The sequence below is a fragment of the Panthera pardus genome, unplaced genomic scaffold (genome assembly GCF_024362965.1).
Source record: "Panthera pardus isolate Hobbes unplaced genomic scaffold, ASM2436296v1 HiC_scaffold_1, whole genome shotgun sequence".
Lineage (NCBI taxonomy): Eukaryota > Metazoa > Chordata > Mammalia > Carnivora > Felidae > Panthera > Panthera pardus.
This window is the reverse complement of record NW_026526654.1, coordinates 33289540-33433718: the sequence shown is the minus strand read 5'-3', so window position 1 is coordinate 33433718 and position 144179 is coordinate 33289540. Positions and strand designations below refer to the sequence as shown.

The following is a 144179-nucleotide window of genomic DNA, read 5'->3' as shown; positions in this document are numbered from 1 at the left end:
ACATATGACAATAAATTATAGATAAATGGGTGTATTTAAAACTTAAAACCCACAGTAATTAATGCAGGAAGTGACTACTTTTTAAATGGTATCAGGAAATGCCCAAATAAATTATAAATATCTAAATATGCTTTCAATAATATAATCAGTCTTACATGAAAAGTACCATTTGTTTACTGCACTATAAATGGAAAAAGAAATATAATCACATTACATTGATGTTTCAAACTATCACAATGAATTGTTTACAGCATTTTAATATTAAGTTATATCGTTTAGAAATGAAACAATTTTATGAAGAAAACAATATCATTATTTGAAAAAAATGTTTTCATATGAATTGCTTGCATGAAGATTACTACATACTGGACATTGGTAGTTTATAAAAATGGACCAGGTCTGAATGTCAGGCAGAAAATATAATTCAAGGGAACTGCCTCCCCTGTAGTTCTAACTTTTCATTGGCTCATTTCCAGCACTGAGGAGTAAATCAAAGCAAAAAGCTGATATATTGGGATTTCCCTTTCCTGTCAAACAGAGGAGTCCCTTTGCTCCCCCTGTGATTTTTGGCTTGGGTATTTGTCATTTTGGTAAAATTCTCCTTTGTTCTGATGTTGCTGTACAGAAATTTGACATTTTGTTTTTATTCCCACGGATGAATTGTCACCCGAAATTCCTATACCTACCCAGGTTCCCAGAACATGGTCACAGTACCCAGACTCTGAGTTCAAACTGGTGTTCTCCATATAACGATCTTGGCTTTCTCTCCAGATAATAAAAGGTCTAGATGTCTGTAAAGAGAGGAGCAACAGCAGCTGTAGGACAGGATGGGATCATCTCAGGTTACCAAGTCCTCCTGTGATTCTCTTCACCACTAGTTCCAAAGTATAAATGTTTCCAGTTCCTATGCATTTTGAAAGTTTCTTTATTGAAATCCTGTTCTCATCTTTTTCCACTCATAGCTTGCGTGTTTGAATTTTTTTTCATCCAAAGTGTTTGAATATTATTTATTTACTTTGCATATGAGAAAATTTGTGGCTCTTTCTTCCTTCCTTGCTTTTGCCATCTTTGAGGTTTTTTGGTCTTTTAAAAAAGCCTTTACTTTAGTTTTGTGGAGTTTTAGGAAGGAGCACATTGTTACATATTTTTAGTCTGCTTCCTTAACCCAGAAATCACCAAATCCTATTTCTCTTCCCTCTGGCTTATTTTTAAATTATACTTCCTACATAAATAACCCAGTAACTCATGATTTTCTTTACTTGATCATTATATTCTTTGTTCATCTGCAGATATTATGTCGTACCTGATTATATATTATATTTATTTTTCTACATGTCTTCCTAGTTGTTGCTATTATTACCTCCACCAACTGGAAATTTCATGAATGCAGGGTATATACAAACTTCTTTATTTTTTAAACTTAAAACACGTGTAGCAGTGTTTTCATAAATAAATGACACTCATGGATATTTATTATTATTTATATGAATATTAACAATAAAAGGAGCTAAGTTTTATACTGTCAGGTTATAAATATTAAAAATCATGGGGCGCCTGGGTGGCTTGTCGGTTAAGCGTCCGACTTCAGCTCAGGTCATGATCTCACGGTCTGTGAGTTCGAGCCCCGCGTAGGGCTCTGGGCTGACAGCTCAGAGCCTGGAGCCTGTTTCAGATTCTGTGTCTCCCTCTCTCTCTGCCCCTCCCCTGTTCATGCTCTGTCTCTCTCTGTCTCAAAAATAAATAAAAACGTTAAAAAAATTAAAAAAATATTTAAAAAAATCAATTAAGGAAATTTAGCAAGTAAGTATATTATAATGCTTAGATTATTCATTTTCATTAATGTAATTTAGAACACTATATTAAGGTTCTTGATATTTTACAAAGATAATCTTTTCCCATGATATTACAGAGCAAAATACTATTCCCAATTTCTTAAAGTGTCCTCTAATAAATTGGCTGATTTAGTTTTGCTATCTCATTGCAACCTTCTATAATATGTGACAAATTCAAAATAGAGAAAAATAATTATAGATCATTAACAAATTTGCTCAACAACAGTTAAATTTGCTTTGGTAGGGCCACCTGGATGGCTCAGTTGGTAAAGCTTTCAACTCTTGGTTTTGACTCAGGTCATGATCCCAGGGTTTTAGGATCAAGCCCTGCATTGGGTTCCTTGTTGAGTATGAATCCTGCTTGGGATTCTCTCTCTCCCCTCTGTCTGTCCCTCCCCCACTCATGCTCTCTCTCCCAACAACAACAACAAAAAATTAAAAAAGGATTTTTCTAAGTATGATGTTATTTAAAAATTTTAAAAAGAAATTAAAATTAATGTGTTGAGATTTTAATATGTACAAAGCTCACACATATTATATTCAAGAATCTTTTAGAGGTAAAAGCACCTGTATATTAGGATATATGTCCAATCATATGCATATTCATTGCAAAATATTTTTAACTGAAAATTAAAAACACATAATATCTATCAACAATAGTGTCAATGTGGTGATGATTTAAAATGTATGGTACACTATTTAGCATCTCTAATAATATATAACTAATAGTTTTCAGAATTTATCTATTATCTATCTGCCTATATAAAGTGATGATTTAGAGTTATGATTTTAAAAAGGAAGGTATATCATTAGTATTCATATTTGTATAGTCCAATTGTTTGTTGAGAAAAACTAATTTTACCATGGAAATTTGGAAAACAAAGTTAAAATATTTTATTTTCTCAAAAAAAACCAAAGATCTTTTTTTTAATGTTTATTTATTTTTGAGAGACAGAGACAGAGTGTGAGCAGGGGAGGGGAAGATAGAGAAGGAGAGACAGAATCCAAAGCAGACTCCAAGCTCTGAGCTGTCAGCACAGAGCCTGACCCTGGGGATGGGGGGAGGGAGGGAGGGCTCAGTGCCGGGCTAGAACTCACAAACCACAAGACTGACCTGAGCCAAAGTCGAATGCTCAACTGACTGAGCCACCCAGGCACCCAGAAAGATGTTAGAAGTAGCTTAATGATGGTTTTCAGTGGGAAACCATGTTACCAGATGGTGAAATTACACTTTTGAAAAGGATTAAATAAATTGGATCTCATTTCTCTAGAATACTTTTACTTTGTATTCATTAAAATATAAATCATTATTTACTCTCTTTCATATATAGAACTGAAACAAACATCTTTGGTCAGGAGAAAGATACTTCTGTGCTACCATTCTTCATGAAATCAGATCACATTTGATGAAGATCTGTGTTCCATAGGTATCACTAAACCATATTCTCATGTGAAGACACTGAACATTGGGTTTGCTAGGATACTTAATGTATCAAGAAAACCCTTTATCTACACTGTTTTATGAGACACAGACTCCATCACTCTCACATAATGACAGAAAATCACTGAAACAAAAATGCTTACTATCCTGCAATAGCAATAAAAAGCACATTTACCTTGAACCAATTCATCCTTTATCTTGTAACCTTAAGGATGTAAAGGGGAGATAAATTGAGACTACAAGACTTTTCAGCCTAAGTTATTGGTTCAGTATTATCCACTGGTATAATTTCAAATCAGCAAGAAGACAAAAAGGGGATTTTAACTCTATTATTCATCATTTCAGCATTGTTTTTTTAGAATTTCCATTGTAAGACCAAATAAAAAAAAATATGTGGTATGCTATATGCCACATTCATTGGCATTTATTTTAATCTGAACACAAAGCATAAATTAATTATTTTCTTCAATCTAAAGAGGAAATGCAGGTGTTAATTCAAAACAAATCAAAACATGAAGATAATAGTTGCATAAGAATTAATGTAATTTTTATAGTAAGTTTACTGTTTTCTGACCACATTGTTGAATTTTAACTCAGAACATCATCACAGTATTTCCATAGACTAATAATGGATTGAAATTGGCTTACATCACAGTGGCCAAATTCTTTTGACTCAGTTCTAGCTGTAATATGGAAACCAAAGCTCCTTTACATGTAATATTTTGAAGTGTTATCAGTCAGTTGACATATAAATGTATATGTTTTTACTCCAGGTAAAATTGTAAAAATTACTTACCGAGATAACTATTAACTGTATGATTAAAATGTTAAGAACTTTCAAATAGCTAAATAAATAAGAAAATGAATAGACAGTTACTATGAATAGTTAGTGTAGTTAGCTAAACACCACTAAGAAGAAAGTACCCTCTTATAATTTATGTTTCCCTGAAGGAAGAGAAAGATGCCAGGATTGGCTGCAGATACTTTGTATGGGTCATGACTGTACGAACCAGGACTGAGGATGAAGGGAGAAGGAAGTAGGTAAAGGAAAATGGAATTCAAAAGTTGTTACTGGAATTGCTGCTACATTAATGGCAGCTCACTAGTACCAGGTCTTTTACCACTCCAAATCATGCAATGAAAGGTGAACAGCTGAAGCATTAATCCATAACTCTGTTGGGTGTTTTCTCCCATTCATTAATGTTAAATACCTTTTAGTTCCGATAAGCATTTGTAGCTGGACATATTCCTGTGATTTCAATGAAGTCCCTGAGACAGAAATTAGAACTTCATTCCTTTAAGCTAAGAGATATGTATATCATTTACAGAATAGTGCTTTTTTAAATTGTTTGCATGATGTATCTTTTACCATCCTTTTACTTTCAAACTATTACATTTAAAATGAATTTCTTAGAGCTTCTGGATGGCTCAGTCAGTTGAGTGCCCAACTCTTGGTTTTGACTCAGGTCATGGTCTCGTGGTTTCGTGGGTTCAAGCCCCACATCAGGCTCTGTGCTGACAGTTTGGAGCCTGCTTGGGACATTCTCTCTCTCTCTCTCTCTCTCTGCCCCACCCCACTCACACTGTCTCTGTCTTTGACTCTCTCATATAAAACTTTAATTTTTTTTTAAAAAAATAAAATGAATTTCTTATAAGTTGTATATAGTTGGATCACGTTTTTCAATCTACCAATCTGTCTTTCAATAGTTGTTTAAAACCATATACATTTATTGATAGATACAATTATTGACAGGTTATATCTAAATCTGCAATTTTATTTTGTTTTATTTTGTATTCTCTTTGATTTTTTAGTTCTTTGCTTTCTTTATTCTAAATTAAAGAGGGTTGCTTGAACATTTTTTAAACTTTCATTTTAATATACCTATAGGGATTATGTATGTATTGTTTTATAACTTTCATTAGTTACTTCTATGTATTCTATTATACATACATAACTTATCACAGTCTACTGGTATTCACGTTTTATCAGTTTGAGAAAAGTATAGAAACCTTATCTCATTTATGTCCCTTTAATTTCCCACATTTATGGTATGATTGTCTTAAAAAATTTCCTCTCCATATATTTAAACCCATATCAGACAATGTTATAATTTTGCCTTCAACTATCAAACATAATTGGGAAAACCCAATAGGAGAAAGAAAATGTGTTGCATTTAGTGACATTTTTACTTTTTATATTGTTCTTTCTTCTATCCTGATGCTCTAAGCTTCTTCTTTTATTATTTCCTTTAGTTTCATAGAAATTTGGGGCCGTTATATTTGAATAGGTCTATTGTTGACTAATTCTCTTAGTTTTCCTCATCTAATAATGCATTGAGTTTCTTTTCATTCTGGAAGAATATTTTTATTCTTGAAAGGTATAAAGTGTATAAAGTTCTTGGTTAAGGGCCACCTTCTCCTCCCCCCCCCCCCCCACCGGGTTTTGTTTGTCTGTTTGTTTGTTTTTATTTGTTTCGTTTTCCAACAGTGAAAACATTTTGTGGCACTTTTGGCCTCTTTTGTGTCTGATAAGAAATCCACTGTTATGTAAATTGTTTTCCCCACAGAGTTAAAATTTGATTTCTCTATGCTTTCAAGATGTTTTATCTTTAGTTTTCAGAAGCTTGATTATGATGTGTATGGGTGTCAATTTCTTTAGGTTTATCCTACATAGAGTTTCCTCAACTATTTATATCTGTAGATTTATAGCTTTTGTCAAAATTAGGTAGGTGATTCAGTCATTATTTTTTCCAATACTTTTTCAGCACCATCCTTTTCCCTCTCTCTTCAGAATTCCAATTAACACTGATACTAGATCTTTGCTTATAGTCCAATAGGTCCCAGGGCTCTGCTCATATTTTTTCAATATATTTTCTTATGTTGTTCACATTTTATTATTTCTATTTTTCTACTTCAAGTGCATGGATTCTTTCCTCTGCCCTCACTATCCTGTTGGTAAGTCTGCTTATTGAGATTTTAATTTTACTTATTAAATTTTTAATTCTAAAATTCACATTTGTTTTTCAAAAGGGTATACTGAAAATATAACATTAGAAATCCATATGGTGTTTGAAATGTTCTTTCTCTTGATTGTATCAATGCCTCAATGCCATATTCTGGTTGTAAAATTGTAATATATAGTTTTAAGATGTAATTACAGGGTGGAACTGAGTAAAGAGTTCGGGCCAAGCCACGTAATTCTTGTTTGTGGTCTAATGGATTTGCAGATAGATGCACAGTCATTTGAAGGCTTGAAGAAGGACTGGAAGATTCACTCACATAGCTGGCAAACTGGTATTGATTTTGTCTAGTGTCTAGTTTCTCTCTATTTGCACCTCTCAGGATATTTGTGTGTTTGTTTGTTTGTTTTAACTGAATGGTGGTTGACATTCTCCAGGACAAGTAATCCAAGAGACCAAGATGGAAATGCTAATGTCTTTTATGATGTAGTCTAAGAGGTCATTCTTCATTACTGCTTCATTAACTGATTCATTATACAGGGACAGCCCTGTATTTTGCAGAAGACTATGTAAGTGCATGAATATATCATTAGCCCAGGACCATTCAGGCCTGTGTAGAAATCGGCTAATGAAAATATGGTAATTTCACTAAAAATACCATATAATTCTATATCTATAATAAAATATGTTTTAAAGCTTAATTGCAATGAGTCTTTACCTTCAAAATTTAGATTTCAAAAAAACAAAAACTAGTATAAATCAGAGGATGCAGTTTGTGAAATCATATTTCTGGTAACAAAAATAATTAATACATATATAATAACATGTGACTGACACAACAGAGTTGTGCAGGTTTCTTAATTTATACTAGGAAATTCACTAACAATAATGAATATGCATAAATTCCACATTCCAAAAACATATTATTGAATGTCTAATATGTTCTACACTCTGAATTACATCACTTTCAGGAAAAAAAAGGACAAAGTTTTATTTCTTTGTTAAAATGATTGGTTATGAACAAGCATACAAAATTATAACATGCAAAATAGAATCCCACCTCCATATCATTGTTGACCCCATCTAGATTTTATGTTGCTGATTACAGAATAGATATTATTTCCATGAAATTATCATATATCCATATACAAATAAAATAGAAAAATAACATATGCAATGCTAAATACCCAAGAAAATTTATTACATGAGGATTATTCTTTTAAAATGATGACTTTTAGACAGATATCATATAGTTTCACTCTTATGTGGATCCTGAGAAACTTAACAGAAACCCATGGGGGAGGGGAAGGAAAAAAAAAAAAAGAAGTTAGAGTGGAAGAGAGCCAAAAGCATAAGAGACTCTTAAAAACAGAACAAACTGAGGGTTGATGGGGGGTGGGAGGGAGGGGAGGGTGGGTGATGGGTATTGAGGAGGGCACCTTTTGGGATGAGCACTGGGTGTTGTATGGAAACCAATTTGACAATAAAAATACACTGGAAAAAAATAAAAATAAAAATTCATCCACACACACAAAAGAATGACTTTTATATCATGGCTTTAAACATAACAGAGATTATGTTTTCCATAACATCTGGTCCCAGATATCTCAAAAATCCACTAGGATATGGTTATGAAAATATCATTCAGATTTTTATTCTGTGTTCTCTTGTTTATCAAAAATGTTTATTTAAAAATATGTGTGGCCAAATATTATAAGAGTACCTAGTTTGGAAATTTAAAAAATAATCACAATATAATGTTGTTGATGAAATCCACATTATTATTCAGTACTGAATTACAGAGAAATTTATATTCAAAGTTTCAGGTGACAATAGCACACTTAAATAGTAATGGCTGTGGCAAAGACTCATAATTATGTAACTGGTGTATAAAGACTATTTTATTAAGTTCTTCCTTTAGCAATAATCTATGCAGAGCCTCCTCTAGGGAGGACCAGCTTCTATTCTGAAAGTTTAAGTTTAATTGTTAATTAACATATACAATCCTCTGTAATAATGCTAATTAGTTTCTCAGTGGCTGTACAACTATCCTCAGAATTGTCACCTTGCCAGTCGACAAGAAAGACTATGATATTTTTAATGTTCTATGAGTGCATTACTGCAGAAGACATAGTGAAGACAAAGACTGTTGAATGGCAATTGGTAATTTGGAACCAGACGATCTTTTCACTTCTGCTCCATTAAAATCCTCAATACTGTTTAATTAAAATTAAATTTAATAAAAATTTTGGAAATGCCTCTGTAAAAAAGCATTCAGTAGTCTATTATAATTTTGTATTATATTACACTTTATTATTTAACTGCTTACTTTTCACATTTGTTTTATTTTTGTAAATTTTTATTTTAATCACCCAGTGAGCATCACAAGTACACTTCTTAATCCCCATCACTTATCACCCATTCCCCTATTCACCTGGTAGCCATTATTTTTTTCTCTATAGTTAAGAGTCTGTTTCTTGGTTCATCTCTCTATTTTTCTTTTGCTCATTTGTTTAGTTTCTTATATTTCACATTTGAGTGAAATCATATGATATTTGTCTCTGACTTATTTTGTTTAGCTTTATACTCTCCAGATCAATCCATGTCAATTGCAAATGGCAAGATATCATTCTTTTTTATGGTTGAATAATATTCATATATATGTATGTATACACACATTATATATATATATATAATATATATATGTATACAAACATTATATATATATATAATACATATATGTATACAAACATTATATATATATATATATATATATATATATATATATATATATATATAATCTTCTTAATCCATTCATCTATTGATGGACACTTGGGTTGTTTCCATAATTTGGCTATTATAGATAATGCTGTAATAAACATGGGATGTATGGATCTCTTTGAATTAGTTATTTTGTATTTTGGGGGTAAATACTCAGTAGTGCAATTCCTGGATCGTAGGGTGATATTATTTTTAACTTGTTTTGATAAATCTTCATACTGTTTTCCACAGTGGCTAAGTCAGTTTGCATTGTGTGCAGGAGTGTTACTTTTTCTCCACATCCTCACCAACACTCTTTTCTCGTGTTTTTGTTTTTAGCCATTCCGACAGGGGTGAAATGATATCCCATTGGAATTTTGATTTGCATTTCCCTAATGATGAGTGATGCTGAGCATCTTTTCATGTGTCTGTTGGCCATCTGTATGTCTTCTTTAGAGAAATGTCTATTAAGGTCTTCTGCTTATTTTTAATTGGATTATTTGTTTTTTGGATGTTGAGTTTTATAAGTTAGGTATTTTGGATACTAACTCTTTATCAAATATGCCATTTGCAAATATCTTCTCCCATTCTGTAGGTTGCTTTTTAGTTTTGTTGATTGTTTCTTTCACTGTGCAGAAGCTTTTATTTTGATAGTACAGATAGCTTATTTTTGCTTAGTTTCCCTTGTCTCAGGGGACTTATCTAGAAAAAAAAAATTGCTCTAGCTGATACCAGAGAAATTACTGCCTGTGCTCACTCTTAGGACTTTTATGGTTATAGGGCTCATATTTAGGTCTTTTATTCTTTGAGCTGTATGTGTATGGTTTAAGAAGGTGATCCAGTTTCATTCTTTTGTGTGTTGCTGTCCAGTTTTCCTAACCATTTGTTGAAGAAACTGTCTTTTTCACATTGGATATTCTTTCTGCTTTGTCAAAGATTAATTGACCGTACAACTGTAGGCTTATTTCTGGATTTTCTATTATTTTCTATTGACCTATATTCCTATTTTTGTGCCAGTCATACTGTTTTGATCACTACAGCTTTGTGATATAAATTGAAATCCAGAATTGTGATGCCTCCAGTTTTGCCTTTTTCTTTTTCAAGATTGCTTTGGCTATTCAGAGTACTCTGTGGTTCTATACAATTTTAGGATTGTTTATTGTAGTTCTGGCATTCTGTGAAAAATGCCAGTGGCATTTTGATAGGGATTCCATTAAATGTGTAGATTTCTTTGGGTAGTATAAACATTTTAACAGTATTTGTTCCTCCAATCTATGAGCATGGAATGTCTTTCCATTTCTTTTGTCACCTTCAAATTCTTTTATCAGTGTTTTATAGTTTTCAGAGTACAGGTCTTTCAGCTCTTGTTTAGGTTTATTCCAAGGTACCTTATTATTTTGAGTGCAGTTGTAAATGGGACTGTTTTCTTAATTTTTCTTTCTGCTGCTTCACTATTGGTATATAGAAATGCAACAGATTTCTTTACATTGATTTTGTATCCCTTAACTTTACTAAATTGTTCATAAGTTCTAGCAGCTTTTCTTCTCTTTTCTTTTTCTTTTTTTGGCAGTCTTTCAAGTTTTCTATATATATAGTATTATGTTATCTATGAATAATGAAAATTTTACTTCTTTCTTACCAGTGTGGATGGCTTCTATTTCTTTTTCTTGTCTGATTTCTTAGGGTAGAACTTCCAGTACTATTTTTAATAAAAGTGGTGAAAGTGGACTTCCTTGTCTTATTCCTGACCTTAGGGAAAGGGCTCTCAGTTTTTCACCATTGAGGATGAAGTTAGCACTGGGTTTTTCACATATGGCCTTTATCATGTGGAAGTATGTTCCCTCTAAAATGACTTTGTTGTAGGTTTTGATTATGATAGATGTTACACTTTGTCAAATGTTTGTCCTGCATCTATTGAAATGGTCATATGGTTCTTATCTTTTCTCTTACTGATGTGATATATCACGCTGATTGATTTGAGAATATTGTACCACCCTAGCAACCCAGGAATAAATCACACTTGATCGTGGTGAATGATTTTTTAAATGTATTGTTGGATTTGTTTTTGTTTTTGTTTTTGGTATTTTGTTGATAGTTTTTGCATTTATGTTCATCAGAGATATTGGTGTGTAGTTCTCCCTGTCTTTATCTCGTTTTGGTCAGGGTAATGCTGGCTTCATAGAATGAATTTGGAAGTTTTTCTTCCTTTTCTATTATTTGGAATAGTTTGAAAATAATAGGTCTTCACTCTTTTTTTTAATATTTGATAGAATTCATCTGTGAAACCATCTGATCCTGGATTTTTGTTGGTTGGGAGTTGTGTGATTACTGGTTAAATTTCCTTGCTGGTTATCAGTATGTTCAAATATTCTATTTCTTCCTGTTTAATTTTTGGTAGTTTTTATGTTTCTGGGAATTTATCCCTTTCTTCCAGGGATAGGGAATGTCCAATGTGCTAGCATATGGTTTTTCATAATATTCTCTTATAATTTTTTATATTTCTGTAGTGTTGGTTATTTCTCCTCTCTCATTTGTGATTCTATTTCTTTGAGTCCTTTCTCTTCTTGATAAGACTGTCTAGATGTTTATCAGTTTTATTGATTTTTTTTAAACAAGCAATTCCTTGTGTGATTTATCTGTTCTTTTGTATATTAGTTTCTGTATCATTTACTTCTGTTCTAATTCTTATTATTTCTATCCTCCTGCTGGTTTTAGGGGTTTTGTTGTTGTTGTTGTTCTTTTTCTAGCTCCTTTAGGTATACTGTTAGATTTTTTACTTGAGAATTTTCTTGCTTCTTGCAGTTGGCCTCTATTGCTATAAACTTCCACTTACAACTGTTTTAGCTGCATCCCCAAACCATTGTTTTCATTTTCACTTATTTCCAAGTACTTTTTTATTTCTTCTTTTATTTTGTACTTGACCTATCCATTGTTCAGTAGCATGCTATTTAACCTCCAAGCATTTGTGATCTTTCCAGAATTTTTCTTTTGGTTGACTTCTAGTTTCATAATGTTGTGTTCAGAAAAGATGCATAGTAGGGGCGCCTGGGTGGCTCAGTCGGCTAAGCATCTGACTTCGGCTCAGGTCACGATCTCACCACTCATGAGTTGGAGCTCTGCATCAGGTTCTGTGCTGACAGCTTGGAGCCTGGAACCTGCTTCGGATTCTGTATCTCCCTCTCTCTCTGCCCTTCCCCTACTTGCATTCTCTCTCTCTCTCTCTCTCTCAAATAAACGTTAAAAAAATTAACGAAATAAAATAAAATAAAATATGCATAGTATGACTTCAATCTTTTTTAATTTGTTGAGGTTTGTTTTGTGGCCTAATATGTGATCTATTCTGAATAATGTTCCCTATGCACTTGAAAAGAACATGTATTCTGATACTTTAGGATGGAATTTTCTAAATATACATGTGAAATCCATTTGGTCAAGTGCATTATTCAAAGCCATTGTTTTTTTGTTGGTTTTCTGTTTATATGATCTGCCCATTGATGTAGTACGGTGATATAATCCCCTACTATTATTTGTATTATTATCAATTAGTTCCTTAATGTTCCGTATTAATTGTTTTACGTGTTTTGGTATTCTCAGGTTGGGTGCATAAATATTTACAATTGTTGTATCTTATTTTTCGATTGCCCTTTTGTTATTGTTCACCACGTGAACAAAGGCCTTGCAAAACTCCTGGGCCAAGAGACACAGTGTCAGCAAGTGTCAGCAAGGGTTTGGGCAGGTCTTCTGGGAGATGGAGCCCACCAAGTTGGGACTGAGTCAAACATTACTGGGAAGGGCAAATCCACCAGAGCATAGGGGGTGAGGTGTGGTGGGACTTGATGTAAGCAATTTAGGTGGCAAGTGCCCATGCCATGCTGGCTTTAACAGGTGGTTCTGCATTTATGCTGAAGTTAGACGGGGAAAATGGTGCCTGCCAGTTCCTTTCTTCCTGGAGGGGTCTCTCTGTGATTGACGCCTCTCTGGGACATGCTCTTAGATGAGCAGCTAACCTCCCCATCACCAGATTGCTGTTTCAATGCTATGTCTTCAGTATGTTTGCCCTGCCTTTTCTCCAAGAGCAGCCTCAATACCTTCTGAGCTTTTTCACAGCCAAGCACTCTGATCTTTAAGACTCCAGACTTGGGGCACCTGGGTGTCTCAGTTGGTTAAGCATCTCTTGATTTTGGCTCAGTTCATGATCTCTGGGTTTCTGAGACTAAGCCCTGCATCAGGCTCCATACTGACAGTTCAGAGCCTGCTGGGGATTCTATCTCCCTCTCTCTATGGCCCTACTCTGTTTGCACGTGTACTCTCTCTCTCAAAATAAACAAATATACTTAAAAAAAAAAAAAAACTATAAAACTCCAGACCTTAAGCCCTGCTGGTTTCAAGAATTTGAAATCAGACTGCTCCCAAGCCAATTGCTATGGGGATTCCTCTTCACTGTGTGGGCACCTCTGCATGTTAGTCTGTCTCTTGTCCTTCTCTGTGACTGTAGCTCCCTCCCCACAGCTGCCGTGATAGGTTCTATCCCAAACCATATCTCTGCATTTCTTACCTTCTTCAATCTGGTCTCTTCCCTACTTTTGGTTGTGGAGTTTGTTCTGCCAGTCTTCAGGTGAATTTCTGGGATATTTAGGATGATTTCAAAGCTATCTAGTTGTATTCATATGACAAGATGAGCCTATGGTCCTCCTACTCTGCTGCCACCTTCCCTCCAAACTCCTTACTTTTCACATTTTAAACATGGCTTGCATTTATTTTTCAAGAAATTTACCTTAGAAGAAAAGTCTAAGCCTAATACTTTTATATACTTTTATATAATGTGAATATAAAAATGCTTATTGTTTATTAGAAACAATATATTTAAAAATTATGATAAATTATTTTATAATTATACATTAAGTCACAAGAAAGTTAAGGGCAAGTTACATAGACATCTAAACTGATGTAACTTTCAGAATTTATGTTTTTAATAATTTTATGCTTAGCCTAGAACTATAATTCAAACACAATATAATATTGATTAGGATGATAATGAATAATTGAATTAAATGATGATAAAGAACCGAATAAATGTCCAGATGCTAGATACTGCACTATTAAACTGAAATCTAATTCGCTTGGACTTTGTTGGGACACAAATAATGGGCTAGATATGTAGTAATCCTGTACATTCTAGGCCAAAGAGGTGAGCCTGAAGTTAAATGACAATGTGGTTCAATTAAAAAATTGCCCCGCTTTCAATTCTACCATCCATATGTCCTGGAATCAATTAGGAATAGAGAGAGACACTCCAGCTATGATAATTTAATTTATAGTTCAGCTACCACTGGACACCTAATGTTTGCTAAGTATGGACACTATCTGTTTCTTTTCATATAAGCATACGAACATCTATTTAAGTGGTAAATTGAGGATAGTCCAAAAAATTTAGAAGTATTAAAGCTGGGATATAATATAGTCAGATTGTTTTAATTTACAATAGACAAAATTGGAAACTCCATTTGTGTCAAAATTTCATGAGATATGGCCCATTGTTGATAGATATACAGCTGGAAATCTCCTAAATTATGTTCTCCTATATTTCATAAATCCAAATCCTTTCCTAAAAATGATCTTCATTAGGGTACCATTTAAATTTATTAAAATTCACCAACTTCTTTAGGGTTGACAAATATATACTTCATACTATATGACAAATATAATACTTCTATAACCTTAGAACGTTCTCTAATGTACCCTGACAGTTAATTTGCCATCTACTAACCAGGGGCATCCATTGATCTGCTTATTGTAATAATATTTTTACATTACGTATATTCTACAGTATAAATTCTTTTTGTTTAACTTCTCTCGCTTGTCATAATTAGAGATTTATCCACACTGATATTATTGTATGTATGGATTTATATTTTTGTTATTTTTGGAAAGCATTTAGCCACTATTTATTTTAATTTTTTGCCTCCTCAGTTTACAATACGAGAGCCTGTATGATATTGTCACATAAGTCACTGAAGCTCTTGTGTTTTCAAACTTACTTCTGTGCTCTCTTTTCAAGTTTACTCTTATTTTCATTTGGCGTGTTCTAATATGTTATTCATTTCAACTATTGTGTTTTTTGCAAATATTTTATTTTTCTTCTCCAGAATTTCAATTTGCTTAAATTTTTTTTTAAAAATTAAAAAACTTATTTAAAAAATAAGTTTTTTAATGCTTATTTATGAGAGAGAGATAGAGAGAGAGACAGAGCACGAGCAAGGAAGAGCCAGAGAGACAGGGAGACACAGAATCTGAAGCAGGCTCTAGGTTCTGAGCTGTCAGCACAGAGCCCGACGCAGGGCTCAAACCCATGAACGACGAGATCATGACCTGAGCGGGAAGTCGGACACTCAACTGACTGAGCCACCTAGGAGTCCCCCAATTTGATTTTTAATAAATTTTCTTTATCAAAGCCAGTTTTTCTAACTTATATTAAACATATAAGGAATATTTATAATATCTGCTTTAATATCCTTGTCTTTTATTTATATCATTGCTTCATTTTTAGGTTTCTAATGATTTTTCTTTTTTATTTTTTTCTTGATCATGGGTCATATCCTGTTGCTTTGTGTACCTGATAGTTCTATATTGGATGCCAGGAATTGTCAATTTTATATTGTTCAGATGCTAAATTTTGTTTCATTCCTTCAAACAACATCAGACGTACAATACAAAGTCATTTGAATGCTTTTTTGCATGCTTGGCTTTTAGGTTTTATTACAGTGAAGTCTTAGAATTCTTAGCTTAAAGTTTTAGCTTAAAGGTATTTTAGTCCCACTACTAAGCTTAGACACATTTGAGGGTATATACCTAACGCCCTTTGTATTACAAACTCTCTCTGTTTGAACTGTGAAAGCACAGCCTCTTAAAAGACCTGTGAAAATCTAGGAATTATTTGGCTTACTACTTTCCTTTGGTTTTATCCCTGGTCTCAGGTAGTTTCCCCTTACACGTGCCCAGATGCATGCATCCACCTTGGCATTTCTGATGCTAATCTTTTTCCTCTTTCATTTATTGTCACTGTCCCTGCGTGTTGCGTGGAATCTACAGCTAGATGCTAAGCTTGAGCAGAGAGATCACATTTGTTTTCTTTTTTTAATAGATTATTGCCATGTACTGTGTGTTGTCTAATATGTGACAACATTGATTCATATTTTTCCCTGCTTAAGAAAAAAAATTAAGGCAAGAGTTTAAATCTTATCTCATTTATTCCATTATGGCTGGAAGTAGAAATCAAGTTAATATTAGGAATCTATTTATTTTCTAATTTCATAGTTCAACAATTCAAAAACAATATGTATAATTGTTATGCATCTAGTATCTTATCAATTTATGAAATGTGATATTTTGGGTTACAGCATTCTTAGTGAACTTAATCTGATTTCTAAAAATCAGCATGTTCTTTAAAAAAGGATTTAAATGAGGCTGTTTTAAACTTTTCTCAGATCTTGCTGGATAGTAAACATTATCTTTACTAATTTTTAATTTGATAAATTCACATGATTTTCTCTTTTAAAAGATAGAATTGCAGTTGCTTACTATTGTTTGTATCACTATTATTTTCAGCAAATATCTAAAAATTAATTGGATAGTGTGCCAATTTTATTTATATTTCCATTCATTATCTAGTAGGAATATTTTCTGCAGGGAACTGTATTAAATTCATATTTAATATGAGTATTTAATTCATATGTATGAATATTCAATTCATATGCATTAGTCATATGTTCTATTTAATCTTGTTATCTGATTTGTACTTAATATATTTCATAGTATTACTTGTTTTACCATATATAGGTCAATAATTATTTTTCTAATGTTTATTTATGTTTGAGAGAGAGACACAGAGAAAGTATGAGCAAGGGAGGGGCAGAGACAAAGGGGAACAGAGGATTGGAAATGGGCTCTATGCTGACAGCAGCAGGTCAGATGCAGAGCTCGAACTCAAGAACCTGTGAGATCATGACCTGAGCCAACCTTTTACCAACTGAGCCACCCAGGTGCCCCATAGATGCTCTATGAGAGCAAACACAGAATCAACACAATCAAGAGCAAGGTGCTCTTGAGAGCAAACACAGAACCAACACAAACAATGCATAATTCCCTATTCTCAATGTTGTATGCTGCTATAATACCTTTTCCTAAAAGAGGTAATTTCTTTTTTAAAAAATTTATTTTTCTATGAACATATACTTTTTAAAATTTTAATTAAAAAGTTTTTTTAAATTTACATCCAAGTTAGTTAGCATATAGTGCAACAATGATTTCAGGGGTAGATTCCTTAATGCCCCTTACCCATTTAGCCAATCCCCCCTCCCACAACCCCTCCAGTAACCCTCTGTTTGTTCTCCATATTTAAGAGTCTCTTATGTTTTGTCCCCTTCACTGTTTTTATATTATTTTTGCTTCCCTTCCCTTGTGTTCATCTGTTCTGTGTCTTAAAGTCCTCATATGAGTGAAGTCATATGATATTTGTCTTTCTCTGACTGATTTCACTTAACATAATATCCTCTAGTTCCATCCACGTAGTTGCAAATGGCAAGATTCCATTCTGATTGTTGAGTAACACTCCACTATATATATATATCACATCTTCTTTATCATTCATCCAATTTTAGACTACAGATGCAGAGGCTTATTCATCTTACTATTAAGGTCACAATATATCACATTCACAGATTCAGGTAAAACCCTTTATGATTTTAATTTTTTTTTCCATTTCATTGTTTCCCTTTTTCTTTTAAATGTTTACTTTTTTATTTTTGAGAGAGGGACAGAGCACAAGCAGGGGAAGGGTGGAGAGAGAGACACAGACTCTGAAGCAAGTACCAGGTCCTGAGCTGTCAGAGCAGACCCCAATGCAGGGCTCAGACCCACGAACCATGAAATCATGACCTGGGCCAAAGTTGGACGTTCAACCAACTGAGCCATCCAGGCACTTCATTCTGATTTCCTTTTATTTTCACTCTACCCCTCCAGGGCTTCCATAGACACTTACTCTGACATCTCTGACAAAGTTCCTTAAGTATGCATTTGTCTATGCTAAATACATTAATGGTATTTTTGTTTCATAATTTTACTTTTGCATATTTGGTATTGTGTATTACATTTAAAGATATTTCTATGTTTCTCTATGGACATATATGATATTTTACTGGATGCTGATTATTCCTTAGTGATGGTCACTATGTTACCACTTTGCTAACATAAATAACATGGGACACTGCATACGTATACCTTTTTGGACCAGGATTGGCTCATCAGGTTAAAGGGCACATCATAATTAGCTTAATTAAATATTTCAAAATTGTTTTCCAGATTGACTGTTCCAATTTACTAACTTTCTAAGAGTTTGCTGTCTTCCTAAAAATTCTATATTTGTTAAGTGTTCATATCCAAAGCAACATTTTGATAATGTTTACAACTGTCTATATTTTGTTTGATGGAATTATATATACCGATTTAATTTGCCTTCTGTATTACAGTGATTTGGACCATCTCTAAGTTGCTGCAGTTATTTCAGAGTTCATCTTCTGTGGTGTGAATATACTATTGGATTTCCTGAACTATCCAATTAGAATTCTATTCAATTTATTCACTCAGTTTTCATTTCTATGGTCAATATTTTTATTTAGTAATTCTTCAATCCTATTGTTATTACTTCGTTTCCAATTTTATAGCATCATTCTGGGTTTTAAAATATGATTATGCATTTCTGTTCAATTGGTTTCCTCCATTTTTGTTTCATTGGTATATGTTGTTTTATTTATTTTACCACTTTCATTTTATGTCCTCCCTAATTGTCTTCTAAGTTTTACCATGTGAACTCATCTTGATTTGCTTAATATCCTCCTTCCTGTAGCTATAGGTAGAGATAAAAATCTTAGTAAGACCCTAAAATGTGTTCTTCACATTAGTGGAGGAGGGGTGTAAATTTAAGATTTTAATATGAGTCCCACCATTCCAAGTGAACCCTTCCTTGGATTACTTCCAAATCACTGCATCAAAGACCTTGTTCTTAATTTTAAGTGCTGCTATCCTTTTAATAATTCCCCATATCCTGGGTAGGGTAACTGAATTTAGAGACCTACAGTATAGCCATCCTCAAACTCTTGTTTTTTCAGCCTAGTAATAGTCCAGCATCCCCTTAATATTACCTTACTTATTCACTTTATGGGGTTGCTGCCTTCATGATATGAATGGATCTGGCAAGATTCTAGGATTATGAGATCTGGGCCAGTGGTGCATAATAATGAAATCATTTTTTATTTATATATTGTGCTATCTCTTAGAGGGTTTAGGGTAGCATGAACATCCCCAGTGACTTGAAAGTGTGAGTACAATCTGGGACAGATGTTCAGCTCTAACCTCATAATGACTCTGTCATACCTTTAGCTTTGGGCTATCAGAGTCACAACATTAGACAGAAGGGAAACAATCCAGACTTTTCTTCCCCCGAATATTCCTAACAATCTGATCTCCTAGTCCTCTGCAGTTGTAAGGTTCCATTTCTTCCAACAACTGTTATTCTGTTTCCCATTATTTGGATCTGAATTTCATCAGAGTTCAAATAGTTGTTTTGTTTTGTTTTGTTTTTTCTCATTTCTAGGTTTTTAGTCAGCAATTGGAACGACTAGCTAGTTCCTATTTGCTATTTCTCTTATTGCACTAAACATTTCCATTCTAAATTAACCAATAAATAACTTAAAACTTTGGCCTTTACCAGCCAATGCTAAGAATTAAATAATAGTCTTAAAAATATAAATCAGGTATACTTGATGGGCCACTACATTGGTCATTAATTTTATTTTCTTCCACTCAAACTCAGGAACTGATGGGCCTTGGAGTTATTATATACTGTCAGGTCATGTTTAAATTTTCTCAGAGATAAATTTCTCACATAGTTCTTGTCTTTTGATTAAATGCGTAGGGCTAAACTTTTATCCTTTTCCTTAAGTTCTCTTTTATTTCCCTTGAAAATTGTATTTTACTCAGCACAATATTTTTATCTCAAGTCAACTAGAATGATTTTTTATGGAATATGTTTACATTCTCTCTCTTTAAAAAAATGCCTCAGGGGCGCCTGGGTGGCTCAGTTGGTTAAGCGTCCAACTTCAGCTCAGGTCACTATCTCACGGTTTGTGAGTTCAAGCCCCGCGTCGGGCTCTGGGCTGATGGCTCAGAGCCTGGAGCCTGCTTCCGATTCTGTGTCTCCCTCTCTCTCTGCCCCTCCCCTGTTCGTGCTCTGTCTCTCTCTGTCCCCAAAATAAATAAACGTTAAAAAATTTTTTTTAAATAAAAAAAAAAATAAAATAAAATAAAAAATTAAAAAATGCCTCATATCTGTTATACAATTTACATGGTTAAGAAATCATTTTTTTATTTTTTAAATTTCTTTTATTTTTACCTTTTTTATTTATTTTAGAGAGAGAGAGAGAAAGAGCATGTGTAGGAGGGGGTAGAGGGAGAGGGAGAGAATCTTATTTTTTTTAAGTTTTATTTATTTTTGAGAGAGAGTGGGCACATGAGCAGGAGAGGAGCAGAGAGAGAGGGAGAGAGAGAATCCCAGGCTGGTTCCAATCTGTCAGAGCAGAGCCTGATGTAGGGCTCAAAGTCACAAACTGTGAGATCATGACCTGACTAAGATCAAGAGTTGGATGCCTAACTGACAGAGCCACCCAGGAACCCCAAGAGAGGGAATCTTAAGCAGGTTCCATGGCCAGAATGGAGCTTGTCATGGGGCTCAATCCCACAACCCTGGGGTCATGACCCGAGATGAAATCAAGAGTTTGACGCTCAACCCACTGAGCCACCCCGGCGCCCTGGTTAAAAAGTCTTTTTAATTTCCTTCAATATCTTTGTCTTATTTTTACTCTAAGTTTGCATTCCCTTCTGGCTTGAGAGAATTTTTTATTTAAAAAAAAAAATTATATTCCATTCAGTAGATTCCATTCAATTGATTCAGTAGGTTAAAGTTACACTTGAGCAACTGACCTATTTCATGGATTTCAAGGAGCAAGGACAATGGAGCATAAGTTATATGTTTGATTCATGGTCCTAAAGGAATATGAGCATCTAGAGTAATCAGTTGGATATAATTTGGCTGGAACAAGGAATAGTTATGATTATACTTCAGTCAGTAAAACAACTAAAATAATGTTACAATAAGTATCATGTGATTTAACATTAGCATGTAAAAAATAAAACTTCTGGCTGATAGAAGGTCCATCAGTGCATTGTAATTCCCAAAAATATATGCAATTTTTACTCTTCACTCAATGTGGAGAATAAGGAAGATTATGGTACAGCTTTAGTTTGTTTCTTTCTGTGAAGAGTTGTCTGCCAAGGATAATGTGTCAAAGGTAGTGAAGATCAAAATATATGTCTAAAAGCAGAAAATTCAAAGAAATGAGATTTAGCACAGGAAAGGAAAAAGTCATGTAAATATAATGCCTGTTTTCAAATATATGAAACATTATTTGGTAACAATAACTTATATTTCCTCAGTAAAAACAGTCTAAAATATATTTAAAAAATATGAGAAAATTAGACAGGATCCCAGAAAAGAAGCAACCAAATCAGGAATTCAATCATATAAATGGGATAACAAGGGATGACATGTTTAGAAATCAGGCACAGAAACTTCAATATGGAATGGATAACGGGTCTGTTGCCCAAATGCTACTTCTGACTAGGGAAAACAACAACAACAACAACAACAACAACACAGGTATAAATCTAGAGGTCAGTCATGTGGCATTGTTTTCAGCAAGTCAAAATTTGAAAGGTTTAGATCAATTTGTGTCATCACAAAGGAAAAAATAATCTATGACATGTTGGTCACGATTATATGAAAAGAGACATAAGATCAATGTAAAAGAATGCTTTTTTTTTCCTCTCCATTGGAACAGTCAGAAAATTATATGGATGTCTTTGGAGTCTGTGAATTCTTCCTGCCTAACTGAAGGAGGAGAAAAGGAGAACTAGAGTTTCAGTAATACTTTGCTTTGTGTCTACACTGCCTTAAGAACTAGAGGGGAGAGAGCCTGCAGTAGGAACTTCCGTGAATCCACTTCTTTGAAAAAGAGGTAAGGAAAATGACAGGAATTTGAAAACGTGTTGATTTTAAGTAAAATTTAGTAAAAATACATTGTATTTGGTAAATGTATTAGTATTTAGTAAGTGTATTTTTTTTTAAAGTTTTTAATGTTTATTTATTTTTGAGACAGAGAGAGACAGAGCATGAATGGGGGAGGGTCAGAGAGATAGGGAGACACAGAATCTGAAGCAGCTCCAGGCTCCGAGCTGTCAGCACAGAGTCCGACACGGGGCTCGAACTCACAGACCATGAGATCATGACCTGAGCCCAAGTTGGAAGCTCAACCGACTGAGCCACCCAGGCGCCCCGGTGTTTAGTAAATTTATTAGTACATATACTAAACACAACGTATTTAGTAAAAAATACATTGATTTAGTAAAAATACATTGCAGAATTTCAGTATCTTTGTAGCTGTAGTAATCTGATGACTCTACCACACTCAAGGTTACTTTTCCAAATTAGTTTGGGCTCCTGTGTGACACTTTTATTCCAATTGACTAACCTGCAATCATCCTTCCTGATGTCAAGAGCTGTAGGCAGCCTATTAAACCTGGCCTCACAAATCCTTAAATTAATTCACTGAAGCAATTTTCATTGCAGTCCACTTTAACTTCATATCTCATTGCCATACCAATACATTATCATAATCAGAAATATACAATCTTTGAACACTTAAACTGCAATATGCTAAGTAGTTTAATATTAATCCATTCTCATCTAAGCCCCTTAACTTATTTCCCTTTCTATGCTTCTTCAATGCTTTTAGTGGACTACACCATATATAAAAATATGTATAATGTAAATTAACAATTTAAAGAGTAATAATATGAAAACTCAAGCACACAAGAACAAGTGTGTATGTATGTGAGTAATCAGTATTTTATGCATACATGTATAGCATTTTGTATTTAAAAAGTGTATTTTGTACACTTAATATAGAGTAATATGTAAATAGAAATAAAATATATAATGTGTATATATATATGTATGTGTGTTTGTGTATGTATGTTTATATATATGTATATGTACATGTACATACACACATATGTGTATCTCCAACATTCTGGAAAAAACTTATACTTTACTTAATCACATAACTTTCTCCACTGATAATTGCTAATTTACACAGTACTTTCTATATTCCAAGCTCTATTCTAGACCTAAAAGGACAGAAAAAATAATCAGTAGAAAAACTGAAGAAATACTTTGCCTTTGTTGATCTTACATTCAAATGTGTACCTTTCAGAGCATGGGAAGCATACAACAGTTACACAAGAACACTGTTTCCTAAATGTCAATAAATACTATGCAGAAAATAAAGCTAACAGTGCCATAAAGATGGCTGACTGGGAAGGACTTGTAATTTTAAATGTATTATTCAGAGACATTTCACTGAATGTGAAATGTACACTTCCACTTTTCATTCATTAGTCAGAGAGAAAAACTTGCCCACTCAGTTAACAAAAAGACTACGAAGAAAAGTATTTGTAATATAAAATGCTAAACACTAAATTAAATACAATAGAATAGATTATTTGCCTACAGGATATAAAAATTGAAATTGAAAGAGAGACAACACAAAATCATTTGCTGTAAATTGGTATTTGACCCAACCAAACATTCCCATGTGCTCTGTTTATACTTATCCTATTTAATTATCTGGTTTTTAGTTTCGCTTAATGGGATGTTACAAATGATTTTTAGGGACAGAACCTAGTATCATTTCTGAAATGTAGCAAAGAATAGAAAGAAGTTACTAAATCGATAGACAAACCGATGAACAAATTTATATTAGTGATATATGAAACTAGGGTTTTGAGGAATCTTCCTCACATTTCATTTTGAAATCGTGAAATAATGAAAAGTTGTTCCTTTTGAATTCTGTGTATATGTGAAAGAGAAAACATCAAAACTATTTTTTTTATTTTCTCTAGACTTCAATTCTGGAAAAAAAAAAAACAAGTCTACCCCTTACATATGTGTCATGTAAATTCTTAAGTGGATTATTAAAGTAGGTTAATAATTTCTATTTAGAATTCAAACTTTCTTTAGCTACAGTCAAACACCTTTGAGTCTTCAGGAGTTTTAGATGAAGATATCTGCCACAATTCACCACCAAAAAAAAAAAAAAAAAAAAGGTAAAGAAAAAGAGGATAACTGACTGGCTTTGACTTGTGAGTGGAAATTGCTCTGACCACTCAGTGACACAGAATGCAATTGCTGAAATATTAACAATAAGAAAGGCAGCTGGGAAAATTACTAGAGTGGACAGTCACAAAATGCTTTTCCAGTCCATTAGACCACAGCATATTCAGCTAGATTTTAACAGATGTTCTGAGATTCCTGTAAAATATTAAAATGTTCTTTAATTCAATCATAGCATTCCAACTGAGGAAACAGCCAGATTTATTGCACCTTTTTAAGCTAATACCAAAGATCCATTGAAGAAGTAGTGAAAGCACAAGGAAGCTCAGGGCAGCTCAGCCCCTTTGGCTCCAGGCCAGAGCCTACTAGCTTGCCACTTGGAGTTATTGCGATGCAAATGCCTGGAAGCCAGGCACTCACTGAATCTGAATTAATACTGAAGGAGAGAGGGGAAGCAACAACAACAACAACAGCAAACAAAAACATAAGCAGAATCACTGTGTGGAAAAAAAAAATCTTCACATGTGCAATGGCATTTTGAGCCTATAGTAAGAATCTAAATTGATTCATCTGGCAGAACTAAAGAAAAACAGGGCATATCAAATCTACCTGGAGGGATTCTTGAGGTGATGCTGACTTGAAAAATGTCTGAAAGAATAAAAGGAGTATTTATTTCTCCTTTACTTCAAACAGCTCATATAACAGACTTTTTAAAACATTAAGAGTGCTAAAAAGTCTATTGGTGGGATATATCTCAAAATACAAGAACTATGCAAATGAAAATGGAAACATATCAATGATTTCAAAGGAAACTTGATTACTGTATTCCAAGTAAATCAAAATATAATTGTATTGACCTGGTTTAACTTTATATCCCAGGAGAAAATATTTAATTATTTGTGTTTTTAAAATTTGTAAGAATATGTGTTCTAAACTTTATGGATGTGATAAAATGAAACTCCTGCAAATTTATAAGTCTTATTCCTCACTTTTTGACTAAATACTCAAAATAATAGCACAAAATTAAAATATTTGAAAAGCTTTATTAAAAACATTCTCAGTGAAAGAGAATATCTATTGTCAAAAAACGATGCTGAATAAATTCTAGACATTATTTTTTATGTATAGATCTTCATACTTTCCTTTGCGCCATTTGTATATAAACAATGTGTTAGACATTAGTGCTGTTCACCAAAATTTCTGGATCATCACTTCATCGAAACATATGATAGTGTTTCTCTGTCCTTTTAAAGTTAGGAATCGACCTGTGACTTGTTTTGGCCAATGGTATAGTAGTTTAGATGGGAGACAATTCTGGACAGAAGCATCAATAGCCTTAGCAAAGCACTATTTTTTTTTTTTAACATTTATTTATTTTTGAGACAGAGAGAGACAGAGCATGAACGGGGGAGGGGCAGAGAGAGAGGGAGACACAGAATCGGAAGCAGGCTACAGGCTCTGAGCCATCAGTCCAGAGCCTGACGCGGGGCTCGAACTCACGGACCGCGAGATCATGACCTGAGCCGAAGTCGGACGCTTAACCAACTGAGGCCACCCAGGCGCCCCAGCAAAGAACTATTTATCTTGTCCCTTTCTCCTGCCTTGGTGATCTTTGAAGCATCATCAAGATGAAAATGGGAGTTGGTTTATGTCCCCTCATAAGGCTAATATTGAATAAAGCAACTCGTTTTGGAAAAATGGGTGTGAATATGTAATAACTTGTTTTACTAAGTCACTGAAATGTGGAAGCAGTTTGCTAACTCAGTGAAAGTAACCCCATCCTGATATGGAACAGAAATAGGTGGTAACAGAAGGAGATGCTGGTGTTATAGATAAGTACAATGTGGGACATATTCTAAAAGTCCTACAGTGAGCAAAATGGGAGAAATTGTTATTGCAGCATGAAAAAATAGTGATTCAAGCAATACAGTGACAAAGAAACATATAGCTATTATCTTGGGTGCTATCTATAATCAAAAAGTAAACATAAATTCAAATAAGTTTTAAGGAAAGTTATACTGATCAGTCTGTATTAATGAAGAGGTTAAGAATTTTTGAGATTTGAAGCTGCCTAGGGCCCCCCATAATCTAGTGGCAGGAAACAGGATCAATATGGCTTTTTCCTTATCAAGATACTAAGGCCAAAACTATAAGTGAAGGATATCACAGTAAGTGGAAACAGTGATTCTGGAGAATAATAGACATGTGAGCTTCTTTCAGAAAGCAGAACTAAGTTTTTATCAAGCATCCCTCTTCTCTCATGAAGACACAAAGCATCATTCAGAGATTCTGGACTCTGAGTTCAGTCTCAAAACTGAATAGGAAATTTGTCTTACTTGGGAAATTTGTGGGTAAATTGTTTACAGGGAAAGCAGATTAATGAGTGTTCACCAGCCTAGATCTTGGACTGACTACTATGAACAGAGGCTCTTGCTAATATATACACAGCAGTAGTGTGAATAATATGCCCTTAGTTATGTTACATTACTGTAATTTTGGAGTTTCTTTATTTAATCCTAGTAAATTTACAAATCTAGCCTTTAGTATGTGATACAGAACAAATATTTTTTAGTTTTCTATTTAAGAAATAAAATAATAATAAAGAATTGTGCTCTATACAAATGGTTATTGTATAAATGGGCTAATGACCAAAGCTAAAGCATAAAATATAATATTGGGCACTTTAAATTGACCCTTTAGTTCTACTCATTAATTCTTGTAACAAATTGCATTATACAGTTTTCTCTCTTTCACTATAGATCGGGACAAAACGAGTGCACAATATAGTTAATAATAGAATACATCATAAAAAAATGCAAAGTGCTATTGAGAGTATGAGGGGCTCTGGTTCTAACACCATAACAAAGTAGCTAATCTGAAATTCCTCTTTCAAGAACCTAAAATCTGGGGGTTAAGTAACCAAGCAGTCTTTAAATATCCAGGTTAGTTTGCAAGAAAATAAGTACAAGCTTCAAATGCATAATTTTATGATGTGGCACTTAGAAGAGTTTGCCCATCTTATTAACAAAAAAAGCTTGTATTGAATACCTATGTGTGCCAGGGGTGGGGATGCAAGGCAAGACATAAAGCCTTGGGACAATCTATTATAGGGAATTGTGTAACAAGGGTGGGAATTATAAGAAATAATAACAAAATATATATCCCTCAATTAAGGAGTCGTCTAGGGAAAGGAAACTTGCCTGTCTGCCTTGATTCCATGGGAGAAAACAAGAAATCATGACTAAGCAGGCATGCCTATTCAGAACCTTGTAATGGAGCAATTAACATACAAAGTAGTGATATCCTAGTGATACACTAGATGTTGCAAGTGATGAATTTGACAGCAGAAGCTGTCACAAATGCACTTAAGTAAAATGTTAAGCATCTCATGATACAAGAATCCATCTGTCAGCCTGACAAATACATACATACATAGGTGTTGGGTATTAAGGAGGGCACTTGTGATGAGAACCAGATGTTATATGTTAGGGATGAATCACTAAATTCTATACTTAAAACTAATATCACACTGTATGTTAACTAACTTAAATTAAATAAAAACTTGGAAAAAAACTTTACATACATATGTAAAAATAAACAAAATAAAGGAAACAAAGTACACAGGTTTAGACATCCAAGAAATAAAGTATGTATTTCTAAAATATTTAAATTAATTTAAAAACTAGAATATAAACAAAAAAGTGCCTCAGTAAATAAATAAGTAAATAAATAAATAAATAAAAATAAATAAATAATATGGATTTGAAAAAGACCAAATCAAAATTAAATGTGCAATAGTGCACTAAATAGCAAATCAGGTATAATTCAATAGAGAATTGGTCAAATGCAGAAACCTCACAGAAACATTATGAAATAGTATAAGAAAATATTATGAGAAATGTAGTATGTAATAGAAGTTCCATCAAAAGAATGAGTAAAACCATCTTTAAACTGAGCTAAACATATTCTAGATACAATGAAAGCATGTATTTTCAGATTCAGGAAGCACAGTTAAGTATGAGCATCTTAAAAATAAACTAGCACCTAGACATCCTCATAATTAAATTACAGAAACACAAATGGAATAAAAGACCAAATGGTATGCAAGTAAAAAAAAAATAATAATACATATTATCTCCAAAGAATGACAGCTTGGCTGACAACTTTCTTGAACAAGCAAAATAAGCAGCTAAAATACAATAAAAAAATCTCTTAAAATTCCTGGAAGATAATCAATGCTATCTCACATTTCTATATAAATATCAACTCTAATTAAGAGGAAATTAATACCAAAATAGAAGGTTTAGCACTGACAGAATCTTATTTTAAGAACTAGCAAGAAGTGTGCAGGCAGAGAAAGAAAAGACAGCATACAGAACTACTAAGTAATAAATGCTCCCTTTACAAGTAACAGTTGAGGGGTGTATGAATAAAAGATCAGATTAGTCAGGTGGAAAGACAATGAGGAATAGAGAAGGCATGAAAAAAATCATATTTCAGATATACGAAAGGTTTATCCTGAGGTTGAGAAATGGGATCATAGGGCAGACCTAGAGGATATATGTAGATTCAGGATCAAGAGCAACATAGCAGCCATATTACAATGTCTTACATGTTGTTCAGGAAGGTGTACTATTATTAACCAGGTGATGGACAGGTAGGAAAAGCTCTTAAATAGAATTCTGACATCCAGGTTGTTAACAAAATATAATATTACAGCAGGTACTGTAGCAATTTTATGGATAGATTGTAAGGGGAAGCAAATACCCATGCAAAGGAAACTTTCAAAAAAAAAAAAAAAATCCTGATCAAGAATAATGGAAGTGGGGGCGCCTGGGTGGCGCAGTCGGTTAAGCGTCCGACTTCAGCCAGGTCACGATCTCACGGTCCGTGAGTTCGAGCCCCGCGTCAGGCTCTGGGCTGATGGCTCAGAGCCTGGAGCCTGTTTCCGATTCTGTGTCTCCCTCTCTCTCTGTCCCTCCCCCGTTCATGCTCTGTCTCTCTCTGTCCCAAAAAATAAATAAAACGTTGAAAAAAAAAGAAAAAAGAAAAAAAAAAAAAGAATAATGGAAGTGGGCATGAAAACTTTATAAAGTTGAAAAAGTAAAGTTCTGTGAATCAATTTGTAAAGAAAAAAAAGGAGGAAAATATAATGTCATTCATTTGGCTTGAGTGTCTGAGAGGATATTAATCAAATTTATTGTGGTAGGAATTAACCAAAAGGAAAAACAATGTGGGATGGTTGAATAGGAATGGGGAAAATGCTTTACTGTTTTAAGGGGTGAGCATATAAAAAGAAATGATATGATCCCTGTGTTTTGCGGTAAAAATGACAAGCACCAAATGTATATATCATAGAGCATAAAAGGCTAATTGTTTTATGCAAAAAGCGCAATGACAGCAAGAGTCTGAATAACAGTAATTTGACAAAGTAAAGCCTCATTAGGTTTGTATTCTTATTAAAACCACTGAGAGCTCAAAGTTTCCTTTTCTGCTATACATACATACAATCTTGGCAAAATCTAAACATAGTAATGATATTTTTTTATGTTTTTATTTTTAACATTTTAATGATGGCATGATATAAGATAGAATATTTCATAGAAAGAAAACAATCAAATAATTAAAAATTATTTTCTTCGCTACAGATGTCCTGTGACAAATACAGCTTTAAAATTTTTTATTTAGCATCATTTCAAATAATTCACTCACACAGAAACCACCAAGGAAAATGATTTAGGGTTTTGGAGGCTGTGTATACACCTTGGTTACCACTTCTTTGCAAAGTTTAGCAGTACTAATTCCATGTTCTAGGCAGTGACAACAGAAATGAAACTCTTTGAGTCTCTTATCTTCCTAAAATGTAATCTCTATCTTACATGCACTGAGGGATGCTCAAGTGTAACGGAGGTCTCTCGGGACCTGTTGGGACTTAATTTGGCTGAGCTCACTTTTACTGAGGTATACTGACTGCTAAGCAACAAACAAACAAACAAAATGGTGGGCCATGTCCAAAATAAAAAAAAAAAAAACTAGGAGAAAAACATCTCTTTGTAGGGAAATTGACACATATATAAGCTAGTAAGTATCAGCTCTAAAAGGAGATGCTAGTGTGATTTCCCTCCTCCCACTGTTAATGTTGCCTAATACATACTTAGGTTTCCTACTTAAGAATGGAGCATGGTCAAATGGGAGCTACCTTACCCAGACCTTCCCTAATGCCTGATTGACAGAGGGATCCCAAAGGGCAGTCCCTTGCCTCAAGGTGGGAAAAATGTTACAATTTGTGTTCCAGAATTTGTATGTTTCTATAGCTAAAAACACATTCTTGTTCAACTTTCTTCTTGTATCCTTTCTTGCTTTTTCAATTCCCCTTCTCCTGAAAGCATTCCCCAAATAATATTTGAACTAGAACCCCTGCCTCAGGATCTACTTCTAGAAAATAACTGACTTAACAAAGTTTTTTTTCCCCCCTCTAAAGTGAGCAGTCTTATTTAACATTATCACATTTAAATAAAATCCTTCTAGTCAAATAGGACAGTTCCTGGGTTAAAGCTCTTCGGGTTTTCTCATTCACTTCCTTACATAAGCAATTATATTTCTCCAGACTGCTGTCATTTCCTTTAGGACTGAATAGACATTGGTGCACATGCTTCAGAGCTATGGCAATGTCTGAATATCTCTGAGAGAGCAAATATTTCAGGGAAGTAACATCTATGCACCAACTCAAGTAACCCCAAATTTATATATACAATTATTCATCTGAAGCTAAGGAAGTCTTTCGGTATATCCCGTGCAGTGAAAGATTGAGTGTTAACTATCGCATTTTTTTGTGTGTTTAGAAGAAACATCTCTTGAGTTAATTTTATGACTGTAATAAAATCCATTATGTTTTAGAAACCTAAGTATTAGTCAATAATGTAAAAATAGCATTTGACAATATCCAACACCTATCCATAATAAAAAACTGTCAGTAAACTCTTTTCTCAACTTGATTAAAAATATTTCTAAAAACCTTCAGCTAATACCAAATGTAATTGTGAAAACTTGAAGCTTTCCCACTAAAATCAGGAAGAAGGCAAAAATGTTCCCTCTTACCCCTGCTTTTCAACATCATATTAGAAGTCCTAGCTAATATAGTAAGAAAGATTTGGGAAGGAAGAAATACAACAGTATTTCTAGATAACATAATGCTCAGTGTGTAAAATCCAAAAGAATCTACAAAAAATCTCCTGGAACTAATTGATTATAACAAGGTTGCAGGATACAAGGCTAATCCAAAAAGTTAATTGCTTTCCTATATATCAGCAGTAAGCTGGTGGAATTTGAAATGAAAAACACAATACCATTTACATTAATAGCCTAAAAAACCAAAGCACTTAGGTATAAATCTAACAACATTTGGGCATAATTTATATGAGAAAAAAGATATAACTTTAATAAAAGAGATCAAAGAAGAACTATATAAATGAAGAGGTATTGCACATTCATGTATAGAAAGATTTAATGCTGTCAATATGTCAGTCCTTTCAGCTTGATGTATTAATTCAATGCAATTCCAGTAAAAATCTCAGCAAGTTATTTTGAGGATATAAAAAAAAATGATTCTAAAGTTTACATGGAGAGGCAAAAAACCAGAGTATCCAAAACAATACTAAAGAACAAAGTTGGAGGGCTGACAATGCCCAACTTCAGGTTATACTGTAAATACACAGTAATCAAGACCAAGTGGTACTGGCAAGAGAATAGACAAAAAGATCAATAGAACATAATAGAGAGCCCAGAAATAGGTCCACATCAATAGGGTCAACTGATCTTTGACAAAGCAACATACAGTGGATCAAAGATCATCTTTTCAACAAAAGTCACTGAAACAACTCGACATCTACATGCAAAGAAAAAAAAAAAGAAAGGAAAGGAAAGGAAGAAAGAAAGAAACAAACAAACAAACTAGACACAGACTTAACATCCTTCATAAAATCAACTCCAAATCAATCAACAGACCTAAATGAAAAATATCAAACTATAAAAGTCCTAGAAGATAACAAAGGAGAAAACCTGGATGACATTGGGTATATAACATTAAAGACATAATCCATGAAAGAAACAATTGATAAGCTGGAATTTATTAAAATTAAAACCTCTAGTCTACAAAAGAAAATATCAAGAGATTTGGGAGACAAGCTAAAGACTAGAAGAAAATATTTGTAAGAGACAAATCTTATAAAGGACTGTTATTCAAAATATACAGTGAATCCATAAAACACCACAAAAAGAAAACAACCTGATTAAAAATGGACCAAAGACCTTAACAGACACTTACCAAAGAAGACATAGAGATGGTAAATAAGTATATGAAAAGATATTCCACATCATATACTACCAAGAAATATAAATTAAAATAACTATGAAATAACCTATTAGAATGGCCAAAATCCAAAATAATGACAATATCAAATGCTGGCAAGGATGTAGAACAACAGGAACTCTCATTCATTAGTAACAGGAAAACAAAATGGTATAGCCACTTTGGAAAACTGTTTGGAGGTTTCCTACCAAACTAAACATACTCTTACCATAAGATCCATCTATTGATCTCTTGATATTTACCCAAAGAATTAAAAACTTATGCTCACACAAGAATATCAAGATGTCGTCCTTCAGTAGGTGAGTAGATAAGCTGTGGTATATCCAGACAATGGAATATTATCCAGAATTAAAAAGAAATGAGCTATCAAGCCTTGAAGTGATATGTAGAAAACTTAAATGCACATTAGTGATTGGGAGAAGCTTATGTAGAAAGGCTACATACTGTATGATTCCAACTATGTAACACATAGAGACAATAAAAAGATCAGTGATTGCTAGGGACTGGGTGGGGTTTAAGAGGTAAATAGCTGTGGTGCAGAAAAATTTTACAGCAATGAAATTACTCTGTATGATATTGTAATAAAGAATGTTGAAAAAAATATATAGCTCCATATCTATATCCATAGCCTGTACCAAACCCAGAGGTAGTCTGAAGTGATAACGATGTATCAATGTAGATTCGTTAATTGTAACAAATGTACTACACTGGTGGGGGGATGTTGATAATGGAGAAGACTATGCGTGTAAGGGCAGGGGATATGTGGGAAAACTCTATAACTTCCTTTTAATTTTATAATGAACCTAAAACTACTTTAAAAATAAAGTTTATTAAAATAAATAGGAAGAGAATATATATAAACAGGAGGCTAATCTTCTTGGTTTATTATAAAATTTAGATTTGTGGAAGGCATAAAAAATATATTAAACTATTTAAAATGATCAGTGTAGTAATATGGCAGCAAAGAGAAAGTGGTTATCACAGAAAACCAATATGTGTTAAATGCAGATAATATATTGAATGAACTGTAGAGTGAAACTTGTTATTAAATTAGCATAGTGGAGATCACTGGGCTTCTTTCTACTGTATGATAAACTCCTCAAGGATCTGGCCTGGATTCAATACATTTCAATAGAAGAAAAAGAAAGACTACATGAGTAGAGCATTCTTTTTGATGATGTACTACAACATAGAAGCACAGAAAAGGATACAGTGGTAACTGGAGGAAGATGTTGAGTTAAAAGTGACATTTGTTCATTTGTTTTGTGTGATATATAATACAGTGTTTCCTAATGTTGATATGAATTGCTGTTCAGGAGGAAAGGGAAACTTGAAAATGGGACTTTTTTGTATAGATGCACCAGTGGGATTCAATGCACATGTGGACAGCCTAACCTTGGATGGAAACATTTATGATTCATCCACTGTAATAGGGAAAAAGATAGAAAAAAGAAGTTTAATGCATTTGGCACTGGGTAGATGTGGGAAAGTTCTTGATTGCTTGAATTAGCTCACTGGTAAAAGAAACAAAATTGTCAACTGATTTATGACTGGGAAGTAGATTTGGAGAATTAGTTTCACAGAAAAGTAGAAAAATGAATTCATAGGACAAGTATAGGAGTGCCCATTTGAGAGTTACATCGGTTAAAAAAAGGTGTGTGTGTGTGTGTGTGTGTGTGTGTGTGTGCGCCCCCAGTTGTATCTACATGCTGCTTTACAGAGGAGAATGTTTAATTCAAGTGTAGTTGTAGTCCACATACCCCAGTTTGAAGAGTTTAATCACGAGAGATAGAGCAAACTGGAGGATATATGCAAGGGTATAATTAAACACGTGGACAATTGGTTCTAGGACCTCTCTGCAGAGAAGTGAGGATGTGAGAGGTTGATGAAAAGTGAAAAAGTCAGTAGTTTGTAGGTCATGGAAAAGTCTATAAAGATTTTAGAGTCAAGGTATTTGAATGATTAAACTATAAAAAGAGAAGGTGACAGGGAGATAACTGAAATCGAAATTCAGCAGGTGGTTCTATTGTTGTTAATTAAAAATCTAGGTATGACAATTAGAATGTCTGAGGTAAGATAGAAGAAAAGTTCGTTAGAAGACAGGAAGTCAAGGGTTGTCTGTTTGGCTCAGTCAGTTGAGCATCTGACTTTGGCTCAGGTCATGATCTCATAGCTTATGAGTTTGAGCCCTGCATCAGGCTCTGTGCTGACAGATCAGCCTGGAGTCTGCTTTGGATTCTGTGCCCCCCTATTATTTATCTATTAATATATTTACCTATTTAACATTGAATGATCATAAATGATAAAATATACAATTGGTGAAATACAATGAAATGCACTAAAATCCTCACTGAATGAAGAGAAATATGAAGGAAGTAGATGACTACAGATAGGGATAGATCACGTTATGTTACGTGAAGGCATAGAGATCAATGTGTTGGTCATTTTAAGTGCCCAGATATTAAGGAATTTGGGGACGTTGAGGTGTTTGTGGGAACTCAGATAACCTAGAATGTAGGGCATAATGAGTCTAACTCTCTTGCTAAATTAGAGACTTAGTCATGTTGATCATGTTCATATGGGTAACACTGCCCTTTATAGTTTCCTTTATGGCAGTGGCTCTTAGGCAGAACATTTAAGTGGAAGTAAAGGAAAGTATAAGTCTCAGCAGGAACATAAGGAGTTCTCTGGGTCTTAGTTCAACCATGCTATCTTACTATATGAAGGAAGGCAAGAAATGAAGAGGCTTAGAGTAAATGCTAGAACTTGAATGAAAGCAATGACAACTCATGCCACCCCATCAATTATTTAACAGAACAAAGCGTAATGACAAGTCTTTCTTAAGCTAGTATTATATATGACATGGTGTTATGTCATGGCTGCATGTTATTTTTATTAATATTTTTGAATGTAAAAATAACCTTGAATACTCACTGATGCATTATTTCAGAGATATCCCAATGGTATAGACATGTCGTCCTTTGGGGGAACCAAACAACTAAAAATGCAAAACAAAAATTTCAAAATTATTGAACATTCATAAGTGAAGGATTGAACTTATCAAATATCTTTCATTGCCTAGGAAAGTATTTTTTTGCACTAACTTTTTACTCTTCTCAATCACCTGGACAATTTTTAAAACAAGTATGTATTCCTTTTACTTCTTTTTTTTTCAGAAACTCAAAATTTTATGATTATTACTTTAGTATAAATAAATCAAAGAAGTTTGTGTTTATCTAGTAAGAATTCAGATTTTTTTTAAAAAAAGTGGTTGAAAAGTTTCAATATTTAGGAAAAGAGAAATGTGTGGAAGGATATCAAATGGAAAAGCAATAGAAGTTGGACCAAATTTAAAATTTATCTGAAAGCCATTCAAATGAAATGTTTTACAAATAATTGATTTGGAAATACTACAGCAAACTGTTCTTGGTAGAATAAAAACAGTTACTAGCTCGGCCAAGCTAGGAATGTGACAGGTTAATTTATTTTCAAATAGTATAGCTTTTCTGTTCCCAGTTCCTCTTGTAAACAAGAGTAGGGATGCGTGAAAATTTTATAGAGCATGAAATAGAAGATAAAGGATATTTTTTAGGATATGAGTCTAAATAAAATTTCAATTTAAGTGAAATAGTATTAAAATAATTATTTATTAAATTAGCATCATAGCTTTTGCTACATAAATAACTTATAAAAGAGACGGATTTAATATGACTGGTGAAAGTGCAACAAGGGTCAAGTAAGTATGAAACAATATTATAAGAAAAATGAATAGAACCATGTGTTCCTGTTTAAAATATTTTTGATTCTATACCTTTTCATAAACATTGCAGTATTGGGGTATAGGAACCAAGCTACTCAATGTATCTTAATTCAATTTAGGGGGTTCACTTCAGTTATTTTTTTAAATGTTTATTTATTTATTTTGAGAGAGAGAGAGAGAGAGCACATAAGCCCTGGAGGAGCAGAGAGAGAGATGGTGAAAGAGAATCCAAGCAGGCTCCACACTGTCATCATAGAGCCTGACACAGGGCTTGAACACATGAACCATGAGATCAGGGCCTGAGCTGAAATCAAGAGTCGCACCCATAACTGACTGAGCCACCTAAGCACCCTATCAGCTATTCTGAATATAGGAAAGTTGATTGGCCAAGAAAATAAGTTTGTTACCAAACAGTTATTTTTACTCTTTTTTAAATATTACATCATAAAAAGTATGTAAAATACCTTATAGTACATACATAAAGTACATAAAAATACTTTACTGTTACTAGAATAAAAAAAAAAAAATCCAGAAACTGAAAAATAAAACCTTTGGTTACTGTGTAGATTAGTTTCATAAAATATAGGGGTAATTTAGTTTCAAAAAAACATTTGAGAGGCTGGCCTTATAGTTTTAAAACTCCATGTACTGGGGAGTTTAGGGGCTTTAGAAACAACACACATGTGCATACACGCACATACTTCTTGGGTAGAATTTTATACTGTACAGCATGTATCACTAATGCATTTATTATTACATGGGCTTTATTAGTACAAACATACCAAATTATAACTTGGGAGACTTGGGTCCTATTTCCTACTCTTGCTAGTTCAGTTATAACCTTGAACTGACCATTACCCTTTGAATATTCTTTTCTATAGCAGAGATAATAACGATGCCCTCATCACATGCATATTGTGATAACTTGAGCTTGGGAATTGTCTACAGTATAAAAATACAAGACAATATTTTAGTAATTATGAAAGGCAATAGAAGTTCCAAAAGAAGGCCTTTGCCTTCTCCTGAATCGCCAGCATTCCTCTGGAAGTCTTTATTAAATGCCAAGACTTTAGGCATTTAAGTTTTATGTAAGCTTTGTGGTAACCACAAAGCAATAACCTATCATCCATACGCACAAGGTCTGTATGGAGTTGTTTTGGATTCCCGTCCTAACTTAAAGAGAAACATTTACAATATCTGGAGTCCTTAATATCCTGCAAATGGAGGAGGATGTCCTCAAATTCCTTGCAGCAGACACCCACTTACGTAGCACCAACCTTGACTCCGAAAGAGAACAATAATCTACAAAAGTAAACGTAAAGGCGTCTATATTTTAAGTCTGAAGAGAACCTGAGAGCAGCTCACGGTGGCAACTGGTGCCATCGCTGTCGCTGAAAACTGGGCTGATGTTAGTGTCACATTCTCAAGAAATACTTGCCAGCGAGGTGAGCTGGAGTTTGCTGCTACCACTCGAGCCAGTCGTATCATTTAGCCGCTTCACTTCTGGAAACTTCAGTAACCAGTTCCAGGGAGCCTCCTGTGCTGCGACTTCTGATGGTTACATATCTAAGGGCTGACCGCTATCCTCTGAGAGAGGCTTCTTACGTTAATCTGCCTATCACTGTTCTAGGTAACAGGGACTCTCCTCTGCATTATTTGAACAGAGCTCTCCCGCGCAACAAGGAAGCTCCCCAGGCGGGTCTGTTGTGATGGATGCCACCTCGGAAGTTGTGCACAAGCGCAACACCGTCTCCCGTGAGCACCCACGGGAGGTCACGCCTTCTCTTTCGTTCGCCAGAAATTCTGAGAGGATTGCAAAAGGAAAAGCAGGACCCAGGTGATGGGGCTGTGACAAAGGAGGAATTTCAGGGTAAGTGGACTGCTTCAGCTCCCGAGTTTACTGCAACTAAATCTGTTACACAGAGTTTTTAAAACAGATATTGTCTGTTTGTTTTTGTTTATTTTTAAAGTTGGCTTCACGCCCAGCTCCCGGCTTAAACTCACGACCCTGAGATCAAGACCTGAGCTGAGGTAAAGAGTCAGAGGCTTAAATGACTAAGCCTCCTTTCGCCCCCACAGACTTTAAAGACTTTTTTTCTGGGGGTTGGAGGGGGTAATTTTTTTATTTTGAGAGAGAGAGAGAGGTGGGGAGGGCCAGAGAGAGAGAGAGAGGGAGAGAGAGAAACCTAAGCAGACTCTGTACTGGTAGGTAGCACGGAGCTCAACATGGGGCTCCAGCTCCGGAACCGTGAGATCATGACCTGACCCAAGCCAAGAGTCAGACGCCTAAGGGACTGAGTCACCCAGGTGCCACCCCTCACCCGCAGCCAGACTTTTAAACAGAAAGGAGAAAAAAGGTTGCTAGAAAATACTTTCTAAAAAAACCCCCACAAACAAAACCTGTTTCCTTGATAGGTATAGTGCTGTGCAACTCGTCAAATGCCAGCCATGTTGGCTTTCACAGCGTGGCATTTTGGGGTCTCATCCCTCAAGTAAGTCTTACAAATTGGGGCACTAGCTGTGTGGTTCAAACATTTTGCTTCCCAGGAAGAAGCTGGGAGTTGGGACCTCCCTACCGGTTTTATGACACTGTGTCCAGGTGGAGTTTGTGGTAAACCTTTCCTACCTGTTGCCAAGTGGGTATGTTCGCACTTGCCTGATGTGAAGGGCTCATTCATCTAGTTCCTGGATTTCAGATTGCTCCCTGTGTAGCTGTACATTCAGTTTATTCTTGGAGTAGAGGGGAAGTTCAAGAGTCTTTGATGTCACCCTCTTGGTCCCTCCCTCTTACTCTTTTTTTAAAAATAGATAATTCATCAATCCTGGATTTTATGTCCAAGATTTTATTTTATTCTTAAAAATATTTTTAAGTGATCTCTAAACCCAACATGGGGCTCAAATTTACAACCCCGAGATAAGAGTTGCATGCTGTATCAACTGAGCCAGCTAGGCGCCCCTCCAAGATTTGAGATGTTGGCTTATTTGTGAAAATATTTTGCTGGCCAAGGGCACCTGGGTGGCTCAGTCAATTGAGCTTAGACTTTGGCTCAGCTCATGATCTCCCTGTTCATGAGTTAAAGCCCCTGACAGCTCAGAGCCTGGAGCCTGCTTTGCATTCTGTGTCTCCCTCTTTCTGTCTGCCCTTCCCCTGCTTGTGTTCTGTCTCTCTCAAAAATACGTAAAAACATTAAAAAAAATATTATGCTGGCCAATAAACAGACATCTGGCAAACCTGTCATTCTTGGATCCCCTTAGATCTCTTAGAATAAAATCTGCTTGGAAAAGTAATACTAAGTCTAAAGGTTGCAGGAATAATAAACATTTTGTTCAGGGTGTGATCTTCTGTCCTAGGACTACAGTTACTTTTTGGTGTTATATTTTGTCCTTGATAATTAAGGTTCCCTAAAAGCTCATAACTTCCTTGCTTAGCAAGCTCTTATCTACAAATCAAATTATTTTAGACCATTCTCCTTTTTCATAATTTCCAAGGATAAAAGATCAAAGATGTGAGCTAAGTAAGCATTTGATGCATAAAAGTAGTTAACTTCTTAGATATAAAGTAGAAACATATTACTTATAAACTAATCAGTCAAGTAGCAAGTCACCTGAAAAGTGATGCTTGAACTCAAATACCTCACTGACCCCCAAGAAATTCAAGTTTTTCATACTTCTTACGGTTTTTAAAAATAATGTCAATCATACTTTATATTAGAAATTGCTGTTTAAAGCTTCCACATGGGTGCAAGGTGATGAAGAAATAAGGAAGACTGCGAATTTGAAATTTTCTCCAAAAAACCTTACATATACTTAAGTGCACTTAAGAGAAAATCCAAGCATCCATCAAATTCTTTATTATCCTGAAAAGGGAAATATAGAACTAGAACTCCTTGAGGAATTAAGTAACCTTCCAAGACTTGGCAAGAGTACCAAAATGTTAAAAAAAAAAAAAAAATAGAACTGGGATGGTCTACTGGAAATCAAAACAAAATATACACATACTGACTTTAAAGTTAAGAAAACCTGTGGTAAATATCTACTTTGAAATTAAATAGCTGTATACTTATCTTCATTTTTTTGAAACTTTATTTTTTATTAGTGAATTGAGTAAAATAGCAAACAAATCAAATAATTATTCTATTAATTTATATTACATTATTGAAACAATCATCATCCTTTAGGATAACTCATTTGTAAAACTTTATTGTTGAAGAAATCTTGACTGAGATAAATATGCTATTTCAGGTCATTGTATTGACTTTTAAAGCCTGAAGGAAAGCATATTGTAAGAATTTGTGTGTGTGTGTGTGTGTGTGTGTGTGCGCGCGCATGTATGAAGTTGCTTACTAATATTTCACTTAACTGCAAGTTTTGGAACTTAACATCATTCAGTTAGTATATAAATAGATTGGATTGTTTCATTACATGTATTATTCATGTTCAAAACAATTACATGTGTATTGATACCAAGCTAAGTATCATCTTCATTTTACAGAGGAGAAAACAGTGGCTCAGAGATTCAAGTTTAATATCCTGCTTTTCATAAAGTCAAAATAGCACCAAAACAGAACTCAAAGAACACTGGACTGAACTCCAAAAAAAACCATACAACTCTTCCCAGACCATTACCTATTCACACAGCAGACTTGATAAGAAGAAAAAAATGACACACTATCAAATTTCCATTTATGTAAGTATGAGATTTAACTACTTCAGACGTAAAGAAATTTGAGTAAGAAAATATAGTTCTTTTTTCTTATAAAGCATTTAAAAAAACTTCATTGTTCACAGTGCTTGAATTTAAATTTGATGTGGACTCTTGACTTTTGTTCACTGAAGCATTTCCTATTAGCATTCTAATTACATCAAACACACATACTGGAACTGTTATTCTGTGCTTATTATTTCTATATAGACTTCATTGAAAATTAAGCTCTAACTTACGTTATCTCAGTGGAGTTCCAGAACATGACATTTAGTACTTGAGAAATCAAAGTTGCATTATTTTTTTTTATGTTGTAACCATAGCAGTTATATGTTTGCTTCTTGTTTTTCAAGCCTGAAATTAACTACTTGAAATGTGCATTTTAACTATATGATAAGCATTGAGTTCCAAAAAAGAGTTTGCTTCAGTGAAGAATAATTAAGCTATGGGCATTGCTTTCAATCTTTAATAAAATGCAGATTACCCATTAAAAAGCAAAGCCTTCATTTCATAAATTGAATAGAAAATGATTAACTGGTTAAAGTAGGTCACTTTGAAAAGTCAAATATAAGTATCTCTCTAGAGGGCTTGTAGTGTTTTTATTTAATTTTGAATAGAAAATATTTTCACTTATTTTAAACATTGAGTGTTTTGTTTTCTTCCCTTAAAACTAGAATTGACTGGTATGAATATTTCAACATAAAGTCTTTATTTAAAAATAAATTCTGAATTTTTTATTAATTTTAGATAAACACATCTTCAGTATCCATTGAGATTAAAATTCTTACAGAAGATATTTATTCTTCTACTTTGCTAGCAACTCAACCTTATGATAAATAGTATGGTCTAATAGTCACTCTTGAAATAAGATAAAAGTCTAGTGAAATATGTTAAATGTTAAAAGGAAAAGAAACAAAGGCCAACCTAAAAGTCTGTATCTAGTGAAATTATCATTTAAATAATGAGTAAATATTAAGACAAATAAAAATTGAGGACATTATTTCCCAGTAGACCTGTCTTAAAAGAAATTTTAAAAGAAGTTCTTTATAGAAAAGGAAAATGATACAGTTCAGAAATATGGGTCTATGTAAAGAAAACAGTAGTGTTATAAAGGGAATATTATAGGTAAAATAAAATATTTTATTTTCTCCTTTTTAATTTATCAGCTAAAATTTTATTTAAAATAATGTATTAGGTGGCTATAGTGTGTAGATAAAGTAAATGACAGATATGTTAGACAGGTGGGAAAATTTGGGAATATTCTGTTATAAGGTGTGTGCACTACACATCAAGTGGTACAGTGCAATATGAAGGAAGATTTACATTAATTGTAAATTATATTTCCAACTCTCAAGCAAACACTAACAACAGAAAAGGAAGTATAATTAACATGCTGAGAGAATAGAAAATGAAGTCATGAAAAACTATACTTCCAGCTGTTCAGAATTTGTTGTCTATTGTTTGTTTTATTTTGTATTATTGCCAGCTCTTTTTTGCGGTGTTCAACAAATGAGGACAGTTTTATTCATTATTTTATATCTTTGTGCATTTTTAAAAAATTTTATTTGACTAGCTAGACCCTTCTAGTACTATGTTGAATAGAGGTTGTTAAGAAGAGGTATCATGGTCTTTTTCCCAATGTGGGGAGGAGAGACACTCACTTATTATTAACTATGACGTTAGCTGTAGGTGTTTTGTAACTGTCTATTACTAGTTTGAGAAAATTCAGTTCTGTTGGTAGTTTCCTAAACGCTTATAACAGGAATGGATGTTGCATTTTGTCAAATGCTTTTCCTGCATTTATTGATATTATCATGTGTAAATTTTAGATTTGTTTGCTTGTTTTGTCTTTCCTATCCTAGTATATGTAGAAGTAGGTAATGTTATTTATGTTCATTGATTTATGGTTTTTAAACTACCAAATTTTCCTTAGATAAACCCTACTTGGTCATGGTGTATAAAGGTTTCTATGTTTACAGATTCAGTTTGTTAATATTAAAAAAAAATTGTGTGTATATTCATGTAAGATATTTTTCTGTGGTTTTCTTTTTTTTTCCTTCCTTCCTTCCTTCCTTCCTTCCTTCCTTCCTTCCTTCCTTCCTTCCTTCCTTCCTCTCTCTCTTTCTTTCTTTCTTTCTTTCTTTCTTTCTTTCTTTCTTTCTTTCTTTCTTATGTCTTCATCCTATATCCATGTTGGGGTAATATAAAGAGTTGGAAAGTTAGGGTAGGATTAGGATATCTTTACCTTAGGTGTTTGATAAAGTTAACTCAGTTTCATTTATGGGAAGATTTTTTAATTAGTTCACCTTTACTACATGATCTATTTACAAATTTGATTGATTCTTAATTCAATTTTGGTGATTTTTGTCTTTCTAGGAATTTGTTGATTTCATCTCATTTGTCTTATTCTGTAGCATACAGCTATTCATAATATTTCTTTATAATTATTTTAACATCTGAGGATCTATAGAGGTGCTCTCTTTAATTTCTATAAATTGAATTGTAATGACCATCTACACTGAATATATGTTTCCCTTACACTGCTATTAGAAAAATTCATAATGAGTGCATGATATGAAAAGGAGATGCTTTTAATACCATACAGAGAAGTTCTTTATCTTCATGTAATTCAAGGGAGATTTCTATTTTTAAAATTTTATCTCACTGTTTATATTTCTGAAGGTATACTAATAACCTATTTACTCATTCAGTTACACTTAACCTTTCATTCTGCTTTAAAATAAATTAGGTAAATGATACAGAAAAAATTAGAAAAAACAACTCTGATATTTAAGAGTATCTCACTACAGGGTACCTGGAGGCTCAGTCATTAAGCATCTGACTTCAGCTCAGGTCATGATCTCACAGTTCTTGAGTTCAAGTCCCACATCAGGTGTGCTTGAGCCCTGCTTCAGGTGAACATGCTTATCACTTCAGATGAGCCCCAGTTCTCTCTTCCTTTCCCTTTCTTTCTCTCTCCCTCTGCCAATCCTGGGATTCTGTCTCTCTTTCTCTGCCCTCACTCAATTGCACACACTCTCTCTCAAAAAAAAAAAAATTTCTTACTACATAAAGGATTCTTAGAATTTTAGCAGCCATCTTAATTTTAATGGCAATTCACACTTCAACCCTAACATTGTCCTACTATCCCGTATGTTATATGTAATGTATAGCATATGACATATTCTCATATGTGGCATAAGATAATGTTTCTTGGGGTGCCAGGGTGGCTCAGTAGGTTAAGTGTCCAACTCTTGGTTTCGGCTCAGGGCATGTTATTACAGTTCTTGAGTTCAAGCCCCACATCGGGCTCTGTGCTGATAGGATGGAGCCTGCTTGGGATTCTCTCTCTCTGACCCTCCATGCCTTCTCTCTCATAAATAAATAAAAATAAATAAATAAATAAATAAATAAATAAATAAATAAATAAATAAATAAAATAAATGAATAAAACTAAAAAAAAAAAAAGATATTGTTTCTCAAACTGCAGATTTTTAAGAACCATGGGGTCTGCACAAATTCTGACTCAGCTCCTATCAGTAATTTCAGGTGATTCTGATGTAGTGGTCTTAAATACTCTTAGTGAACACTGTTCTAAGAGGACCGTATAACACTGATATCTGTGCAGATCAGTATAGTTTCTTTTTATTATTGTTCCAAGTAAAAACTATGTGTTAACCCATACTTTGTACAGTCAAGCAAATGTTTGATAAATACCATTTGGCATAACATCAAAATCTGGTTGAATTTAATTTTTATCTTCCTATTTGTTATGCAGTTTATTGTTTTATAATTCTTGAAAAAATACTGAATTTTATAGAAAAATAAAGAAGTTTCCAATGTAATCTGATCTTTAAAAGTCTGTAGTGGTATAGCACAATTTTCAAGATAAAAAGGCATACCTGGCTTGTTGTATGCATTTTTCTTCATGTGTAAACTTTATTGACTGACATACCCCCCCCCCACAGACCTCAAAGCAGACTTTGTTTCATTCCATCTTTGAACTGTGTTATTACACAAATACGTGTTTCAAACTTAAATTGTCATTTGTGTAAGTTAATATTCAAAATGCTGTTTTTGTTTGGCGTATTTGCAGCTTGATTGTTGATCAAGAAATAGAAAATAAATTTCTAATAACATTTTCACTAAAAATTAATTTCAGAAGTAATGATTAAGACTGTAATGTGATTTCTATAAAAATTATGACTCAACATTTCAAAATTGTGAAATACATGTCAAAACAAAATATTGTTTTAAAAAACAAAACTGCCAAACCACTTGATATCACTGATAGATATGATAGAATCATGTCTCCAAATAAATGTATGTCCTAATTCCTAGGATTTATGAATGTTACTTTACATAGTAGAAGAGACTTTGCAGATTTGATTAATTTAAGGGGATTATGTGGGTGTGTCCTGTGACATCATTAGGATTCATAGAAGTGGAAGAAGACACAGGCAAGTGAGAGAGACAGGGAACTGTGACCACAAAAGAATGGTCAGAGAGATGCAATGGTGTTGATTTTGAAGATAGAGAGGCTGCAAGTGAGGGATCAAGCTGCCTATGGAAGCTGGCAAAAAAAAAAAGAAAAAGAAAAGAAAAAAAGGATTTTATTTTAAAGCCTCCAGGGATAAAGGCAGTCCTGCAAACAGCCTGCTTTTACTGATTTTAAGCCAGAGAGACTTACATCAGATTTCTAGCCTATACAACTACAAGATAATTAATGTGTGTGTATTAAGCAACTACGTTTATGGTAATTTATTACACCAGCAGTGGAGGACTAAATAACATGAGGAAATATTGTAAACATGAACCACTAGTGAGTGACCTATAGACCAAACTTTGCAGAACACTGGAAAGGTCTTAAATTTTGACAGCAATCAGAACCATTAGAGACGGTCATTTTAGCAAGGTCTAATGAAATAGAAGTAGGACAATCATTAAAATTAAAAAATACTTGAGTTCATCCACTCAAGTCGACAAAAACATCATGCTTTTATTTACCGTCATCATTACTGCAGTGTAAGCAAAAGTAAGCCTTACTTACAAGCTGGGTTAATGTATCTATTAAACCTGATTTTAAGTGATTTTTCTTAGTGATGCATTCTAATCAGAATATTAAAAGCTTATATGACTTCAGATATAAATATGTGTCAACCAAGAAGTCCACAGCTGATTGTGGGGTTATTATTTTTAAAGCATTATAAAACTTGTGAAATGTTTTTACTGTACAGAAAATCTTATTGCTAGATATTATTTTTTGATGACTAATGTATGCAAGTACTCTTCAGATATTACTTAATTTAATCCTTGCAAAAGTCCTGTGATATAAATTATATTATTCCCATTTTAAATAGAATCTGAGATAAAATGCTTTACTTAAGTTTCAAAATTCACCTTTGCTAAGCTTCAGAGTTGTAATAAAATCTAGATGAAGCCTACACCTCTGTCCTAAATTAATATACTATATGCAAACCCCAACCCCATTTTCCATGTTGAATCACTTTATTATTTTCTTCCTCCTGCACACTCCTTTTTGACTGTACAGGTGTGGTTAAATATTGTCTTTTGTTTTAATGAATTTAAATATTTAATAACTTTATGTATTGATTTTTAACATCAAATTTTCATTTCCTGAATGGGTATGCTTCTACAAAATAAAACTAGAGTTGGGCCATAGTGAGGATAAGAAGACATAAAACAAGTTTAATTACAACTAAAGAAATTTTAACAGATATTGACGCACACCTTTGTACATCGTGGATATTCTTTTAATAGAAAAATTCTCCAAATGTCATGGGAGTGTTCTTACTTAATGTGGTATAAACATCACTGAAGTACGTTTAAAACAGATAATTTCCCATATCTTCCATTGGGTGGCAGCATAGGGTCACTATTTGAATCTCCATTTGCACTTTTAAGTAGCCAACCTAAATGGTAAAAACACAAGAACATAGAATATTTTAGAAACATTTTCTGGGGGGTGTAAAATATCTTTCTTCATGAGGAGTATTATAACAAAAGCTCATTGTTATTTATGACTGTAAATTATATTTAAGTTTAGGAAAGATAAAATTCAAAATTTGTGGTTAGTTACCCTTCAAATTATAACTTTTCCCAGAATCATCTTCAGCATATAATAATTTTCTTTGAGAGAATATTATTACTGTTTAATAAATTATTACTATTTAATAAATTTTTTAATGTTTATTTATTTATTTTTGAGAGAGACCGAGTGCAAGCGGGGGAGGGGCAGAGAGAGGGAGACACAAATCCTGATATGGGGCTCAAACTCATGAACTGTGAGCTCAGAACCTTACAAGGGGCTCATGTTCGGTGAGGTCATGACCTGAGCTGAAGTCAGACGCTTAACCGACTGAGCCACCCAGATGTCCCTACTGTTTAATAAAAAATAAAATATGCTCTAGAAATCTGTCTTAATTAATTAGTGAGACATAGATTATTTATTGAATATAATTCTAAAAACTATATGAACATTTAAAGAATTTAAAGAATGAAACATGGCATTAGAACTCTCTCTAGAATGTCTATTTCTGTGCAGCATAAGGGCAAAGAAAATATTCCTATCATCCAAACTGGCTGTTCTCTGTTTTCTAACTTAATGTCATCACTGTCCAACTGAGTTTATCAATCCAGTAAAGTCAATTTTTCAAGCTGGCCATCTCATTTTACCTTATTCCATGCATCAACTCTTATTCTGTCTTACCAATTTACCACTTAAATATTTATGGGATCTGTCCAATCCTCTCAGTTCCCATCATTTCCCTGGTCTGAGCCACCATTCACCTAGATAACCCCACAAGCCTTATAAAATACCTACCAGACTCAAGATCCACGGTTACTAGGTATCAGCGTGAGAAAAATCTCTTAGACACAAATTGCAATATACCATAACTTTTTAATATTCATTTAAAGGTTTCTCCTTCCTCCGATATGTATAATACAACAAATGAAGAGAAACCCGTTAGGTGGTTGAGATTAAGTACTAAATAAAAGAGAAATTATCTTTCAAATATGGAGTTTGAATATTTCAGAGAAAATAAATAGAAAATAAATAACATTAAAATCATGACTTGAGGGGTGTCTGGGTGGCTCAGTCAGTTAAGCATCCTACTTCCACTCAGGTCATGACCTCACCACTCATGAGCCCCGTGTAAGGCTCTGTGCTGACAGCTCAGAGCCTGGAGCCTGCTTCCGATTCTGTGTCTCCTTCTCTCTCTGTTCCTCCCCTGTTTGTGCGCACTCTCTCTCTCTCTCTCTCTGTTTCAAAAATAAATAAACATTAAAAAAATTAAAAAATAAAATCGTGATTTGAAAAAATTGTGTTTTGATAGTGTTAGAAAAATACAGGATATTATGGGAACATAAAATATAAGGATATGACCACAGAAATTTTCCCTCAGAAATGACATTTGTTTTTAGGTAGATGATAAGATCAAGGTGGAAGAGAAGAAAGAATGAGAAAGTAGAGTGTTTGGAGACCATGGAACTGTCTGGGGGTTCTCTGTTATCCCATACACACTGAGGAGATTCTAGACTGTATTTGAACAGAGATAGGAGAATAAAAGATAAACATGGAGGTAAGTGAATAGTGATTTTTAAGGCCTGATTCAATCTCCTTAATCATTACTGGTTGAACCAATTTTCTGTTTCTTCATGATTCAGTCTTAGTAGGTTGTATGTTTCCAGGAATTTGTCTATTTCATCAGGGTTACCAATTTGTTGGCATATAGTTGTTCATGGTAGTCTCCTATGAGCCTTTGTATTTCTGTGACATCAGTTGTAAGATCTCCTCTTGCATTTATGCTTTTTATTTGAGTTCTTTCTAGCATCATATAAAAATATGAAAATTCCTGATATTTTCTATTTTAATCTCCTTTCCATATACAGCGAGGTCCATGATCTAGACTTCACTGGTCAAGAACACCTACCATAGACTTGAGTTAGTGTCTAATAATATGAGGAATCAAGGACTGCAATAGGACATCAATAGTTATATCTAGGTCCTGTAACTGCAGTTATTAGAGTTGTAGCTGTTTGTAATGACAGCATCAGCGCTCATTGTGGATTCAGTGATGCAATCTGTATTGTCTGTTTCAGTAGAAATGAGAAGGAAAATAATTTAAACACAAGAGAACACCAAAGTGTAGCATGCAGTGGCAATACCTAACCCATACCTCTTGGACCTTTTATATGCTCCAGGTGATTTCCACCAGGTAGTATCTATATCCCTGACACTGAAGGTCCTTTTATCTTGGGTTTTGGAAAGGCTAGCTTTCTACACAGTGCTGGCAGCAGGCTGGACATGCCAAGTGATTATAGCACCCTGGAGCAGCACTCAACCAATGATGCTTATCCCATGAGTAGAATAAATAAGATGGAAATGTGCATTTGCACTCTCTCCCAGAATTTTCCCAGAAGATTAAGCCTGAATAGCATTTTATGGTAGCTGGTTTAATACCACACTCATTATTGATAATTATTCCTTGTCTTATCAATCTCCTACTTCTTGAATAATTTAATTTTACAACTAAAGGATTTCACTTGAAAGACTCTGAGCCTTGTTCTTAGTTAATGCAAATGGAGACACTTGTGATGTTATATCAAAGGGTATACCTTAAGGAAAAACGTGGCCATTTTATACAGGTAGGACCAACAAAGACTCAGATCCCCTAAAAATGAAGATATGGGTTACTTTACAGGGCAGGAACTCTTAACACTTAAGTTGCTTGCTGAAATTACCAGACACATGATATGATTAATGAAGTAGAGGATTTGTCAAAACCAACTGTGATTTGTTGACACGTTAAAAAATGGGTACTCTAGCATCTACCCATGTTCCCTTACTTGCTCTGGCATATGCATATGTGTACAATGTAAATAATTTCCTTTCATTATATATTTCTTTTTTTCTGTTATTGATAAAGGGTGTGTGTAATTGGCAATATCAAAATGAGAATTTTGACAGAATAAAATTTTAATGCATATGATTGATTGTGGTCTTAAATTTGTATGCCATAGTTCATGATAATTTGGTTTAAGCTTTTTGATGGGAATGTTTAAATGTATTTGATTGTATAAAATATAATTATATTATGTTGGGAAAATGGATAATTTGGGGGGGGTTACTTTAGAAATGAAGATAAGGGAAGAGATAATTATACTGATATTGGACAACCGAAGGTGTTGTTGTTGAAGGTTTTTGTAATTACTTTTTGTTCCTCAGTAAATTAATGGCATATATATGTTTGAAGAATCTTTTATGCTACAAAGAAGTCCCTGCTTTAAACAGCAGAATTTGATATTTTCAGATTCTTGCTTTCCAAATCTGTCTTGTAGGTAGCATGTGCACTTACTTGGAAACCAGACCGATCAATCCCATGCACCTATTCTGGACACTGAGGCAAAACCAAATAAAATAAAGAGCAGTGTCACGTGGGATTTATGGTGAGGCTCATGGAATCAGTAGAATCCATATCCAGTTTACGGGATTAGCAGTGACAACAGGTTCATATGGGGGCATCTTGGGTCAAGAGAATGATGAGGTCAGCATAGTCTACAGTGTCTGTGCCTGGTAGCAGTGGCAGTGAGATTTTCACTAACCAGTCCTTTACTTGACTGAGATTACTCTTCTGGACTATAAGGTATTCAAGCCAACTTCTCTTGTCTTCCTGGAGGTCCTGTGAGCTGTCCAATAAACCCTTAGGTAACACCGTTACTCACTTATATTTAGCAGGCAGAATTATGTTTCATTTAACAAGTAATTTAGGACAATTTTTCATTATCATGAGCTTAATCTGCTACTTCACTCAAAGGATAGTTATATTTTACAGGAAATCCATTGAAGATGTGGTCAAATATAATAACATATCCTGATTTCTAATGAAACTCTAACATTTGCTTACGTGACAGAATTCAGAAATATTTTCACCACAGTTCAATTCCCAGTTTCTTCAAACCACATTACGCAGACAGTAGTCTTCCATGGCTACATATAAATGTTTTTATAGGTACTGAAAAAATGTATATATTATAACTGGTGTATATATATATATATATATATATATAATAACATAACAATAATATAGGTAATATATAGATATTAACAGATACAGATAACCAATTTTTTCTAATGGTACAGTTTATCAAAAGTATTTGCATTTATTAGTTTTTCAGATGAAAATATAAATTAACAATCCTCCATGTTTATATTCTATTATTTTATATATTACACAAGCCTAAAATAGCTGAAATAATAATAATCTAGGTTTTCAAAAGTAATTCAACAACTGGAATTTTCAATTGCTACGCTATGTGAAAAACTACAGTTCTAGATGTTGCCATTTTTTTTCTTTTAGAATGAGTTGACAAGGCCAACTTATCATCTGTCAAATAGCAATAGAAATTTACGAGGAAGTGAGTAAGGTTTTCATTTTAATAATAATTTATTGTTTTAGGACAACTCTGTTTTTGCCTGACTGTTCACCCCACCAGTACCCTGTCAGAATTATCTATCTGAAGCCAAAACAAGGGGGTTGGGGGGAGATGTGAACCTAACATATAATATACATAACATACAGTTTTTATTAGATAATTTTGAAACAGTTCAAATTATATCTCTCTTAGTAAGCATGGTTTACCCATATTGAAAATTGATATTGTAGCCATCAGTCTTCCTTCTTCTATCTTTACCCCAAATATTGATATTGATGAAATTAATCTCTACTGAATCTTAAAGAGAGCTTCCACAACTTTCTCTGATTTGAAAGTATGTGAAAATGGGCTCAGTATAACCTAGGTGAGAACAGACATTTTTACACAATCCGCATATCCTGGAGTACTTTAGATTCAGGCCGTTCTAGACAAAAATCTATTGGTATTTTGTATCTTTATCTATACCCTTCATAATGGGAAGAATAAAAATGTTTCTATTATAACTTTTTAAGTCAGTTCCCATAGATCTATCCCATTTACTGATACTTTACAAAAATTATTTTGGTTTTGACTGGAGTACTTATCTTTCCTCAGCAGAGAAGGATCTCTGTACTACTATTCATATTTATGTTTTGCTATGTTTCATGAGTATCTTTTTTCAAAAACCATAACTTAGAGAAGCAGTTTGTTTATTAGAAATTCATCTTTAGGGGCACCTGGGTGGCTCAGTCAGTTAAGCATCCAACTCTTGATTTTGGCTCAGGTCATGATCTCATGGTTCATGAGATCGAGCCCCGTGAAGGGCTCTTGGCTGACATTGTGGAGCCTGCTTGGGATTCTCTGTCTCCCTCTCTCCCTGCCCCTCCATCGCTCACATTCTCTCTCTCTTTCTCTTTAATAAATAAATAAATTTGAAAAAAATGCATCTTTAAAAATCATATCCACGTCTTAACAATGTATCACATGAAATTTTCAAGCTATTGAAAATGAAACATTTAAATATATAATCAAGTATACTAATTGATGACAGATCCATGGGGTTATGCTTTTAAAAATCATAAATATAAAATAAGCAAATATAAACATGTTAAATAAGATGCTTATTTTCAAAGCACATTATGCTATTCTGTTCTTTCATCAAACCACCTAATGTTTATATGGTATGTTCCTCATTTCATGCCATGCATGGTAATTGAAAAGAGGTTAAGTAACTTGTCCTAAGTCACAGGAGTAATAAAAGGAGTGAGAGCCTAATTACTGAATTTTTTTATTCATATTTGCATTTCTTGGCCATTTTGTCAGTGAGTCCAACATAGTGCATTAAACCTGAGTTTAGATATCAAGCTTCATGTTATTAAAAGTTTAGTGAATCTATTAGAGCCCTAAATAATAAAAACTATTGGGGTTATGTACATGTATATACACATATTATTCATTTCTAAGTAAAATTCCAAACAAAATTAAAAATAATACAGTGGTAAATCTCAAAACCAAAGAAGAAAAAATAGAGAAAAGGTAAGAAAAAGGAAAGAAAAATTCTTACTCAGGGAAAAATTGCCACAGATATACTTAATTAATCAACAAATAGCCAATCATTGGATTAAAAGTCAGTAGAAAACAGTTATTTGTATTTCACTCGTGGATATGTATTTTATAACCATTAGCTTCTGAAATCATTTATAGCATTCTGTGTTTTAAATCTGGTAGGCAAAAAGTGACACGAAACAAAGTACTCTTGCTGCCTCCTAACCAAAGGATTTGCCACCTTTTATGGATGCTGCTGTATAATTAAAGGCTCCTAATATTTTGGTTACTAATATGTACTCACACCAAATGCTGGTGAGGATGTGGAACTGCGGGAACTCTCGTTCATTGCTGGTGGAATGTAAAATGGCATAGACACTTTGCAAGACAGTGGCAGTTTCTTACAAAGCTAAATATATTCTTCATGTTCAATCCAGAAGTTGTGCCCCATAGCAATTACTAAAATGAGTTGAAACATATGTATGCTAAAATGTGCACACAAATATTTATGTCAATTTTATTCATAATTACCAAAATTTGTAACCAATCAAGATGTCCTTCAGGAAGTGAGTGGATAAACAAACTACAGCACACCTATACAAAGGAATGTTCTTCAGTGATAAAAAGAAATGAGCTCCAAAAGCACAGAAACACCTGTAGGAACCTTAAATGCATATCTCTTAGTATAAAAAGCCAGTATGAAAATGCTGTATGTTGTATAATTCTATCTATATGGCATTCTGGAATAGGCAACACTTTGGAGACAGTAAAAACATTGGTGGTTGGGAGGTTCTGTGAGGAAGGTATGATGAATAGATGGGGCAAAGAGGAATTTTAGGACAATGAAACTTTTTCGTATAATACTGTAATGGTGAATATATGTCATTAGTCATTTGCTAAAACACATAGAATGTACAAAACAAAGAGTAAACCAAAGGTAACCTATGGATTTTATTTAATGATAATCAAGTCAGTCATAAAAAAAATGAAATCTTGTTATTTGTGACAAGGATGGACTTTGAGGGCATAATGCTAAAGTGAAGCGAGTCAGGGAAAGGTAAATACTATATGATCTCACTTATACGTGGAATCTGTAAACAAAACAAACAGCAAACAAAAATAGAAGTTCATGGATGCAGAGAACAGAGTTGCTAGTTGCCAGCAGTGGGGACTGGATGGCAGGGTAGGAAAAATGGATGAAGGGGAGCAAAAGGTTCAAATTTCCAATTATAAAATAAATAATTCATGGGGATGGAACGTACAGCATGGTAACTATAGTTAATGATGCTAAGAGAGTTGATTTTAAAAGTTCTTAATCACAATAATTTGTTTTGTTACTATTTACGGTGATGGATGTTAACCATACTTATTGTGGTGATTATTTTACAGTGTGTACAGATATCAAATCATTATGCTGTACACCTGAACCTAATATAATATTGTATGTCAATTATACTTCGATTTTTAAAAAATGCTAAAATTTAAAAAAATAATGTATCAAAATTGGTTTATTAATCAAAACAAATGTACTACATGAAGGAAAGTTATGATAACAGGGGAAATTCCGAATGGGGAGGAGCATGTATATGGGAACTCATGGTACTCCTCATTGATTTTTTTCTGTAAATTTGTAAGTGACCTAAAACATAACCTCTGTGAAGTAAAAAAATAACATAATATAGTACTCTGTTGAATATAGTACCAAATACATATAATTGAAATTGTAGGCTGGATGCAGTGTCAGTTTCTGGCTGTCTCTAATCTCTGCATAAAGCTAAAAGGCAAGGTTTAATTAAATATTTAAGTTAGTGTGAAATTTTATCAAATTGGTACTTAAACATATTTTAAGACCTCAAATGACACTAACAGGTATTAGGAAGGGAAAAAAGCATTTGTCTGTCCCAAATCTAGTTGTTCCTGAGACTAATACACCAGAAACAGCAACTCTCCAGTCACTTAGTATTTAACTCTATAATTGTAAATACAATTTTATTTTGCTATTTAAAAAAAATAATGTTTATTTATTTTTGAGAGAGAGAGACAGAGTGTGGGGGGGAAGGGACAGAGAAAGAGAGAGAGAGAGAGAGAGAGAGAGAGAGAGAGAGAGTCTGAACCAGGCTCCAGGCTCTGAGCTGTCAGCACAGAGCCCAACGCAGGGCTCAAACTCAATAACTGCGAGATCATGACCTCAACCAAAGTCAGATGCTTAACTGACTGAGCTACTCGGGCACCCCAATCTTGCTATTTTTTTTAATTTAAAAAGTAAGCACTACTTATTTTCATATCATAGAAAATAATGGTTTATCTTTTTAACACTTTTTAGCATTTCAAACAAATAGACACATATGTGCACCTGCACAGATATACACAATGCTCTTTCCCAATCATTTCATGAAATTGTTATTTATTTTCACATTTACAAATACATAATAGTTGGCAGAATTAATTCTTTATAGTTACATCTCCTTTTTTTCTTTAAGTTAATTTTAATTTCCAAACTTATGTATTTCTCCACTTGCTTAATTTATTAGGTAACAGATCGTTTTCTTCTAAAATTTCTAAAATAATGTCAATACATATAAATATGTTTAAATATAAAATCATCTAGATGTTTTATTTCTTGGAGTTATCTTTCATAGATAAGGTAACTTAGGTTTAGCAAATAAAAATAAAAGATACTCAGTTGAACTTGTATGTCAAATGAGTAGCTATTTTTCAGTATAAATATGTCCAATGAATTATTTGGGACATTTTATACTAAAAAAGTAGTTTATCTGAAATTGAAATCTCACTGGAATCCTCTGTTATTTATCAACTGTACCCCCTGGGTGTTTTTGTTTACCTGCTTTGATATGAACTTTTTGTTACTGGTACTGCTCACTTAAGTGGTATCTTTCAATTTTGTTTTACTGTCTTCTTGGTGATTATCTTTATGTGTCTTTTGTCATGAACTCTTTAACTTCTGCATTCAATATTTTCATTTTTCATGATTTCATTGAAAACATCCTCTGGTAGTTCCATGGCATGGCAAATGGGAGTCATTTCTGAGAGTGCATATTTAATCTGTATTTGATTAATAGTTTGGCCATATACAGAGTTCTAACTGTATATGTTCTCACACACACACACACACACACACACACACACACACACACACACACACACATCCCCTATAGAATTTTAATGTTTTCAATATAGCTTCCAGTTCTGCTGTTGAAAATTTCTTTACCATTCTGATATTTGATCATTTATTGAACTTTTCCCGAGTTTTTTTTCTTTTAAATGCTTTAGAAATGTCTCTTAATACCTAATAAATTTTGTATCAATGTTTCTTGATGAGAGTATGCTTTATTCATTGTGTCTGGCCCTCAGTCTGAAAACTAGAGGGAAATAAAATCCACGTTAGTGAATGACCACAATCAAGAGAGAAATTGTATAGTATAAAATCTGATTACATGAAATTAAAAATTGGGATAATTATGGAGAAATAATGGAATTTATTTTAAAATATAGAATGAGGGGCCAAAAAGTGTGTGCAGAATAATTATGGGCCTATTTGTATAAGGGCTGGGAGAAAAAAAAAGAAAGAAACTCTGCCACATAATAAAAATTTAGAGGTATCATTCACAGTCTTTGGGGGAGACTTGGGAATGTTCAGAAATGAGGTTAATGATTTAGGAATTTTTTTGATAATGAATGTTGAATTCTAGATTGCATATTGGAAGAATTTTCATAGTTAGGGAGCATAATACATGAGGAAATAAAATCTATGCAGAGAAGGAGACAATGATGAGGAATAATTGCAAATGGGAGATGTGTTGAGACCTGGAATTCTGGGACCTGTAGGGGTGATTTACATAAACAGGGATAATGAATATAATGATATCAGGCATGATGTCCTTAAGAATTTTAATAGTGACAACACTATTATTTTCTGTATTTTCTTTTGTCTTATATTTCGTTTATGTCAATAAAAATGTACTATTATAATGGAGAAAAAAAGCAACTTTTACTAAACTATTGTCTGTAATACATAAAAATATATACCTGTTTATTTTTATTTTTAAATTTTTTTTTACATTTTTCTTACATATTTTCCCTCAAGATAAAAATTGTACCAGGCACTGTACCCCTGGGTGCCCTTTAGGGAGGCATTGGAATTTTAAAAAGTTAGTAAAATAATCTCAGCCTATTTTCAATGGTCTTAGAATTGTTTAAGGGAGAACTTTAAATAAAACGCAAAACTTGTCAGTAATGAATAATGTGTCTTATTTTATATCGCAGACTGCATGAATTTACTAGAGTCAAAAGTAAAAAAATAAAGCTCAAGGGTATGTTAATATAGAAAGGCTATGTCTCCAAATACGTATTGAAGAAATTTTTCTGCATGCCTTTCCTAGAAATAGACTCATAATTCAAAATACTAGTGGTATGGATATCCCAGGTTCCTTCTTTTGTGTTGCAATAAGAGATCACACAAATGAACTTTCTAGGAAAGTATATCTGGATCTACATTCCTAGGTGTGGTGATAGGCTAATGGAAAGGCTATTTTAATATGAGAAACACAACTTTCTCCTTCTTTAGGTCACCTATAAAAACAGAACAAAATATACATTCATAATCCCCAACTGTCTAAATTACCATACAGATAAAAGGATTTTAGTGGCTGGTTTTTGGCACCCTCTCTCATGATGAAAGTGGTAGACAATAGATACCAAAGTCATACTTTCTCTTGACTGTGACAAGACTTCTTTAGTGCCCAATTTTAAAGCTTATGTTTGTCTGCCAAAGGTTAGTGAAAAGTAGAATCAGATATGTAGTTATAAGCCAAATAAAAAGATTGAATATCTCAGCTTGTGAATGGAGACTGTCTAGATATATGGTTTTATTCACATCAATTTTTAGTACAAGGAGGTTGTTTATTTCTACTTCATTGTCCCCAAAATAAAATCCCTGACATCACCAGAGGGGACATATTCTGGCAGTACCAGTACATTTCTCTATATTGCATAAATATCTCCCGAGATCTGTTTGTCATGTAAATCATTCCTTGTTCTGCATCATTGCTACCCTTCTTTATTACTTCCTGAGGTCTTGTACCTGACTTCATGTTTCTAACCATGAAAAATAGAGGCACATGATCCTCTCTTAAGTTCCTGAAACATTACAACTATTAGTGTTCCACAGACCAGCGCAAGGACACTCATTCTGCTCTTTCCTCTCTTCGAGGGTCAATCACCATATTGCAGAAAGCAACTAGCCTAACTTCTATTGTGCATGTACTTATAACCACATACCCCTTGTGCAGTCCAGCTTCCATCACACCTAAGGAGATCCTCCTATGCAGCACCCCTGTGCAGTATAAACTGAATGTATTTTAACTTACTGTTTTAGATTTTGCCAAGAACAATAATTAGAAACTTCCCCTATTTATCTATGTTTAAACTATGCACAAAAATGTACCATACCAAAGAGAATGCCCTAAGCAGAAATTGTGATTTCTACCTTAAAATAACAGTTTGATTGCTTCAGAATTTAGTATCCAGAGCTTTTATAGGAATACACTATTCATAAATATTTTGCAAAGAAATGAGGACAGGCTGTGTTACAAAACTCTGTCCGGATGATATTTTAAATGGTGGCCAGTATATAATTTTCTCTTATTCACAGGGATTTAAACATAAATAATGCAATTTATTTATGTGGTCACTGGCCCTTTCTGAGCAGAATCTCCTAATATGAACTTCTTTTGAGCTTCTTTCCATGTTTCTTTGAGCTGTGATTGGGGAAACAGACTTTCTATTCTATTTTGCCTGTCTTATGTCCTGTAACAGAATTGTTTGTTTTCTTTTTTCTTTTTACCTCATTTTTACCTTCTATTTTTATTTTAGCCTTCCTAAATGCAGGGAGAATTTTAATTCAAAGATGGGAAGAATTTTTTTTCCTACTAAGTTACTGGCTGTGGATCAGCAAAAGCGTCAATTTAGTATATTTAGTAATTCCTAACCTGGAGCATAACTTAGTGTTGAGCTGCTTATCTTTGCACTGTCAGAATTAAACATTCATAAATTTTATTAGAGAAAATTCCTGAAATGTGCCATGAGAGAAAATGGGCAGGAGGCTGGTATAGCTGGAAGATCCACTATGCTGCCATGCAAATTTGATTCCAGATGATGGAGAGAGACTAGGAATGTGTGTGAAAGACTCCTAGAATGTTTTTCAGTCTTAGAAATGTTGGGCACAGTGACTGGAGAGTTCTGGAGCCAAATTGGGCAATCCAATGAGTCCTATCTTCCAGGAATAGGCCAGCTTTAGGATCCTTGCCATTCTCAGTCATTAGCTGGGAGCAGATAGTGAAAACCTTGGCTTCGATGCAAACACAGTTGATGAATTTCAGTGCACAGAAGCTAGGGCTCTTGGTCAATTGTGCTCCCATTCTCATGCCCACAAGAGTATACCTCTTGTGCTAAACAGATCAGCTTCTCCACATAGGATCAGGGTAGCTCTTTGGTGGTTTTCTGTAGCCTGTTTTTTTTTAAAGGAAAAATTTAGAAAAGGGTTACTGCTATGAATTTTAGCACCCATTGATGCAATTGATCTTGAAATTACAACTGATATCCTCCCCAAACACCATCATCCATTCTAAACCCCTCCCACTCTCAGTTATCTCTTCAGAGTCATGCTGGCTTACTTAGTAGTATGACCCAAAACTTCATTCCAGATGGGCCTGATCCCTTGATAATCTAAACTTCCTTCTCAGCTCAAGGTTTCTGCATTTGTCTATTCACAGTTAAAATGGGGCATGGGAATACAGATGGAACAGAGGTTATCCAAGTAGATCAACTGGGTTCTATACATCTTCCTCCCTATTCTATTGTCTAAGAACAGAATTCTTTCTCCTACTCATCAAGGTCAATTACATCTGACATTATAGTTCTTTGTGCTTGACTTGCAATCCCCAAGTACATGGATTCTGAAGTGACCTGCTGGTGGGCATAACTGATAGTTAAATTTTACCCTTCTGTCCCCTACCCAGTGCTACTCTGTGTGGGATTCCAAGCCTCTGGATTAAGTATTGTTAGTTTCTGTGTTGTTGTCCTGGCCAAAGCTTTGTGTGTAACAAAAGCAAACCAGTATCTGGAGTAAATATCTATCACTCTGAGGAAAAAAAATCTGGTCTTCCAGGATCCCACTTTGGAATTCTCCTAGAAGTAAAGGCAAATGAAATTAAATGTAATTAAGTGTGCAAGAATTTTATTAGGGGAAATACCCATGAGAAAAGTATGGGGTAAGATCTGGGAGCTGGAACAATCAAGGAGAACCATTGAATTGCAGTGCAGGTCTGATCCCAGTAAAAGAGAGGGGGAAAGAAGGTCGGTGGAAGCTTTACAGACAGTAACAATTTACAGGAAGCTCATCCAGGCTGTGGAGTTCCTAATTCAAAGATGACTGTCATTAGAGTCCCATGTCGCCCAGAACGGGTCTGCCTTTTTATCTATGTCTTACTTAGTCACTGGTTGGGAGGAGACTGTGGAAAAGCATAGCCTTTAAGCACACATGGAAACGCATTTCAGAGCATAGCACCTAGGGCTTCTGGTCAATTATCCTCTCATAGTTGGAAAATCAGACACTATGTTCTCATCATTGATGTACTTCTTATTCATTAAGTTGATAGTTCATGATAGTTAGTCAATACTTAATAGCTAAATAATACAATTGATTTAGTTAAAATTGTTACAAAGGTCATTTGAATTTATCTCTTTAGAATTGCCTTTAAAGTCCAGTTATGAAATGCAAAAGAAATCTACACTTGATTGCATTATAACTTATCCTTTTTAGTTAAAAAGTATTATTAAGTCCTGATACAACTTTTATTGCCAGAGTGTTTTTAAAACATTGTTGTTATTTCAAAACAATGTATTCACCTGCAAAAAAGGTAAATTAGTCCTACTGTTTTCATAAAATTTCTCTTATTTTGAAAAATGTTTTTCATAACATAAGTAACATAAAAAATGTTACTTAACATGTAATGGGTTTGTTATTGTAATTTTTAAATGAATCATTAAACACTTAAAATTTTAAGAATAATGTATTCACAAAGGATGATACATTCTTATCATTGAAGATCAAATTTATGTGTAAACTATGTGTATAGAAATATAAATGCTACTCATAGATGAACTCTATGTTAAAATGGCAAGAAATCAACACAAGGAGTAAGATATGATGTTCATGTAATTCTATACATATTATTTTAATAAACTGATATTTCAGTATTTAATATGTAAAACAAGCCAGAGTATATTTTGTGAACAAACACGTTAAATTTATTATGACAACTGGGGCACCTGGGTAGCTTAGTTGGTTAAGCGTCCGACTCTTGATCGCAGCTCAGTCTTATTAGGATCATGAGTTCAAGCCCCACATTTTTTTTTATTTAAAAAATAATAAAAAATGAATTACAATGTAAAAAAATGACAATTTAGTATCAAAAATAAATAAATTTATTACAACAACTTTCATAAACTTTCAGCCTGCATTTTATAAAAAAAAAATACCATCAAATAGTATCATGAAAAGTTATTAGGGACATTCTTTGAAGAAAAGAAAATTGAAGTTGGGATGCCTGGGTGGCTCAGCTGGTTGACTGTCCAACTCTTTTGTTTTTAATGTTTGTTTATTTATTTTGAGAGAGAGAGACAGAAGGCAAGCAGAGGAGAGGCAGAGAGAGAGGGAGACAGAATATCAAGCAAGTTCTGCACTGCCGGCATGGACCCCCACACGGGGCACCAACTGTAAGATCATGACTAGAGTCAATATCAAGAGTCAGATATTTAACTGACTGAGCTATACAGGTGCCCCCAGCATCCAACTCTTGATCTCAGCTCAGGTCATGATCTCAGGATTGTGGGGTCAAGCCTTGTGTCAGGCTCTGTGCTGACAGCCTGACAGCTAGACCTGCTTGAGGTTCTCTCTCTCCCTCTCTCTCTTTGCCCCTCTCCTGTGTGGGAAGACTTTCTCTCTCCCTTTCTCTCAAAATAAATAAATTAAAAAATTGAAGTACATTTGTGGATACCCTGATTACTCTCCTCTTACAGAGAGGAGTTACAGACTTTTGAATAGTTTTGAGAGACAACACATACTACATGTATCATTTTACTTTCATATATTCTAGTTGACTTATTTTAGGTTGTATTTTCTTAATTTTGAAGGAATACCCACTTAAATAATAAATTCTTGCATAGGATTGCTTGTATGTTTGAGTAGAAGATCATTTTCCTGGTTGTATAAACATTAATATAAAAAAACATACATTTACAAATGTGATATATATAAATGTGTGTGATATAACATTTTATTTATTCTTAAGGAAATTTCTTGGAGAAAATTAAATGTATACCTAGTGCACAAGGACTAATCTCTAATATTTGCAAAGTTGTTTTGCATCATATTCAATATATTACACATTCCCCTCAAATTTCACTAGATGGTGCTATGTATTAAATATAATAAATTTTATGTTCAGTAAAGGATAGTTCATTTTAATGAACTATCTTTTATTATCATTTTATTATATTTATGACTATTAAACAGGAAACTGGCATTAGATGACTCTGTTTTTAATGGCATTTATGGACCTCATTTATGGAGAGACATAATTGGAACAGGTGATGAGAAGGCAAAATGAAAAAGTGCAGAAGTCTTCCCCCTAACATGACTATTGAGGCTGTTTAATGGTGTGTGAGAGCTTATCCAATTTGTCATGGTTCACACTCACCTTCTGTGTTTTCATATCTCTATTTTTGATGGATAATTGAGTTATAATTTATAAATTCCATATAAATCTTCTTTTCTAGAATGTGTAGTAATTATTGATGTACACTAATTGACCATTCAGAGTGGATCTGATGAGCCATAAAAAAATGCAGGCAATTCCTTTTAAATTACATATCACAGGTGTTATCAGGCAAAACTTATTGAGATCTCTGTCAAAGAGGTCAAACGGAACTCTGAAAATGACAGAAACATAATAGTTACCTTGTAAAAATAAGTAAGTACATTTTAAGCCTGTGTCAGTAAACCATTCTTTTCTGATATATCCAAATTAGAAAACTTCTAGGATGCTGGCTAATATGACATTGCATAGCAAAAAATTTAATTACTGTACTCAGTATTTAAACACCATTATTAAATGAGATGCAATATCCCCTAAAAAGAAAAAAAGGCAAATGTTTATAATTGGTATGGAAGAAAATCAGGCCTTTTAGATCAAAGAGGATCTTGTTTTTGTTGTTCTTGTTTTGTTTTGTTTTAATTTTCCTTAGGATTTAGCTGTAGAAGTTATTTTAAAAATAATGTATGAAGGAAAATGGCTTTGTCCTTTATTTTACACTTTTTATGATTCACTGACCATAAACTTTTCCCTCTTTCCTAAGATGGCTCTGTTCTTCCTGGACCTGCCAACCGCCCTGAACTAATGTGCTATCATCTTTCTGTGTTCACACTGAGTCCACTGCACACTGGCCCAATTTTGGAGAGTTCTAGAATCATATCAGTGTCATATGTACTTTTATTCATTTGTACCAGTTGTTCTTTCTGCCCAGGAAACTTTTACTTCAAATAACTCCATAACTTTGCTATTTATTATCTGTCATATCCTACTAGAATTTAAGCTTCAGAAGAGGAAGACCTTTTGTGTCTTGTCCAAATACATGTTTCCTGAACCCAGGATATACAGAGAACTGAATAGTAATTTGTGTTTGAAAGAATCAATATATTAGCTGAAACCAAAGGATGTTGGTCCATATGTATTTTAATTATAGCAAGTGAGTTCGAATGAGGAAACACTGTTGAAAGTGTGTTTGTGTCTGCATATAGAGTGTCGTTTTTGTTTTTGTTTTTCCAAGCAGGTTTTGAGAAGAATTTTTTTTTTCTTTAGAACCAAGATATTGAACTACTCTTTCATACTCATCTGGGTGTCAATAGAAACCTTACTTTAATAACCTTTTTTTTAGAGATGTGTGTGTGTGTGTGTGTGTGTATGTGCATGTGTGTATGTGTGTGAGAGACATTACAAGTTTTAATTTAATATTTTTAAAAAATTACATAACTTCACAATCTTCTGTGGGTTTTTTAGAGTATGTTTTATTCTTATTACGACTAACTTTTTTTAAGCACATCTAGTTTAAACTATGGTATCTACAGACAGATAATTTTTTTTAATTTAGATTAAGTTGTTTTCGTATGAGTACTGCTATTGAGGATAGGGCATAAGATGTCTTTTTAAAAGTATAAATAGACAAAGGATTATGAGAATGCCAGTATCTGAAGGGGAAATACCACATTTCTTGGGTCTACCGATTTAGGTGTGATTATAATCATGAATATAAATGCACTCTAATTCACATCTAACCTGATTAGAGCTGAATAAACTTTCAGAAGCTAATCAATCAAGTGAAGTGTAAAACAACTGTATGTGTAGGTCATTACCCTTAGCAGGTTTTGGATATAATACGTGATTGCACTTCTTTTTTTTTTTTTTCCTAAAATGAAATTGTTAATGCATGAGCTGTTGTCAGTCCACTTATCAGTAGTTAGTTCTACTTGAAGTGTCTGCTACATGTCCTTTTGCAAATGACATTGATAAATTTGACCTCTGATTAGAGTAGTTATAATCCTGTTGTATATATACATAACTTGCCAAATAACATCCTGACCTTGGGAAGGTTCTCATTCTTCTCAGTGTTCACCAGTGATAACATATTTTGAAATCACCCTTTGGAATTGTTAAGTAATTACAATTTCTGCCTTGAGTCTTCACTGCTACAATTCATTCTGGCCCTATTGATACTATGGAGACTGTTGCTGACATTGCTGTTACTAACATAGAGAAAGTATTGACATTACAGTTGTTGTTTTTTTTATAGTCTATCTCTATATGAACAGCTATAACATCTCCACCTATACATCTCCAGCTATAGCTATCTCTACATGAATATCTCCAGCTATAGGTATCTCTACATGAACAGCTATAACATCTTCACCTACTATCATTGATATCAAAATAATCATTGAAACCTCCTTACTTATCAGAATCAGGTCCCCAGAGAAGGAAGGATATTCTTCCTTGTCACTAATATTTCCTTACCGGCCTTTTTTTTGGATGTAGGAAAGTACATTTTTACCATGCGATAATCAGTAACAAAATGGTATACAGTGTATGTAGGTATACATATATATGTGTATATATGAGTATATTATATATATATATTTCTCAAATATTTAGAAATTAAACAAAATATTTCTAAATAACTCATAGGTCAAAGAGAAAGTCTCAAGAGAAATAGAAGATATTTTTAGATAAATGAAAATGCAATATATGAAAAATTTCTTCAATGCTTAAACAGAAACTTATAACATTAAATGTGTTTATTACACTGTAAGGCAAATCTGAAATAGATCTAAGGTACATCTTAGGAAAATAGATAAAAAAGAATAAGTTGAGCTCATACCTCACAGAATAAAAGAAAGCAAGAGAAAAGTGGTGAAACAAAATTTGGTTCTTTGAAAAAAGTATTAAACCTTTAGCAAAATTCACCACAGAATAACCCCCAAACACAAATTACTCATATCAGGAATGAAAGAGAGAATATCCCTGCATACTACATAGAAACTAGAGGATAATAAGTAAATGCTCTGAAAAACTCTATGATTGTAAAGTTGGTAATTTAAATGAAAAAGAGAAAGCCCTTGAAATTCTCATACTACCAAAATATACTCAGGAAGAAATATATAACATGATAATATAATATCAACTTGAATTCTCAGCCAAAATCTTCCAATAAAGAAAGATGCCCAGGGGCGCCTGGGTGGCTCAGTCGGTTAAGCGTCCGACTTCGGCTCAGGTCACGATCTCGCGGTATGTGAGTTCGAGCCCCGCGTCGGGCTCTGTGCTGACTGCTCAGAGCCTGGAGCCTGTTTCAGATTCTGTGTCTCCCTCTCTCTCTGACCCTCGTCCGTTCATGCTCTGTCTCTCTCTGTCTCAGAAATGAATAAATGTTAAAAAAAAAAATTAAAAAAAAAAAGATGCCCAGAAAGTTTCACTGTTAAATTTTATAAATATTTAAGGATTAAATAATATCATTTATTAATCTTTAAAAAACGAGGAGAGGAGGAAACATTTTCCAACTCATTTTATGCAATCAGCATTTCTTGATACCTAAACCCAACAAATTGTATGTAAACCACAAAACAATGTTCTTTATGAGTAGAGTTGCACAAGTTCTTTGTAACAATAAAATAACACACACACACACACACACACACACACACACACACACATATGCAAGGCATCTTAGATAGGTAGAGTATATATAAGTTATGAAACAGCAATTCAATATATAAAATTCATTGTAATTCACTGTATTTACAAAAGACAGAATAGTCATGTGATCACTTTAACAGATTTAGAAAAGCCTTTGCCCAACATCTGATCATAAGAAACTCTTAGCACATTAAGAATAGAGGGTAAATTCTTTAACCTGGTAATGCAAATTTGCAAAAACCCTACAGATAACATCATTATAAATAGTGAAAGGCTGAAACAGTTTCCCTGAGAAATCAGGAGTAAGGCAAACATGTCTAGTCTCACCCATCCATAGACCATTATACTGGAAGTCGCAGTCATTGTAGTAAGTAAAAAAAAAACAAAACAAAAAACACAGAAAGTGAAAATTTTTCTAATATTTGTTTATGTTAAAATTCCAATGAGAGCAACACAAAATATTCTAGACATAAAGTGATTTCAGCAAGATTTCTGGATACAAGGTCAATATATAGCTATCAATTGTATTTCTAATTACTGGCAATGAACAATTCTAAAATTTATATGAAAAGGCAAAAGAACTAGAATAGCGAAAGTAATTTTAAAAAGAATAAAACCCTCATGATTGATTTCTGTCTTACACACATTTTATCTCAAAAGTTAATAGAGGATACCAGTTAACTCATGCTTAATAAAAGCTTTTCCGGACCTTTGGTAAATAATTACAAAAATAGTTTAAAATGATTAAATAGTTTGCCTTCATATTTTGTTATTGTTATGATTTATTTTGAGAATCAGTCTGAACTTAAAACATAACAAGTAACAGAGCACACATGGATATATTTATCTATCATGGGAAAATAATCATGAGAAGATTAAAAAATATATACTATTTTAAGATTCTGAAGTTCTCATTTCAGTAAAGATCAAGTAATCCAGGAATAGAAGAGATCTACTTATCAATGTTGTCCAATAGATATTTACCTTAGCTAAGGATGATAATTATTGATTATATGATGCAAAATGGCAGGTTGTTATAAAAGATTTATAAATCATCCCTAGAAACAAAGAATTTGCAGGGATCTTAATAATTTCTTACAATTCCCTTGCATATTTATTCCAAAGATAAAGCAGTCAAGCCTGAACCATTCCGTCATGAGCCCCACTTTTGCTCATCAACACATATCACAAAATTACATGTCACGGAGCCCCAGTGGCTAATGCTATATCTTAGTCTCCAACCCAGAAGCCATAAATTAAATTGCAACTTTCAAAAGGGCAAGCAAATAGTCAATGTATATATTACAAATACCATGGATTTAGTACTTCCTGGGTTTTTTTTAATACACTGCTGATCTAATACATTGTTTATAAACATCTCTGAAAACATCTTGTTCTGTTTTGGAAAAACTGGACAAAACTGAAATTTTCCTAAAATGCTAGATATAAAATGAATAGATTTATAACAGAAGTGCTTTCAGAACTTTCATAAAAGTCCAGGGATATGGTGCAAAATAAAAATTTCTTCATTTAAATATGAATAATAATTGCCTGGGAAGAATATATTAATGACATTATTTGTTAATATGGATGTTAATGCAAAATTCTCAATCTCAAATTCAAATGGCATTGTGGTATAATGATATGCCAGGTGGTGTTCCATAATAAATACCTAGATTTATCATCATTTTTTATCACAAAACAACAAATGTCAATTTACTTTTTTTGTTTCCCTTTTGGTTATCAGTTTCTTGAAACAGGGACTGTGTCTTTACATATTTGGTGCCTAGCTGTTATTATATATCTCGCATAAAATGGATAATAAATAATATGAGAAGAGCCATCATAGGTAGACATTCACAACTTCCGTTGGAAAGTGAATAATTTCAAGAAAATGTAACTGGCACAATGTGCGTAATTTAACTGAGTTTAGTAACTTAGACTTATTGGATTGAAGTTCTTCTAGTTGCTCTTATCTGAGTATCTGATATTTTTGATACTTATTTCCTCATTTGAATTCAAATATTACTGAGCACCAATATGTTAACTATGTAATACTGGACTTACATTATCAGAGTAGAAATGACTGCTCTTAAAAAAGTAAAACTGAACTTGGTAATGCAAGAGGGTTAAGGAGAGTTGTCTATTACAAAAATGTACTTGGCTCACTTTTTTTTTTTCCTGAAGTGTTGATTAAATTATAAATTTATGAAGATTGGCATAAAGCCATTTCTGACTTTTTATAAATGGCTGAACTCATATTTTTCTTTCTAGTTCTATCATTGGTATAAAGCAAGATAATTTCCATTACTTTTATTAACTCCTAGTGTCCTGACTCACAGTGACATCCATTTAGCATATATGATGAAGGTTTAAAAATAGTTTAAGGGGCCCCTGGGTGGCTTAGTTGGTTGAGCTTCCGACTCTGGATTTCTGCTTAGGTCATGATCTCCATGATCATGAGATCAAACACTGTGGCCAGCTCCACATTTAAGATTCTATCCCTCTCTCCCTCTACTCCCTCTCCCCCACTTGCACTCTTTGTCTCTCTTTCAAAAAATAATACATATATCTATATTATATATTTTAAAGTAGTTTAATATTCTAGATTATAATCTTAAAATTATAGAAGGCAAGACCATCAAATTTAGTCAGTTGATACTTGCTGTGCCCTCTTGACATTAATTTGTCTTAATGCGTAAAACAGTTCTATGTTTATGTTAACTTATAAAATCTACAATGAATGCGTTTGAAACAGTTTTAGTGATTTGTATGTTATTTCGCAGTCTTTTTCTCTATTTTAAAAGTCAGTCACTATTACCAGTTAGGAAGATCATTAAAAAAAGCCGTTTGGCATTAGAGAAATTAACACACACACACACACACACACACACACACACGCACGCACACACACACACAGAGTTTTATTCTATGGTAGCCATCTTTATTAGGAAGTGACATTTCTAACAAAATTAAAACTTTGTACATATGTAAGCAAAAATCATTGATGCTGCATCTGAGTTATTTAATGGATTTAATGGCATGTTGTTAAGGTACATCTACTTGAAAGAATTGTTTCTAATTTCAAAAACTAGAGTTTTCTGCATGAATTGCTTATTCCTCTTTAGATTTTGTTAATTGGGTCTGAGCAAGTGTTGAGAGACTTGACCCATAGGACTAAAATCTTATTCTTCAAATCTTCTCAACTTTAAAAATGGTTGAGATTCATCAGTTATTATTATTTTTCAATCAATGGAGTTACACTGAGATTTATTGTTCATTACCACAGAAAATTGGAATTACAGTGGTCTCTGATAACCTTTATTGTGGTAACAAAAGTATAGAAATAAATTCTAAGAAGAACAAACTGAGAAGTTGAATAATAGTATTAATCAACTACTTGATCCCACCCATTTAGAAGTGAGGGCACACAAATGTCTGATAAACAGCTGAAGAGACACTCAGAAAAGTGCTTTCCCTTGTCAGTGTCGGTTACAAAGCAAACATAAGAACCACTTGTAATTGGTGAATTACAATTTTAAAAAGTTTGATTTTAAAAGCTTCTTGAATATATGGTATGTGAGTCACCACTTGCATGACTTTATGGTTGAAGGTTCTGTATACAGCAGCCTGAAAACATACTCACTCAATGAATCATCAGTGGATGGTAGGGATGGCTTATAAATCTATCCCATTCACATTACAGAAAGATAAATCACACTGAGGTTTATAGGCTTATAAACTATTGTATCACATACTTCTTATTCTAAAAGCTTTTTGTTGACATCACTCCTACAAAATATGCCATGCCAGCTATTCTCTTTTATCAGTTGGAGTGAGCACCATTGCTTTTCTGTGGAATTTACTTTTAATAGAATACCTTACCTCTGATTGCAATAACAGTTATTATTTTTTTTGGTTAAAGAAACAATTGATTTGTTCTTAAAATCTTGACAAAATAATATACTGCTGCTGATGAGCTGGCAGGTTGCTTTTTAATTATTTACCATTTAAACTACAACTTTCACCTAAATTTGGGTTAGTTTTGTAATACAAGGTAAGTAAAAGAAAGACAAAAAGGTTAGTTGATGGGCAGTAATGCTAGGGTCTAAAATGAGTAACAAAGCTTTTTAGAGATCACCCTGACAGACTTCAAAGATATTGTATTCTTAAGTACTTATTATGTAGATGACTGTAATTTGTGTGGAATTAAGTTTAAAGAAATTGAAAGTTACTGACATTATGTTTATAGAATTTTCTAGGATTTTATAAAATGTTAGGAAATTACAAATTTCTCTTCTTAATGCTTGCTTAGGTTTGTTTATCAAAAAAAAAAAAAAAAAAAAAAAACCAGAAAGAAGCAAAGAAAGCCATGAGGTCCCTTTATCCGAATATATTCATGCCTTTATTTCATCTGTGTATATTGCATAATTGCCCAACTGAAATTCAAAGTGTCACCCATGTATCCAGTAATTAAAGTAATCTAACCTGAAAGGAATAACAAGTTTATGTCTTTTTGATATAGATAGTAAAGGAAAAGGAGCAAAGTCCTTGCTCATCCTCCAAAAGTGATTCCAGTTTGTTAAGACACTATTTTAAGATCTCCACAGCCTGGAATGAAAGAGATCCCTGGGAAATTATATTGAAAATAAATAAGTAAATTGTGGTTGAAAGACTTAAGTCAAGATATTTTATAATTAATATTATTAAACTCATGTTTAACTGAGCAATGTAACTGAAAATATTTATTATCAATAAAATTTTTAAAAATTAAAAAATAAGTTCTTGATGAAAATCTATATAATCGTTACCAATTTAATGAAAAATAAAGACAGAATCTCTTAAGGTCTTTAGAATGATAGAAGTACTAAATATATGTATGTTTTTATTTGTTTTCTTGGTCTTTCTTAAAACCATCTCTTTAAAAAATAGCTTTATTAAGATTATTCACATATCATAAAATTCACCCTTTAAAAGTGAACAATTACATGTTTCTTAGTATATTCGTAGAGTAGGTATCACCACTACTTAGTTGTAGAAAATTTCATCACACCTAAATGAAACTCTGTACACATTAGCAGTCACAACCCTTCCTTCCCAGCACTGGCAACCACCAATCTACTTTCTATCTTTATGAATTTGACAACCGGTGCATATCATATAAATGGGATCATAAAATATGTGGTCTTGTATCTGGCTTCTGCCACTGAGCATAAAGTTTTCAATTTTCATACATGTTGTGGTATGTATCAGTACTTTATTATTTTTATTACCAAACCATATCTCATTGTACGAATGAACAACATTTCATTTACCCATTCATTTAATGAAAGATATTTGAATTATTTCCATGTTTTGGCTATTAGGAATAAAGCTATCATGATCATTTATATACATTTTTCCTGGATATATGTGTTCTTTTTTAAAACTTTTAAAAAAGTTTATTTAGCTATTTAGAGAGAGAGAGACAGAACAAGAGCAAGGGAGAGGCAAAGAGAGGGAGAGAGAGAATTCCCAAGCAGGCTCCACACTGGCAGTGCAGAGCCCAATGTTTGAGAACATGACCTGAGCTGAAACCCAAGAGTCAGACGCTCAATTGACTGAGCCACCAAGGCACCCCTGGAGATATATATTCTTATTACTCTTGGTTATATAACAAGGAATAGGATTACTGGATCATATGATAATTCTGTTTAGCATTTTGAAGAACTGCCTAACACTATTCCAAAGTAGTTACAGCTATGTAGTAAGCTTTGAAATAGGGCAATGTGATTTTTTTTCAAGATTTTTTTTGGGGGTGGGCTAATCTGGATCCCTTGCATTTCCATTTAGTTTTAAGAATGTGATTTTCAACTTCTACAAAAGAAAATTGTACAGCTAAGTTTTTCATAAGGATCATATTGAATCGGTAGATCAATTTGTGGAACATTGCCATCTTAACAATGTTAGTCTTCTGTTCCATGAATACAGGTAGTCTTTGCATTTATTTTTAAATTTTTTTCCAGCAGTGTTTTATAGCTTTCTGTGTAAAAGTCTTGCACTATTGTTAATTTTTGTAACAAGTTTATTATTTTTAGTTACTGTAAATTGAATTATTACTTGATTTCTTTGCTTAGTATATAGAAATAAAATTTATTTTTATGTTGATTTTTTCTCCTGTAACTTGCTGAACAAGTTTGTTAGTTCTTACAGTTTTAGTGGATTCCTAAGATTTTCTGTATACAAGATTACATCATCTTTGAATAGAGCTAGTTTTACTTTTACCTTTCCAGTCTGGGTGCTTTATGTTTATATATATTTATTCTCAAATTGACCCCAGGTACAACCTCTAGTGTAATGTTACATAAAAATGATGATAGGGGAATTCTTGTTTTCTTTCTAATTGCAGCGTATTTCCTTCATCTTAAGTGACCAATGACTAGACAAAATAATATGCAGTTTCAGAATCAAGTGTTGTAACTATTTACCTTTATCAAAAAATAGATTGTTGGGCAAATGATTTGCACACATATACTTTATTAATTTTACTTGTCTACACATTACTTGAGGAAATTAGAAGTATATATTATGTTTAAATTAGTTATTTCTGTGAACAGAACACTCAAAATGTAATAAAATTTGTATGCTATTATTAATAGTGAATGGCAATGTTTGCCACTAATCCCATTGATTGTTTTGTAAATCAATTTTAATTGTCTAGAAAGATACTGGAAAGGTAGAGTACAGCTCTACATTTTCATAGCATTTATATTTTAAGAAAAAAACTGAAAGTATTAAAACTTATATGAGTACACAAAGTTACGAGTTCACAAAATTTACGAAGGTAAAAAATTTGCATAAATAGATAACTCAACAAAGATTAACCAATATTTACTTCCAAACCTTTACACATATATTCTTTTATTTAGTAGCTGATATCCAATGAAAACAGAATCATTTATTACAGGAAAATTTTTATCATTAACATCTGTTGTTATTTATTTCATTTGGTGAAAATATATTTTATTTTACTTTTTAGATGTCTATTTATTATTGAGAGACAGAGGGAGACAGAGCATGAGCATGGGAGGGGCACAGAGAGGGGAGACACAGAATCTGAAGCAGGCTCCAGGCTCTGAGCTGTCAGCACAGAGCCCGACGTGGGGCTCGAACTCAAAAACTGCGAGATCATGACCTGAGCTGAAGTCAGATGCTTAACTGACTGAACTACCCAGGCGCCCCTGGTAAAAATATATTTTAGAATCCATTTACATTTACTACTTTTACAATCTGTCTTCGTACTACAGATTATACATTTTGTCCTTGGTTGAAATGAAGAGCAATTGATACAGTTCTGTAATGTATTTATTATAAGTGAGACATGTTCTCAATTCAGGATCTTTGGAAAAATACAAAGTATTCATTCTAACTCCACAGATACTTCATTAGAAGTTCAAGAATATGAGTGAGATCATAGGAGTATTACAATAAGTATCAAGTACACTGATTTAAACCTATATACTCTCTGCCTCATGTTGAAGTTTCCTTGCTTCTTTAGTATCATTTGGAATCATCAGGGGCATACTTTGAATGTATTCAAAACTTCCTTAGGAATAATGTTGTTTGTTCAACCCAGACTGCTCACAGTTCCTTAAATTCTTGCTCTCACCATTGCTCTAAAATTATTTTGTTCATTTTAACTTGCTGACAAGATCTGGTCTTGTTTGTTTGTTTTCCCCATTTGTTTAAAAACCACTGTCTATGTGATCCCTTATGATATAGCTATTATAGGCATGCACAATTCTTTCCACATCAGGTGGTCTCCAACTTTCTTGGTAGCTGTGCCTGGACTCATTCTAAGTACCATACTTTCCATTTGGAACCAGGGTTCCCTCCAAAGTTTAACTCTTCATAATTGTTGGCTCCTAACGAATTACGGATTTACTATCAGAGGCATATTTTTCATTCTACATATGAATTCTGGTCCATATGTTACCCAAAAGTGTACAAGGCATGTTAATACTTCAGAACAATTGTGATGTTATAATTCACATTCTTCTTAGGCCATAGTTGATACTATGGCTATCTGGATAAAGGAGAGAAGGAAGTTGCTAATTCCATATAATAGGCGTATGTGCATGGTAGCTGTAGGTCTGGCTGGCATACAGATATCTCAGTTTGACTATATTAAATTGTGTTTTTAATCATATTGTGACTAATCAGAAGAGGGCTCCTGGGTGGCTCAGTCACTTAAGCGTCTGACTTCGGCTCAGGTCATGATCTCATAGCTAGTGAGTTTGAGCCCCACCATGGGCTCTGTGCTGATAGCTCGGAGCCTGGAGCCTGCTTCCAATACTTGCCTCCCTCTCTACCTCTCCCCCGTTCTCACTCTCTCTCTCTCAAAAATAAGTAAACATTAAATAATTTATTAAAAAAAAACTAATCAGAAGATATTAAAAAGGAAAAAATCATTAACCTTAATGTTCACCTATATTTACTCTGAGAATATACCAGTATTTATTTAATAACTAACTTTTTGAAATTTTCATTGCTTTTAATATTGCTAAAGGAAATAATAAATTATTCTTGTATAAAAAATTTAGAACATAAATGTACCTAGGATTGATTTCTATTAATGAAATTATTGGGTCCCAATGTATGAGGGACAAATAGATTGTCAGAAAGCTTTAAATACTGGTGTACTTCCAGAAATCCCTCATCACATTCTTGCTAACATTTGATGAGTGAAAATCATATGTGATATTATTATATCATTTTATGGTTACCGTTTACATATGGAGATTTTATTTTTTAATGTATTGACTATTACTGTTTCTTCTATGATCCAGCTTTTCTTCTCGTTGCATGTTGTACTAAATCTCTCTATTCTTTTCTACATTCTACTAGAGTTTCTCAAACCTACAATCACAGATTTTGTTTTCTATATTATATGAATAAAATTATGTTCTGCTGCTCTTCCAGTATAAATTTTAATTTTGGCATTATGTCTAGGGCTTCACAGCAGTTCTTCAAAATTTCATCCCTCTGCTGCTTCTTGTCAGCCTCTTTCCTTAATGTTCTCTGTCCCAATTTCTCAGGAGGCACTGGCCTTTGTGTCCTGCTGAAGATGCCAAATCATTTCATGTCATTTATAAAATGAAATATTGAGAGTGAAGCTTTTGCTGTAATTATTCAATATATTTCTACATTCGCTTTTTTCTAAAGATTTTTTTTGTGATCAATTCAGTTTCTTCAGCTTATTGATTCTATAGCACTTTGGCATATTTGATCATATGAGCATCTTGGTGCATTATCATCACTTTATTGTTCTTTTTTTTCTCACAAGATATTCTAAGTTACTTTTGTTAACTGTTCTTCCCATATGCACCTCTGAATACTGAAGCTTCCCAGGACCGAGGCTTTACACCCACTGTTTACCTATATCTACATTAATTAGCTTCATAATTATATGCAAGGCTCTGTGTTAAATGTCATTTATACTGATATTTTCTACATTTGTATTTCTAAACCAAATTTTTCTATTTGACTTGTATATTAGGTCTATTAGGATTCCCTAAAAAGAGTTTGAGAATAGAATTTACATGCAAGAAAGTAAGTAAAATGTTAGTTTGTGAACATAATTCATTCTGGAAACATGCCTGTAAACCAAAGCACTTGTATATCAAAGAGAATTTCCTTATGAGAAATAGTGCACTCAGAGGAGTCATTACACAAACCAAAATATTCAAGTAAAATGATTACAATGCTGTGATATAATACAAAATAATAAAGAAAATATAAAATATAAAGAAAAATAAATCAACCTGCACTTACCTTTCAAAACTTTCATGGCTAGTGTGAGGGAGACAAGAAAGAGGAGGATATAGGATGACTTTCACTATTACTAATGGAATGATTGCTATCTGTTGGCTCAATGGAATCTTTTTCTGCATGGGGGCCATTGTATACACTTGCACAGATATTGACTACAGTACAGTGTTGATAAACTCTTGTCATATACTGTATTGAATGTAACTGGAAATAAGGAGCAGAAGAAAGGGTCTATATCTGCAGGCAGCCTGACCTAGAATGAAGCAAAGCATTCCTAAGCTTACTCTTGTATGGAAAAGCAAAGGACTGTCCATAGGTGCTTTGAAGTGACAAAAATACACTAATGGCTGTTGTGGGCACCTTCCAACCTTCCGAAAAATCACTGATTTCTGCCAAACACTGTGGTCTGAGACTGAGCATCCGAGCATGGGAGACAATCACTCATAATCCTGCAAAGAGACAGAGAGAGAGAGAGAGAGGGGAGAAGAATCATTGGCTCATTTGTGATCATGTGACATTCGGCATTACATACTACTTGTATTGCAAGACATTACTCATTAATCAAGTGAAAATTTATTAAAAATGTTTTCTCGTCTTGCAGAACAATTGCAGAACAAGTTACAATCCAAGATTTTACTGTATTGTCATGGGTAATGTAAAAGAGCCTAAGGAAACAGAATAGGAAACAGAAGAAGCCCAATGAAGACTTGCTTTCAGATATAAGTCTAACCCCATGGTGATGATGTACATTGAACCATGAGGACAAGAATATTGCCTTTTGTTCTTCACTTGCTATTGCCCTGGAGGAAACTGTTTAATGTGAGATGTTGACAATGGCCCAAATGCAATGTATGCGCAGGTATAGGCAGCAGCACAGGCAGTGCATGCGGCAGTTGGGTGAGTGATAGCACTAAAGCAGTCAATGGGAACCTAAGACAGTTGGGCGGTGCACCAACAGTGTTTTCCCCAATGTCAAACTGCCTACTTTGTATCTTTGCTTTAGTATCCAAGAGCCATCTAACCTAATCCAATTTTAAAATAAAGGTTTGTTTCTCCTCATACACACTTCTAGACTCATGACCGACCACTTCTCTAACTATTAAGCGACACAGTCTTTTATTTGGTTACCTAAACCAAAAACCTAGGAGACTTCTTTTATTAGTTTGTTTTGCTCATATCCTGTATTCAGGCTTATTGTAAGACCTGTCAGTGCATATTCAAAAATTTTCCTAATTGTCATAATATTTTATGACCTGATGGAGGTGAGGCGAGGCATTCTAAAAATATGTAATTTTTCTGTCATTCATGCAACTATATTGTCATCTGCCTGTTATATATTACAGAGCAATTAGACAAGGAGCAAAAAAGTGGAAAAAATTCAAAGCAGACTACTAAAATGAGAATAAATGTTTGTTAGGTGGGCTAACTTGATGACTATATCTAAGTATTTTCATGTTCTTGCTTAGAGACACGAAATCTCTTTTGTATATCAAAGAAAATACTAACTTAGTTACTTAAGGGAATGTATTTCTTACCAATTGTGATAAATAATCTCTGTCCAAATTTAAGGTCTCTGTTGCATCTTTCTCCTAGTTGAGTCATCTTAGTGATCTGACAAAGAGTTCTGAGGGGAAAGGTTTCCAATCCAAGTCTGTAGTTTTTGTTGATTTAGTCCTATGTCTGCATCATATTTAATGTTTTCAGTTGCTACGAGTCAAAGGTTACTTGTCAGACTTTAAAATACTTGAATGTATTTTCACAGTTCTGTCTGTATTTAAGTGAAATTGTGCAGGTCCTCCTGACTTGTTTTAATTCTTTATGTGAATCTCATTGCTGGAACACCAAAGGAAGCTGAGACTTATTATGCAGTGAACCAAAATACTACACAATAAAATAAAGGGGTGTGTGCTTACGCATGTGTATAGATATTTGAAAGAATCATAATCACAGCACAAATTAAAGCAATGATAAATTCAGATATATCATTCATAAACTTATTTAATATGGTAATATAATATATTAGCTCTTAAACACATATATTCATTTAGGTCACAAACAGACATTCAGCTGATCTTATCCTTGGCTGTAAGTCTTACTTTCTTTGGAAGTAGGACATCATAACAATTTTTACTTCCCTAGGACTTTTTCTCAGTTGGATGTTTCAAAGTAGCCTATTTATTTTTAATGATTTGATACTCTGTCTTCAATGCCTTTTACAAGGTTAAGTTACTTTTACTTTTATATTACTAAAAATACTGTTCAACCTAAAGTACTAAAGTCTCAAAAGCTACACATATAAGCAGAATTAATGACTGGAAGACTGTGTTCTTCATTTAGTCTATCCAAAATGCAGAGTGCTGCTTAGCTTTTAAACATTGTAACTACTGTGGCTATCATGGGGTCTCTGCACATATTTGCTGCTTGGTAGATCTCAGCAGGATAATAAAATGTATGCTCTTTGTTAGAAACTAAGATTTTTAAAGCCTTTAACACAAAGACCTAATGATGAATGCTTTTTCCAGTCTCTGCGGTTGGTGAAATTCTGTTTTAAAGGGAAAATATAAAAAAAAAAAGGCCAATATTGCACAAGTAAAAAATCTACTTCCAAGCCACATTTTGTCAAATAAACATACTGAACAATTAGTTATATAAGTTATTATTTCTACTTGAGATACCAAAAATAGCATGAAAGGAATATCTTGGCTTGCCTCATTTTACACAGAGACCCAGTATGGAAATTTAACTAAAAAAATAAACTGTCATTACAATCTACTTTTCTTTATTTTCAGAAATGTAAATGTTAAGGTGTGATAAATTATTAAAAGAAACAAATTTCTAAAAAAATATGACAATATATTTTATTTTTGTTACTTTTAGAAACAAAATATTGTAAGTATGACTAAACTTTATGCAAGTTCAAAAGGCATTCAGTGTCTTGTGCCTGACCTTATTCCTTTAATCTAATTTCTTATATTTTTACTTACATACAGGACAAACATCTACCTACCATATAGAACATTGCATATATGTCATTTTATGTGAATTATGAAAAATATATACATTATCTGCTTATTCCTTTTATTTTTCGCTTATAAATACATTTTATGGTCTAATTTAACTTTAATATAAGTTTTAACTGTAAAGTACTCAAATTTGTGAATAGATACCTATTAGCTAGTGACAAATTGCTCTGAAGATCATAATATCAATTTACCCTCTCAGAATCAGTTAAGGGAAATAAATGTATCCTTATTCTTGCCAACATTTGAATCTATCATTCTACTTTATTTTTCCCAACATTGTGGTTTGAAATAATGGCTTTAATTGCTTTAGTTTATAGTTATCTGGTAGCTTGTAAGATTGAGCTCCTTTTCAGTATCTTTAATTGCTATAAATATTTTGGGTTCTGTGACTGCCTAATTTCTGTTCGTGGACTTTGTTCTAAAACTTACAGGTTGTCTTTTCTTTATATATGTTGGATACTACATGTCTTCTATTATGTTGAGTTGTTCTCTCCATCTATTGTTTGAATCTGTTGCTTGGGTAAGAACATTATCAGAACCCTGTGTTCTGGGGCACGAGGGTGGCTCAGGTGGTTAAGCATCTGACTCTTGGTATCAGCTTTGGTCATGATCTCGTGGATCGTGAGTTTGAGCCCCATGTTGGGCTCTCTTGTGACAGTGCAGAGCCTGCTTGAGATTCTCTCTTTCTCCTTTTCTCTGCCCCTCCCCTGCTCTTGTTCTCTCTCTCTCTCTCTCTCTCTCTCTCTCTCTCTCTCTCTCTCCTTCAAATTAAATAAATAAACCTTAAAAAAAAGAACCCAGTGTTCTAAAATCAATCATGAGAAATGCTTTAATTTTAAATAAATTAATTATAAACACAAAGGGGATGGTAGATTGCACCAGTATAGAGAAAGTATGTGACTTCAGTAGATTACTTCTGTATCTATTACTTCTTAAGGGTCAAATACCTTCTTAGAAAGGATAATGATTTGCATTGATCAGTTTTACACATACCAGGCAAGAATATGTATTGTTTTGGTAAAACAAATAGTAGCAAACTTCCTATAAGATTTTAGATTTTATTTTCACTATTTATTAAAATCCTGTTTTCATGTAAGGTAGAAATGAAAAGAAAGAAAACATTGTTAGAAAACAATTATAGGAAAAATACTTCTTATTCTGAGATAGAATTTTCCAGGTTATAATTTTCAAGCAAGGTTAACTTTATTCTGCTACCATCCTGTTTTATTTTCAAAGAGATACATAACCTCTCTCATCAAACAGTAACATTTCCTCCTGTATTTTTGTTATAATTTGATTAGGTAAAATTGCCTACAGTAAAAGTCACCCTTTTTAATGTGCAGTTATGTGAGATTCGAACAACACAGAGTTGTGTAACTGCAACCACAGTCAAGATATAGCATCACTATCCCAAATTCCCTCATACCCACTTGTAAACAAGCATTGTCCTCACTTGATCTCCTGGAAACACATGGTCTGACCTGTCAGTACAACTTTCACCTAATCCACGATGGTCCTTGAAATAGGTTCAGACAGTATGTAGACTTTTGGGTCTGTCTTCATTCCCTTAGTATTATGAATGTGAAATTAATCTATGCTGATGCCTGTGTAGTAGGCATGTGTGGAGAGTAGGCATGAAATGTGGAGTAGTATTTCATTGTATGGATCTGCCCTTCATTGTTTACCAGTTCACGAAGGAAAGTTTGGGTGGGTTTCAGTTTCTGGCAGGTCTGAATAAAGTTGTTATAAATATTCACACGGGATATTTGATTGAATACAATATTCACATCTTTGGGTAAATACCAAAAGTGTTTGCTGGCAATTGCTGTGTCTTATGGTAAGTGCACATTAGCTTTATTAGAAACAGTGGAATTGTGTTCCATACTAGCTGTTGCCTCTGCAACAGAAATATATGAGAAATATATGAGAGTTTTGCTTTCTGTACTCCCTGATCAACACCTAATAATGGCAAGAGTGGGATCATAGCCATTCTAGGAAGTGTTTAGAGGTGTATCACTGTGGTTTTAAATTGGTTTCACTAGGGACTAATGATATTAAGCATCTTTCCATGGTCTAATTTGCCTTTGTTTTCATAATGAAGTTTAAAATCTTTTTAAAATCTTCTGCTGATTTTTTGAGTTGCTTGTATATTTAGTGAGTTTTGAGAGTTCTTTATACATTCTGGATGCAAGTCTTTTATTAGTTATCTATTTTGAAAATATCTTATAATTGCCTTTTGTTTACTGTTTTATTCTTCTTACAGTGTCATTTGGCAAGCAGAAGTTTTCAATTTGATAAGGTCCAATTTATCATATTTATCTTTGGTAAATTGTGTTTTTGGAAAATTTTGCATATCCTAAAGAAATAATTTTCCTATTTAAAAAAATATTTTTGTAAAAATTATAGGTAAATTGTCACATATACTTGTTTGTTTTTATGGTAGAACAATTATATTGAGCTCTAGCTTTTTTCCACCACATGAATGTTCAGTTGTTCCAGCCCATGCTATCTCAGAAGGGATAAAAGTCTCAAATCAGAGATCTGAACACCAGATTTTTACACAACTAATAAATTAATATCAGAGAGATACTTTATATGTGTGTGTGTGTTTATATATATATATATACATATATGTATACATATATGTATATATATATATACGTATATATATATATATATACATATATGTATATATATGTATATGTGTATATATATATATATATATGTATATATATATAATTGGCAGAGTTTGTGCTCATGGGCATATAGGATGTGTCTTTGTGTCCGTGTGTTGTGTGTGTGTGTGTGTGTGTGTGTGTGTTTTGAAGGTGATGTCAATGATTAATAAACACATATTGAGCTCACTCTAATTAAGCTTTCTTGAAAATATTTGAATTTTGGTGAATTTTTCTTTTAGGTGAAACATTTACTTACAACTATATTTTTAAATGTTTTTAGATTTGCTCTTTCCAATGAGAAAAGAATGGAAAGTATAACATGTACACTATAGAAATTATGTAATCACGTTTAATATGTTGACTAAACATATTTCCGAATCCTTAAGTATGACTTCATACTCTTTATGTATGCTCTCATCTATACTTTTTTCTAATGTCATTATTTTTGACAAATATATCTATATATTACAGTTTATCTATTTTGAGAGAAGAAAAGAGCATGTGAATGGGGAGGTGCAGAGAAAGAAGGAGAGAGAAAAAATTCCAAACAGGCTCTGCCCCATCAGCGCAGAACCTGATGTGGAGCTTGAACCCTCTAACTGTGAGATCACAACCGAGCAGAAATCAAGAGTTAGAGGCTGAATTAACTAAGCCACGCAGGCGCCCCTTGACAAGTATTATTTGTCATTCTTTAGAAGTAATAAGAATAATGGATATAGTACATTATTGATACAGTTCACTTTAATTTTGTTGAAAAACAGTCATAATAGGAATCCATTTATAAAGCAGGTGTAGAGTGAATCCAAAGTAGAATTCTAGTGATCGTCTATTTATTTACTGCCTACATTTTCTTCATAGGCTCATTAAAAATGAGAATTGTAAGTAATATAAAACTATGAGAAGTTGTGGATACATGCTCTTAGAAGTAAGAGAAAAGTTGGCAAGCTTGAATACATAGTTTTTTTTAAAGTAGGTTCATTACTCAATAGAATGTGAGATAAAAGGAAAAACAAATATTCTTGTGGTAGTATGTTCCAATGTGCCTTCCTAAATACCTATGCTATTAAAAAGTTAAAAGTGTTCTATTTTCTGTTAAATTGAAAGGAAAGTCTCAGTGCTTTTGTCTGTAAGGGCGATAATATTTGGATGTTAAACATTTTACTTCTGTTTCTAACATGACAACAAATATAAAATATTAAGAAATAAAAATGTCCCAATGTTCCATAGCATGATAAAAATAGATTCTGCCTTAGAATATGCCCATAGTGCTGCCCATGTGAATAGCCTAGGTCTCATTTATGTGACATATGGTGACCTAACTCTCTCTTTAATTTTTTTTTCTAATTCACTGCTAATGAAGAATATTATAGTAAATAGTCATTTTATTAGTTATCTTATATTCAGCAATCTACACCTGTGCCAGTCATTATAAACATGATTAATGTGATAGAAGTAGCTCATTTCATCACAGAATGGCATTTTCACTTGGTTTGACACTTCATTGTGGCAGTCATCTCCAAACATAAGGTCACAGCTGTTCTGTGACATTTTTACACAATGGAAAATCAGCCTGTTCCATAGAGAAATAAAAAAGAAATTTAATAACCTGACATTTGAAAATAAAAAAAAAGCATTTCAAATACAGGTAATTTTACATGGATCTTATGTGAAAACAACATCAGCGTTAAAGAAATAAAGAATATTTTCTTAGGCCAATTATACTACACAGACCTAACAAGGGCATCATTGTGAGTCATTTTTTCCAGTGAGCAAGACTGACAAGCTTATGAAACCTTTTCAGCAACTTGTATCCATGCAAACCTCTTCAGTTTTTATTGCATATGGAAAATTTCTGTTTATTTATAGTTTAATATAACTTTTTATAACTTTTTGTGTATATATTTATTTTGATGTAGAACTGCCATACATAAGTACATCTCTATCTTAAAATTACACAGTTTAATTGCAATACAATGTAATGAATATTATTACATTATTGGAAGTGCTTCTGTCCTCTCTTTTCAGCCCATGAATTTATCTATTCTAACACCACTGTCAGAGTGTTTTAATAATTTGAACTATTAATCTCAATTTCTATCTTACCTATGGTATACTTGCTAAATTTATTTTTATTATTATTGAGATTTTGAGAATTGGCTTAATAAAGACTAAGCTGTAAGTCTGTATAATTGGACTTCTCATATTGAATATTGATATTATTTCATCCTTTGTGAAAATATCTCTACCTTAGAAACTGTAGTTCTCATTATAAGGCTATTACTTTTGATCTAACTTGAACATCCATTCAACTGTCAAGTATGGCTTACAATAAAGGAATATTAATGACCATAATTAATATTTTGACCTTTGGTTTTTAAAACTTTAAGTTTTATGCATATTTGACTCCTGGTTCTATAAAACAGTTGAAAGCAGTGAGTCTTCTTTGTCTTATTATTTGAACATGCCCCAAATTCTATAAATACAATTCTTGCATTATTTCATCTGTCTCAATGTCTTTAAAAGCCTTATCTATGCTGGTGACTTGAATTTGTAGCTCTTCTTCCCATCACAATAACCTGAGATATCTATATCTATATCTATATCTATATCTATATCTGTATCTATCTATATAGATATCTATCTATATCTGTGTATCTATCTATATATATAATGTGGATCTCACGTTTAAAAATAAACTTATCAAAATTGAAGCACATATATATGTGTGTGTGTACATATATATATATATATATATTTATCAGGTTATTATATATATAATGGGGTGGGATATATATATATATATATACACACACACACATATATATATACATATACACATATATATATATATATCCCACTAAACCCATACCCTGCCATCAAGTTATTTCCCTCTGTGCATCACATCAGCAGTTCTCACACAGAGATAGAGGAGTTTTCTTGATTCCTCTCATTACCTTCCATGTTCCCACAACCAATCAGCAGCAAATTGTTTACTTATAACTATAATATTTTGTCTAAGTCCATATTTCTTACTACCTTAGTCTTAACTATTTGCTCAGACTACTATAAGAGTGTCTTAACTAGTTGGTCTGTCTTCATTTTGGTCTGTATTATAGCTCTACTTTTAGACAGCAGTGTGGGAGCAGGGGGTGGGGAAGCCATCCAGACAGGAAAAAAGAAAAATGCCTTTACATTTGGATGATGTGATTGTTGGCAGGAAATCCCTAAGGGATTTAATAACAACAACAAACAACAAAAATTATTTAAACTGATAAACAGGTTTAACATGGATCAAGGTAAAAAATTAATATAATCTATTCTACTTTTACATACTGATGATGAACATTTGGATATTGAAAGACATGAAATAATTAGGATAAATGTGACCAAAGATATTCAAGGTCTTCAGATATGTGCTATGGAGGGTTAGTTCAGCAAGCATGGAATTGGTCTGGAATATTTTGCTAAATAACCTGCAACACATTGAACTACATTGAGTCATGAAATAATATGAAAAATAATGTTGCTTTGTAACCATGGGTTTGGGTTATATGGAGCGGTTTACATAAAGTTGTCACATTACTTATTGATAACAGGGAAATTTAAAATCTGTATTCTGTCCTGGTGACACTTCCAGGTGGCCTGCTTATATAGGAAAAATATCTGTATATGTGCAACAGGGTATGAGAATCCTCAACTGAAATTGCACTTTGGGTTCTCTGATTCTCATGTATTCTGTACACGTATTGGTAGTTTTCTGACCCAAGAGATAAGTATATCTTGATATAGCATTTGTAAAAGGAAGATAATGGGAGCTTAAGATTCACCTTACTGTGTCTTATGCTCTGAGGGAGTCTTTGCCCTTTATGCTTATGTTTATTTCAGTCTTTTACTAGCATATTATTCTTTTTCTTAAAAAAAAAAACAAAAAAAACTGTAGGGGCACCTGCGTAGTTAAGTGTCCAACTTCGGCTCAGGTTATGATCTCACGGTTCGTGAGTTTGAGCCCAGCATTGAGCTCTGCTCTGACAACGTGGAGCTTGCTTTCAGATCCTCTGTCTCCCTCTCCCCTGCTCACACACTCTCTTTCTAAAAAATAAAGAAATATTTAAAAGAAAAAAAGCTATAGATTTGTAAACATCATTATGGCTGTCGTGTTTCTCTTTTGGCAATCAAACCCTGAATTCATGTTTAGTGCAAGACCATAAACTACTAAACATCGCTGAAGGAATTTAAATAAGATGTGTATAAGAGATACACTGTGTATATGGGTTTGAAGATTCAGTACGTTAAGATGTATATGTTTCCAAAATTGATCTATAGGCTTAATGAAATCATGTTAAAATCTTATCAAGCTCTTTTATAGAAGCAGAAAACATATTTGAAATGTAATATTGAAATGCAGAAGACAGTATGGCTAAAACACACTAAAACAAAAAAAGATTTATAAGACTTATACTGTCTGTTGTCAATCTTATTATAAAGCTGCAATATTCAAGGGAGTAATATAATATGTTGAGGTAGACAAATAGATCAATGCAAAATAATAAATTTGAGAAATAGACCCATGTATTCGTGGTCAAGTGATATTTTTACAAAGGTGCTAAGGTAATTTAATAAAGGATAATCTTTACAAAAAGTGATCTTGATAAATTGGATACATAAAAAATGAACTTCAACAGATATTCTGTACCACATACGAAAGTTAACTCAAAATGGTCACTGATTTAAATGTATAGTTATTTTAAATTATAAAATATCTCTAAGTGAACATAATAAAGATCCTTGTGACCTTGTTCCCTCTCAGTGAATGTCCTCTCTTGCTACTGATTTATGTAGTATTGTTTTTTCCTTCCAGGTCAGACTTAATATATACTTTATGAGGGAAAGGCATAAAAGGGACCACTCTTCCCCTTTTCCGCCCTCCATACTACTGGTGTGATGTATAAAGAATGGGTATGATTAATATTGGAAGAAATCATAAGCCAGAAGTGTAATGATTATAGTCTAAAGAATTCAAGAGAATCCATGGCTGAAAACATGTTCTATGTTTACACAATAAAATTCTGAACGCAAATTTACTACAACCATGAAATTAAAGGTTGTAGCCACTTGCCTACATATTCTGGGTGAGACTTGCCTTTGTGGCCATCATCTATGGAACATGATAACAACAGTTGGCATGTCACTGAGAACAAGTATGTATGAGGGTGTGTTGTATGATGCAGCATCATGAGCAACGATGTCGCTGGGAATGAATAAGTGGTGTTATGAAGCAGCAAAGGAAGATGATCTCTATTGGTTCATGTATATTGATCCTCAAGGGTCATGCATGTGAGTAATAACAGTGTTACTATTGTGTTTTTCATGTTGGGAGATATTAAATCAGCCAGCAATGCAACTTTTGACAAATTAAAAGTTTAAGAGATAGTTCTTAGACCTGACCAAGCGGAGATGATGCTCATATACTATGAAGAATTTTCATATGCAGTTTGAGCAAAAAAACCCAAATACTCTTTTTCCATTATTCTAAATCATCATAAAATTACTATATGCACCCATAAATTTTCTAATACATTTTAAAGTAAATTATGTATATAGGAAAGGGAAAAATAAAACTATTTTCCTTGAGTCCTACACAACTTAAGAACAGCTCTGATATCAGTATTGAGTTTACTGATTTCAAAATTGTACTGTTGTTATATAAGAAAATTTCTTGTGTGGGGAAAAATATACATAGAAATATTTAGGGAAAAGGACTCAGTGCACGAAATTTACTCCCAAGTTATTCAGAAAACTATTACACACGGATAAACAGACACACACACACTCACTCACTTGGAAATGTTTTATATTCTTAATATTTCACCTTTTAATTTATTTGAATTTTCAGAAACATAACATAAACTAAATAACTGCTTTTGACAATGTTAAAGTAGTTTTGAATATCAGATATGTGCAGTGTCCTACCTCATGTTTTTCCATTTTATTTTAATATACCTGATTGTAAATTAGTTTTCTTTTCCAAAACATGGTGCTAATTAGTAGGATGTAGCAAACCCTGGCAGTGTGAAACCATAAATATGTCTTACATTAATCAGAAGTATAACATATCATGTAAATGCTCAGGGGTCAAAAGATTCAAAAGATGGGGCGCTTGGGAGGCTCAGTCGGTTAAGCGTCTGACTTTGGCTCAGGTCATGATCTCGCGGTTTGTGAGTTCAAGCCCCGCATCAGGCTCTGTGCTGACAGCTCGCAGCCTGAAGCTGCTTCGGATTCTGTGTCTCTCCATCTCTCAGCCCCTCGCCTGCTCATGCTCTGTGACTCTCTGTCTCTCAATAAAAAGTAAACGTTAAAAAAAATTTAAAAAAAAGATTCAAAAGATAATTTACAATTTAAAAAATATATTTTGTCATTTTATGTTCTATTTTTTCCATTTCATCTTTAAAGAAATTTAGTTACCTCAGATAGAAATTGATTTCCAAGTATACTGCTAAAAATTGTATATTGGTGTAAAAGGCCAGACAGAACAAATGTATATACATTAAATGGAGGTCTATACATAAGTTATTCTAACACTAATTTGATTTTCAAAAAGCATTAATACAATGTACATGTGTTAATTTCATTTATAGCTGCAAACTGATGATTATTCATTCACTAAGAGGCAATTTGGTACCTGGAATGAGATGACACTGGAAATTACTTGTGAGACAGATATTCGAATGAGATGAATCTGAGACATGCACAGGCTAAGAGACTGAGAAGTAACCTCACGTCTGACCTCACTTCTGTGTTAATGTCGTATTGTTATGGACATGAACAAGATAAGTATTGAAATGCTCAGAACTAAATAATTCAAATCCAAAAGGATTTCCACCTCTAAGTCAATAAAATATCATGTTTCTAATGATCTCAGCAAATGCCAGTTAATCATACTGGCAACCAGTGATAGCCACAGTGGATATTATTCTTCAGAATGTCAAGACTTAATAGACTTAACAATAATGAAAGTGATCAATTTGGCTTTTTCATGTATCTCTTTAATTTTATGTCAGTAACTGTAATAGTAAAAAATTGGGAAATTAAAATGAACACACGATTTGCATTTGGATTTCCTCCTTTTACTTTTTTTCTCTTTTTAGACATAAGAAAATATTCTTTCAGGTGAAAAGGGACAGTGTAGTCACAGTGATGCTTTTTCCTTTTAGATAAGAAAAAAGTCAGAATTTTGACTGAGCCTAGTATTTTAGATTCTCTTTGGTCTTTGACGCTTTTCTGCAATGGTCAGTTTTGGGGCAAAAAGTACTATGTATTTGCCAATTCTTCAATTTGTAAATATAGAGAAGAGGTGAATTCCATTTATCTGTGACTCTATTATATTGTTCTTAAATATTTGAAGATTTGTATTTGAATTTATTATCCATTTGCCATTTAAAAGCCATGAAGACTTTAGGAGTCCGTATCATTACCTGCGTTTCAGTTCCTCAGTCATTCTGATGTAATCAGGGATTTTGAGAGAATTTCAGATCATGATCTTCTAACTCTAGAGCTCTTACCCACTCTTCTCTAATGGCCCTGCTGCCCAGGTTTAGGGTTTAATTCCTACAGATTAGATGAAAACTCAATAGATGCATTATATTTCTTCAGTTTTAATGATGAGACACATATTATGTCTGTCAAATGACAAAATAGACAAGGTAGCAACAATTGTAATGTGCTTCATTCACGGGGAAACAACGCATGGAACTACAGTGCCTCGTGAGCAGTGGAGCACTCTTCATGAGGGATGTGGGGATTATAGAGTGTTACAAGAGTGAATGCAGAAACAGGGCATGAATGGCTAGGAGGGCAGGGATTTCCTTAAAAGGTTAGCAGGTCTTATTTTCTAGGGAAGGATAAGCTAGCTAACACTGGTGTTTGTTAGGTTTCCCATAAGTACAGGCTGACTTAGGTTTAGATTTGGGATAGCCTCTCTTTTTGAGTCTCGATATATGAATTTTGTCATATCTTAGAAATGATAACTCTCGAAAAGTCTTTTTTTCAAGTATAGTTAGCATACAGTGTGATATTAGTGTCAGGTGTGATATATAATGATCCTACAATTCTGTACGTTATTCAGTGCTCATCACAGTAAGTGTACTTTTATGCCCTTTTCATATTTCACCCACTCCCCACCACTCTCTGGCAATCAGCGGTTTGTTCTCTGATTCAAGGGTCTGGTTTTTGTTTGTCTCTTTTTTCAAGAGTGTTCTTTTGTGCGGATGTTCTATACTCCTAAAATTAATATAGCTTTTGTAATCTTTATTTTACTCTTTTTCTATTGATTTAATAGATCCAAACTATATAAAAATGGTGCCAGAACAACACTACTTCATATTCATAAAATGGCATATTTTTCCTGTTGACCTTCTTCCTACCATGCCCTTCTCTTAGGGTTTTGTCCTGTTTCTGGTCTTTTCAGAATCTGCAACTTCTATAAAACTGTTATTGTTTAGTTATAAGTTCCAATTATTTTGCTCTGGCTTAACTGCCCAATTTACACAGGTAGAATTTTTCTGAAAGTAAAAATGTATTCTTTATTTAATATCTTTACCTGTGTACTCTCTTTAATTTTGAATAATTCATTTAAAATAAAACTATCAGTTATAAAAAGTGACTAATCTTTTTTTTTAATTTTTTTAACGTTTATTTATTTTTGAGACAGAGAGAGACAGAGCATGAACGGGGGAGGGTCAGAGAGAGAGGGAGACACAGAATCTGAAACAGGCTCCAGGCTCCGAGCGGTCAGCACAGAGCCCGACACAGGGCTCGTACCACGGACCGTGAGATCGTGACCTGAGCCGAAGTCGGCCACTCAACCGACTGAGCCACCCAGGCGCCCCAAAAGTGACTAATCTTTAAATGAGCATTCATGTTCAAAAAGCCCTCACAGAGGGCTTACAGTATCTCCCCAGGGAAACCTGCTGATCATATAACTGAGTGATATACCTATTCCTTGTCAGGCAAGCAACGATGATATTTTTTTCCCTGAAGCCTATTTACTGGTTTTATTTTCAATCATCTCTATTAGTTTTATACATTGCATAACACATTATGAAAATCTTAATAGCTTAAAATAAATCATATTTGTTATCTCACAGTTATTATAAGTCAGAAATCCAAGCCTGAATTAGATGGATCATTTCTAAAAGTCTCACAAGGCTGAAATCAAAGGTCTTCGAGGCTGGTTTACAATACAGAGGCTCAAACTGGGAAAGATCTACTTCCCAGAGATGTTAGGTCGTTGGTAGAATTCATTTCCTTACAGTAGTAAGAATCCTGGCAATTTGCTTCTTAAGCCAAACACACACAGATAAAAACTAGGGTGATTCTGCTAGCAAAATTGAATCTTATTTAATGTAGTCACAGGAGTGGCATACCTTTGCCATAGTCTATCATTTAGAAGCAAGTCTTGAATCTTTCTCATTGGAAAGGAAAGGAATTACACAAAAAAGCCTAAAGCGTGAACAACAAAATGCTGGTATCACAAGGGCCCACCTTCTATTTCATTTACTGTAGTAGAGCATCTATTTGTTGATTCCCAGAATCTTGTTAATTTTCCCCTCTGAGTATTAAATGTTAAAATTTGAGGTAGGATGATGAATTTACACTTCACAGAATAGTTGCAGCTGAGATATATTACTACTACTACTGCTGCTGCTACCTGTTATTATCATAATAAATATTTTCTCTTTTTTATTGTGTTTATTGTATGTTAATTACTATTATAATGATCTGTCTACTCTTGGAAAGGAATATACCTAATAACTGGTTTTATTCTATGCCACAATTTCTTGAAATTCTTAACATGGCCACATTTGATTACATCATAAACATAACAAAATTAAATAGTTCATGGTGGCAACTTCAGAACAGGTATCATGTCATTTATTATTCTAAAATAGGAATATAGAATTCTTTTTGTGTACCTAGTTCCTTATTGACATTGTTCCAAACAAAATTTTTCATTAATATTCTAAAACATACATTCATTTTGGAATACTATACCACACATTCTATTAAATATGAGATGTTTCTCATGTTCTGATGTTTTTTTAATCTCTAAGATTCCACATTATGTGCTAATTTCAGTATTTAGAGTAGGCTTTGAAAAAAAGGACTACGTAAATTTGAAAGGGTTGTCAAAAGATCTGCACAACCATTTTCTTTATAAAATGTAACCATTCGTTGGTCTTCCATATATCTGTTAAATTTTTCTGTAAACTTATTTCCTATACACTCAAATATCATTAAACATATAATAGCAGAGAATTTAAATTTCTCATTCTGATCATAATTCTGGGAAGGGATTAAATAGTTTTACCCTCTGCAAAGCTCATAAATGCTAATGCACTCATTGGAACTCTTTTATGTATTTAATTTTAGCAACTATTTGAAAGTCAAAAAGCTTCCAGTATTTTAACTATCAAATAGGTTAAGACATACACATATCTATGCATATTAGGAGATAGGGAATCAATCAGTCATTATCATGCAATAATAACTTTTCCCATGTTTATCTAACATAGTACTCCCATTTATTTGGTTAAGTTGGGTTTTGTGAATTTTATGTTTTTATTGCTCTTGAAGAGTGTTTCACAGAGAAACTTTTCCATTTTGTTTGTTTGACAGGGTCAAAATTTAGACTTCCAATGCACACCTAATTGCATGTGGATCTTGCTTTAATATTGTCTTGCAAATAAATTAAAGTGACTTTTATTTCATTATAAGAAGTTCATTAATGTGACCAAATAATATATCATATATATTACTTCAGTAGTCTCAAAGACAGTTAAATTTAATATTCTTAACTAGATTGTAGTCATTGCTCACTAGAATTATGAGGCAGAATATTTAATACTTGGCTTCTCTTTTTCCATGAAGATCTGGAAATGGGCTTTAACTATAAAAGAAAAAATGATACAATTCTAATGGTCTAAAAGGTACAAATGAGCCCCAGCACTCCATCACCTATATTTTAGATTATGTATGTAAATTATGATAATTTTCTTAGCTTAACATTTACTCTATATATTTCCAGATAAATTGAAGAAAATAATGTTCAGTAATAAGTAAAGCAATGGAACATTTTTAAAAATGATTACAGACAGTGTGATTTTTCTATTTATGAATTAGAATAAGTCAAAGCAATTGCTATTTGAGTGAAACAAAATAAAGAGAGAAGTATCTTAATAAAGAAAAATGTTAGACTTACAATGGATTAAAATGAAAACAGACACAAAAATAGAAATTAAAAAGAGAGATCTGAATGATGATTGTCCTAAGCCCAAGAGTTATATCTGACTGAGCATCCTGAAATTTGATACAATTACCCTTCCAAACAGCCACCTTCTTCTTTTCCCCAAAGACAGTGCAGCTGGTAGTGGAACCAAGTTCAATTGACACTTTCGATTGCTTTTATGTCAGCTAAATCCACAATTTAATAGATTCTCTAAATTGTGAACTTTTACTTTTGATTTAATTAACATATTCTTTAACTTTAAAATACAAATAAATGTGTTTATAACTGCTGGGATAAGAGAGGCAATGCAAAATGCATTTATCATTGAATGGGTTCTTATTAGTGGTATAGAAATATTTATGTTTCTAGATTTTTTATATATATTATGGTATATCTCAAATATATATGAAATAGATTGGCATGATAAATCTTCATATGTCAATCTTTCAGCCTCAGTAATTATCAAGATACAATTTTGTTTCATCTATGTCTCTGCCTATTCACTCCCCATCCCAGATAATTTTCAAACAAATTTTAACACTATGTAATTGTACTTCAGAAGGCATTTAAAAAAAAAAATTAACATTTATTTATTACTGAGAGACAGACACAGAACATCAGAGCATGAGCATGGGAGGGGCAGAGAGAGGGGGAGACACAGAATCCTCAGCAGGCTCCAGGCTCTGAGCTGTCAGCACAGAGCCCAGTGTGGGGCTCAAACCCACGAACCGCGAGATCATGACCTGAGTCCAAGTCGGACGCTTAACCAACTGAGCCACCCAGGCGCCCCCAGAAGGCATTTTTAATGAAGGTTTTTTTCATCTATTGCCACAATAACATTAACAAACCTAAAAATTTTAACATAGAGACTTTCTTATCACTCCATATATAGTCATTGGCAAACAGACAAAGGTTATAAATTTTAATTGGTTATTATGGCTTCTCACGTATCCTTTATTTTGTATAATTTTCCTCACCCACATATTTTTCTAAATGTATGTTTATGGAAGAAATAATTTTCTTTTAATAACATAAGCAGTCTGGCTTTTGATATTTACATACCAGTGGTCATTTTGCATATTCTTTTCCTGAATTGCATGTAAATTAATAGTTTAATCCAGTGTCTAGATAAATTCAGGCTTAATATTTTGGCAATAATTTTGTTCAAAAATTATTTTGACCATTAAAGTGATCATAATGTCTGGTTGTCTCTCTTTTAGTGATATTCAAAACCACTGACAATTATTTCTTTATTCCATTAATTCATGAGGGCTTGCAAAATGTTAGCATTCTTGTTTTCGGTAATACTTTAATACTTTTATAAAGAGATTGTGTCCTAATCACATGGGTTTACACTGAGGTACAATCTATAAAGCAGGGACAGGATAATCACTTGAATTTTTTCTAATTACCTCTTTTTTATAATAATGAATTGTTTCCATATATTTCTTACAGTAACTAACAGTTTTACTTCCACAAATATTCCTATGAACTTATGAATTGAAATTTTAACATATTAAAAACCTTAATCGTATTAATTAAAATATATTAAGTTCATTAAGTGCACATAGTCTACATAATACACTAAAAATTCAATATATGCTCGTTGGTGACAATAAATATAAACACTCAAAATGTATTCTTTTTCCTCTCATATGATGATCTGAGAGTTTTGCTTTACTCCAGTTTTCAAGAGAGTGGCAAATTATTTAGGAAACTTGGACTATTGTACATTGTAGATCTTTCAGATCTAGAGTGATCTGAAAGAGTGATGCACACTATGATATCATCATGAAGAGATTTTTTTTATTTCTACTACATAACCTAATACTCTTGACTTCTAACTATTGCTACAATAAAGCATACTATACTATTGTGCAGGTTGCAGGATAAAGCAAATAAGTAATTTTGTTGGTGGTTTTTGAGAACTCGATTTTTGACTTGTTTTAAAGATGTGCAGTTAAAAGGTCAATACAAATAATAATTATGTATTTTAAAAATAAGATGGGGGCGCCTGGGTGGCGCAGTCGGTTAAGCGTCCGACTTCAGCCAGGTCACGATCTCGCGGTCCGTGAGTTCGAGCCCCGCGTCAGGCTCTGGGCTGATGGCTTGGAGCCTGGAGCCTGTTTCCGATTCTGTGTCTCCCTCTCTCTCTGCCCCTCCCCCGTTCATGCTCTGTCTCTCTCTGTCCCAAAATAAATAAAAAACGTTGAAAGAAAAATTAAAAAAAAAATAAGATGTATTATTGAATGTGATTAATAAATATAAAGTCATAATATATTTTATCTTTAAAAAAATATCCATGTTAACTAAAAAGTCCAGAATACAATAACAAGCCAGCTTGGGGACAAGATTGTAGACTCTATATGTGATTTTTTTACTAAAAGAAGTCTTGAGCAAATGTACATTTCCAGACATGGAGGAGGAAATATAAACGATTATTATTCTGTAGTATCTTAATAGCAGAAAGCAAGAATGAGATCAATGATTTTTTGAATCTTGTTAGAAGAATAGGAGTCAACTTGAGGATTCCTCCAAAGTTCCAAAAACAAAACAAAAATCTAGTCTCCAAATTGATATACATAAAATATATTTCAATTCATTTTCTTTATTTTACATTTATCCAATTTTTAACAATAAAATCAAATAAATGCCACATGAATACAGAAATTATTTTTGTTATACAGAAATGGAAGTAAAAAATAAGTGCTGGAAAACAGCAATTTAATTAAGCAGACACTTAAGCAGAAAAATAATTTTCCATGACCCATGCCATTTACATGAATAAATCATAATAGTTCCAATAAATGTTTTGGCCATGTAATAGCAAATAAGCGCAAAACCTTTAGTGAATGATATTCTAATACACATAAACATACAGGTGGATCAAAATGTAATGTTTAAGGATAAATCTATCTATCTTTAATAAATCTTCAATCCAATATCCAAAATAAGCTTCAAGCTCTAGTTAGAACATAGTACATTGTTAAGGCACACCCATGAAATTAAGGATTTCCATGAAATTAAATGCATAGGAGCTATTTCTGTCCATTTAAAATTATATCTTAAATTCAAAATATACCAGGCCATAAAGCTAACTATATAACTGGCTTCATATTCAAACCACCATCCTGTTTGTATTGTTCCTTGGCTCTCTTCAAACCAGTCCAGTTCATACTGCCTCAGAATACAAAACAAATCAATCTAACAGGATTGGATGTCAGCATTTTACCAAAATTTATTTTTAAACAAATGACTTTTAGGTATATTATACCATAATCTAGATGTCACAGTAGTAACCAATAAAGCAAATATTTTTTTTTAATTTTATCAAATCATTTAAACATTGATACTATTACCAGCAACATGATCACTGTACTTATTTTAAGTTTTTTGTTTTGTTTTCTACACTTTTACCACAAAATATAGTATCTTTAAATATGCATAGTTAATTTTTTATCTTTTAAAATGACTGAAATAACTCTTTCCAGTTATATGTGTATACCCACACATGTACACACATACACACAGATAAGAGAAAGCCTACACAATTAATTTTATTTCATAAACTGAATGGGGAGCAGTTTGTCCTTATATTTTTAGGAAAACAATAAGTACAGTCTACTTTGCAAGAACATTGTTTCAATAAGTGAAGATATCTTTAAATAGATTTGTTTCTGGTGTTAAATTTATATACTAGAAAAAAGCCAATAAGTACTACTTTTATAATAATATGTTTTGATAAAATTTTCTTATAAAAAAACACCAAATTTGTTTGTATGTCTTGCCATTGATTGAGATATTCTTTGATATTTTTCAACATTTTAAATACATTCCATGAAAAGCAACAAATATAATACTCTGATATCCCTTTCTTCTTTAATGGGCTGAGAAGTTCATTTATCAACTTCAATAATAGATACATTTATGATGAGTTCTATAAACATTCTAAATTTGTTATCCTTGGCTAGTTTGATACATGCAGTAGAAAACTAAAAAAAAAAAAAAAAAAATCCAAGCCTGATTTTGTTTTTGAATTCCACTATGGATGAATGTCAATGTGATCAAATACATAAATAAATTGTTTCATTTAATGCAGATTATGAAATGTAAAAAGCTAAACACAGTAAGCTGTTTTTATCAAGTTCCTCTGAGTTTTTGAAGCCATGCTTTTCTATTTCTGTATTCCTAGTATAAAGAATACAGAAGAAAATCTTTATTATGCCCCCTCTCTGTTTTGCCTTATGAGTATATTTCAGTATTCATATGTTAATTGTTTAAAAATTAAAATTGAATAAAATGACATCGCTATATAAAATAGATTTGCCTATTGGAAAAATATGTAAAGAAAAAAAAAGTATATCCATGCAGAAACTTCTTCCTATATTTCATTATTCTAAGAAGTTAGATAAGCTACTCAGGACTTATTTTTACATAAGAATTATTGAAACTTCCTTTTGCTGGAATAAAAATGGATAGCATCTGGGGAACATTTATGTAGTCAGAAAGGAGGTGAAATATCTTTAACATGGATAATTGAAACTCTAAAAAGAATAATATAGTTCATATTTCTCTAGAGTAAGTGATAAAGGAAAGGACATATTAGCATTCTTTGTAGAAAAGATATTTAAAGAAATAGTCCATTTATTACATTGTAATTATTTCTCCCTTGAAACAAAATTACATGTCTTTTGACATTTTATCATCATATTTTCATTATTGTGTTATTTCTTACTTATCACTTATCTTATTATGTTGCCAGTGACTTTCCATGACTGTTCTGAACTCCTTAAACTTTAAACTTTCATACTCTCTGGCTATAGGATCTTGAAACATTTTGCCCACTTCAGCTGAGAAATCTTAACTTCAGGAAAATTTTTTCTAGACTCCAACCACTCCCTATCCTTTTAGAGGTTGAACATCTTTAGTTCCTTCTATTGATTTCAGCTTAGAACTACTCACAGTGCATGATAGTCTTCTGCTTACTTTGCAGGCCTCCAGAAGTGGACCGTGAGCATGGTCTTACTCATCTCTAGATCCTTAGGATTTACATCCTTAGCTTTCATTAAATTATTGCACATGTAGCTTCTATATGTAAAATTATTTTTACAAAGATTCATAGATAATACACTACAGAATCCAAATGAGAAGCTTACTCCAATATAAAATATTAGTAAAAATACTGCAAACATAATAAGTTGTCAAACTTACAGGGCTACTAGCAATGTGGAAGGAAAACTAACAATTTTGATCTTCAGTTTCCTTCTGTCTGTAACAGTTGGCAGCACGGCAATAATAACACTCCTAAAATAAAGTAAGTCAACTTCTACATATTTAGTAATTTCAAGTTATTAAGGCTGTGAGTGTGACTACTTTAGATTCCTCATATAAGTGAGATTGTGCAGTATTTGTCTTTATGTATCTGGCCTAATTTATTCAGTATAAGATCCTTCAGGTTTATTCATGTGGTCACAAATGCAGAATTTCTTCTCTTTAAAGGTTGAGTAATATTCCTTTGTGTGTGAGTGAGTGAGTGTGTGTGTGTGTGTGTGTGTGTGTGTGTGTTGCCTTTAAACAAAAAAAAAGCATATATCAGTTGACAGACACTTAGATTGCTTCCATATCTTGGCTACTGTGACTATTGCTGTAATAGACGTGAGAGTGCAGATATCTTTTGATATACTGATATCAAGTCCTTTGGATATACCCAGAAGTGTGATTGCTAGATCATAGACTAATTTATCTTGTTTTCTAGAGGTAAGCAGGGTAGAGAAATACAAGTGTTTAAGTGAGCTACAGTGAATATTTATTTCTCTATGTTTTATGTATATATATGTGTGTTTCGGGAGATTTATTCATTTTCTAGCTATTGAATAACCACATGTAAAAAATATTAAAATATTTTGAGAAGTACAAAACATGGAGGTATGTGAAGTATACGAGTTTAGAAGTGCATCATTTTTATATTTTCATTACCTTGTCTGAAGATGGATGTTGGTTCATTGTGATTTGAATGGATCTGAATAATTGGATCACCCAATTAACTTTTGAACAGATTTGAATAATTGGATCACCCAATTTAATCATCTAAGATAAAAAGAAATGCTATTTTATGGAGAATACTGATTCCAATTCTATTTAGTATTATTTTTTTTAGTCAGAATTCCTAATTTTTCAGATTAAGGGTAAAAAAGAAAACTTATTTGATATTACCCTTAAATTGAAAGTAAGATTTAGCTTATCAAGCAAAACTTACGATATGGAAAAAATTTCACTTTTTGGAGTAAGAAGTTAACAGATGCCTATGGCTATGCCAGTTAGGTATTGTAAAGATCTGGTTACAGAGCATCACAGAATATTATTTTATTTTTATTTAATTTGGAAAGGAATTCTGTACTACAATTAAAATGTCAATTTGCATGTAAAAATATTTTTTATACTTGAAAGTTTGTAGCAATTCAGGCTACAATTTTAATTCACTGTGAAGCATATCTGGACCTGAGTGTACTTTTTAAAATTAATATCCTTCACACACACACACACACACACACACACACACACACACACACACACCCAGGATAGATTATTTGTTAATAAAATTATGTTATTTGAAATGGTTAATGTTATTATATTTTCGTAAATTTGTCTGGGAAATATATACTCATAAAAATAAACAATTAGTTATTTGACAGAATTTTTTTTAAAAACCATATTAACAGAGGTTTTTATTTATCAGAAATCTGTAGGACAAAAGTAGAAAAAGAAATGAATTAATTCCCATGGGAATGTTCGTGGAAAACAGCAGAACATTGAAAGTATGGATTCTCTGAGAAGGCAGCTTGTAACCAGAACAGGAGAAAGAAAATAAGAGAAGAGTGATGTATAAAGTGCTCTGTGGAATGAAAGAGGGAAACATGTTTGTATCAATTCTCATTGACAATTCTCATTGCATCAGTTCTCAGTGGCTATAACACTCTAAGAAGAGGAGGCTAGAGAGATACTTTATGTAAGGGAACTAGATGATGACCTATTTTCACTGTCCTTTCAACCATACTAATGAGCTCCAATAGCTGTCTAGGTTGAAGAAAGTCCACCTCAAAGGTATGACATTTAGGGTCACATTATCTTGAATATTAGGATTAACACGTTGCAATTAAATAGAATTTTATCATTCATCAGGACCGGTAGTGTCCAATATGTCAAGCAGTAGTCACTTGGTTATCAGACATTTGAAATGTAACTAGTCTGAATTGAAATGTATTCACCTGTCCAGTACATAAACAATTTTAAAGACAGTACAAAAACAAAAAAAGCATAAAAACTCTCAATAATTTTATAAACTTACATGATAAATTATAACATTTTGAGTAATAAGGTTAAATAAAATATATTTCTAAAATCAATTTCACATTTCTTTTTAGCTTTTTAATATTTTTAATATTGTTACAAATTTGATTGTATATTTCGTTTATTTATAATTCTGATGGATTATACTGATCAAGATTTTAGCCAGAAATAACTTCCCCAATGTGCTGTATATACAAATGAAAGTTTATGATGACACAAGATATTACTATTAATTCAATAACTTGTCAAACCAAAGAGATGATGAGTAGAAAAGCAATATAATTTTAAAAATTATGTTATTAAACAAATTTTTTGCATGCTTTCTCTGGATAAAACATTTTAAGTGAATGTGCAAATATATAAAATATTTTAAGATTGCAATGAAAAATTCTGAATTTTTAATTAGGCATATTTATACATTTTTGAAAATCTTACAGTAATTCATGGTACATGATACAAAAAATGTATATATGTTCATTTATTTCTCCATTAACTTATATATTTGTAATTATAGCAACATAATTGTCATTAAACATTCAGACTTATGTATGAAATAGTGATGGTAAGGACACCTGGGTGGCTCAGTCAGTTAAGCACCAAACTCTTGCTTTCACCATGCTGACAGTGCAAAGCCTGCTTAGGATTCTCTCTCTTCCTCTCTCTGCTCCTTCCCCACTGTCTCTCTCTCTCTCTCTCTCTCTCTCTCTCAACAAACAAACAAACAAACAAACACACATTAAAAAATATTAAAATACTTATGGTAATGTCTGAAAGAGTTGTTAGAAAGATTTAAAAAATATAATGTCTAGTAAATAGTATGCATTCAATTATAATAACAATAACAAAAATAATATATATTAAACATTAAAGAAAATAATTAAAATAATGATGCAGAAAAAGTCAACAGTCTTAAGCTATTAATAAAACAATTTTTAAGTTTATTTATTTTGAGAAAGACAGAGACAGCACAGGTTGGGAGGGGAAGAGAGAGAGGGAGAGTGAGAATTCCAAGCAGGCTCCGTGCTGCCAGTATAAAGCCTAACTATGGGGCTTGAACTCACGAAATCAAGATTCGGATGCTTAATTGATTGAGTCACCCAGGTTCCCCTTGATAAAATACTTTTAAACACAGTTCCCATAATGAAAGATGTGATATATCTGTCTTACTTCAGGGAAATTTCCATGTAGATTTTATTCAGGTGGGCAAATTAATTAATTCTATGTTAATCTTTTAAACAAAAATATTTTAGTGCTTTTCTCCTGCTTTATGTGTGTCTCCATACATCTTCAAAGTTCTTTGTGTCTCCACACATCTTCAAAGTTCTTTGTGTCTCCACAAATCTTCAAAGTTTGTTTAATATTAAAATGTGTCAATTGAATAATTTAAAATTTACCAGTAGATTTTCTGATATTTTTAATAAAATTCTGGTTAGACTGTGTGCATACATACTAGCATTTTTAATTTCAAATCACGATTTTCAAGAAGAGAAAGAAGGAGACATCAATTGTGACAGTCCCCAAAAGCCTTTCTTTTTATAATGCTGTGCTTCATCAGAAAGACAAAATCTTCCCAATAACTTTTCCTAGCATTCAGAGAGAAGAAAAAAATTCTTATCTGTTTTTAGATATACTGGTATACCTAAAGTATCAAGGTTATAAAGTCAAATTCGAAAAAACAGTGGTAATGGAGATACCAGCTCTTCACCTTTTAGCTAAAGATAGAAGGTGATATAAAAAGAATGAACCTATACACTACACATTAACAAATATACTTGTATGTATTGCTGCGGATTTTCAAAGGGCTATTTTAGACTTTTTTCATTTATGTTTTTAAACAGGAGAATTAGAGATTATGCAATAAGCATGTGTTCACATATAATGAAGTGAGTTCATCACATCAGGATTTTCAAGGCTAAATCCCATACTTAAGACTGTTCCACTTTAATCCATTTGAAATGTTGAATCAAAATATATAATTAAATTTGCTCATTGTGAGGGATGAATAATATATATTTTGAATGTCACTTCATAGCAGCATGAGAACAATATTTCACTTTCTGCAGTCATAACGTACTTTTATGATATCTATGTCCTGTTCCCTGACATCGTGGGAATGCTCATTTGGAGGCATGTTGACTAAAAAGCTAGCATGAATAAACACAGCCAAGCTAGACTTCAGAAAATATGTCAAAACATCTACCTGAAATTTTGGCATACAATTATTTAGTTGACATATCTAAAGGCCAAGTAAAATTTGATTAATGCATTAAAAAATAAATACAGCAAGAAAAAAACACTTGGGATTTTTTTAAAATTTAAATTATGAGAAGCAGATAATGTACCAAGCATTTTATTGGATAAGATATAAATTATAAAAGCTATTTAATTAACATTTTCTGTAATTAACACTTTCTAAGATTAGAAATAGAAATAAAAAAAGTTTACTTGTATATTTAGGAGACAAATGGCCTGAATTTCAGGAAAATGTTCATACCAATCAATAATGTGAATATAATGGGAATAAAGTAATTTTATAGTTATTTGTACATCCTGCAATGTTCATTTTTATAGTCTTAATCATATTGGAGACACACATGTAGCAGATCATATCAGGTAGGCCTTTCTGAATGCAGTAAAGATATATTAAATAGAGCAAACAATGTTGTAACTTTAAAGGTCAAAATCTAAAAACATCGTATTTATATATATATGATAATTTTTTTGTTATCAAATCCCTACTTCCTCTCTAGCTCATTTATATATAATAAAGTAGAGTCTTGCTTACATGCTAATAATTACATAACTGAATCTGAGTTTTAGGCCAAATTTGCTAATATAATTTACAATTTCATTATATATTCAGACTATTTTAATCAGCTCAGAATAGCATATCTGTCATACAGTTTAGCTAAATCATGTTTTAGCAAAATAATAAAGATAATCAGTGGATCTACCTTGTCTCATTTTAGAGTATGATACATATGTTTCAATCATGTTTGACCATAAGGAATATAATATAATTAATACATATACATGTATATCTGAATAAAATATACATTGATCTATAATAGAAAATATTTTCTTATATGTTATGTATTGCATTACATCACTACTTGTTCATTAAGCTCCCCTTACTTTATGCATGATGATACTAAAGTACACTGATATCAGAAGGTAGTAAATGACTAGCATTAATCTATAACTAATTGTATTTAGCACCTATTATGACTTAACCAGTAGTAGACTAAATAATGGGGATAGGAGAGGCAAACATGCTCCCAAATTATTAACTATCTAAAAAATACTCAATTCCCATTCAATGTAACAAAATGATTTGATATAGATGGTTGTAAGGTTTATAATCTAAGAAAGAAAGAAAATTAAATGATAATATTTTAGATCTAATCAGTGATTTTCAATAAAATAATGAAGTGAAAATATTCCATTATATAATAATAACCTTTCTCTGTTCTACCTTTAAATATCTCTTCTAATTTTTAACCTAGTTTGGACATATGGTCATTCCTTTCAGTTACACACATATAAATTCCATTCTATATATGTATATATGACTATTACTGTTCTCTATAAAAATTTTATTTCTTATTTCAAGAAGCTGTCTCTTGTTGGCTGATGACATAGATTTTGTATATTATCATCATAATATTTTTTGCTTAATCATCCAGCATATTTAGATGATACCATTCTATTTAAAATTTTACAATACTGTTACTTTGCCACACTTCATTTAAAAACTTGATTAAATCTGAACATTTAAGTTTCAAAAATAATTATTTTCACTTTTATGGGAAAACAGATAGCCAAACCTCCTCATCTAAAACAGATTTCTAAGCCATTAGGTTGCATAAATAACTATTCAGATCCCTTGTGATTAAAGAGAGCCATTAAACTGTAACTCAAAGTGAACTAGCATTTTGATATATTCTTAGTGTTGTTTTGAAGATTTAATTAATGATATAAAATGCTATGTGAATGAAAAACAAAAGCAAATATATCCTGCTCATATATTTTAGCCTTTATTTTTTTTTACTTTAAGAATATTGTCTTATTTAAAATATTTCTGAGAAGTGAAACATTATTATAGATTCAATAGCTCATGTAAACTTATAATGAATAATCTTCATATTCCAAAAAATATCTTTGTTACTGCATTCTTTAAAAAAAAGCAAACACTTGAGTTTGCCATAGTTTCATTGTTCATATAATTCCTTCTCATGGGCTTAAAGTCAAAACTGAACTGAAAGAACCATTTTGTTGAAAATTCATCCTGTAATGTAGCAACTGGAGTTACAAAAGCAAGCAATTAAGACATAGAATAATGGGTTTTTTTTATTTTTGTTTTTTAAGATGAAGAAACTTCATGGTTATTTAGTCATTTTCTCTTTTTCTATTTCTGTAAGTGGGAAATGAATGACTCTGTTACTCACTTCCTATCTCACAGGCAGTTTGTGTCACAACTATGGTTAGGATCCAGGTCTTCTGGTCTTATTCACTGCTTTGTTTCGTTATAGTTGTTGAGAAAAATTGTTTCTTCATTGTTTACCAGGAAGACCACATTCTTCCATGTTTGTCAGTATCGAACTGCTGCTATGTGGCTGAACTAAGACTAAGTTTTAAAAAAGAAATAAAATAAAATAAAGCTCTGACAGTTTTCTAGAGTTTGTTTCTATTTGAGTAGAGGAACAACACTGAACATTGACCCATTTCTATCAAGCCAAAATTCCCCTTACAACTCATTGCCAATCATCAGTCACTTTGTCAGAAATGTGCCAAAGATTCCAGTCATTCATGTAGCACTGAACCATAATACATACTGTTTAAGTCATGCATTAAATCTATCTCAGAGCTCTAACCTTAAATCCATTTTGTATTTAGCTGTCTGTGAGTGACAGGGCTAATTGGTCCACTTTCTTGTATAAGGTTACTTTGCAGTAGTCAGATGATGGATTTCTGAAATTGTTAAGCTGGGAAAGTTAGTTCTTTACTTTTGACCTTCCTTCGGGTCTTGAATGTATTCTTAAACATTCATATAAAGGGGCACAGCCTCTTTGTATGAATATCAGTATTGTAGGTGCCTCTAAAAATCTGTTATATACTACTTGAGAAATCCTGGATTAGAATACATCAGAATGACATAAAACTTTTGATTGTATATTGGGTGTCACCATAATCAGAGGGACACTGAAAATAACAGTAAAACTTATTTGACAATCTTCACAAGTGTACAAACCAGAATCTATTCTATTATGCACCTCATGCTTACTGAATTCATTCTATGTGAAGAGACGTATTATTAAAATCTGTTCCTTCCTTAGTTTTCAAATTTGTGTAGCCATTCCACTGAAAATTTAAAGACATATAAACATCTTCAGCCAACAATAATAAGAATGTAAGATTTAAAAAAAAAACTACCTTCGTTCATTCCGCTGCTATAACAACACTGCAGAAAACAGCATAGCGGTTCCTCAAAACATTAAAGAAAAATACCATATGATCCAATAATTTCACAACTGAGTATTTACACAAATAAAATGAAAACACTAACTTGAAAAATATATGTATCCCTATGTTTGTTTATTGCAGCATTATTTACAATAGCCAAGATATGAAAGCAACCTAAGAGTCCATCAAGAGATGAATGGATAAGGAAAGTGTATACACACACACACACACACACACACACACGCCTGTGTGCACAGACACACACACACACACACACACACACACACACACACACACAGGAATATTATACAGCCATACAAAGGATGAGATCTTGCCATTTGCAACAACATGGATGGTCCTAGAAGGTATTATTTATGTGGGGAGAGGCAAAAAATAGGTGGAGGGGAGTGGGAGATGTAGGCTTACAGTTATGGTATGAATAAATCATGGGAATAAAAGGCACAGCATAGGAAATATAGTCAATGATTTTGTAATTTTGTTGTATGGTGATTGATTATATCTATACTTGTGGTGAGAATAGCATAATATATAGAGACATTGGATCACTATATCATATACCTGATACTAATGTAAAATTATGTGTCACCTATACTCAAATTTCCCAATCTACCAAACCTAATTGAATGGGGCAAAATCTTTATTTAACCATTTATGCATGCTACTGAAGATGCCTGTCCATCAATAAATAACTTCTTTTTTTTTAAGAATATGGTTATCTATGAAGGATTAGTTATTAATTACTTTCCCATTAGTAACTTCATTTAGCCATTTCTTGGGCTTCCCCTTTTTAGTGAATGTTCACAAAATACATTGATAGGTTTCCCAGTTGGCCATATTTAGTATCTAAATGTTTATCCTTCCTAAATTATACTCTTAACCCCAGAGTAAACCAACTAATATTCTTATTATTGTGATTCTAAATTCTGGTTCAGACATCTTGCTTATATCTGTGTTGGTTAAGTCCCTGGCTGTCATTTCTTCCTGTTCTTTCTTTTGGGGTGAATTCCTTCATTTTTTTCATTTTGAAGAAAGAAAAGGAATTAATAAGGTAAAAAATTTAAAATTAAAAAATTAAAAACAACACAAAAAATCAAATAAAGGATGCTAGATCCTAGGGGTTTTCTGGTCTGGTTGTTGAAAGGAGATTGATAGAGTAGAGAAAAAAAGGAAAAATAAGAAAAGAAAAAAAGAAAGAAAATGTTTGAAAATTTGAAAAAATGAATATAATGAAATAGAATATAATGAAATTATGGGAGTAAAAAATAGAATTTGAAAAATTTACAAAAAAGTAAAAGATATAGAATCTCCATCCAATCTCCGTCCTCTCTCTGCAAGCAAAAACAGCTCCCTGCCCTCCGTGGCTTTCTCCCCCATCCCACATAACTGCTGAGTTCTCTGGTTCAGGTTATACAGATTGTTGTGTTAATCCTCAAAGCAGTTTTCTAGGTGTGCAGGATGATTTAGCGTTGATCTAGCTGTATTTCAGGGACTAGAGATGCAAAAAAAACCAAACAAACAAAAAAACTTCCATGCTCCTTGCCATCTTGGCCCCTAAATTCTAAATTGTTATAATTCTAATGCAAATTTCATTTTGTGTGTGTATGCGTGTGTGTTCTGTGTTCTGGAGGACTCAATAAAATTACAGTATAGCAAAAAAACAAAACAAAGGTAAATATTTTTAAATAAAAGTAAGAAAGAATTAACATTACTAAAGGTTATTTCAGGTTACAAAACTATAGTAGTTATAACACTTTGTACTCATACTTGACGTGGTCTTCTGTTTAAATGCTATTGTATCTAGGAGTATTACATTGATGATCTTGTATAAAAGGGAAATCCCTCCTACTCTCTACCTTACTTTGTTTTATTTTACCTCACGATTTTAATTACTGATTGTTGTTACATATCTTGTGTAGGTGTTTTATTCTCAGTATCTTTTGAAGAGAATATACACTTTATGATAACAGAATTTTTTTCATTCTTCCATCATGTGGGTCTGCAAGAACACCTGGCCTGATAAATATGTGATGGTGGAATGTCTTATACATATGGTAAATAAATAAACAAATAAAGGAATCCTGGAATAATAGGGAAGCAGAGATTATTTACACAGTAGTAATGATATGCTTTTTCAAAGGTATGAATAAATTCTTGCAAAACAGTTTTGCAAAATAAAGTCCAATTTAAGTATGTGATACAATGAAAATGACAACAAAGCAATCAAATTGTTTCATAGTTTACCTATGCAAATTGGAGAAATTTCAAAACCTAAAATAAATAAAATGAAATAAATTATTAACGAAAAGCCCATAAAGTACAATTCATTGTCATTTATAATTCTTTAATCTAAAGGATAAATTTATTTAGATTACGTTTCCATCCTAATAGATGCTGAATATTGGCTATCTGAATAATATGTGTTTATCTATCTAGAATTATACCTGCCAAATATAGTCTTCTTTTAGTAATAATCAAATGATAATAATAACACCAATAGTAATGATAATAGTTTTCTTTTAAATAGGGTTATTTATAAAGTATTTAACAACACTGGGATTTTCATTTTGCTGTCAAGAAACTGATAATCAAAAAAGTTACTTGGTAACTTAGGACTCCATGGTTACTTGGAAGCAAATACGGACTGGTAATCCACTGGTCACAATGAAGAAGTAATCTTTTGAAGAGCTAGAACATTTATCATATGTACTATTAACGGATATTACATCATCCCACACAGTCATCACCACATTTGGAAACATGCTTTTTTATTACTTATGTCCAATTAAGTGAATACAAATTAAGCACAGCCTATGAGTAATTGAAAAGATTCGAGTCCTTGAGAGAGTAAACACACACATGCAGGCACATACATTGTTAGTTTCTCTTATTCTTTTTAGTCATGTTCTGTCCAGATCTTTGCCTGGATCTTCAGCCTGGTAGTTTTTTCCTAGAGTCAGGTAATCCCTTGAGGAAAAAAGCCACTGCAGAATGTCAACTCATCCTCTGTAGTGCTACTTTCTCCAGAATTTTGTCCCATTAAATTCAGGTTGCTTCAGTGGTTCTCTGATGACATATAACAGTATATATATATATATATATATATATATATATATACACACTGTATATATATATATATATACTGTATATATATATATACACTGTGTATATATATATATATATATATATACTGTTATATATATATATACACTGTGTATATATATATATATATATACTGTTATATATATATATACACTGTGTATATATATATATATATATATGGGGTGAACTTGAAATTCCAATGTGAAAGTCTCATTGATTGCAGGGGAATTACAGTGATGGACTTTGTCTTCATAAGGCAATGTAGTGAGGAGTTTAAGGTTTAAATATATTGAGGTTGGTGAAGTTTAAGGCAAATATAAACATTACCAATCAGTTTGGTACATTGAAACTTAAAGTTTTCTAAGCTCTTCAAGCATTTTCTTTTAAAAGGCACATTTATAAAACTGAGAGCATCCTATCTTTTTATGCTCCTGAATATGTGTTTCAACTTATTTTTAGCAAAGACAACATGGCCATACAGTTTCTATAAATGAACAATTTAATATCAATTATACAAAATGTTGTGAAATAAATACTTTTCAAAAATTATTTATGGCATCTCTATCTAAATTTAAAGGCACTTCACATATCTTTTGCATGACCATACTAATACATCAACAGTATTAGAAACTAAATTACTTAATGGAAATCATAGTAAAGTTCCTATTTAATACCAACAATAAGAATTATGGGTTGCTTTGCTATGCATTTGAAAGTAAACTAAAGTTAAAAAATAATATTTTCAGAAAAAAATGTCCTATTGTTTTGAAAGCCCAAGACATCTTCTGGTTGTCTATTTATGTCTTGTTGAAATGATTTTTATGTTATGAAGAAAATACATTTGTGTTACCAAATATATTAATTAAAATTAAGAAACTATTGAAACATTATTCTTCATCCTTCCTTCTCTTTAATGACAAAAGGGGACTAGAACATTAAACAAACATCTGACTCAAAATGTTTAGTGATATTCCTCATCTCTTTCTCTTTCTCTCTGCCACTCGACAATGAAACAAAATTTTATAAGAAAGACAGATACTTAACGGTTGCTTTTACTAATGATATTCTATGAAAAATTCCCCTAAGAGTACTTTTAAAAACTTAGTATAGATGATTTCTGAATATCACGATGCATTTTTATAAATAGCATTTAGAAGACAATGTTTTTGTTTAGTGTAAATTGAGTTACATCCTGATGTATAACTTTAAATGTGTGTATTGTAATTGAGAACAGTAGGACCAATACACTGTTCAATAGTATAGAACTTATTTTGTATTGAGAAACACATTTTTGGCTGACATAGTCTGTGAAATGGATACATGCATACTTATCTTAATCCCACTGGAGGTAAAAGAGTGCTACTTTTTTGGATAGAACTTTTAAAATATATACATTAACTAGTAGGTACGAGACCCTAAAAGGTACACATGGGAGAAGATGTAGCAAAAACAAAACAAACAACCCAGACATCACCTTGATGTGCTCAACCTCAAATTTCTGGGTTGTTTTAAATACTTGAACAATCCTAAAATGTATAGAGAACACCTGAGGTCCTCATTTTCCAGATCTGTGACATCAACAGTATTAGAAACTAAATTACTCAATGGAAACCATGGTAAAGTTCCTATTTAAAGCAACAATAAGAATTTATGGGTTGCTTCGCTATGCATTTGAAAGTAAACTAAAATTAAAAAATAACATCTTCAGAAAAAAATGTCCTATTGTTTTGAAAGTCCAAGACATTTTCTGGTTGTCTAAATATGTCTTGTTGAAATGATTTTTATATTATGAAGAAAATATATATAAAGAGCATAAAGTTGTTGTTCATTATTACCTGGGGTAATTAGGTATTCATATATATTTCCAGGAAAGCTGTATGTTAAATATCAATTCTTACTAGAAAAAAAGCAAAGATTCATAATGGTGTGAAAATTAGGGAAGTTAATTTAAGAATAAATTTCATAAAGATAAGACTACATTCAATTATTATAAGTTAGATCTGTTCAAAATATTTCCTTAAATGTAGATAAATACTATATACACAACTTTAGAAAAAAAACTATATATATATATATATACATATATATATGTTGTGCTTTAGTGTGTATTTCACTAGTCTAGACATTAAAATGTAGCAGAGAAAGTTGCAGAGAAAGAACAGACATCTTTGAGGAACAATAGTAAATAGCAAATAATCCATTTATTTCTGATTTCACTTTTGCATATATTGTATAGTAATCTTAATAAATGTTCATAAAAATGTAATGGGCTAGCTGATTTTTGTACCCATGAAACTATATAACACATATATATAGTGATGTATCTTCATGGTAAATTATGTTTTTCATATCTGTAAGCTGTTATGTATCATAAGTCAAGATAGGTCACTCATTAAGATACGCTGTGAATCAATTTGTTTTTTGTTTTTTGTTTTTTGTTTGGCATTTAGGGTCAATGGGCTCATTTTAAGTTTAGGAAGGTTACATGACAGTGTCTTCTAGGATGAACAATAGTAGTCAATCCAAAATTTAAAAAGTGGATATACAAATTCTGTATCAATAATGTTTAGGGATTAAAGATTAAGAAAATGAAATAAATTCACACACACACACACACACACACACACACACACACACACACACTAAATTACCTGAGACCAAAACAACCCTCAGACCGTTTCATAGATATAAGAAATCACTGAGAAGCGAAATTTTAAAAGAACTATTTTTTCTGATGTCTTCAGTACTAAATAGTTGTACGCAATGATAAAATATGTTAAACATTATATTTGGAATGCTAACTTCTAATTGAATTAAGAAATAGAGATATTTCAAAGATTAAGGAGGTATAGTATATTATGGTATAAAATGAGAACACATTTTCATATAGACATCCATTAAGTGGTTACCACTGGTATCATTTTCTGAGTTAAGTTTTTATAAGTGAGTTTTTAAAATTATGAATCATGAAGTAAATATTTGGTATGTGTAGACACTACAGAAAATGATGTTTAATTTTTAAAACTAAATTTCAAAGAAAATTATTTTCCATGCAATAATTTTTTGCCATGTAATACTTTTACCCATAGCTCTATAATCTGGCAGTCTTCATAATTGACAGGAAATGATGAGGGATGCTTTAAAAATTATGAAAGTATTGGTGATTTTTAAAGTCCTCTATTGAATCTGATGTGCAATCAAAATTGCAAAATAGTGTCCCCAACGCTGTGAAACATTGGGAACATTCAGGTATTCATAATGCTATTATTCTGAGCAAAATACCCTTATAGAAAAAAAACCTAGCATACTTTTTCTCTATTCAAGAGGCATTCTCCCTCTACCTTAGAAAAAGGCATAAGCCTTCATCACCCTGATGAAACTATCACTGATCCAATCTCGTTTTATATTTCATATCTTCTACCTTTGATATAATCATAACAGAGAAATAGTTTAGCAATTCTTCTAAAATTATATATTATCTATGCCAGTGTCCACTAGTATAAACAAATGATGTTAGTATGTAGCCTCAGATTAACCTTACTGTATTCTTCTTATGTATTATTAAAATCAATATATATTATTATTCAATGGGATAAAATAGAGATATTTCCTTTGAAAATTATTAAAATAAGGACAGCAGACAGCTCTTTGTCTGTGTATTTGTTTTAAATGAAAGTCTTCATGTAGACTCAAATAACTCTAGATAATTTGAATAACTTTAATAAAGTTTTTTTCACTTGCAGAGTACTCTTAAAATTTCTATTAGATTTATTTAACATATATTTATTCAGGGATTTAAATGGTTTTTCTGTCCAAATATTTTCTCTCCAGCTATATGTATGTTATTTTTTTTCCTTGAGGATAGGAGGTTTCGTTAAAAATTGAGAAAAAAAAAACCTTTTTACCCCCCACGAGCAAATTTTACTAACCTGTTAATAGCTTGTATTCATTGTATAGGGGTGTGTGTGTGTGTGTGTGTGTGTGTGTGCGTGCATGTGTGTTAGGACATTCTAAAGATTTGTTTTTTGGAGCATAAATATAACCATTCAGAGAAGAAACTCATGGACTATGATAGATAGTAGAGATCGATAGAGCTGTACATGTAGATGTAGATGCAGCCATAGATGTCTGCATAGGTATTTTAAATGGGAGGCACCAAAAAAGAGGAAAAGCCTCTGGGTGATTTTATTCTAGAAATATTTTTGTTGCTTAGTTTCTTCATTCTTTAAAACCTAGCTATTTTGCATGCGTAAGGGAAATATTCCAATGTTACAACTATGAGGTAAGAAATAATTTCCCTTAACAATCTTTGGCATTAAAAATGTATATGTAGAATATTATATAGAAAAAATGTTCTCAAAACATTCAACTCAAAAAAATAACCATTAAGCCTAACATAAGACTTACAGTCTAAGCTACAAAATGCTGCCAAATATAAGGATTTCATAGTAGCACACTTTATTTATTTATTTTTTGCCATTGGGCATGACTTTAAATGGAATTAACATGCACCACCCCATATATTTAGTAACAGTTGGTTTAAACATATACAAAAGACTTTTAAATTAATTTGAAATATATCAAAGGAGGATAATTATCTCTACCACCCCAAAACATAAGAAAATACTAATTTTTTTCCTACATCTTCCAACTTCATATAAAATATGCTTCTCTGGAATGCGGGCAGTGATTGGTGAGCTGTTCTCACTCGATAGAAGATTCAAATACCTTCTTTTACTTCAAGGAGGAAAAAATAAAGTTAATAGAATAGGAAGCTTGACACTGAAACTGAGAGACAGGGATCTCTAAAGTTGAGAAATTTGGGTGACATAATGTCTCTATGCATTAACTTCATAATAATCCAGCCAACATAATGGTAGTTATAGCAGAATGTATGGTTCCACAAAGGAAAAAGGTATGCTAGAAAATGAAACTTCTAAGAGGAATAATTTTATTTTCTATTTTAAATTATGAAGATAGATCATCAAACTAGTTCTAGGTATACATTCAAGCTACTATGTACTGCATTAATTAAAAATGATATTCTCATATAACCCATAATCTCAAGTGAATTTAATCCATCACAAAACTCTTTTCATATCCACACACAAACACATAAAAGGTACATATACACAAACACACATCTCTGCTAAAATCCAATCCATCAGGTGACTATTCATATCTACATAGGAACATACACATAAGCACAAATAGAAACAAAATTCTAAGGAATATGGCATATTATTGGGAGATGGAAAAATCTCATATTTGGGAGTACAAACAATAATTTATTTATTAGCAAATAATGTGTCAATACTAGTTTCTAAAGTGTTTAAAAATATTATTTGAGCCCGCCTTGGCAGCACATATACTAAAAATATTATTTGGAAGTATGCCATCATATTCTAAGTTTAAGGTCCTAAAAATTAATATAAGGTTAAATAAAGATCTAATTTAGTAAAATATACCTTATGATCATTGACTTAAAAAAAAGTATAAAGTTAATTCTTTTTTCAAAAAACGTACTTATGCATGTAAAACACAACTTTAAAAAGTAATAAATTAATATTACATCTATCTGGATAAATTTGTTTGGTGACTTTAATCTTAAGTTTGCTCATCAGAAGTTTGTTATTACATAGAAAATACTATGTTACATTTTTTTGAGGGAAAATCATGCCGGCTTTTAATTATAATTAATCAAATATGACTCAAATTATGAAAAATCTAAATATTGCTATAATTATTATTTAGGTGCAGTATTTGACAAACCTTTTCTTTTCCTTACAGCCTAAAGCACTGTTCGGATGACATCATAACTGTGTCTAACAAAGGGTAAGTTTATTATTATGAACATATTTATGTCAATACCTATGCATGTTTGTTAGTATGGTATTTTTTCCTTTGTCAGCTATTACAGGAATGTTAATAGAACATGTGTGTGCACCACTAATAAGTATACAGATTTGTATACAAAATGCTAGCTTCAAGCACTTTTAGTTTTCTGTTAATTTTAGAATTGTCTGCAATATTAAGTTGAAATACATTTAGTAAATCAGTTATCACTATATTGTCAATTTCATATCCTTTCAATTTCATCATTTGCTTAGAATAAATGACTCTTTATCTAAGAGCCATAAGAAACATATTTCTCTCTTAAATAGTATGACAGTACTAATTTTTATATTATTTTATTTATCTAAATTCAGTTATTAATATTATAAAATATCAGTATATGTTATAAATACCATCTACCTACACTTTTTAGGTTAACTCAATTTTATCTATAAATGGGATGGGGAAATGTATTGTTGCAATCACTCTTCTTGTAACCACCATATTTGATTCAAGGAAAAAAACGTAACCCTCTTTCTTTCAGGAAAAAAAAAAGACCTATGAAGTAGTGCTTTTCTGCTTAACTATTGTCTTTACCATGGTTTATCAACTTCAGCATTATTGACATTTGTTGTGAGGGTTGTTCTGTTCATTGATGGACTGGCAGTATCCCTGGCCTCTATCCACTAGATAAAGTCAAACCCCCAGTCATGATAATCAGAAATGTCTTCAGACATTTTGTCTACTCCCTGGGGGGGCACATTCACCCCTTTAGCTTGGTAACCTCCTTAATGTTTTAAAGTGAAGATAAGAATCAGACAACTGTTCCCAGGCTATACTCCACCTTTAGTTATTTGTTAAAATGACACAATTTTATTTTACATTTGTGCAGAATCTGGAAATATATGGCAGTTGGATAATTGCATTACAGTATGCAATTATGCATACTAAAGTCTGTTGTTTTGAGTCTTCTACACTTTCATGTTATATCAGTTACACACAGATTTTTTTTTCTCCTGAATTGTGACTAAGTTTTGGTTAATTTTGCTTGGTAACTCACAGTAGTTGATGCTCCCAAATGCATGAGGCATTTTCTTGGTTAAAGTGTCAAATCCCTTTGGAGTTTTTAAGTCTATTTTGAGAGAGAGTGAGCATGTGCAAGTGGTGGAGAGGGGCAGAAGGAGGGAGAGAAAGAATCCTAGGCAGACTTAATGCTCAGAGGGGAGCCCAAAGCGGGGTTGAACTGGAATCATGACCTGAGTGGAAATTAGGAGTCAGATGCTCACCCACCCTGGAGTCCCAAGATGTTATTAAGCATTATCATAATGCATTATTCTCAAATTCTTTTTAAAGTTATTAAGCAGATTTAAATGGTGACCATGATTATTATAATTTGATTGAGAGTAAGGATACCTGGTAAATATATCACCTATACTTTTAAGAATCCTGTTCATCCGGGAGTGTCTGGGTGGCTCAGTCAGTTGAGCGTCCGACTTTGGCTCAGGTCATGATCTCGCAGTCTGTGAGTTCGAGCCCCGCATCAGGCTCTGTGCTGACAGCTCAGAGCCTGGAGCTTGCTTCAGATTCTGTGTTTCCCTCTCTCTCTGCCCCTCCCCTGCTCATGCTCTGTCTCTCTGTCAAAAATAAAATTAACATTAAAAAATAAAAAAAAAAGAATCCTGTTATTCCAGATAATGGAATATCGAGGTAGTTGATAAATAGCACACAGGTTAGCCATTCCTGATGAAAGCCTTTGATTACTTCCAGATTCAGACTTCTAATTCTGAGGAACTGATACATTTTATCCACTATCGCTGACTCTTCTAGTCCAAGAAGTTTACATTTATAATAGTTTCTTGAACGAGTCAGTATAAAAATTCTCTCTCTCATATGTATATATGTACACACATATATATATGCATACACATATATATACGTTTACACACATACATTATATATACAAATATCAGTATGTGAATATAAGTATATATTTATATACATATATATGAACATATATAGGAAAATAGTAAATTGATAATTAGTGATACAGTAATTATAAAGTGTCCACTAGAAATGATCCAAGTGCCTAAACACAAACAACTTTGAGGTCCTAGATCTCAATACTGTAGAACTTCCTTTTGCATCTTAACTTAATGCCTAGAATTCTACCAAGAGATTTTAACCTGAGAAGAGGAATCTTATCAGAATTTTAGCATTGGAATATAACATGTAAATAAAATACTTAAATTTAATATTTATGAAGCATAGTCATGTTATCCCCATTTGTTAAATTTCTCAGAGAATATTGTATTTGCATGGGAGAATCAGATCATAAATCTTATCTATTTTATGTAATGAATATTCCTCAGACTACCTCACCATTGAAGGTGAAATATTACATTGAAAGTAATATCCCTAAATTAATAACTCTGATCAGTTCAGTGAAAGATTATGATTCATGCTGTTTAAAGTCATATACAGAACATATGTTTTAACATAGACAATATATGCATGTATACATCCCTAAAGTTAAATCATATTACAGATATAGAGCATTACAAGTTTTACCAAAATGTCTTTATATGGTACTTGTGTGTATATATAAAGAAAGATTTCATGTGTTTTAGATTAAATTATATGATTTGAATAGTGAATTACCTCCTCACTGAAGTTACTTTTTTTCTTTCTTCTTAGCCTCTAGAAGCTATTTATCAAACTTTAGGATTTTGAATCAAAGAAATTCTTAAATATTGACATAGAGAGGCATAATTAAACTCTTAAACCTTATCGTACATTAGATTTTGTGTAATGAACTAGAACTAGAATATCAACCTAGGAATACCCGATAGCACAAGAATATAGAAGATTCCAATGTGGACAAAAGGGAGTGGTTATGAGGGCAGGAAGATCAAGACCACAGCCTGGGAGGGCACCACTGGCCAAGATACAAGTGGGAGACTGGTGACTATATGTAGCATGAAAGTACCACATACCTTTGATTCTGTTAATTCAGCAGACATTCATGAATAGAATCTTAGAGGTTAGAAAATTTAATTCTTATTCAAGAATGTCATTCCAATTACCTCTGCCACAGAAGCAAATACCAAATGTAAAAACAGTACTAGCTAACTCATCAAAACTCATTCCTTCAATTGAAATTGGGGCACATTTTTTTAATTATAAAAAACACATTCTGTGGTTCTGTGGTTCACATTCTACTCAGCAGATATTTGAAACTTAGTTGGAATATATTTTTCATGTAGCAAGAAACCAAACCAATGATAAACAACCAAAATTCAGCGCAGAAAATTTTTGTTTATGCAACATCAATAACATTGGCTTTATAGTTAGTGCTTTACAGAAACATTGCTGCTGACACAATACAACAATTAAATTTAGTGGTAAAACCTTTAGTTTCTAATTAAATTCTCATCAAGATGTATACTTCTGAAATATCCATTCCTTTTTATAGAAATAAAAATATTTGCAAACAGTGATCATGCTGTTAAAGAAATAGTGTCAGGAAGATTGCACATTTCTGTCAAGTGGAAAGAAGATAATATATATTGGAAAGCATTTAAGAAGTAGATTATTCTCAGGGTGCCTAGGTGACTCAGTCAGTTGAATATCCAACTCTTGATTTTGGCTCAGGTCATGATCTCATGGTTGTGAGATATAGCCTCTTCCCTCCCCCCCACCACCCAGCGGGCTGCTTAGGATTCTCTCTCCCTTCCCTTCTGCTCTCAAGCATGCACTCTCTTTCTGTCTCTCTAAATAAATAAATAAACAAATAATAAAAAATATATTTTTCAGACCTTAAATGTATTGTGTGCTCCAAGTACTGTACCTATTGGGCTAGTGGATGCATTGATCTTACCTCATTAAAAAGACATTTATGGAGGGAGGGGGAAGGTAAATGAACTAAATGATTATGGAGGTGTCAAGGGGAAAGCATTCAGTAGAAACACCTGTTCAGATGTCTGCATATGGGACTTTGTTTGGCATATGTAAGGGACAGCAGTGAGTTCAATATGACTGGAGTGGAGTGTGGAAAAGAAAATGTGAGGCCAAGTAGGAAATGTCATGAAACGATTGATGGAGAATCTGTTTCCGCAGGGCCATGTAACTCATTCACTAAAGGCTTTGAGATTCATTCTGAGCAAGAAGTGAAACTATTGCAAGCAGGTGTTCAACAGAGACATGATGTGACTAAAATCTTTTACCAGAATCACTTGGTCAGAAGGACACAAGGACATTTGTTTAGTCTCTTAAGACAGTACCCATAGAGAGGCTATTAAAATGTAAAGGAGGATGTGATCATATTCTACGGGGAGAGATGGTTGGGTCTGAGACAAGGGTGGTGACTGGGAGTGGTGATATGTGCTATCATGGCAAAGCTAATATCATTTGCTGAAAGACCATACATGGAGTTGAGAAAGGAGGGGAAAAAAAGAAAGAAAAAGGAGCACTGGAATCTATAAGGATTTATTGCTGAGTAAATGAAAAAATAAAATTGGCATTTACTGAAATGAGACAGACTTCAGGACAAATAGATATGGAGTTAAGAACTTCATTTTTCATGTGCAAATTTGCAATTACTATCAGATACACAAGTAGAAAAGTCAAATTTGTATAAGATATTTGGAACTCAAGGTCAGGAGAGAACTACATAAAATATAAATCCAGGAATTAGCATTTAGAAAGTGAGTAAATTGTCAGACTATGTGAGATGCCTGAGAGAGTGACAATAGATAATACAAAATAATCATGTGAAAGGATTGACATTCCCAGGTTTAGTGATGAGAGTTGTGTTCAACAGTATAGGTGAAGAAAGGATCTCAAGAAAAAAAATAGAGTAATATGCTCTATGAAATGCTCCAAAATAGCCAAAGTGAGATTACTGCAATTTGATTGTTGGAATTGACAACATGAAGGGCATTGGTGACTTTGAAAAGAGGAGTTTTAGTGGAGTTTGTGGACTAAAACTAGTGCAAGGGGTCATTATGAAGCTAACAATTATCTACACTTTCAAGAACCTTTCCTGTAAAGAGTAAATAAATGGAGCAGAAGTTAGAGGAGAAATGGGATCAAAGGGGAATTTTTAATATAAAAGAAAGAATTTATTTATACACTGATTTGAATAACACAAAAGAGAGAATTGGTAGTGGTGGAAAGAGAGAATCAGTGCAACAATTTCCTTAGGTAGATGTGAGGGAATGAGATGTAAAAGCAAGGAGAGGGGGGATATTTAGCGAGTAGCATGACATTTATTATTATTGTGTATGCACAAAGAGTAAATTAGTAAGTAATAAATTATTTATTTGCTTTGCCCATAGGAATTAAATGTGTACAAAATAAAGGATTTGATTTTATATGCCTCATCCCACTGGTCTATAAATATGTCTGAGCACTGATATCATTATGGATAGACTTGTCCTAGTCTGCATCCCACTGGTTCTTTATGGAAATTCGGAGGAGAATAAACCAAATAATTTGAGATTCAGCTGCTGTTCTTCATTGTTTATGTTTCATGGTCCTTTTTAGATTCAAAAATTAGAACATAATATTTACATATAGTTTCCTTACTCTCACTAATGTCACATTTCTCTTTTATAACAAGGATACAAATTTTCTTCCTTCTATTTTAAATTCAAAACTGTCTACTTGAAAAGTTTTTTATAAATTGCAGTTTCAACATTTTCCTATCCTCCCCATATTGTATTATTTTCACAGTATCCAGAAGTTAATGCAGGAACTACTCATCCTTATCACATGCTGTTTAGTCTAAAGTAGAGAAAAGTTGAATTGTATCAAAGTTCTCCATGGCTTCTAAGCATATATTCATTATGACACGTAGTATTACTATGACCTGCTAAATGCTAGCGCCAGCGAAAACCATGAAAGTTCAAGTAAAAACATGTATCATCTTACAAAATATTTCCCTTGTAATCTCTACCACCCACCTGGTATTCTCTAGATAAACTATTTATTATTTGTGTATTTTTATTGAGCCCTACCTTAGATCATTTTCTAAGAATGTTCTACAAAACTATTCAAATCCTGATAAACACTCATAAATTAAGAGGTGGATACCAGTATTAACCTTTTTTAAAAAGTGTTTCAAGTTGTTTTTTGTTTGTTTGTTTTTTTAATGAGAGAGAGAGAGAGAGAGATCAGGGGAGGTGCAGAGAGAGAGGGAGACACAGAATCCAAAGCAGGCTCCAGGGTCTGAGGGGTCAGCACAGAGCCCGACATGGGGCTCAAACCCACAAAATGTGAGATCATGACCTGAGCCAAAGCCAGACACCTAACTGACTGAGCCACCCAGGTGCCCCTAAATATTTCAAGTTTTATTTATTTGCTTTGAGAGAGAGGGAGAGAGAGAGAGACAGAGAGAGAGAGAGAGAGAAGAGAGAGAGAGAGAGAGAGAGAGAGAGAGAGAGAGAGAGAGAGAATCCCAAGCAAGCTCCACACTGCCAACATGGAGCCTGATGCAGGGCTTGAACCCATGAACAAAGAAATCATCACCTGAGCTGAAATCTAGAGTCAGATGCTTAACTAGCTGAGCCACCCATGTGCCCTTAACCCTTTTAACAGATATAGAAACTGGGGAGTAGAGAGTATTAGAAAATTACTCAAGTTCACATGCATAATTAGATGATTGGTGGGTCCTGGATTTGAAGTTCTGGAATCTCCTCCATAGAACTTAACATCCAGAACACACCCACTACTATATTCTTCCCTGTGAGATCTTGAAATATATGGATTCTATTAGGAAAGCTTTATGGATAGGAATGTCTTCCTGTATATTTGATTTATATAGTTTGTTGGTTTTGTTATATAGTTTGATTTATAAGTTTTCTGGCTAGTTTTGAAATATTGTATGTGTACTGTGGACTTGATCATTTTAAGAATTATATATTGTTCATTTTCCCTTTAATGTTGTCCCTATTATGGTTTATACTATACCTTATTACCATGCATTCTAACATTAATATAGCACCAGAAAGCATAACCTTAAAAAAGAATACAAGTTGGTACATTTTTCTGGTTTTTTAACCATTAAAATAATCTCTTTTTAAAAATAAAAATGAATGAATCCATGTACCCAAAAAACCCAATAAACACAAGTAAGAATAAGTCAATAATACTGATTTTAATTTTGTTGAAACACCTATTTTATGTTAGTGATAGGAACCACTTATTTGAAGGCTATTCCTTTTATCCTTAAATCTATTTACAGTATCTGATAGTTGCTTCTAATTATGTCAAATTCAGATAGGTATATAGGTAGGTAGGTAGGTAGGTACACAGATAGATATATAGATGATAGATTTATACATACATATGTAATGATCATTACATTAAATGTGTTGTATTAATTACGATTGAAACAGAATAAAGTTTGAATGATTTGAAAATATTTTTTTCTTCTTTGAAATGCTATAAAAGTAAAAAAAAATGGATTAACAGACAGTCTTTGATGCTGAAAGCTTACACTGGGAGCTTCAAACACTGTCTTATTTCTTTTAGGCTATAGGTAAGAATATTTGTTGTATGGCAGATTTTCCCATGTCTACCCACAAGATAATTTCAGTCTCTTTATTTTCTGACCCAATTATTTAGGATGTTAGACATGATCATAAATTTTGGGATTTTTCAATGACAGCATGATTTTAAGTAAATGAATAAAATATTAATACATAATTTAGAAAGAATAAAATTATTCTAATACTTGTCTGATTCAGTAATCGAATATGACATTGATATTAAGTTCTATTCAAATTAGACACAAACTGTTGGAAAGCTTAAAGAAATCTATAATAATGCAAGAATGATCACTTGCTAAGATGAGCACTAGGTATTATATGTAAGTGATGAATCACTAAATTCTACTCCTGAAACCATTATTATACTACATGTTAACTAAATTGAATTAAAAAAAGTAGATGCACAAAAATGATAATAATACTTAACTGCAAAATAATAAAATAAGTAAATGGAAAATAAATGTAAATTAGGCTTAGGCTACTGCTGATTTCTGTTAAGGGTTTAGGAACTTTATGGCATTGCTGTTATAAACCAGAAAATTATTATCAAATATATTACTTATGCCTGAGACACACACACACATAGAAATACACAATACACACACACATATAAAAAGATATCTTCTATATATAATTCATAAGATTCTAGTCAATATCATTTTTCTAGAGTGTAAATAAAGATTTAAATGCATGGAAAATAGGAAAGACTACTTTGAGTTTTAATTATACATCATAAAAGTACTGCTATTCTTGGGAAAATCTATGAATATTTTGTGTGTACTTCTATGAATACACACCTATTTCATGTTATAACTTGAGTGTGTGGTTAAAAGGCTGAGAGACTGACATACAGACTCTAAGAAGGCAGAAGGAATACGGGTAGAGATCATTTAAGACAAATATGGACATTATTAGACATTATCGTCTTACACAAAGCATTAGATGAAGCCTCTTTCCACCTATCCCACACCCAGCAAAATTAAAGTAATAGGAGGAAACTATCCACATGACTTTCAAGATGGAAAACAATTTAAGGACATGGATTTATCAATATAAGGATTCAGAAAAGATGAAAATAAAATTAAATGAAAAGACCCAAAGCAGAGGAAATTAATATTACTAAGGATGAATCTATTAGTAGAAATCAGAAAGGAATAGAAGTGGGATTACTAACAGAAAAGGAATATAAGGAAATCACAGGAAATATAGGTGAAAATATTCCATGACAGATTGCAACATTGGTCAGATTTCTTTGTCCTATATTTACTCTTTAATTTGCAATTTTTCCCACTAAAGATGCCAAGATTGTTTTCCTACTCCTTGACTCCTAGGCAGATTTAAACCTAGATTTTAAGGTGTCTTCCATGTTTCCACTTACCTCCTTGGGCTTCTTCTCTCCCCATGAGAAGAACATGTCTCATGCTCCAGTAATCTCAGGAGGAAGATAAGATCACTCAACTCAGATCACCAATCACTAGCCAACTCACAGAAGTATGAGCTAAAATAAACATGTACTATTGTATTCAGTTGAGTTTTTATGGACCCTTTTAATGAAAGCGTGATAATAAATAGGCATAAAATGCTAAATAATATCAGGAAGAAGATAATACATGTGAATGGAAAATATAATCAATGGTAAGAATAATTGGTATAACCAAATTAGACAACTTGATAAATAGAACAGAAATCATTTCCAAAGTTACGATGTAGGAACACGATCCAGAAATAAAGTTTGTAATAAATCTATAAATTGTGTGCATGAATATATATAAGATAATAATAATAAATAAAGTAGTGAGATTAAGGTATTCAGGAAGAAGTATGAATGTCCTATTGATCATAAGTATCATAAAAATACATATTAGATATAGAATGTTCTACCACATGGCATGCCTACATAAATTATTAGAACTGAACAATGAAGAAAATATTATTTAGTCATCCAGGAAAAGTTTTACACGTAGTATAAGAAGGAAAGTCATTATATTTCATTGCATTCTTGAAAAGTTTCATTTTCAGGAAAATGTCTTGAAATTTCTTGAAAGTCACTTCAGTGCTAAAAAGCATTGGACAATGCTTACAAAATCCTAAGGTAAAGAATGTGTGATATGAAAGTATAATAGAAACCCTCCAGAATATCAAGCAATGTAAAGAGACAAACATAATAGAACCTTGATTAAATTTAGGAGAACATCGCTCATAGCACCTCTTAGAAAAAATTATATGTTATAAAACAATGTCATTAATGTAGAGAAGTATTTTTGAACAATTCTGGGTTTATGATGATAATACAAGATGTAAATGTTATAAATTTTATGGTATAATATTTACTATATAACTAACAACATTGAAGAGGATAATCAGGAGAATTAGGGAGACAGGTGAAAGTTTTAGTGTCCTCATCTTTTATATAATGTTTGTATTTGAATTCATCTAATACTGGAACATAATTTATGAAATATAATTACTCTAATCCTGATTGTTTTGTTATCTCTATTCTTAATACTAGAATGGATTTTTAAAGATTTTTTAGTGTTTAAAATAGATTTTTAAAAAATTTACTATATTTTTCAATGTTATTCCATTAATTTCTTTTCACTGGAATTTAAGTAATATTTGTCCTAACTCACATTATACAAAGTATTTCTTGCTTTATCTCTTGATCTAGGGCATGGTTACATGGGAGTATACTGACAAAGAAGTTCACTTTTCTGTATGCTTAAGATTTTGTACTTCATTTTATATATTTTTTCCTTAATGTGAAAGTTTTAAAAATGCATTCTTTTTTAAAAAAAATTTTTTAACTTTTTTTTTTTTTTTTTTTTTTTTTTTTGGTTTGAGAGAGAGAGACAGAGCGCCAGCGGGGGAGGGCCAGAGAAAGAGGGAGGCACAGAATCCAAAGCAGGTTTCAGGCTCTGAGCTATCAGCACAGAGCCCTATGCGGGGCTTGAACTCATGAACTGTGAGATTATGACCTGAGGTGAAGTTGGACACTTAACCTACTGAGTCACCCAGGTGCCCCAATGCATTCAATATTTTAAACATACATATTCTAATTGTATGTTCATTTAATGTTTAAGATTGTTAATTCTGAGTAGTAAGATTTATTTTTTCTTTCATTCTTTGTGGTTTTATGCATTGCTTAAATTACAGTAAACACGTGTTTTTTACACAAAGTATACAGTATTTTATATCTCAAGTATATGTACAAATAATGACAACTTTAACTGATAATAAGACAGTACATTAACAGTCACACAAGAAGCATGTTATGCTGTATCAAACAAAAAATAGATGTCAATTAGGAAAGAATGACCAGTGAGTGTTATTTATAAGAATGTGAAAGATGGTCAAGAATTTTACATATAGGAATGTCAGAGAGAACGCTTGAGTGAAAAGAGTCACAATATTTGTGAATTCTTTAACAAAATAAAAATAGGTTTTGGACACATACCATGTTCAAAACTGTGATGAGCAAACAAATATAAATGCTTCCTGTCCTGAAACAACTTATAATATAGTTTAAAAGACTTCGGTATTTGGCCTAGAGATAAGAAGACTAAGAGAACTTACTGATTTTCTTTTTTTTTTTTTTAAAAAGTACCTTTATGTGTAAAAGGAAGCATAGTGGTGGGCTGCCCAGATGCCTTCTTATTTTCCCAGCTGTTTGGAGTGTTAACTACTGACAGCTTGCAAGTGAATTGCTCTTACAGGCAGCCTATATCCAGTGATAAAACTGAGCCCTCTTGCTTCAATCACAGTAACCTTCACACATGTAGTTTCTTGGAATATTCCCCTAATAACCCCATGCCTGCAAATATCTTCCTTATAGTGTGTTTTCTGAGACCCTAACTTATGACAGTAGATATCATGAGTCATCCTAGATGTCACTTCTAAAATGTAATCTTACAGGGGCACCTGGGTGGCTCAGTAGGTTGAGTGTCTGACTTCAGCTCAGGTCATGATTTCGCGGCCAGTGAGTTCAAACCCCATGTCAAGCTCTGTTCTGACAGCTCAGAGCCCTGAGCCTGCTTTGGATTCTGTCTCCCCCTCTCTCTGCCCCTCCCCTGCCCATGCTGTGTTCTGTCTCTTAAAAATGAATAAACGTTAAAAAAAATTTTAAACATAATCTTACAGCTGCATAATTGGTTGCATGGCACTGTGGGTCCTATAATGGCCATTGGTGTACTTACTGCATCTGGAATGCTGTCCTGGTTCAATTGTTAAAACTTTTACAAGAAAAATAAAGTCTAAGGATGACTACTCACAAACTGGTCACAAACTGAAAGTGATAGGGAAAGCCATTGAGCCTCCATGACAATATAGCAATTTTCTGAAGGGCAGAAGAATTGAGAATCACTCCCATGATTTAATTATAAGGTTGGCCAAGCTTTAAAAAAGTTGCTTTTTAATTTTTTTTAATCTGTTTTTGAGAGAGAGACAGAGAGAGACAGAAACAGAACACAAGCAAGGGAGGGGCAGAGAGAGAGAGAGGGAGACACAGAATCTGAAGCAGGCTCTAGGCTCTGAGCTGTCAGCACACAGCCAAAGGCGGAGCTTGAACCCACAAACCATAAAATCATGACCTGAGCCGAAGTCAGATGCTTAGCCAATTGAGCCACCCAAGAGCCCCCAAAGATTGCTTTTTTAACTCCAGCAAGTCTGAAACACAAACATCAGTGACATGATTGAGAAAGAGTGGAACCCTGAGATTTGGGATGGGGGATTTGGTAACTCCTGGTGCCCTCTCTGGATTTGCACCAGTGTCTATTCCTTCCTATCAGAATTTAGAAACATCCTGTCCCTTTATGTTTAAAAGTAATGTAGAGGTCTTTACGTTCAAGGCAGCACTCAACCTCCTTCAGAACTCCTTTATCGTTTCTGCTGGACAATAAATTATATCACAACATAATACTATTTGGGAAGTATTTGGCCTACTAAAAGAGGAAGTAAGTATATTCCAAAGGTCCTGTCCTGCATGACTGAGGAAACATATGAACTTACAAAGAGCCAAGAGGATATATGATGGGGCTGGATATTAAGGACTCACACTCAAGGAGAACAGATGATAAATTTGACCAAGAGAGTCTATCTATATGGGAGCATTCTCCTTTGAATCATTATAAAAGCTGGGAAGATCCTGAGAGATAGTGCTAAACTACCAAGTGGCTTTTGGAAGATTGGAAAAGCCCACAAACTGAAGTATACACAAACTGAAGTATAAATGTAACAATTTCCTTGGAAAAGATTGAAGGAAATGATCATAAGTCTTGGAGAAATGGACATACTAGAGGGATATACTATATTCAGAAAACCCATATGCTGACTGTATTCTGTGGAAAGATACATTTACCAAAACATCATGGGATGCACCAGTAGGAGGGTCACCATCATCTCTGAGAAGTTAAGTAATAGCTGTCTTTTATAGGTAAGGACTGATGGCAACAGGTGCTGTGGTACCGAGTACCCTTTTAGTATTAGAATTATATAACACAGTGATAGAATTATAAAACACAGAAGACAGGTAGTATTTAAAAATCAGAATTAAGATGTCTGCAGTTATTGTAATGAGCAGCAAGTTTACCCTAGCATCTAAGAGGAGTCTGAACTACCAAAACATGAAAATTACTTAATTTACACAATCAAAACAAAATCAACACTAGATGAGGAGGAGGCTGAAAGAACCTACTCCAAGAAAAAGTGGCTTTATTGTCCAATTTCTAGATGAGGCCCAGTTCTCAGACCTGGATTCCATATACTGAGGGAGATCCTGGTTTTTCAAGAAGGTATGAATAATAAAAATAGTTAATATCAAAAGGTATTAAAAAGACTGAATAGATACATAAAATGAATTGTCCTCCAGACCTATTACTCTGTGCTTAGGGGAGCAACAGGGGTCATTTGAGAAGCAATAGAATCACTCATGAGATCTCTGACTGTATTACCAACTGTATCTTAGTTCGTTTAGGTGGCTATAAAAAAAATTCCATGGACTGAATATCTTATTCACAACAGAAATTTATTTCTCACAGTTTTAGAGGCTGAAGTTGTTGCCACATGCTTAGATGAGGACCATCTGCAGGGTGTCATACTTCCTATAGTATAGCAGAAGGGGCAAGGGAGCTCTCTTTAAGGGCATTGATCCATTCCTGAAGGTTCCTCCCTGTGACTAAATCACTCCCACAAAGCCCCACTTCCTAATACCATCATGTTGGACATTAGGATTTCAACATAATTTTGGAGGGACAAAAACATTCAGTCAATAGCAATATGACTGTAGGTCGGCTGTATATGAGCAAGAAAGCCATGTTGCTTTATTGATGAAAGTAATAAAATATCACAGAGAAACTTGTTAGAAGTTGCCAAAGAGACGGTAAAAAAGAAATCCCAAGGGAAACTGAACATGGCATATTATTATACTGGGAACAAGCAAACTAAGCAAAAAGCTGAAGCTCTGTCATGGTCTCAGAAGAGCAGCTGTGGCACAAACCTTTTCGTAGTAAAAATTCTAAGTTTCTGTTTGAGATACAGTGTTTTCTGATAACTACGGATATTCAGAGACAGTCTGAATCCTAGGGATAAACCAGAGACAAAAGAAATTATGAAGAATAAAACATCAACATTAGCCTTTACTTATCTATGAGAATTCATCAATCCTCCTATAAGGAAAGACTGGTAATTAGAAAGTATTACGCATTTATATGGTGAAGAAAAAGTTTTAGTGTGAACAGTCTGGGTTTGAAAACTGAGTCTCAGCAATAAAGGAAAATGAGATAGTAAGACTAATAATATAATATCATAATATAAATATAATAACAAAAAATCCCCGTAGAGGGTAGTTTTAAATGATTATACACCATCCAGTCATTCTTACCACTTTTCTAACCAAATTTTAGTTTGGGTCCTTGGTACCGTGGCCAATCAGGGGAATTTGGTCATTCCCACCTGGAGGGGATAGATAATTGATTTGGTTTTAAGAGATACTCTCATTTCCCTTGCTGAAAGTTTGGACCAAGTTGTCCTGATGAGACTGCTGGATGTTCCAGAGTAAGAAAGTGCCTCCTAGGGGTGCCTGGGTGGCTCAACTAGTTAAGAGTCTGACTTGAGCTCAGGCCATGATCTCATGGTTGATGAGTTTGAGCCCCACATTGGGCTCCCTGCGGTCAGGGCAGAGTCCACTTCAGATCCTGTCTCCCTCTCTCTCTGCGCCTCCCTTGCTTTCTCTCTTTCTCTAGAAAGGAAGGAAGGAAGGAAGGAAGGAAGGAAGGAAGGAAGGAAGGAAGGAAGGAAGGAAGGGAGGGAGGGAGGGAGGGAGGGAGGAGGGAGGGAGGGAGGAAGGAAGGAAGGAAGGAAGGAAGGAAGGGGAGAAGGAAAAGAAAAAAAGATAGAAACTCCCTTCTACCACTTGTAGAGGTCTACAAGGAAATTTCTCTTTCCTCCTTTTCATTTTGTCAGGAGATTGATGCTGGGATCAAGCTGCACATAATTTCATCTCAAGCTAACATATATATACAACATGTATGTTATATATATATCACATACATGTTGTATATATAACATATATACCATATAAATGTTATATATATAACATATATAACATATAACACACACACACATATATATAATATATAACATATATATTAAAAAAAAAAGGACAAAATACATTTATCTGTAAACAGCTGAGAGACTGGATTAAGCCAATTCTGCAATCTCAGGGTTTTCATGCTTGTGAGGAAATCATTTTTCTTGTTTAAGCCAGTGTGAGGTTTGTTTTGTTTTGTTTTTCATTTTTGCTATTGCCAACAGCCAAAAATATCATGATGTAGCTTATGAATACCAAATGTGATAATGAAGGTAAAACAGTTATAATAGTGCCAGACACACAATTAGCACTCAGGAATGGAGAAAATGTTTCTGTGTGTCCATCTCTGTCCAGTCACTAAACATAGTACTTGCTTTTTCCTGAACTCTAATTAAATATTTTTATTAAACATTCAGGATTATTTAAATTCATGTTGTCTACACGTTTTTAAATTTTTCTTGTTACTTTGTATTGTGTGTAGATCAATGTAATTCTAATGTAGTTCACAAGGTTATGAAGATCAAATGGAGATCAAGTATGGTAGTGAATTTGAAAGACTTTAACAGTAATTCGTACTTTTAATAATAAGCCCACACGAGGCGCCTGGGTGGCTCAGTCGGTTGAGCCTCCGACTTTGGCTCAGGTCATGATCTCACAGTTCGTGAGTTTGGGCCCCACATTGGGCTCTGTGCTGACAGCTCAGAGCCTGGAGCCTGCTTAGGATTCAGTATCTCCCTCTCCCTCTGCCCCTCCCCCCCACACACTCTGTCTTTCTCTGCCTCTCAAAAATAAAGAAAACTAATAAAAAAAGTTAAAAACAAAATAAGCCCACAAGATTTTGAACATTATATAAATTAATGGATTTCCTCTTTTTACAAAACTTATTTATAACTTTATTTTTTATTTTAAAGCTACTATTTTGATGGGCATTTTCATGGTTTTGATTTTTAATTTATTTATTTATAATTAGGAAAACCATCTTTAGTAATACAATTATTTTTGCTGTTGGAAATTTGAGAATTGCTCTGTGGCTGGGTAAAAGGTATCTTTCCTAACTGTTACATTGGTTTTTGAAAAGAATGTTTGCTAACTTTGACCAAAATGTATTACACATATTCATTAAATAAATATAGGACAATATATTTATTAATTTTTGATAATTTATTCATTACTGAGAATGGTATAGTTCTAATATGAATTTGTCAACATCTATCTTTAGTTATGTTATGTTTTTTCCTTTAATTTCTGGGACTATGTAGTTATGTGATACAAGTTTGTAATAGTTCTAGCCTACTAATGAGTAACTCATTTTGTCTTCGTGTGGTAACTAACATTTCCCCTAGTACTCCTTTTTAAAAGGATCTATTGGTTTAATATTAATTTAACTACATCTATTTTTTAATAAAATTCTACTTAATACCAGTTTTTCCATCTTTTAAACTTTTATCATTTCTATTCTTTATTTTTCAGTATGCCACTGGGAATAGTTTACAGATAGTTTTGTTGTTGTTTGGTCTATTTTGCAGTCTTTATAATATAACTGGCAATTTTAATGTATTTATGCATACTGAGACCACTAATGTAGTTGCATTTATTTCTGCAGTAATATTTTATACTTTTAAAAAATATTTATTTATTTTAAGAGATAGAAGGAGAGTATGAGCAGGGAGCGGGAGAGGGAGAGAAGCAGGCTCCACACTGTCAGCACAGATTCTGACATGGGGTTCAATCCCATGAACCTTGATCATGACCTGAGCTGAAATCAACAGTTGGACACTTAACCAAATGAGGCACCCAAGTGCCCCTATACTTTTAATCTTCCTCCATCTGACTTCTGAGTTGTATATACTTTTTATGTTTTTGGTGTTTAACACTTAATTTTTAATATTGATAACTGAAAAACTAAAAAATGAATCACTATCTGGCACTAAAAGTACAAAGTTGCTAAAACTTTACAGTTGGGTAATATTTACCTGTCTGAAATGTTACTTATTTGTATTTACTTGCACCTTGATTTATATCTACAAAATTAGATGGTGTATAGTTCAGTGGTTTCTATTATATTAGCATAGTTGGATATCCATCACCAATATTGAATTTTAGAACACTTTCATCATTCCAAAAAGAAGCCTGTACCCATTAGTAGCAACTCTCAATTCCTCTCTATATGAAAACCTTGGCAATCATTAGTGTACTCTCTATCTTTATGGATTTGCTTAATCTGGAAATTTAATATAAATAGGATCATATGATATGAATTTTGATGACTGGATTCTTTCACTTACCATAACATTTTCAAGAATCCTACGAATTATTGAGTTCATTAGCACCTCATATCTCTTTTAATTGATGAATAATATCCCATTTGTATGGACATACCACATTTTATTTATCCATTTACCAGTTGATGGACATTTGGCTTTTGCCATTTTGGGAATATTATAAATAATGCCACTGTAAATATTTATGTACAAGCTTTTGTGTTAATATATATTTTCAGGTATCTCAGGTATATCCTTTATAGTAGAATTGTTGGGTCATATGGTAGCATATTTAACCTTTTAGTGAATCACTGAACTGTTTTCTAAAAGACTGCATTATTTTACATTTCCACCAGTAGCATACAAGTATTCAAATCCCTTGAGCATTTAACTCTTTTTCTTTTTATTGTTGAGATGTAGGAGTTCTTTATATATTCTGAATATAAGTACCTTATCAGAGATAGGTCTTAAAATATTTTCTCCCATTCTATAGTTTGTCCTTTCATTTTTTCTTGGTGTGACCTTTAAAACACAAAATATTTTAAGTTTGAGGACTTTAATTGATCTATTTTATATACATTCTCACTTGTGCTTTTGGTGTTATATTTTTAAAAAATCATATAGCATAAGATCACAAAGATTCATTTCCATATTTTCTTCTAGGAGTTTTAAAGTTTAGCTCTTACATTAAGGCCTATGTTCCATTTTACAATAATTTTAGTATATGTCATAAGGCAAGAACTAAATTTCATTCTTTTGCATGTAGATATCAAATTGTTCAAAGATATTTGTTAAAAGGACTATACAGTGACCCTTGAACAATGCAGGAGTTAGGGACATTGATCCCTACCCCCTGTGCAAAAAACTGCCTATAACTTTTAACTTTCCCAAAATTTAGTTATTGAGCTATTTTTGCATGTGGGTGGACCCACACAGTTCAAACTGGGTTTTTCACATGTCAACTGCACTTTCCCCAACGAGTTATGGTGCCATCCTTGATGAAATCAATTTACTATAAATGTGATGGTTTTTGGATTATCCATTCTATTCCATTGATTTATATGTAAATTTGTATGCCAGTACTACACACTTCCTAATTTCTGTAGCTTTGTAAAATATTTTAAAGTCACAAAGTACAGGACCTCCATCTTTGTTTTTTTTCATTAAGATTCTTTTTATTAAGATTGTCTATTTTAGGTCCCCTATATTTACATACAGATTTTAGAATCAGCTTGACAATTTCTGCAAAATACGCTGCTGAATTTTTGATAGTTATATTGGTTCTATAAATTCATTTAAGACATTACAGTCTTAGCAATATTAAGTCTTTAAATCTGTGAACATGGCTCTTTCTTCATTTATTTAGGTCTGTAATTTCTTACAGCAATGATTTGGAGTTTTCAGTGCAGAAATCAAATACACCTTTTGTCAAATTTATTCTTTTGTTAAATTTATTCTTAGTATTTTAATATGTTTACTGCTATTACAAATGGAAATGTTTTATTAATTTTATTTTCAAAATGTTCACTGCCAATATATAGAAAAATAATTGATATTTATATTTTGATATTGTGACTAACCTTGGCAAACTTGTTTCCTAATTATAAAAGTTTTCCTGTGGATTCCTTAGAATTTTCTATATACATGATTATATCACCTGAAAATAGAGATAGATGGGATGCCTGGATGGTTCAGTCAGTTAAGTGTCCGACATCACCTTAGGTCATGGTCTCATGGTTTGTGGGTTCAAGCCCCCCATCGGGCTCTGTGCTGACAACTCAAAGCCTGGAGCCTGCTTCAGAATCTGTCTGCCTCTTTCTTTGCCCCTCCCCCACTTGTGCACGTGCACGCTTTCTCTCTTTCTCTCTCTCTCAAAAGTAAATAAACATTAAAAAAAAAAAAAGAAAGCGAATAGAGACAGATGTACTTCTTCCTTTCTGTTTTAGATGGAAATAAATTTTCCTTTCCTTTATTTTGCCTAATTGCTCTGACTAGTACCTTCAGTACAATGTTGAAAGGAAAGAGTAGACATCTTTGGCTTATTCCTGGTATTAGTGGGAGAGCCTTTAGTATGTCACCATTAAGTATGACATGAACTGTTAATTTTGAGTAGATATCCATTATCAGGTTGATGGAAGCCCCTTACATTTCAAGTTTCTTGAATTCATTTTTCATTAAATTTTTTTGATATTGTCAAACATTTTTTTCCTGTATGCATTGAGTTGATCTTATAGTTACCTTTAATATATTTATAAGGCATATTACATTGATTTTCATGTGTTAAATTAATCTTGCAATCTTGATATAGATAAAATTTGGTCATGGTATATAAACAATCTACTTCTAAGTGGTATTTTTTTCAGCTTTCTTGTAATGTCTTTGGCTTTGGTATTGGGGTAATGTTGGCCTCATAGGCTGCATAAGGAAATATTCTCTTTTGTTCCATTTTTTTGGGAAAATTTTGTGAAGGACTGACAGTATTTTATTTTAAAACATCCTGTAGAATTTACCAAAGAATCAATATAACCCTGGGATTGTCTTTTGAGAAATTTAAAAATTATGAATTTAATCTCTACTAGTTATAAGTCTATCCAATTTTTTTCTTTTTGAGACCAATTCAGAAGTGTTCGTCTTTCTCAGAATGTGTTTATTAAATCTAAATTATCTCATTTGGTGTCATAAAATTATTCTTTTCCATTTTAAAATTGAATTAGACCACTCTGGAAATCAGATTTCCTTCAAGTCTTGTGCTTTGTTATTGTTTCTGTTGTTATGGTTGTTACTGCTGCTACTGCTCTTTGCTTGTTTACTGACTTTGCAAGATTAATTCAGTAAGGTTCATATTCTTTTTTATGTGCAGTTAGTACAGTCTCTCTGAAGTTGGTTAGTCTGAGATTCCTTTGAATGCTTTCAATTAATAAGTCTCCCACCTTTGCCAAGAGGCTCTGGGTATCAAGGCACACTTTAGTGCTCTGGAATTTTCCATGTCTGCCTTACCCCTTTTCCTTCTGCTTGTACAACACCTCCAAGTCTGTCAGAAATGAGAGAGTAGTACCTTCTCAGGTTTTTCCAGATATGCACACAACCAAGCACATGCACATGACTTTCTGTATTCCCAGAAATCTGTCAGAGCTTTCAAAGCTCCATGTGGGCATATCATTCTCCAGATTTTCTTTTCTTTTTTACCTCTCTGTTTATTTGATTTTGGCTAGTCTCTTGAGCACTACAACTAGTAATACTGCTTCAGACAGCTGCAGTGTTTATTGATAGCTGCCGATTGTTTCATAAAAATTCTCTCATATAGAGTTTTTTTTCCCACTAAATAGATTTTAAGTCAGGTTTAGTAAAGAACAAGTTCTGTTAATTGGGTTATTCCAGGGAATTTTTAAGGAAATAGAGAAAATATTATGTGGATCGTTAGGGGAAAGTTCCAAACCCCTTTTGGCTTCTCCAGAGACCTAGGTTGCTGATTTTTAAGGATACCATGGAGCTCCTGGTGAAAGTGGGATGGAGAGAGAGCAAGTTAAAATATCACAAGTCTTGTTGTAATTATTGAAGATTACTAAGATCGCCGTTATTATTCAGGTTCAAGCATTTTCTTGAATGAATGTTACTCAGATTGTTGTAAGCATTTGATTAATAGTATTCTGGAAGAATTGGTTTTGACATTATTGGTTCTTAATGCTTTCGTGAAGGATACCATTTTTGTAGGTCCTTCCTCTGACAATCCAGAAATATACCCCTTTCTTGAATCTTCTATATTTATAACAACAAATATGTTATCTATTACTTAGTAGTTATCAATAAATAAATTATAAATGTGCTGATTTAGAAAAAAAACGTTTCACAATGACCATTTAGGCATTTTATAGATGCTATTAGCCTAAACACTCATATTATATTACTACAATGAAGATTATCCAAATTTATATATATTGCAACTACGTTCTATAAAGGAACAGGAAGCTCTAGCAAACTTGTTATTGTCTACTTGTCATTGGAATATATCAATTATATTATATTATATTATATTCCAATATATCAATCCAGGATTGGCCAAGAAAGAAGATTTAAATGGAAGTGAAGGAAACATATTAAACTTGAAAACTTTTCTTATATATTGCATTTGGTCCATATTTTCCCCCAGTGACATGCAGACAGAGCTTGAATGATCAATAATCTAATTAAACACATGCTTAGGTCATCATAATAAAATATAAAACTAGATTATTAATCATGATGAGAACTGATAGGGTTTTTTTTTTTTGCTATTTCATATACCTATTTTATTATTTTTTATTATTTTCTACTACAGATAGGAAGTTGGTAGAGTAATACAACATTTTTTTTTTATTTTGTAGGACTTTAAATATTTTCTAGGCCTGTTCAGATATTGAGCATATCTTGGCATTTGTTTAGAATTTACAACTTATTCCTAAAATAATGAGAAAGATTTGATCCTGAATTCATGAGCAGTTTTCTATACTATCAACATAACCAGAAATACTCTGCTTTCAGATACATATAAAACTAATTTTTATCGGTGGATTTTTAAATTTTAAAAATAAAAATATGTAAAATGTACATATAAAAAATAACATTGTGCATCTTTGCTCACCTAAAAGTAGAGCTATTGTTGATAAATATATAAGTAAATAAAGTTAAAACCAAAAGGAAAGGAAAAAGGAACAATGTATTTCAGAAAATAACCCATAATATAATTCTATCTTTGAAAGAAAGTTGCATTTATGGTAGAAAATGACTACATTAGTAGGTGCTCTGAAACTATAGTTCAAAGCAAATGTTTCTGTTACATGAATAAAGGTTTAGAAGCAATATTAAATTTTCTAAAAAAGTGCTGTTTTATTTTATGGCTCTATGAGATTCCCTAAAGCATGAATATACACAAAATGTGTTTACAAACATAGGCTTCCTTTAAAACAATGAATACTCATGAAACATTTTAAACATTTTGAAAATTACCCCAGTGGGTCTTATTTTAATAGCAAAGAAGAATTAGCAGTTTGTTATTTCATTAATAGTGTGTTACTTTATTGATGTTTTAAAATAATAATTCATATACTGCATTTCAAAAATAGAAACGTGCTAATAAAAAGCAAATATATATGAATTTTTGAAAATGAGTTAAAAGTAATACTTACAAGTAGCTACCCCCTTCTCTTGTCCACATGAAAATGTTTTTTGATTGATCTTAGATTTATTTTTTCTTATGAGTATATAGGTCTGCATATATAATTTGTATTCCATGAATTGATTACATTGTTATTGAAAACAAAATTTCAAATTCTGTGATACACAAAACTGAGTATTGAATAAATCAGGGTAAAATTAAATTTGCATAAATTCAAGCATATAATTACTGTTTCAACCACCATAAATCAGTTAATTGAAAACAAAATTTTAGTCAAATATGCACATTTTTTTTTCCTGTCTTTATATGACAGAAACCATCTGGGCTATTGGCAGAGTATAGTTAATGGTTTACGTTTTCAGTTTCCATTCAGATTTTGGCAATAGTAAATGCATAGCCTTTGGATACTTAGCAGATTATAGTTTTTAAAAATAGTGTTACCCTTGTTATACTTTGCTGAACAAATTGACTCACCTTTTGTTCACTTACCTAGTATTTCAAGGTTTATAAAATTATATAAATATCATTTTTGAAAAGCTATATACAAGATAAACTTAAGTTTATATCCTGCGTAGCACATTATTTTACATTTGTCAGTTCCTACCAGTAGAGACCAACACTCGGAAGTTGTAGTTTTATTGCAAATTCTTTATTCTCAATTAATTTTCAGCATGACAAACCGAGACATAGCTAGTCAGATCCCACTGGGCTCATTATTCATTTTGTTCAGCAGCCCTGCAGGGCTGATTTGAACATAAAGATCACACTGGCTTTAAATAGAATTCCACAGAAGGCTAGATGAAGTGAAAGGAAATAAAGATCCATGCACATTCTATGCATGGTGCTCAAAGGAGAAGAATGTTTTATTGTATTAAATTATTGTTTTTATTTCAATATCTTAAACAGAAATATATATTTCCCAGGCTTAAATTTAACAGGTGAATTTCTAAAGTTGCAATTGCCCCAATTTCATCTAGTTTAACATCTCATGGGGGGGGGGGAATATATACAAATAGATTTAAAAAAAAAAAACTTTAGTAGATTGTTCTTGAAAGATTAACTATTATGACATAATTTTAGAATATGAGAAGAGGCTTTAAAAAATAAACTTATCCAATCCCTACATTTAGAATAGAATTGATATACCCATCTTTTAAATAACTTTCTTTTTAATGGAAATTTTTTCACAAGATATTTCTTCTCTCTAAACTTTTAATTATCAGAATCAATGCAATAATAACACAACATTTTTAAACAAAATACCACCAATAGTTCTTTTTTTTAAATATTTTTTTGCATTTATTTATTTTTGAGAAACAGAGTGAGACAAAGTGTGAGCAGGGGAGGGGCAGAGAGAGACAGAGACACAGAATCTGAAGCAGGCTCCAGGCTCTGAGCAAGCAGTCAGCACAGAGCCTGATGCTTGGGCTCAAACCCACAAACTGTGAGATCATGACCTGAGCCGAAGACGGAGGCTCAACCGACTGAGCCACCCAGGTGTCCCATCACCAATACTTCTAAAAACAAATACCATTTTTAATACTAAGAAATCCCATGTTTACATTGGTTAATTGCACTGTATGTGAAAAATAGGTAAAATCACCTATTTATAGAAGATAATTTGACCTATATTTATTTATTTTATTTTGTTTTGTTTTTTATTTGATTATAGTTGACACACAATGTTATGTTAGTTTCATGCATACAACAAAATGACTCAACAAGTTTATATGTTATTCTGTGCTCATCACAACTTTAGCTATCATCAGATATTATACAACTGTATTACAATAACATTGGCCTTAACCACTATGCTGTGACTTTAATTACCATGACTTATTCATTCTATAACTGTACCTCCCACTCCCTTTCACCCATTATGCCCATCCCCTCACCCAGTCTCCTCTGGCAACCATCAGTTTGTTCTCAGAATTTATGTCAGATTCTGCTAAAAATCTAGCCTATTTAGAGTAAGTGACTTAATCTTTGGCTGAAGGCTCATTTGTTAAGCCAAAATATGTGATAATTTATGAGCTCTCAGAATAATTACTCGTCCACCCCAAAATATATTCCTACCTTTTACTTAAAACATCACCTGACAAAAACAAAAACAAAAACAAAAGCTTATCATTTAATGTTAGACATATTTTTAAGAGTTCCACAGAAACGTCAAATGACTTATAAAACTATGAGACATTAAAAAAAATCACTTAGTCCATAATTAAAAGAAAACTGCAAAAGTGAAAATGATTGCAACTGAAAAACAAACAGCATACCTTCAACATTTTAACACTAGATATAGATATAATATCAGTAAAATTTTATATGGATGATGTAATATGGAGCAGGCCCCACAGATAGCTGATAGGAAAAATATTAAACATTATCAACTATTTGCTTCATTTATTTATACACTTACCAGATATTACTGATACTTACTGATAATCAGTGTGAATTAGTCTATCAATATTTATTAATGCTAAATAAGTTTGTGACTAAAAAAGAAATGGATATGCATTAAGGTCATTAATACCTCAGATGAAGAAAGGGTCAAATATTGACAAAACTATTGAAAAGGAAGCAGGAATGAGGAAAAAAACAAACCAAAATCACAACTTTGCTAAAGTCTAGAGCCAAATCTTATAACCATGCATCGTTTCAAATATTAAATACACAAAATCTATGAAAGGGGTGTCTTCTCTAAAAAGTTAACAAGGGTGTGGTAGTTAATTGCATTTTTAAAATATTCTAAAATAAAATATGGATATGAAAAAATGCCTTAATATAGAAATATTCTATTATTATATACCTTGCTATCAGCCAACTGATTTAGGTCATAGGATTACATCATGTTAACAGAACAAATGATATTTTACAAAATGGAAGTGAATAAAATATTATAGAAAATGTCAAAATAATCCAAGTAATGTCATAAGAAATAAATTACTATTTGGAATGAACATATACTTTCTTACACACTAAACATTGGAGTTCTTCAAGAAGGAAAAATGAGGTCTTATTATCAGAAAAAATAGCTCTGTGGTGTTAGAGATATTTCCTATTAAACTATCTGAAGAACTCCAGACTAAACTATTTAAAGAATTCCACAAACATAATTTAACACTTGAAATGACTTGCTGTTTAATTTCTTAATGAAGAGATTATTTTAGTAGTTTGCTATGTAATCAGAAGTGTGAGAAAAATAAATTCTTGCAATGGTTATTTGAAGTCACTAAGTTGTATAATGGTTTGTTTTGCACCAATGCATAACCCAAAGAATGAGACCGTTATTTTTGTCCTATTTATCTCCTATTGGTTTTATCTTTTACCAAAGTTATAATGAAGTTAATCTCGTGAATCATGAAGTATTATATATACTGATGCTCCAAATATTTTAAAAATTATATTTGCCACAGAATATTATTGAAATTATTTAAACATGAATTTTTATTGCCTTATTTGTATCTGCATTTATTTATAATTTCCTACTACCACAGACCTTCTTCTCAGTCTTCAATGTTTTATTTTAATGGGTCAGAATATTTTAAAAAGCAATACAAAGATAGAGAAAGAAAAAGGTATTGCAGGACTTCATGTAACAAGTGGTCTTGAAAGACTCTGTGTGAATAATAGGTGGAAGCAGATTCTATGGGAAAAAAAATTTTAGTCTTCTCAAAATGACTCTTTCTGCCTGTGTTCCTTGGATGGTTTCCCAGAAAGGAGGAGCTGAAAATAGCCCATACTGCTCCAACAGTGTTGCATTTACTGGTGGTAGAAAGCCTAAATGGCATTTACCAGCCTAGCCATGCAACAGAATGTTTTCTTAAATATTTATAAAGATTCTAGTGAAGACAATGAAGTAAAAAAAAAAAAAAAGTTATATAGTAAAATATCATTGAGGAACAAAAAGAATGAAATATCAGTGATTCCAAATGTGGTGAATTTGTTTTGCATATTGAAAATATTCAGATTCTACAGGCAGAAGAACCTCTTAATATATGATTTAGATAATAAAATTATTATATAGAGGGGCTAAGTACATTGCACGACATTATACAAATAAGAGATTGCCAAGCAGGATTTGAACCCTTGCAATTCATGTTCACAGTTCAAGCTCTTAATAATTTTGTGTTGCTTCAGTAATTAGGCCCATTATTATTGCTGCCGCACTTCAGAAAATGACTGAAAAAAATATAATTTTCAGCACCACAGAATTGATGCACTGACTTCAGAGATTAGGTGGGGAAGAAATATTGAGAAATATTTTTTCTCTTTTATGGAGTAATAAGATAGAATTCTCTCTATTCTTCAACTACAAATTGAACAAAAACATGCTGTGACGCTAATTCAAATCATATTCACATTACTAGAATTCCATCACCCTCTCCTTCTAAGTTCTCCATTCTCTCATTTTAAAATGCACATGATAATAAAATATAGAACATCCAGGAAGAAAAGTCATAATGGCTTTATTAACTATTTTACACCAATATATAGTAAGTTCCTTCTATGCCAAATGTAACTAGGTCAAGTTTGGATATGTGATCCACCTTAGCATTAGAAATAAAGATAATCAACTACTAAAATCAGGTCAGTGTGCATTCCTAAGCAAGATTGACAGAAGCTAAAATAGTTGTAAAGATCAAGAGATTACAGATTTAGACTTTAGCTTTTCTATGGAAACGGAAGCATATATTGCAGCTATAATTTCTCTGTATTGTTCGACATAATTTTCACATCATAAATCAGTTTGGCAACATCTTTCTTTGACTATTATTAATTGAGGAAGTCTCAGATCTTTAGCTTTATGTGCTGGATGAGATTAAAGAAGACACAGTAAATTCCTTTCTTACATACTAGTTGGCAACAAAGAAAGGAACTCATTGGATCAAGATAGTAATAAGGATTTATTAAGAAAAGAAAAATATTTGTAAAGAAATCTTATTTAATGTATTTACAATAACTGAAGTATATACTTTACTATAGGCAGCTTTAATATGTCATTTTCAAACTACCAAAGCAGTGTTCTAAAGAAACCAACTTTATTCAGATGTCATAAGTGTTAATCCTTATCCTTGCCTAATACTTTAAGCGAGGAAAGCTAATCTGGATTTATGTCATCTGAATAATGTCCTGTATCCAAACATGATGTAATCTCTCATTTCTTCTACTTGAAATTTCTATTTCTTTTCCCCTTTGCTCCCAGCTGTCTTCTTTTGCCTTTCCATAAATTCCATTCACTGCAACAAAACAACCAGAAAATCAGGAAAAGCAGTTAAATAATTAACTCACAACAAATGAAATCATGGTGGTTTCATCATTGAACATTACCAGAAAGGCCCTGTATTGAATTTTTAGGGACTCATTTCTGAATTTTACTTAAGAGAATTCTGAAGCATAATGCAGTCAATAATTTATTCTTTTAAGTGTGACATATGCAAATTTAAAAACACGTATCTTGAATTATATTATTATTCATGTTATTTAGTCACTATTTTGCACAAATTCTGAGTTACGCATTTTCACAGGGTTTAGCCAATTAGGCAGGCATGGGGGTAAGGACTTGGGAATTTGTTATCATCATTCTTAATTTGGTTTAAACTGAATAGAACCATAAAGAGACATCACACTGTGATATTTTAAGACTGTTTCTTGTTAAACTTTCCTATATTTTCAGGTCCTCATTTAATGCCAGGGAAGAATGTACTTTCTACCTTCTCATAAATAGTATGCAATTCCTTCATCAAATTTTTGACATTTGAAAATTTATCAGCTTATAATTCTAATTCAGTCCTCTTTCTCACCTTTCTATAAACTCTTGTATAGAACACAACAAATTTATAACATTTAAAAAATGTGTATCAGGTATGCATTTAAGCATATGATTGAAGTAATGTTATCTAATTGTTCAAATGTGATACTGGTATGTTAATATTTTTCTTTCAATACTGTTTTATTGATTAAAATGTTTATATTTGCCTATTTTCTGAAAATAAACACTGGTATATACATTATAAGATGTAGTAAGTCCATCATTTTATACAATTGTGGACTCTACACTTGATGGATACAATAAGGTTTTTGTTGACATCATGAAACCAATAATACTACTTTATGATCAATGCTTTTATGCTGTTTCCTCAAAAGATTCCACAGAAGGGTTGATGTCTGGGTCACAGACTTCATTGGCCTATTACAAAATGTGCTATCAATTTAGACAAAGTCAAAGAGGTCTGTGTTCTATATGGTTAGTATGAATTATAATTCCTTTCTTTTGAATAAATATGTCATATTTTAAATATTCTATATATCCTAATATCCTGGGCATGGAAAGAGTAAATCATATTTGAAAATTACATAAACACAAAACTTTTCCTATAAGAATTGTCAGCTAGTACTTATGCAATGAAAAAATATTTCCATGATTTCATCATGTAATTATTACAATCTACATTTTTTAATGGAGAGGAAGTGTTAAAAGTCATGGTCTAGGAGCTTCCATTGTCTGTGGGAGCTGCTCACAATAGGACCTTAACTATTAGAAGCTACCAGTGAAGCTAAAAGAAATAATTGAATTATAACAAAAAAAAAAAAACAGAATAAAGTTCTAGCAAATTGCGTCAGCCAGCATATACTAAACACACTGAGTAGTAACTCATCA

The 144179-nt window shown here is 32.7% G+C and overlaps 1 long non-coding RNA gene across 1 annotated transcript; it reads left to right on the top strand.

Moving 5' to 3' along the window:
• Window positions 1-38199: 38199 nt before the first annotated feature.
• On the top strand, window positions 38200-114973 carry LOC109264006 (uncharacterized). The gene is made up of 3 exons (XR_002078526.2): window positions 38200-38274; window positions 40897-41091; window positions 114929-114973. It is a non-coding gene; the product is annotated as an uncharacterized LOC109264006 (long non-coding RNA).
• The last annotated feature ends 29206 nt before the right edge of the window (window positions 114974-144179 follow it).